Consider the following 126488-nt stretch of genomic DNA (forward strand, 5'->3'; position numbering starts at 1 on the left):
TGTGAGGGATTCATCACCAAGGATGGCACAATAGATTCAGTAAAAATGCTAAATATATGAAAAAAATATTTCGTAACTTTTGTAAGCCAATAGCATGCAAAGCGTTCTCTGGCATGAAAAATTTATTAGAAATGAGGCGAGAACATTTTAGTAAGACCATTCCCTCACTGTTTTTTTTTTTAAAGAGTAGTTGTAATAGTGTCCCTATATATGTATACAATTTAATATAATAATGTTTGTAAATCCTTTAAATTTTTCTCTCGCTACAAGCAGCATGAGTAAGTGATACCACCGCTCTTTGTTAGTTAGATATAAACGAGTAGCAGTTCTTCTCATCATCTCTCTAAATAAAACGCAATCGTACAAAAATCGTCCTTTTAACTTATTTTCGAATGGTAACAGGTAAATGTAAAGAAATGACTATACTATTATTCCAAACTATTTCATTGAACATCTTTACAGCTCTATTTATTCAATGCACCGCTATTATTGGAACAGCAAAATATGATTCGATTCGGCCAGAGGAAAGAAGATATAAAAAATTCAGATATAGACATCTGAAGGAAAGTTTAACACAGCGCGGAAATAAGTTTAACCATCGTCAGATGGGTCATCGCTATGACTTGCCTATAGAAACGAATGACCGGATCTTAGCTTTCTCAAAAACGACTTTTATATTATCTTAAAATGAAACTATTTTTTTAAAGGAGCTTTCAATAATATCCATTACATTTCTATGCAATGTTTTTTTAATAACATTTTAAAATGCAATGCTCCATTTATAACTATGATAAATTGGCGATTTTAAATGAATGCAGGTTTATGCAGCTTGAAAAAAAAAATCTTTGCCAGTGATATCTTAAAAAAAGTATTTCATTTAGTTTTTCGTATTACTAATATTTTCTAGTTCTATTTTTTACATTCCGAAAGACTAGTGGTTTAAGACTTCATTCATGTTTTCCATTTTAACCCTATTTATGGTGCAGCAGGACCCTATATGGCTTTTGCGCCAATAAACACTACCAAACCAACCAACCTTAAAAAAAGTAGGAAATCCAGTTTTCGGTTTGATCGCCCACAAGTAAAGTATTTGAATAAAATACCAAACGGTTATAAAAACAAATACATGGCGGTCAAGAGCATCTGTAATGGAATGATGTTTCACTGTTGTGACGAAATTCAAATTCATCCATCATAACAGTCAGTCGCGTCATTTTGCCAGTGTTTAAAAAAAAAAATGCTTTCTATGGACATTAAACTCCAAAATAGGATTTTCACTTACACTTTTATTTTGAGGTATAAACACTTTTCTAATATTCACTCGCTATAATTGATTTGGACTTACTCAATGACATTCACGTTTTTCAATCTTATCAAATAATGATACATTAAAAAAATAATTTCATATTCATGGTTTGACAACTTATAAAGTCAATAATCTGAGCGAACCAATTGGTGGCCAGAGGATGCTAGTGAAAGAAATAAAAATAGTTTGAAAAGATGAACCGCCCGTTTACTTTTTCCATTTGGGAAATTTATTCAGATAAGTTTTCAAAACTAAAACGACATTTCTTGGATTGGATTTTCATAGCACACAAGCCAGGTCTGATCGTTTTGTGACTATAACTAGCCACTTATTTACTTTTGCTTCATTTTTAATTTAGTCAATCACCATAGTCAAAATAACCACATTAATAAAAAGTGACGAAAAAAACGGAGGCAAATGACTACTAAGTCCTAAACAGTAAAGTTAAATCAAACATGATGATCAAAACCAATTTCGGCAATAAAATAAAACATTCCCATATTCAGAGTATCTCCCAATAAATCTGTTTGGCTACGACGAGCACTGTTAAAATACTTCATTTCTACAGAGTGCTTTCGAGTGTAAAGTTAATCCTTTGCACTCGAGAGGTGACTCCATTCATGCGGTGCACCATTTTGATGTTTTATTTTTCTATTTTGATTGTTAAAAATACCTACAAAAACTTTAACTTTTCGAGAAAATTCAACTTGAAACAATTATATATGTATTTATTTTTCGGAACAATAAACAAGCCCTTGTATGAGGTGAATAATTTTGCATCGAAAGACTTTTCCGAGAGCAAAGGGTTAAAATGGATGCAGTCATCAAAAATGAATCTAATAGACTAAACTGTATTGCATGAATGCACATTTGAAGACGCACTTAATTAATTTCTTGAAAATGGATGATTTTAAACACTTACATATCAATTTTAACAACAATCAAATCCTTGATGTTTCTTTAAGACTCCGAAAATCATCAAAATATTTAAGAACAATTGTTTTTTCAATACGGTGAAAGGCAGACAGAAAATATTCAGCAAATATACATAATAACGACGGTTGGTCAAGTCAAGAAGGAGCAGTGTTCCCAAGCATTTATTGAAACAAAAGATTTTAAATCGAATTCTTGCGAACAATATCAAACAGCGGAATTTTCTGTGGCATTCAATGAGCATGATTTAATGTGTGCTTCGTTCCCATATTGCACAGGTACCGAGATTTATTTTACTCTCGGGGTTGAGGAGGGACAGCGGTTTTCATTACCTCTCTATTTATAAATCCATATAGCGATAATACGTAATTCGCTGAAAATGTTCTACCCGTGCGAATATTTAAAATAAATATTTTCATAGTTCATATGGATTTGGACTAACTCTACTAAACCAAATTCAAAATATAGTTAAAAAATATGACAGGTTGTTTGAAAAATGACCGCAAAAATAAAATACTTTAAAGCACCTTCGCCCCCCCCCCCCACCACCAATAATAATAAAAACAAATAAGCAACTCTGTATATACGCAAACGTAAAACAGTATATTTTCTAAGCCCAGGATATTTCCGGTTTTATAATAATGCATAATTTTTATTGCAAATTAAAAGATTCATTTTAAATATGTATTCTATAAATTTTAATATTTATTTTTGCATTAACACAGCATCTTGTATTGTAAAACAAATAATGGTTTTTTGCTTTTGACATAAACATAGAAATAATCATGAAATTGAAAAAATGATCAATACCACAAAATTAAATCAACTTCACAAGATTACCAAAAAAGATCAATGAAAACATTTTTACATTAACAAACAACATTTTTAAAAATTAACAAACTACCAGTTTATTTCAATGAGTATCTCATTTCCGGAAATAACAAAACTGATGTAGAAGCATAGCGCGTCCCAACAGTTTGGATTTGATTTTTTACTCACTATATTTGGTAGTTTTATTTGCATTTTTATAAAGCCTAGAACTAAGCATTTCGAGATTGGTACCATTAAAAGACTATCAAATTGCCGATTGGACAATGTCAGACAACGAAATTGACGATAGAACAATATGTCCTAAATGAGTTTTTTAAGTCATTTTTTTTAACAGAAAAGCATAATGGCGTTCTGAAATGCCAAGACTACAAAAAAAAAAAAAAAAAACTTACTGCTTTCTATTGTTAAAGTTTTTTTTTTTTTTTAAGTTTAGCATTACGAAATTTTAATAAAGGCTAGCTTTTTAACTTATATATAAATATATATATCCAGCCAGAAAATGCATCGCATTGCTTTAACATTTAACACTCATCAAATGAAGAATTTAATTCAATGAACTGCTCTAAAAACTTTAAAGCAAAAAAAGGTTTTCTTCCCCCCCCCACGACGTTAACAGCGGTAAATTATTGTGACTCAACCATTCGAAGGAATAATGATACTCTAATGAATTTTATTATAATAAAAATCATTATTACAAATCATGTCCAAAACTAATTTTTCAGAAATTACTAAAATTAAACGGAAAAAATGCATCCATTCAAACAAAATTGGTATTCATTGGAGAGCTATTTTTAAGTTTTAAAACAATGTAAAAATAATGTTTGAGCGATGATGCTCAGACAATTTTAACTATTGCTATTCCAGCAATAGTTAAAATTCTATTATTTTTTTTAAATTAACTTATAACTAAAATTTTGAAGCATCCGTGCTTAGCGCGCCTCTAATACCCAAGAAGTAGATTTCAAAATGTCATGCTCAAAACTTCAATGGTTTATGCTGCGCATTGCTCTGTACAATTAGTACAAACTTTAATCTGTAAAAAGAGATTTCACTAAAGAAAACTTTTATATAAAGTTATAAAAAGAAAAAAATCATAATAAAAAGATAGAATCTAAACACTAAAGAATAAAAGTTGCGAAAAACTTTAGTTTTTTAAAAATTGTAAGTACCAGAAACAGCGGTTTGTTTTCGTTTTTTCCTCAGCAAAAACTAAAATTGGCGAGATTTGTCTAACAAATTAATATCTTTTAAATGGATGGTACACAGTGTTCTTTCACAGTATACTGTGAAAGAAATCATGACGATTGAAAACTCGGGGTTTAAAGTCTAGATTTTACGCGATCGACTAACATATACAATTCAGTATAGTAATTAAAATTCTTTTAATAAACCGTTTAAGGGATTGTTCAAAACGTCATATTAATCAGAATCGTACTACAAGTGTTTCTGCAGCAGTTTCTACCATGCTCGATATATCGCTTTGGCGCAATTATTCTGCTGCATCGGACTAATCTGCACACTCGTCTTTAACAGGACAGCATACATTTATCAATCATAACTTTAATAAATTCTTAACATCTCAAACACTGAAAAATTTTCGAGTCGCAACAAATATGGCACAGTAGGTATTTTGACTGCCATTCCGGATGACTATTCCAGTAATCCAATAAATGGCAATGCACAGTGTCGAAGAAAGAAGGAGCGAGGAAAAAAAGGCCATTAAACGAATTAGAATCCCTGGATTCCTTGACCGAATTCTCTTTTCTTTCTTAATATATCTGGTAAACAAGCCTTTATGGCTATGCTTATGAATTATCGTATTCAACAAATGGAAAACAAAAAAATTATCGTTGCACTTCTCGAGAAAATTAAGCACTTTTTAAGGACCTTTCCTCAAAATCGAGCACTTTTAAGGTGCTTAAAAATGGCTTTCACATTTAAGCATTTTTCATGGCGCTGTGTTAGATGAAGTCATTGCACTGAACCGATTTCACGGACATGGAAATGATTGAGTCTCAGTATTCTAAGAAAAAGATATCTAAGAATAATCCTTCGCAATTATCCAATTCCACTTCATTTTTTAGCTCATGCGTATAGTAGGGACACTGCTGCAACGCAACGCTACATCACTTCAACCACCACGACGGCCAACTTTCTAGAGTGCACTGCAATACACGCCACAAGGCTCTCGTTTTCCCACCTTCACTTGTCGATGTTAGTATCGATTATAAATGGTATGGAATAATCAAAACTGGACAATTCGAATATCCATTCCACGCCAAATCTGACCGCTTTCCGTACCGTTGGTCAGCAGTGACAAGCAGCGTTGGTGAATGATCAGCCAGAAAGTGAAGAAAGAGATAGCAATTTGCAGGAGTTTCTTACTAATGAATGCCCAAACTCAAAGTAAAGGGGAACGGGGGATGGAATTTTTTAAGTTCTTTTTGTACACATTTGAAATAATGATTAAAAGGTAAATGATTAAAATACGAGACCATAGAAATCAGTCCTAGTTAAAGGGGAAGTGATAGAGAAAATCAGAAATATCTTAAGAATGAAATGCGAGTTACACAATCAAGATTTCTCTACTTATTATCTATCTTCCTTTTCAACGTGTACCAAGAGGTTTCGAGAGCTGCGGAGACCTATTTTTGACATGAGATTTCACAGAATAAATTGCCTCAACCGAACTACAGGGGGGGTGGGGGTGCAATTAGTGAATGGTTTTTAACTTTAATAGCAAATGATAATCGAATTAATAAGAAAAAATTTACAAAACCACAGATAAAATTTCAAAGGTCGAAACGCTAATGAGTACACATGAAAAAGATTGAGATCTATGTAATATTCATTTACAAGATTCTTATTAGAACAAGATCTGCAAAAATGTTTTTCTCGATCTCTGTTTTCTTGCAAGTGATGAACACTATCTTCATTTAAATAGCTTGAATTCCTATGGTTCCAATATAATCCATTTTAGCATAAATTTTTGAAAATACGGATAAAGCAAATAAAAGTGATTAATTACAGAGTCAACTGCAGGCGTTGAGATGATTTTATGGCACAATGACTTAGGTGATGATAGCACTGCAATATGGAATATTACTTTTCAGTGACAAATTCATCGTTAAAATGAATTTAAAAATAAGTACCTCATAAATGAAATACGAGGAATAACTACTTCTCAAAGTGATAAAAGTAGATGGCTAAAAGCAAGACTACATGTGACTGCAAATCAAGGAAAGGGGGAAAGAAAAAAAAGTTTACAAAAAGACAGTCACTAAACAATACTCTGAAATTAAAATAGGAATATTATCTTTGTAATTAAAATACTAAAGATTGAAGAAGGAACAAGAGCATCCACGTATGTCTCATCTGACTTTTCACCATTGCCAGTCAAATGGGTAAAACAAACAAAAATGAATCTTTAAAAATGATAAAGTAATAATGGGATTAAAGGTGAATCTACAACTAATATATCAATAAGAATTCCGACTAAAAATTTCTCATTCTTTTCATTAGTGTATTAGAAACTCGCAATTGAAATTTTTTTAATAGAGGGCATTGCCTATAAGAAAATTCAAGAAAAGATCTAATGTATTGTTTAGATAAATCAGATCAATATTCAACCTTAAAGCCTTACTAAAACTCTTTTGGAATGGACCTCACAATTTCGAACTAAATGACAAGAAAAGCACATGAACTGATAACCTCTCTAAATATTGATAACCTCTCCACACCTTAAATCAGCAAACTACATCAGGCCAACCAACACAACATGTGTTGAAATGCATTTTAACTCATAATTCTCAAATGCATAAGCCAAGACTTTATCACAAGTCTAATAAAATATGTTGAGTTAACAGGCTAAGAATAAAAGTACTGAAAATGTGTTCAACCCAAATATTATGAATGTCATTTTGAAATAAATATAAAGCTCACAATCTAATCCTTTTTAATATGTTATTTCATTTCACACAAGGTATTAAATAATAAAAGTTCTAATGAGAGCAATTTTATTGATTTTATGATACACTCCATACAAATTTCTTTCTTTACAGTTCAATACATGAAAACTGGTGGATGGAAAGACACAGAAGTTCCATTTACACTTACGAAAAATTGCATATGTAACTAGTATCAATATATTACACTTCTCAAAACACTTGAGAAAACTTTCATTTTAAGCTGCAATCTAAAGAAAATTAAATCGTATAAGAAGCAAATACAAATACCCTTTTTTGTTGCTGACTACAGAAAAACTTATCTAAATCACAGACTTGGATACTGAGTCAGTTGGTGGATAGTTTATTATTAGAGACTGAATTGTTTTGTTGTATAAAAAATTATCAAAATCAGCTTTTACATTCACTGCTTCAGATTGACTAGGCCACCAAATTTTGCCAATCATTTAGATAAATGAAAAATTCTTTTAAAAAATTAAACACCCTTGCTTATTTCATGACTTGTGCATCTTTCATTTGACCAAATTTTGCATTAATTTAAATAAGGGGGGGATGGCAATATAAAAACTATGCTGATACAAAAACTTTATGAATTGCATGCACGCACACACAAAAAAATTAAAACACGTCACTACATCAGCATGAGCAAAGACTACAAATGAAAATTGATTACGCAACTTTATTTGCTTTATAAATATGATGCACATTCTTTCAAGTATTACTAAAAAAAAATAAAGGCAGCACTGCTGTCTTTATAAAGAAAATTCGAAATAATGTTTCAGAATATGCAATATAAAGTTTAGCGTATACAGGAACTGATGAGGGGGCCTAGTAGTGACATGCATGGAATTATCAGAAATATTTCAGTTAAGAATACATGGTTTGCACACTTCCAAAGGAAAAAATTCAATGGTATGAGATGCTGGCATCTACAAAATAGTGTTTAATTAATAGGAAAATTGATTTAATTTTTTTTAGAAATTAATAAATGTTAACATATATCCTTCAATAACAGTAGGAATGTTAAACTAGCATATTGCACATAATTGCCTGGAAAATAATACTTTATTAAGTCTGGTCATTTTTCATTAAGAATTTCATGCCCAATGAATTTTTAAGAAGCATACAAATCAGAGCAGATTTAATAAATGAGACAAGAAAAAAAGTCTTAACCTTTTATAAATTAAATATGAAAGATTGATAATATAGAAGGGGAAAATCTAAATCACATTCAATTTCCACACAGAAATACCATTAGCAGTAATAAAAATTAAATATAAGTGAATTATGTGTCCATCAAAGTCTCATTTCTCTTCAAGAAAAAAGAACCTAACACAAACTAAAGAGTAATTCATTCACCAGCCTAATCTGACGGCCGCTTCTCAGAGAACTTCTTGGTGAATTCCTCTGCATTCTTGAAAAATTTCTTCCGGTCTCTGCTGTACTCTTCTGCCAAATCGGTTCTGAGGGGATGTTCTGGTTCCGGTTCATTGACCAGGGCTACCAGTGCCTGAATAACTTGATCTGTTTTAGTTGCTGGCTTCCAGTTCTCAACACTAATGATAGGCAAACAAACTTGGCCTTTTTCATCAATATTGGGGTGGTAGATTTTAGTGCGGAATAAAATCTTAGGAGGCTTGAAAGGATATTCAGCAGGGAAGTTTATCTCTATTCTAAAGGCACCCTTGTTGTACGGAGCACTGTCAGGCACAATTAAACCCTGCCAGCTCAAGATGTTGGAATCGTCAACACGGATATCACGAAAGCATTTCATATTGGCCTTGCGGATATCCTGCAGTTCTTTTTGCAGACGCCTAGTGGCTGCCATAGTTTATGTTGCACTTTAAAAAAGATGTAGGTCTGCTAGGCAAACTGAAAAATAGAAGTTTGGAATTAGACACAAATGCGCAAAATATGAATTAAGATAGAGAAAAGTTAAAAACACATTTGCATCGTTCCCAAATCTTACTAGTGCAAACAATAATTCCATGAAATAGAGAACTAGTTTTAATAATTTGGAAATGACTGAAATTTGTTTTAATAAAACTTTTGATTAAATTAATACTTTACTCAATTATGAAATAAAAGGAAAATAATTAAAATGTAAATAACTATTAAAATTAAAATATTCTATGTATTAATCATAGGTTTGTTTTGTTGAATTAAAGTCTTGAACTGAAACACAAAAAGTAATTGTAGATAAATTTTGTACTTTTGATAATTAAATGGTGCCATTCATACTCAAAGACCATCAGACTAGAAAGTTGTCAGACCATCAAAAGTTGATTTGGTACAAAACAGATATAACCAAATTTATAACATTTTCATATATTCATCTGTCAATCATCTGTAGCAATAAGGAGATGATGGATAATAAATTATGTACAGTAATGAAAATTAGAAGGAATTATCATTTTGAAATTTCAGCCTCGCTACTGAAAATTGTATTTGATTGGTCCTTAATGATCAAATATTTCTATTTTTGAAAAGTTAAACCTTGAAAAAGGAATATTAACTACATAAAAGCAGCTGCCTTATTCTAAACATAAACACATATACATTTCATAACTTAAAAAAAGATGGTTTAATATACACCTATTTTTTCATTACTTTCAAATTTTATAAAAATTAGAAATTACTTTCAAAAAAGCCAACTAAATTTATTTTATCAAAATCAGAGAAAGGAAAAATTAATATTCATTTTCTGAATATACACTATTTTTGCGGCAAAAATTTGGCCATGATATTCACTGGACAAATGCCAACTGCTTCTGATATCAAAATTCATACCACAGCTCTTAATATAAAGTGAAACAATTCAAACAAATACAAGAATTTTACATTGGATATAATTCCTAATTCAATTCTTTTTCAACAATATAAATAACAAAAGAAATGGCTACCTTGCTTCTTCCTCTATTTAAATGACACTTCAGTCAATGGCATATAACACACAATTAGTTACAGATATTTCCTTTAAGCCGAGGTGGGGGGGCTGGACTAAATAAACAGTTCCATTAACAGAAAATTACACAAGTGCTTTCGTTCTTGTAGTTGAACATTCTTAGCTCTTTTACAAAAAATAAATAGAAAAATAACTAAATCTCAGTGAAAGAAATAAAATACATTGAAATGAAAGATCATTAAATTAACAATTCTTAGAATTACAATACGATTTAGAGTTCAAAATTATTATATTATATATATGCATAAATAAATTGTATACATTTTATCGAACTATTATTATAGATTTGTAAGTTCATAAGGATAATTTAGGAAAACATATGTTTGTATCAAAACGTTACAATTTTTAATCATCATTAGAGAAGTGGGACAAGCAAGATATGTACTTGATTTTGCCATAATCACATAGATCGTATAATTATTAATAATTAAGGTAAACTTTGTATTTTTTCTCTTTTATTGGATTAAATGGCCAATTATTTTTCTTAAAAATATTCAGCTCGAAAAATAATTTTTCATACTGAATTTAAAGGGATTTATAAAATGTAAAAAGAAATTAATTTAATCAGACTCTTCTGACTCTTTCTGAAGAAAATAAGAAAAAGCTTTGAAATAAAAATGGAATGCAAATTACCGTAATGGCAGCAAAGAAAGATATATTGACAGAATCAGATCTCGAGATAAATAATGCAATATAAATAATTAAAATACTTATAAAATTTTTTAGTAATTATTCAGGGTATCTTGAGTTTCAACGGAATGAAAAATTAACTGAATCATCACAATTTTTTTTTTCTTCAGTCCTTTAAGCTTTTAAGTGAAAGAAATAACGAAGTTTATATGCGCTAACTAAGAGCTCAAAGATATTTTTGTACATGATTTGTACATCATGGTCCTTTCTTAAAAATTCTACAAATGTGCAAGTTACATTTTTAAATGGAATTTTTGAGGGGGAGGCAATTAACATTACACTACAATGCATTAATTTAAATAAGAAAAAGAAACTAAAAATACACCACTTACTTAAAACATAAATTATACCATTAAGATTAAAAAAGTCAAAATATTATAATGAGCATCTATTTTCATACCTCACTTCTTTATTATGTATCAGACCAGCTTTAATTAGATTAACATTAACACTAGATCAGAACATTTTTTTTGAAATAATATCAGTTAAATAGACATTTTATAACGGAAAATTAGTGACATATTGCCCACTTAGGAACTATTGTTGAAATATCATCCAAATTTCTTTTCAGCTAAAAATTTTTTTAGTGTTTTCTCTTTTTAATCCTGTGAAGTCTTATTTGTTTCCCACGTCTAAAATTTGAAATTAAAAAATTTAGACTTCTTTTTTATAAACTGTTTTTATGGCCAAATCAGATATTTTACTATAAAAACAAGGAATGCATTGAGAAATAAACCAAGAGAAATTCTTCTTTTAAAAGCAAATTGCATGCACTTTATACAATTAAGGCTTAAAAATTCACAATATAAAAAAAAAATTTATTTCCAAATTATTTTCATAAATGTTAAGCTAATAATTTAATTTTAAATGTATACTGAGGAAGATTTTAATAAAAAGCATTTACATATCAGAATACTGCAAAGACTACTTCTATAATAACATAAATCTCATCATGAAGGGGGAAAAAAAAGTCAAATAAATTGTTTTTAGCCTAGAAAATTCTACATGAATTCTTAAATATGTATTATTTAAATATTCTGTATATTTTTTTAAAAATGTATAGGATCAGACCATAACCACCAACTATGCATATGAAATCATTTTTCATCTTTTATACAAGAAAGATTTCAATATGCTAATATACTATACTTTGTACTATATCAAACAACAAACTGTTTGAGTAATTAATTAAGAAATATAAAGCAATTATTCCAGCTACTTATCTAGGGCTGACAATATTTTACAATGAAAGACAATAATAGACAATATAAAGAGTTTTAATTCATATTTATATTTAAATAAGTTTTTTATATATTTTTATTAAAACACAAACCATAGCCAGTTATTGGATATTTCAATTCACCTGACCCAAAAGAATGATATTATGTAATGTAGGATTTCAATTTAAAGTCCAGTTATCATTAACAGCTACCTCATAAAATTTCAGTTTACTCAAGGTAAATATATAAAAATTAAGCATGATAGGCATATGGAGCATTGGACTTAAATCCAAATATATAATATATCACAAAGTAAGTTTCATTACATTTTCTTTATAAAAATTCTTTACAGAATATTTATAAGCTAGCATAATACTTACAAATTGTATTATGCAACATATATAATCGAACATACATGATGGAGGGGGGGAAAAAAACCATGACCTGCTAGCTACCAAATTGTCATAAATATGCTTGTTTCACAGAGTTCAAATGCTCTCTCAGAAAGAACTTCCTAAAATTTTTAAGTTAACAGATTCAGAGTATATTATTGCACTAAAACCTTTTTTTTTTTTTTTTTTTTTTTCACTACCTTAATGAAACTTTAAATGATACCAGTCTTATTTCTATACAATACTTTCTCTGATTTTTAAAATAAAATACTTTTCATTGTTTCAGTTATTGAATTTATGCTCAAAGCATTATGATGATATTATATAGATTTCTTGAATGCATGATATTGCAAACTAAATAATTAAAAGTGAATTTTAAATAAATTACAATTAGACAATTCAAATATAAAACATTAACTTATGCAAAGCATATTAAAATAAAATAAGTAAACTGATGAGAGATTATCAATATTTTTGAGTTCCATGACTTAATTCGATACATTTAACAAATAATCTTTTCTATATAAAATTAAATGTTGCAATTATAATTTCCATCTCATTACTACTTATAGAAATAATCATTTTTATATCCTATTAAATTTCAAATAATAAAATGAGAAAAATTTTATTAAATGGAAATCAAGACATACAATATATTAGCATCTATTAGTTAAAAAAAGATCCTTAAAAAAGATGGCATAAAAACAGTTTCTGCACAGCAGAGAATAAATCAGGCAAAATATTAGCAGAATAAACAATTAAAATTACTGTTTCATTATGCTTAAACAAATATATAGACATATTAAAAATTTAATTACCAGTAAACAGAGAAAGAAATTGATTTTTTTCTAGATAACTTTATTTAATCATTTATAATTTTTAAAATGCTTAAAGTATTTTAATTTATTATGAAATATAAGCCATATAAATACGTTTTGAATAAAAATACATTAAGTGAAAACAATGAAGTAATAAATTTGAGAAGCGAAATACTTAATATTACCGATTCATGCAACTGTTAAGTGTTCTTTAATTATTTTTTTTTATTTATAGAAAGAGAATTTCTCCGTTGTTTATTAACATTTTTAAACTCCCTTGAATACATCAACTGCAAGAAGTTTTGTTACATACACACTGCATACTATAATAATCTTAAAAATTGGAATGCAAGATTAAATATCAATAAAACATTTAGTTTAATTTATATAATTTTATTTCCAAACCATAATGCACCAATTTTGATATAATTTTAAATTTTCTGTCAGCCAAGACATGCAATTACGATCAGAACGATACAAGTATGTTACACATAAATAATTCAATATGAAACTTAAAAACATAGATAAATACATAATCTGTATAAATCAAACAATAATAATGATGAATAATATCAGAAAATACAAAAACACAGACCATAATAATGCATTACCTTTGACACAGCAAAACATGGGTAGAAGATAACTGGTATCGACCAATCATACACTGAGAAGAGAGAGCACGCACATATAGGTAAACGAATTTGTTCAGCCAAAGAATCAAAAGTAGAAGAATTAAAAGTGGTTTATAATAACCGAAATTAAAAGATATAAGACCTGTGCTATGAATCGCTCCACTAAAAATAGAACTTCAAGAACACAGGCAGATATTGGGCGGCGAAGCTGGTGAAGACGAGCCAAAAGCAAAATGTTGTTACGTCACAAGCCGATCAATATTGAAGCATGTTTCGATATCCAACCATAGGCAACCGAGTCGACCTTCATATACGTTCCTTCGACATTGAATAAATCGAAGCCATTCGATTTATAAAACAGAGCAGCAATATTAAATAAAGAAAATTAAGCGTCGGTAGAATTTTGAGTTTAGGTAGAAGCCAAAGAATTGGGAGTGTATCAAAACAGACGAGTGGGTTGCTATAATGCCGGTTGGCTACAGATTATTAGTAGCGGTTTACCAAAGGAGAGCGCATTCGCTGCAATATGGCGACATCATTCAAGTTAAACGACAACACTTCACTGATTAAGTATGAATTTCCAACTGAGATGGCTTATAAAGAAAATAATATTATACATTTATTTTGTTTAATTATATATTTAATAGAAATTTCAATGGAAAATATTCATTGCCAGTTTCAGATAAAAGAAAAAAAGTAATATTATATATAACTTAAGGATCACAAGTTAGGAGAAATACTCTTTTAAAAAATGTAGTGAGAAATTTCTGAGATGAAACCTTGGTGTAAAGAAAGAATTTCTATGTAGATTGTCAACGCACCTGACAAATTATGAAGCAAATGATATCTTTGATGGGAAGCGGTAGTGGGGTGACTCACCAAATAAAAGAAAAAACTATTTGCATTTTAAAATTATTTTAGAACAGGTTAAAAACAAAGTATACATTTCATGCATCGAATTAAATTTTAATGTCCTTCAAAAGAAATATTAGTGGACTTCAACAAAGTGTTTATTCATGATGATTCTGCACAAAAAGACATGCGGATACGATTTATCACAACTTTCTGCGTCATATTAATTAATACACGATCAAATTGTAGTACTAAAATCAATTTGATCTCAAAATAAAATTTCCGTTATTGCTTATAATTTTGAAATTAAAACATTTATACATGGATTTTTTTCACTGGAGGTTAATTATAATATTTAGAAAATATTTAAATTTTTAATTGAAAAAGAAATCGATTGAGTATACTTTTCATTGTATTGATTTGAAGAATTAAATTTTCAATGAGACAAAAATGCAAAAACTTTAAACCATATGGGCACATTTCAATAGAATAAAAATTAAAATCGAAAATTATTATTATTTTCATGAAGTATATTTAAATTTCTATTTTTTATTTTTACATGTTATTTAGATATAGTGGTAGCATCACGATAAGTTAGTGAATAGAATATTTAATTTTTCTATAAACAAATATCGCATCAATTATAAAAAAAATTTTTGTACCCCTTTCATATGACTTTCAGACCAAACATGGCACTAATATTTTTATTCTTCTTTTTCACGGCTTCTGCCATTTTAATCGCCCCCCCCGCCCACACACACACACACACATACATACATTGCTTTTCTTCCATGAGAATTCATACTCACACTAAGAGAGCTAAATATTTTGTTCTCCCCCAAAATTATCTTCATTATGCCCCTTCTCCACTCCATTTAAATAAAATTTCTATCTGTTCGAGTTCGCAACCCAAAAATGGGATTTTTACACATTTCATAATATAATCAACACGATATATTTATTCGCGATACACGGCGAAAAATTCAAGCATGCACGAATCGGTGACGTCATACACGGCGTGGGTTGAGAGTGGGAACAGTCAAGCTACCCACTTGGCCTCATCCACACACACACACACACATTACCCGGTAGATGATCCCAGCTTTGGCGTCGTATCGCTGATTTTTAAATAGAGTGAAAATAGAATATAACAGATGACATTTTTCTTTTAATTCTATTTTCTGTACTCAATTCCATATTTATAATAAAAATAGGATTGAGTAATAAAACAAATTTAGTAAGATGAGGGTGAAAATATTGATGAGCTCCAGATAAATTTAAAAAATCTGAAAGTAATAAATAGCACTACATAAATGAGATGAATATAAATTCACCCACAAAAAGAAAATTCGCATCGATAATAAATAGATCTTATCAAACTTCTTTCATAACACATTCTTAAATAACGTTATCTTCCACAACAGAAAATAAGCTGGAAACCAGATAACACGAGTCTCCACAATCATTCGTACACTACTAAAGCATCAATGGAAAAGTTCTGTTTCTAGTGATTCGATAGATTCTTCAAATCTATATCTGCGTCATAACACATGCAACTGAATCAGGTAGGTGTAAAAAATTTGATAATAATTACCAGCCGAATTATTATCAAAAATTGCGAACCTTAAAAACCACTTCCCGAAGAATCCAGTAAATTGCAGTAAAAATAAATAAATCGTATTTAAGCAGGGGATGAAAATTTTAAAAGTAGAGGATTAAAATTATCGAATATACTATTAAAAATTTGGAATATACTGTTAATTTTTTAATATACTGTTCAATTTAAATTTTGGTAAGATGAATGAAGATAGATATATAATTTGATAAGATAGATGATCATTTACTCTTTTTTCATTTCCTACTTCACAATAATGTGCACAATGTTTTTTTAAATTAAAGAAAAAACTGTCTTATAGAAATGTCATTTGGTTTTAGCTCACAATATACGACACACAATTAAACATTTCTATTTGTAATAACCTTGTTTGGAGATTCAGCATGTTCTTTTTAAATAATTATAAAAATTATGAAATAATGATAAAATCGTTCTAGTTACTGTATTAGAACGGAATATTCAAAATGTTTTTTTTTTTTTTGGCACTACATAATAATAACATTATATAAGTTTTTATAAAAATCAAAATTTAAACAGACGTAATTATGCATTCAAAAAGTTCACAATCATATAAAAAAATTAAAGTTATTCAAATATATGAAATATATATAAAAATCTGTCTATAAATATAAAAATCTGTCTAAAAAAACCAATCTGGTTTATATGGATTCATATAATATAACAACAAAGATCACTGTACGTTTGATTAAAATATGAATACAAGAAATGGCTACAGTTATTTTTCAGCTAATGAGAGTTCATATTTTCATTCTGAGCAGCAGCATTATCACTCCATTTGCAATTATGAATCTATTTATAAAAATTACTTTAGAAATACGGGCTGAATATTAACATTTTATTATAAATTCCACTAGGTATTTGGTTTCGCGTCGATAGTAATTAAACGGCAATTATTCATCGATCAAAATAAAAATCACACAAAACATTTATCTGTAATTTTTGTACATGTAAATTATATTTCTGTACTATTCACTCGATTTTAAACAAACAAAATCGAAAAGTAAAAGGCAGAAAAAGGAATTCAACATTCACTTTTCAGAAAAATCTTTTTAAGATAAATGCTGGCACTATTTTTAGAGCATTTATTTCTTTGTTATAATTTTCTTCAATTAATATGAAAGGGCTTATCATTCTGAGGTATTTATTCATTCCTTTATATCTATATATTTATCCCCTTTTGAAAAATAGATGTATCAGAAGTTAACATTTCTGCATCCCAAGCGTAAATAGCATTTCATAAGCATTCATTCGAATGCTTGGAACATGGCAAGGAAATACTCCCAGTTCATTTTATCATTTAAGACAAGGGCGTTCATTTATCTATTTACTTTCCCATCCGAAATAAAGTTTTCATTTTAAATAGCAAATCTGGGGGGGGGGAGGGGGGGAATCAAAATTCGTTAATTATCGGATTCATTTTGAGGAAACTCTTTGCGCCGAATTCATTTTTTCTTTTTTAAAATATTTGCTAACCATTATCTAAAAATTTAAAAAGAAAGTTCTATAAAACTTTTGGCTTTTTTTTTTTTTTGAAGTTATGAAGAAAGTTTAAGATTACACTGCTGTTTCTCAGTTGCTCATCTTGGTGAACAAAAAATTAGGTATTAAATGTGAAATGTTAGTTTGGACCGAGTCCCCAGTTAAAAATGTCGCCAAGCTTGGCACTGTTGCGGAAAGAAAAAAAAAAAAAAAAAAAATCAATTCATTGCTAATCTAGCAATTCTGGCAAATATAACCACGTTGCAGTACTCGGGTTCAGTAGTAACAGAAAATATTTTATAAAAACCACACGCGTCCTCCTACACACACACACACACACAAAAAAAAAAAAAAAAAAAAAGAGTGGCGGAAAAAAATTAAATACAAATTCATGACACCTAGCTGCTCAGTGGCAGAGTAACTTGAGCGAGTCGCAGTGACGGACGAAATTTCGTTTTTTTATTCAGTGGATACCTATAATGCGTGACGAACCGGCAATGTGCATTTGGTGTTGGAATAGTGCTGACGAAACAACGGATCGGTATTCCACCTGTACGAAAGAGCAGGCAAGTGATTTTATTGCTCGTACGTTCTCGTCATAACAAATTTCATTCAAGATTACATTCCCGTTAACCCTAAGAATTGCAGCGCATCATTGTAATTAACCCACACGTATGTATACGATTTTTAAACATTGGATTCCCCATCCCATCTTTCTATTTTTTATTCCGCTCATAACTTCGGATAGATTTAAAAATTTATTTATCTCACATTTAAAGAAGCAACAACATGCGTTTTTTACAAAAATCTATCGCCATGAAGAAAAAAGTTGTACTACACACCATATATTTATAAAACCAAAACTTTGATCGGATATACATTTCAAGTAATAATCATTTTTGTCTCATCGTGCATTATTAAAGCATAAATACAACTAATTAGAAATAATACCTCATATGAGTAGAAATTTTTCCCTCTCTTATGATTAAGTTCTCGAAATTAAAAATTGTTATTCATTCTTACATCACATGAAAATTTAAAAATTCTGCCGATAAATATTCAAAGAAAGTGAAAAAAATTCCATTTTTTTCACTGCTTGCACTTAAAAGATGCATCCATTTTTCAATGATGTACAATATACTTTTGTTTCTCAGCAGTTAAGATTTTTATCAAACTATATTTCAATGAGATAATAAAACTTCCGCAGGCATCTTGTGAATATATCTCGGATTCAACTTTCCGGATACACATTAAAACAGAAATACATGCAACAAAAAGACAAAATTAAATTCTAAAAAAAAGTTTCTGTAAACGAGTAATCCTTTTTAACTTTTGATTTAAGCACTCGTATGTTATACAAAATTAAAAACAACTATGCTGAATTTTAATGGAGAAGGAATATTACCTGTGGTGCGCGTACTACAGATATTTTCTATATATTTATAGCAAACGCAGTGTTGGTGTTTAAAAAGTAGGCGTTAACCCTGAAAATTGCTTTGACTGTCAAGAGAACAAGCATCTTTTTTGCATAAATTATTTCAACATTATTAGCATTCTACAACTTCACTTCTATACAAAACACTATTGAAAGGTGATTTTAAATCATGAAAAAAATGCAGCAGTTAATTACAGTAAGTAAATTCTTATTCTTGACTGAAAGCAAAAACGTTCACAAATTAAATATTTAATTTGAAATTGTTTTCAATTACAACTTGTTCATATTTATTTTATAAAAGAAAATGGTTTTATAGACCTTTTTCTAAGATTTATATTGAAACTTATCAATTTAAAAATCATATTTACAGTTCAAATATTTTAATTAGAAACAAATATAATAACTCAATATATATATATTTGGTCCACACCAAAGACCACTGCTCAAAAGTTATTTTGTTAAAAAAAATAGAAAATTAATTCAATATAAAAAATGGCATATTGTAATTCAGGAAATTAGATATTGCTGTAAAATTAGAAAAGAAATATACATGTCTAAAATAATTTCACACATACACCTGCCTTTTTATTGACAAAAAATGCAAAATATATGTACTTTTATATTATACAGCTTTTGAATTCTTATATTGAATCTCTTAATGAAGTTAAGGATCCTCAGCCCTAATTTATAAATTACTACTTGAAAGTTTTCATATAAACAACATTCAATCTTATGTTTTTAGAGCATATGTGAAATGATTGCTTGGAGTTCTTACACTAAATGCTGGCAACATATATTTTGGCTATGGAAGAAATATGAAATAAATTCATAAGTTGATATTACAACTTTAAAAGACTTAATTTTAACAAGAATAACACTTTTAAAAAATACAATCTAGATAAATATTACCAAACAAATAAATGTTTGAGGAGCAAGATGCAAGGAAAACACCATGGAATGCCAATATGCATTAAAATAATTTTTTAAAGAAATATTTTTGATTGCATTTACATTTTTGTGCAAATATTTTTGGTTATGTTTGCATTTCTAAGAAAATATTTTTGGTTTAGTTCTGATTTTGTAATCCATCCTTTTAAAAGCCTTGATTATTCAATGTTTCTTCAAAATTTAGCCTATTGTTTGAAACCTTATATGTTAATTTTTAATCTTGATACGACAATAATAGTTAGTGGGATGAGGAATGACTAATTGTAAATACTACAAAGTAAATAGATACACAAACATATATGAATAATTGTTTGAAGTAAGAGAAATAATAGCTTAGAAATGAAATTAATGCAACTGAAAACCTATTTCCTGAATTTTAAGATGGCATAAAAATTAATTCTATGGAATGATAAATTCAGAAAGCTATGGCAGAAAAATATAAAATTCCTTTCATTCACATTTCAATCCTTTTGGGAGGCACAGTAATCCTCCCCCCCCCCACTCTTCTTTAAAACACAGTGGTATTAAAGTGCCCTACTTTTTTGATGGGTAAGCATGCATGTAGGGATATATTTTGAACCATTATTTGTAATTACTATTAATGAAATCATATAGCTCAGTGGTCTATTTTATGGCAAAAAAATTTAATAAATAATAATTCAATTACATTTTTATATTATGTTACTCCTTTATTAATAAAAATAAATCAAATTCATTCAATTTTTTTTAAAAATAAAATTTTAATGCACCATGGATTTTTATTTCTAAAAATCTGTAGCTCAAGGATTAATATAATGGTAACTACCTTTCTACGTGATAAAAAACATGTGTCCAGAATTTTTTTTTAATCAAGAAGTGGGAAATTGCATAGTTTAAATGAATGAACAGGCATTCAATATATATATATATATATATATATATATATATATATATATATATATATATAGAGAGAGAGAGAGAGAGAGAGAGAGAGAGAGAGAGAGAAAACTTTTGTGAATGAGAGTTATTTCAAAATAAAATGAGGGGAAGGGGAAGCAACAGAAAGAAAGAAATAATATGTCTTGTATTTTATTCAACATTATTTCTTTCTAGCATTTTTTCTCATCGACAATAAAATTATATATTAATAAATTTTCATTTCACTGAAAATGTTAGTAAACATGGTTCAATGTTCTAAAACAGTTTTTTTTTTTTTTTTTTGTTGTTGTTATTGTTGTCTTAGACAGTAGCAACAGGCCAAATAAGTCATCTCTAAATTATAATTATTTGTTTTGATTATTTTACAATATGAAAAATCTCCTTATTCTGAAAAGAAGTAAATTTTTCCCATTGATATAAAGATATCAAAAGTCTTGAATAGTTTTCACAAATATAAACTAAAACACCTGATTTTCAATTAATAAATACATTAATAATACCATTTTCCTTTCCTTCAGTTAGTATAAACAATTTAAAAAATATTTATAAATATAGATAAAAGCTTCTTTTACTTACACAATTTCTTCAGATTTTTAACATTTATAAACAAAAATATTGTAGAAAAAAAATCTGTTTGATAAAGTTTATAAATAAATAAAAAATTTGACATTAATTAATGATATATACAAGGAAATCCATTTAAAATTAGGTTTAAGAAAGTTTTAAAATATTTTAAAGTCAAGCTGGCTCTCTTAACTAGTTCTATTTTTAAAAGTCAGAAGTTCAATACAGGATAGCAATCTATTAGCATAAACAATATCTTACACAATGCCAAATATATCTCTAATTCCAGAATTATTATATATGAGGAATAGCTTCTAAATATTCTACAAAATAATGATCATTTTTCACTGCACCTAAAAGCCATATACTCTTAAAATATTGAGAATAATAATATTAAATTTTCATAAACATAATTTGAAAATTATTACCTCTTTTTCAGAGATTTTTTTTTCTTTCTGTTACAATTTAATCTTATTTATATAAAATAATCTGATTGCATAAAAATAATATCTAATATTTAAAAATTGTAAGATATTAACTGCTACTAATATCTCTCATCCCCCCCTTTTTTTTTCTTTATCTTTTTCTAAAGATCATGTATAATACAACTAAATTAAGAATTGTACAAGGCTTTTTTATGTTACTAATGAGTTTGTTTTCTCAGTGAAAAAAACTCATTAAATCTGTCAAATTTGTTTAACTTCTAAATAAATTGGAAAGCTTAAATAAGTATTTAAACCTTGATGTATTTTATCTTCAAAAAGAAATGTACAAGCCTTTAACCTTTTATGGGTCCAATTTAAAGAATTCTGGCATGAATCGAACCATGTGTTTCTAAAATTTGTTGTCTAACTGAAAGGTTAAAAAATCTGCAAGTCAAACAATTTGTTTTCATTATTATTATTTTACTGATATGTTTCCTGAAATAGATTAAATAAAATTCAAAGTTTTTTTCTCTAGTCTTAGAAATCACCATAAATTTTATTCAATCGGGAAAAACAGGTCAGTTAAAAAATACTCCACGGTCAAAAGTTCTAAATAAAATTTTGAGTTCACATTAATTTATTTCATTTTTATAATATAGCACTTTGTTTTCAAGATGAAATACATAAAATATCCAAAAAAAGGAAAAACTGTTTTTATAGAAATTTAAAATAAACTTGAATTACATTTAAACTAGTATAGAAACAATAGTTTGTGTATTTGTAGAAGCTACACCCACCAACATTTCCAGCTTTTATTCTACACTGTTTTTTATTCGAAAGTAATGAAATATAAAATTTATCTACTTCATGAAAGAGTAACAGTGAATGTTTATTTTAGCAACACATTATTCAAATTGCTTATATATATATATTATATATATATGCATGTCTATGGTTTATATATAAACCAAAGGCATATCTATTGAAGCATACCTTTATTTTTACAGATTTCACTTTTCATAAATAAAATCAATCCTAAAGGAGCAAAAGCAGAATTCAAATATCAATCATTCACACAAAGTATTTATTGAAGAAGTACACATAATCTTACTATCTTATAATCTATATGTAATTAAAATTTGCTAGTTTTTCTCAATCAATATTCATAATCAATTCATTTCTCATTAATTTCTTACACCAGTAAGTATTTTTCGATAAACATATATGAATTTTATCTCCCCTAATAAGAATTTTAACAAAAGTTATACTGAAAATTGCATGGACATTCTTGACAAGATAATTTTTTATAAATTATAGTAATTATATCAGGATATAAAATTTTGGTTTTCTTTTGAAAAAGCAAAGCATTTAAATTTTCTACAGTTTAATTTTATCTGTAGAACCATACAACCTTTTACGATACAGGTTGAAAAATATCTGAAATGAAAGCTAACTTCTAAATTAGGAATGCAATATCTGTTTATTACTTAAAGCTAACTAAAAACAGCTTCTTTTCATGCATTAAAAACACATTTCAAAAGTGAACACGATTAAAAGGAGCAACATTTGCAATGCTGACATTCTTAATAATATCATAATCCAACAAATTAGAATATCAACACACTTCATTAAAAAAATCGGTTGATATATTTAATTTTAAATATTTTATTGTGTTTGGAATGTCACTGAAAATGCAAAACAATACAACAGAAATTTCAATTTAAAATCTTACTATGAGTTGATCGAATTATTTTCCGTGATCGAAGAGCATCTCTGGAAAATCCATCAGTGAGAATACATATGAAGCAGTAATCCACAGCAAAAGAAAGTTCTTTTTAAGAAACATAGCAAACGCACATAAACGTTATACAATTTTTTTTTACGAAATGAAGAATGGTAAATATGAAGCAGACTTTAAAAAAGTTCTAAAAAGAAAGCATTGAAAATGTATTCAACGCATTTGGAGTAGGCAAATTAAGATTCGAATGAATTCATAACCGCATCGCAAGCTACCGCATAGCCGACTTACCTACAAAGAGAGAACGGAGCGATCGCTGACGTCATACTACATCCGGGAATGCGTATCCACCCCACAAGAGAAATTATTAGCCGCGTTTTATGCACTTAAAAAATGATTCATTTTATAAGAAGTCTATGCAATTACAATGGAATAAAAGAGAGAAATGATACAAAAATTTTATATTACATCCAGCTTTTTTCCAAATTAAATAACATGGGGAATATATTTCAAAATTTTCTAAGATGTTTGGAAATTTTATAATGTTTCCAACTCGGAACATTGTTTAAACGCTTCTAGAAAGATTATTCCATTTTATATTTTAAATTTAATATATATATTATATATATATATATATATATATATATATATATATATATATATATATATATATATATATATATATATATATTCATTCTTGGAAATTTAATCTTTAAAAATTCAATTTTTGTTGACAAATATATCATGAAAACCGAATGAAAATCATGACAAAACAGCCTCTTTATTCATAACTTTTCTTTGTAAATCTGATTTATTTTTCACTTTTTGTAGTAAGGATGCCACGCATTGCAGCGGAAGTATTATAATCTGCCAGTTAATATCACGCAAAATGATTTTAATACATTATGAGCCGTCGTTATTGCGTGTAAATTTACATATAGAGACGTGCGAAACAGAGCCGGACTAAAGCAGAGACATACGGGGCAGTTGCCCAGGGCCCCCACATCAGAGCCCTCCCCCAATCGAATAGAAAGTTTATGTTACGTTTCCTTCTTTAATGAACTTTTTTTTAAACAAAATATCAGTACAGTGTAAAGTCCGTCAGTTTTATGCTAACTTCTTCACTAATCTATCGTATAAACACACACACACACACAAAAAAAATCTATATTTTATAGATTTTTTACGAAAATCTATATTTCATATATATAGAGGGGAGAGGCCACAGAAGTTTTTGAACCAATTAGCCTAAGTCGGGTCCTGCGGCGAAATACAGATTTATTAAATACAATAAAAATGAAAGAATGTTTGAAGGAGACTTTTATAGTCATTTTCTTCAATACCAGTAATTATAAAAAAGAAATATTCAGTTCTGCAAGAAGCGGAATTCACCTTCTTCAAACTAAAGCCTGTAGCAGAAGAAAGCAAAAAAGGAAATTTTCAAATTATTTTATGTACATAAGATTAATGAGTACCCAGATCCGAAAAGCCATAAAGAGTAATGGATGAATTTATGTATCACAGAAAGGGACATGAATGCAAACATTGCGTTAGCTTAAAATAATTGACTACTCACACACACACACACACACACACACACACACATATATATAAGGTACTGATTGAAACATGTGTACTATGTCGGTATAAGTATGATTATAAACATTAAGAAACAAGAGTACTTTATTTTAAACATAAAAGTTTTCATTCATTATCTTATTTCTTGTCAATCTTGATTAGAAATATTACAGGCGCAAATTTTTAAGAAATTTCTTTATTAAAAAATTTTTTAAATGATTCCTGTTTTAATAAAACAATCTTGCACCGTCTGTGAATATACAGCTAACAATGAGAGAGAAGTAAAAGCCCATTTTCTGCGCAGTCTCTGAAGCCCCGCCCTCGCCGAATAAGTGCCCTTCCCGCGATGCACCGCTCATTAACTTATTCTCTTTTGCTTCTCAGGATCCCATTGCTCTCGGGCCTCCGAACAAGATGGCCACAGAAGAAGAGCTGACGGGTCCCAGTTATGCTGGCCTATCCATGGAGACGGACCGCGGAATACCGGGTCACATCGGCAAGGAGAAACAATTGCACAGTGCCACCGGCTACAATATAGTCATTGACAGCGAAGGAAACGTCTACGGCACACGGGAGCCTTACAACCAAGAAGGTAAAAATAATGGCATTTCTCCTTGTTTTTGAATGAGTAACCGGCGACGGCGTGGTCCATCTTCATTGATCGGTCGGTATTTCAAGGAGAGTTTAAAAGACATGCTGCACTTCCCATCCTTTTCAGTTTCGCTAAAAACTTTAGTCTGACTTAATGTTCTATCAGATGACAAATTTTGCATAGCATCAGTATGACAATATCATACTGCAGTTTAGTTATAAATAAATCACGATTTTTAAAACAAAATTTTATTAAAATTTTAAAAAATTGATATATTTAAAATTGTATTGAAATAGCAGAGCACAATAGTAGATTTAATTATGTATGCACAAGACAGATAAATTGTGAAAAGATAAACTATAACTTCAAATGATTAAAATATTTTTAAATGGTTTAAATCAATGATAATAAATTTTAAAAAATGAGAACTGAATTTGAACCCACAATCTCTTTTTTATCTGATTACAATAACACAAACAAGGCAGCAAGAGATTCTTAGATCAACTTTCCTTTTGCAGCAATACCAAGATTTCCTTAGGACAGTAATTGCAATTTTGAACTGCCGTCAAAGAATCAGAATACCTCAGCCGACATCCACTGTATAGATTTCTATATCACATAATGATGAGACTTTTGACAAATATAATTTGTGTCAAGTTAGTATACATGTTGAAAAAAAAATCAATGGAATTGGATTTGAACCCACAATCCTCCAATCCCAAAACACCATCAGATTACTATAACCAACTACTTAATTCTTATCACTCAATTTCTACAGTAACCTTTGCAGACAATCAATTGTTTTAGCCTCATACTTCATTAAACTTTTCTACTTAAAAAAAAAAAAAAGAGAAAAAAATTGATAACTGAAGCTTAATTATCAAACCATACATCAACTATAAATTATACACACAAATTTTTTTTAAAGATTTCATATAATATAATGTGATGCTAAATTAAAACACTTTAATTGAAAAATGAATAATGATAAAACTGCTGCCAAATGTCTTAGAAAATAAAAAAATCTGGAACCAATTTGAAACTTCTAAAAATTTCACTCTTTTTGTTACTTGGTTAAAATAACTATTCTTTTGACATTTCCAAAACATTAAACTATTTAATAATATGTTGGTCAAAAGAAAAAAAAAATGATAATTAGAGATTTGTCAATCATCTACTGATAACACAAATACATCACTATATTCTAAATTCTAATCTATCTAATTCAAGCATTCCTCGTCTATCTAATTTCTGACTTCAATATCAAAAGTTTGGCAATATTTTGTCTGAAAATGCTACAGAAAAGAAAAAATAGTTTCATCCTCAATATTATAATCTGAAAAGATTCAAGATTCATGTCATCAATAATCTAATACAGACATTAAAAAAAGGCATTTCACCATAACCCCACTACATGACTATATAAAAAGGCAGACCCATTTCACGTAAAGATTATTCAAACATGTCAAACTCTGGGCAGCTAATAGTTCCACCTCTCTTCACATGTATAGCAAATTTATTAATATGTAAAAAAAAATAATACATACTGGAATTCCTTAAGCTTACCTTACCTAATGAAATACAAATTTACCGATTATGAAACATAATATTCATCAAAGACAAATTAAAATCAGACTGAATTGTTAAAAACAACTCACTAAATCTAAATATTAAAACTAAATTTAAAGCTACACAGATTTTAAATCTCAGATTAATTTTTTTGAATAAAAAGTGAATTACGACTTGAAAGCAATCACTATGAACATTATTTATATTTAATTTTAAAATATTGTAACTGAAAAAAAACCACCATTAATTTTACTTTTTTACTTTTTTTTTTCATTATAAGCACATGTTTCGATGGAAATCAGATTTATACAGGAACGTAAACTAATTAGACTGGATTTTTGCTTTTGTTAGTCTCTGCGCACGACCTGTATAAACAGAGTAAAACATATAGCTACGGGGAAAGAAAAAAAATATATAAAATACAATGAATAAAAAAAATTAAAAAAATTAAAACAATAAAAAAATATAAAATACAAACCGTTTGATTTTCAAGAAGCTTCAACATTTGGAATAAATAACAAAATAAATAGGAGGGAACTAATTTGTTTTAATGGAGGGGGAAAAAATAAAGCATAATTTATTATGAAACCCAATATTATTTTTCAAATTCTACATCAGTAATATGATAAATTAATGAATTTATAAAAGCTATATTTTGTTAAAAATATAATATTCTAATAGCTACAAAATTTTTTATATAATTTAAAATCTGGTAAATGAGACAGAAGTTCTAAGTGGATTATAATTTGCCCATACACACATTCACTCATATGAAATCATTCAATGAAATTCTTGAAATTAACATTCACTCTTCTGCTTAACAGAAACAAAGAATTTTGTTAAATTATAGAATTTTCCAGTACAAAAAAAGTCATACAGTGAAAGCTTTTGAAAAAAAAATGTTTAAAAGATTTGACCATCTCCATCAATAAGATTAATAAGTAATTTTTGAAAATACATTCAGTGAAATTTAAAATCTTTCATTTATAAAATTTCTATTATTTAAAATGCAATAATTACAAAATTTTCCTTGCAGCTATTCTACAATTTCACTCGAGAGCACCAGGAGAAGTTCAAATCAAAGGGAAAAAAACTGACATGTACCTAGCAATGAATGATAAAGGAAAAGTTTATGCAGAGGTAAGATTTTATCTGCATTTTTTGTCTTTAATAATAATAATATTAAAAAAAACTGCCATTTTTATATCAAATAAAGTAATGAATTTGAAATTTTCTCACAAAAAGTGGTTTCAAAGGTTCCTTCAAAATTATCAGACATATTTGGAAATATGCAGGGATATGTGTAAGCTATTTAATGCAATATTGTGACTTTTTAAAACAATAATCAGTATAATTAATTCATTAATATCTTTAAATATGCATTGTTTAAAAATATATTGTAGAAACATTTTTTTTTATTTTCACATTATTCTTGTACGAATCAATTTTCCTGAAAAATCCTTTTAAATATTAATAACACATAAGTAACATTCACCAATAAAATTAAACTTAAACAAAATTATTAATTTTTGCATTTCAAATAAATTCAGTGAAATTACTGAAAGCAAGATTGGTTTTCCTATATAGAAAAAAATCTTTCATCAAAAGAAAAGAGGGGAGGAAGTTGATAGATGTGTGGCAGTTAAAAAAACCATAATTCTATAAGTGAATTAATCATGTATACAATTATCATAAAAACAACTGAACAAAATTTTGAAAATTGCAAGATTTTATTCATCAACCTCTTGTTTTTTTTAAACCGTCAACTGAAATTTTTTAAACCGTCAACTGAAATTTTTGAAATTCTTTTGTATCATGATATTTTTTTTTGTATCATTAATGTAAAGTAAGATATTGAAGATATAGATGGAATAATTAAAACCAGCTATAAATAATTGTTTCCTTAATAAGAAAACTTTTTTCTATTCTCTAAGTTTTATTAAAATTCTTTTCCCTTTTAGAATTTTTTTTTCATACCTAGAATATGAAAGATAAAAACATCCAAATATCTTAAATATTTAATATAGGAATTACTTAGGATGAGCTTGGTTAACATAATAAATTATTGAATTTACATGTCTATATTATATAACAATTGATGCTTGTCAAGATGTCCACTTAAAATCTGTCCCATGAGTTTTAAAAAGATACTGAATATTACCAAGTAAGAAATGGGCCAAGAAGTCAAGAATTTCTTCAAGATTTGCTAATATAAAAAACTTCAAAAGCGATTTATTTAAATTTAAAGCTTTATAATAATAATAGTACTTATCACTTCTATACTACATTATATTAATAGCAAAAAAGTCAAAATTTTATTAGATAATACAATACAGTGAAAAATGTAGTCAGTATTTATTTTATTGGGTACCTCAAATCTTCAGAATTAGTTTCTAAAGTTTGTTAGATTATTCTACCAATAGAGATGTGTTTAATTTTCCATTATGAAAAATTAAACAATTTTCTTTCTCAAAAATTATTTTGATGTAATGCATGCCTTATATATTTTCCAGCAATATAATTTTAGTCTTATACACACAACTACATATGTTATATCAAAATGAGTCTATTTGATCTACTATTTATTAACTTACAATGTCTTTCAAGAATAGTTAAGAATGACTACTTTAAACATTTTTAATACAATAGTCGTGAGATTTTTGAATGCAGAATTTTTTTCATGGAAAAGTAGATATCAAAAGAACAAGATATACAGACTCAACTATTATCAGTAATAATGCAAGTTGACAGTAAAATAAATGATAAAAGGTGTATCACAGGCCAAATTAAATACTTTTGAAAATTAATCTTAACTCATTCGTATAATACTAAGTTTTAAGCATCAATATTTAATGTTTTCTTCATGGAGGCATTTTGTTTAAAAAGAAATTTCAAGTTTTAAGCAATTCTTGTTTTTACCTTGGAAACATAGAAAGGCATGCCACATTAGTCATTGGCATATTGTAATAAATTTTTATATCTGTCAATCTAAGTTTTCATTGATTTTAAGCTTATTGAAATAATAACTATGAATACAATAGTTACGAGAGTTATGAATATTTATAAAAACGGAAATAAAACTAGTTACATTAAAAAAATATTTCAGCAGTAATATAAAAAAAAATATTCAAACTAATAGAATAAAAGTTATTTAAAAATTCTGCTCCTAAAAAAAATCAAGTTCAATTAGCATAATTTAATATGAGCCTTAACTTTCCTATTTTGATTTCACATAATATTACCAATGGCTTATGAATTACAATTCTTTTAAAAATAATCAAATTATGAAGTTCCCTTTGAGCAATTTTTGCTGAACTGGAGTTCCAGAGTTGATTATTTATCTCGAATAAAGATTGTTTGTGCTTTCAGGTCAATATTTCAGTAAAATTCTTTTATCCCTCACGATAAGCTTTTTTTCTTCCTTCTGTCGACTGTTATGCTTTGCAGCTGCCACATTACAATATATGCTGTCATAACAGCTGTTATAAGTACTCCTCAAAAGCCCCAAATAATAAGCTGTTTCCATTATTAAGCAACCAGGGAATCGCATTCCAATAATCATGATTTTTTCATACTTTGACGTGTCAGTCTTTTTTCAGAGAGTACGGTAGACACATGCAAAACCATGATTGATGTTGAGCGACTGATAGCTTATCTTTCATAACCACTGGTTGGCAGACTTGATTGCAAAGTGGCATGCACATTCTGCTTCTCTGATATAAGCCATGTCTTTTTTCATGGGTGTTCATAATTATTTTGCCACCCATCTGTAAAACAACGCTATATAAATACATTAGAGTTAAAAACAGTATAAAAGATTTTTTTTATCAATTCCAGAACATTTTTAATTAAACATTACTGAAATCATCTTCACATGAGACAATATATACAATTGTTAACATTTACTTTTTTAATTCCATTTTCCATATATCAACCAAAAATGATAATTTTTTTAAACCAGCCTTTATCAACAAAAGAAAAGAAGAAAATAGTCAACTATATAAAAAGTAGTCAGTTATAGCTAAAATTTGACTAGAACACAGTCATATTTCATATATGTTCTAGTTCTATTTAATAACATGTCGTTCTTAACTTAAAGTTCATGAACAACTTGCGGTTAATACAAAAGTTCACCAACACACACAATTAATACACAACCACCCCTTTCAGTTTCCCATATTAATACTTTTTTCTCATTTCAAAACTTTGGAGAATGAGAAAAATATATATATTAATACCCAAATTAGTAAGGTAGTTAAAAAAAACAGCTCTAACCAATTAGGGATATTCATCAAGAGGACTAATCTGCAGATGATATAGAATTTAAACACTGAAACTAAACAGCCTAAATGATATAATTGTGCTTGCTTGAAAGTTTTAACAATTCATTAATTTCTCGAAATTTTAAAATGAATTCTACAAAACAAAAAAATAATTATTGCTCTCTTTGATTCTAAGAAATATATATACTTCAACATTATCAGACACATTCTTTCATTTTTCAACCAATTACACTACAATATAAAAAAGCACAGAAGATACGTAATTTCAATGTTATTAATAGCCTTACACTTCATATATGTAGGTATTTATAAGCATTAAAAGCTATAGTACTTTTGAGCTATAAATGACTGAAAAGCAATTTAATATCTGATCATGATTAAAGAAAAGGTAGATTTATATTCAAAAGAAACAATAACAATTATTTAATATTGCAGTATTAATTAGAACTATTATTTGGTACTTGAAGTAGACAGTAAAATCCTCTCAATGCTTACAGAAGATAGGAAATACTTAAGAAATGCAAAACTTTAAAAAAAAAATAAGCAATAATATTGAATATTATTTAACATTTAAACAGAAGGAACATATAATTATCAATACTTGCAAAGAATTATAATAATTTTTTGTTATTTGTAATAAACTTAAGTAATAAGCGAGTTGTATAAAATCAAACACATCAAAAATTATAAATAAAATTGAATTACATATTTGATGAAGTTCTCTTTACAAATTAAGTAGTTACGAATAAGAATTAAAATATGCATTTATATATACTCTATCAACCAATAAGTAATTGGACACCTGTGATAAAAAATGTAAACACAATTCATTCATAATCAATAATTGATAGAGTCTCCACCTTAAGTAATTACTGTCTTAACCCTCTGAGTCATACTTTCTACAAGTGTTTGACTGATGGACCACGGCATTTTCTTTCACTTGGCTTGAAGAAGACATGCAAGCACTTTCACCAATTTTGGTTGGTTGCTGCACCCCCTAAATTGGCGATTCCAATTTAATTCATCCTAGAGTTTTGCTATAGAATCCAAGTCTGAAATCTGGGAAGGCCAGTACAGTTTGGTTTATGCCATTGTCATCATACCATTCCATAGTGGACCTCATAACATGAAAGTAACATTGCTATCCTTGAAATAATAAAGACCTAACCCACAAAATTGACACAGCGACAGAAGCACACTGTTGTTTAGAATAGTGAAGTAGGAGTCAGCTTTGAACTTACCATGACTTGGGAGCAAAGGTCTCAATTCTTACTAGGAGAAATATCCCTAGACCTTTGCCAAACTTAACTGTAGGCACAATGCATTTCTGACTAAAGGTGTTCTCCATGCATATACAAAACCCGGACTCTGTTATCCAACTGGTAGAGATTGAACCTTGATTCATCACTCCAGAGAACCCGTTTCAACTCGTATACGGATCCAATTTCGATGTGCTTTGTACCACTTCAACAGAGCAGTGCGGGTGGATTTTATAATCAAAGGCTTATGGGCAGTAATACAACCATGGAAACCACGGAATGTGCTTCCTAAGAGATGGTATTTATTGAAATACCAGTCCTGGATGTTTGTTAGAACTCCTGGAGTATGTCGGTCTTTGGTTTGGTGCGGTTTTAGTGAATTTCCCTGGACAGCACTCGCCAATCTCTATCTCCTAGTTTCATGGGTTTTCCGCATCAAAGCACATTCCGACAATCATCACTTACTTTCTATTTCTTAATCACAAAAACCAATATAGATTTTGAAGTATATAACTCACTAAATATGTCCTTAAGAATCAACCATTTCTATGATATCCGACAATTATTCCTTTCTCAAGTCGGACAGCTTTCAATTCCAGACATCTTTTCTGCGACTAATGCCTATTCTGTTTTCAGCATGATATTCAAGTACAGAAGGCATGGCATAATTCTGGATCGCAGATATCCTCATTTGCATGGGGGCCCAAATACTTATTAGTAGACAGTGTATACATAACATATTTTAGCAGGTGTGTGACTAAATATAAGAAACTTTTGAAATTTTAGAACTTTATTTCATTACGGGATGCATAATTTTCATACAAAAAATAAGGCATCTGTCAATAGTCAGTCTACATCGTGACACAAGAGAAAAGGAGACAAATTTTCTCTTCAGTGGTTTTTACTATGAAATTTTGATAGGGATTTCTTTGACATATGTAGTCTTAGGAAAGGAAAATTTAAGTATCTTTAAAAAAATAAATTAAGCTTTAGGGATTTCTATCCTTCTCTTTGAGAGTGAGAACTTGCTGAATTTAGCAGTTTTATAGAGCATGTGTGTAATTAATTAAATAAAGAGAAATTGGATCAGGAAATAAGAGACCATTTTAGAATGAAGTTAATAGGAGCCAAATTATGATAAAAATTAGGAAATTAAGATTTAAATTAGATTAAGAGATATCATTACACATATATATAATATACAAGCCATCTTTGGCAACAATTTGGTTCAGCAAGAAAAAAAGTTGCTACAAATTTCAATTAAATATTTCATGTAACTTGGTTTTAATGGTATCCTAGGCAAAATCGTTTTAAACTTCAAATTTTGATAGATATATGCATCATTTTTTTTTTTTTAGAAACTTTACCCCATTTTGTTTATTTAGCTATGCATTTCCTTAATTGTCTATTTGTATCCTTTTACATAAATTTATATTGCAAGAAAAGTAGCGCAGTTAAAAAGTGGGTGCACTTGAATTTTTTTTTTTTTTTTTTTTTTTTTACTATTGTTTAATTCAGAAGTTAAATTTTAATGGTAAATATGATAAATTTCAAATCCATACCTTAATAGATACTCTCTAAAATAAATAGTTTGTAAAAAAGTAAAATAAAGCATACTGAATAGATATTACTGAGAAAATAAACTATAACTTCATATTTTAATCATCAACAATGGGGAAACAGCCAAATTAAGCATTCACAACAGTAAATAACAGCCATCTGAGTGCCACATGATAAATAAAACACTAATATATATATATATATGGCAAAGAAATCATGGTTATTTACTGTTGAATGACAATAGTCAAATATAAACAAATTGTCATATGTATTTCAGATTGCTACATTTATAGAATGTTTTTACAGCTGTACTGAATTCCACACATTATTTAGTTATTTACTGGAAATACAAAATATCATTCAATTATTCTGAAGGATGCTCATTATGTCACTAATAAGTATATTTAATCAGAGAGAAAAAAAAGTATAAAAGTATTCAAGAAATAGCTTTCAAACAGAAAACTTAATCAAGTGTTGTAAATGGATAATTGAGATGACTTGTCTATGGAAATAAATGTCCATATTTTCCAAAATAATTATCTTATAAAAACTATCCGTAAATTATCTTAAAACTGAAAAAATTATTTTTTTGGGGGGAAAACTATTTACGGTTTAATTTTAATAATAATTTTATTTCAATTGACACACAATTGATTTGATACTATGCTTTAAATGCCATGATGAAATGAAAATTCATCCATCAAAACATTCAAATATGTACTATTTCCAACTATTAACTCTGCAACAGGATTTTACTTCTGCTTTTATTTTGTAATATACACATTTTTTAATTTCCGTAAAGGGATTCAATTGAATTCATCTTTTTCAGTCATATCAATTAACAAAGGGAATATTTTAAGAAAATATATATGCATTCTAACATAATTATTTAACAGCTAAAAAAGTCGATAATCAGGATGAACAAAATTATCACCAAAGTTGTTAGTTGAAATTTATTGTTGTAATTTATACTTAAAATATTTTCATAAATTAAAATCATAAGAAAAAAATTATATGGTAAAACATTCAAAAAATAATTTTAGAGATTTGAATATCATTTTCATATTAAATATTTTTTATAAGTTTTTTTTTTTTTTTTTTTTTTTATTATTATTATTATTAAAGTTCTACTTTAAAAGCCCTGAAAACAGTTTTAGTAGTTCCGAAATGCATGATTGTGTTTTTTCATTGTTGATAATTAAGGCATGGAGATTCTACTTACTTTTTTATGTTAAGCAGATTTCGATACAAAACTTGCTTTTAGTAAAATAAATTTAGTACTTACAATTACGGTTTAATTTTAGAAGTAAACAATGATAACGAATTTTTAAAGTGCACATTTTTAAACACTGCTTCTTTTGTTTGTGTGTGTGATATATTGATAGACCAAAAGGTATATAAATAGACAAAAAGACCATGCTATTTATAAAGTGTGCATAGACCAAAAGGGTGGGTGGAAGGGGAATACTTAGAACAATGAGCAGAACAATATATAGCTTTCAATGTAAGTTATATGCCCATCAAAGTTTGAATTTTAAAAAGATTATGTAAATGAAGTTATCCAGACAAGCTATTCACAAAAAATATTCAATTGATACTTTTAACAACTAATAATTTTTATGAAAGAGGCCGTTAGCAAAGGTATATAGCAATACATATAATGTTTTTTTATATAAATAACAGCCAGCAATACTCATTAGATATACTGCAGGGAGGGAGGGATTATAATTATAATTAAAATTTTTAATAAATATCAAAAATTGTATAAAATAATATATATTGAAATTTGACAATTTCGAAAATTCTCATAGCAACAAATGCCATTTTGATAAATTTTTCTCGGAATACTATACATGCTATTTAGCTTTTAGTTCTTTCGCACCCAAAACAAATAACTTTTCTAATGAATAAAGTGTTCAAGATGCATGTATCTAAATATTATCATGATATACTATCATGAATCAAATATTATGTTCCACATCACCGATTAAATAAATAGGCTGAATTCAACAAAACTTAAAACATTTAAATTCAAGAAAAAGAATATTGTTAACTTTTAAAGCAAAAGATTAATTAAATACTCTTTTTACTGGAAATCAATCGAAATATTACCTTTTTTTGTAGATACTTAATCCATTACTCAAAAGAATTACTTTAATGCCATTGTAAAATTTTACCACTTTTTTTTTTGTCAAAATTTACCAACCATTCTTCAAAAATGCAAGATGTCATCCATGCGTTTTTATTCGTATACAATGACACACCAAGACAATTTAAATCTTTTCCATTAAAACACCAGGGTCTTTGACATTTCCAAAGGACCAGAAACGCCTCTTTCTCTCTAGCTACATTCACACAAAAACAAATGGTAAGCCGCTTCTTCAGAATTTTTCCACCTTTAGCTTCTTTGGATTATTGAATCCTACTTTTATTGTGAAAAGCACGGGGAAAAAAAAAAAGCCTTTTCCATGTTGAATATTTATTTGTAATCATATCCAATCAAAAGCAATAGCAGATGGTCCTGACAATCTTCTCATGAATCGAGGTCTACATCAGCCGCTTTGTCACACAGTGATCACTAAGCAATGTTATTTTGTGTATGAAATCTGTCCAGCCATTCATTTCTGGTAGAGAAATTTCCAATCTCGGAGCATTTGGAAATTCTTTTCTCTAGTGTTGAATCATAGACACCGACAGGAATTTTCTTCGCAAGAACAACTTTAAACCATTCCAAAACAGCTTCAATTATGTTTACATAATTTTTGTGTCTCAACCATTTGACACCTTAAAATTTGAAGTCTTCTTTCAAAATCTAATCTTTTTATTGGCATTCTTTGGCAGTTAAATAATTTAGTTAACTTTCTAGTCGATTTGCTGTTCTCGTATTGATGCAGAACTAGAATGCGTTTGCTCAAGATTTAGAAAAACAAGCTTCGATATCGTAGCAACTCGGATCTATCACCTATTAGCGAGAGAAGCGCGAATGATGTTTTTGTTCCAAATTTATTAGAATTCACTAATAACCAATAGGAAGAAGAAGTACAAACAGCTTTTTTAAACTAAAGCTTGAACCTTTTGATTTCTAGTTAGAAACAGGAAGTGATTGCATTGTCCTGAAAAAAGAGGTTTCACTGTATCTCAAAATATAAAAATCATTCTTATATTTCAGCATTTGTAATAAAATTTGAAGCACCAATATGAAAAAAAAAAAAAAAAAAAAAAAAAAGGTGGGGTTGGAATTAGCTACAGCCAAAATTCAAAACTTGTCTGGTTGAATCTATATTTTTTTCTAATTAATCAGTTAACTGCAGAATTTATTCTTAAAAATCCTTCAAAAAATTGTGTATTCAAAATTACGCAACAATGTATATGTACATTAAATGCAATACAAATGGCTGCATATTAATTTTTCAAAAAAAAAATCACACTCAAGAAAATCAGATTTTTTTTATTAGATAAAAAATATCAACATTGTTCAAAAAGATATTGTTACTGAAAATTTAAAAATTGTCAAAGAAACAAATATAAATATTGATGTTGTACAGTTAGGCAAAAGTTTACCAGAAAGACATGCATGTTTTGTTTTGCTTAGTGTTGACAGTAATTCAAAGAGTTTTTCTTTTAAATCTTATATCACATTTCCACAAAACTGAAATTAACAAAGACTTCCATAGTTCTATCATTTCATTTACCTTGCTACCATCATTATTGGAAAACATTAAAATATAGAGGAAAATAAAGCACAGGAAAATACAGTACACAAATAAAGTATGGAGGATACTTGAAGCATTTGAAAAAATCAAATCATTTAGTGAAGTGCAATATATTATATGGGGAATTTCTAAATCAATGAATTTAATCTATTTTTTTTTTTTTAATTTATAGCAGGTTTACTAGTATTGCAAAGAATACATACTACTAAATGACATTGGTATTACATTTTACATTTATTGAAATTGTAAGTTTTTATATCAATGCTGGCAATTTATTTTACACAATCTGAATTATTTGTAGACTTAACGAAGCTAATTTGTCAATCATATTTGTTTTTTAAGACAAATTAATAGGTGCTTGCAATATTGTTTTACTAACAATAATTGTTGCTTTTAATATATGCATATTTGATCAAGCTCAATTCAATAAAATTCTTTAGAATAATGTAGTTCCTATTTCATTTTCAAAAATGTTTAATGCAATTTCTTATAAAGAAAATATATAATTATTTTCAAAACTTAAATAATACTATAAATTGATTTTAAAAATTATGCTACCATAATCAATTTATTCTCAAAACAGCAACATGATAAATTCATGCGAATTCAATATCACTATATACAGATATTTATGCAAAATTATTTAGAAAAAGTTATAAAATAAAAAAATGAACACAAGTTTTTTTTCCTTAAAATTTTATAATATGTTAATAATTCTATGAATAATTTTTAATCAAATGGAAATCCTTATTTTGCTACATAAAGTGCCACTAATGATCAATCGGTTAAACTGGAATAATGAAATTCTATAGTATATATATTTATAATTTTTTTGATTAAATAACACATTATCATTAATTACAGCTTAACTTGATACAATAGTTTTACATAGTATAATCAATATAATGCCTCTCGCTTAAAAAAAAATTAAGTTAGAAATTAACACGAAGTTTCAATTTAACGAGACAGCAAATATTTTAATGATAACCATACTAACCAAATTAATATTAAAGTACGATGACAATTATTGTCGAGTAGAAAGAAAAGTATCAAAGCAATCGAGAAACTGATCATTTTCCTCTTTATTGCCAATCAGAAAATCTGAAAGCATCTGCATTATCACATCACGCAACCGATATGAACTCGTTTACCAAGACCTTTTTGATATCCAAGCATATTTTGGCAGTTATGCAAGTGTCTGGGATTTTTCTAAAGTTGGCCAAAGTTACTAAATTGAAATTAATGTCACTTTTTTCTCATAAAACCATTTAAGATATTCCAGCCCATGTTTTGTTTAGGCATATTAAGCTACATCATTGAATCTTTTGATCCAATATCCAACTTAAATGGGTTTTCTTAAACATGAAATTTTTCACAACTGGAGCCTCAGAAACATTACTTGGATTTCAGGGTACCAAATAATGCAGTTGACTTCAAATTCCAACAGATATTTCACTAAACTAGTGTTAAATAAAAGAAATTACAAATAAGTGACATTTTTAATTAATTAACATTCCAAAAGTCATTCTATTTCGTCAAATTCAGGTTTTATTTAAAACTTGCAAGTTGCGAAGACTTATTAACTTTAGGTCAAACCCAATCTAATATTCCTGAGAAAATACATTCTTGCGGCCTTATTTCCCCTGCTTTCTACTTTTCTCTTCGGATTGTTTGGTTAAGCAATAAATTCATAACAGAAAGATGAACTACCTCATCATCATAAAATACATTATTCATTACTTAATAATTGCATATATTACTTAAATTATTTATGATTCAAGTGGTAAATGAGATTATTAATTTTTAAATTTCATTTATCAAACAGATTTAAATTAATTTTAGAAAAATGGAGGAGGTACAGTGCCTGGTTAGGACATAATAGAATTATTAGATTAAAGCTCCAATAAAGTATTGATTATATTCAAATATTAGCGAAATTAATAAAATTAGACATAATTAGAAGCACTAAGGATTTAAAAAAATCCTAAATATAATCCATTACATTGTTTACCGAAAATCCAAATGAAATCACACGTGAACTAATAAAAGCGAAAGTTAGAGTGAGTGAGCAGAATTAGCACTTTGCACGAATATCAATTAAAAACTATCTTTTTAAAAATGGCAAGAAATCGCATCACATTACTTGACATATTTATTTTCAATTAAAAATGTCGATTATACTTATTTAAGACAAGACCAGTACAAATGATTACTAACGAGTAATATCGCACTCAAGACACACAGTCATAGAATAAACTGAAGAGAGGGGGAAAATATTAAAAGAATGAAATTTTAGCAGCTACTTAATAGCTTGAAAATATTTTTCTTATACAAAAGCATCTTTACAGAAAATGAAACAAAACTCAATCCGTTACTGTGACAAAGGTAAGCATTCATGATTCTTCATTAATAAACCATCAAAATTTTAATAATTAATATTTTGTATATGTAAATAATAAAATCATAGAAAAACTATCAAATTCAACTACTTACTAAAAGGAAACGAAGAAACTTTTAAACCTTCCAAATCTCGAATTTCGCTTTCTTTTCCGATAGTATGCTAATTCTTCACACCTCAAGCAGTTACAGTGAAAATAGCGAATGCATTATTTTTTTTTAATGAATCATTATTTTCTGAAATAATATTTTAATTTAAGTTAAACTTTATGTCTCAAAAATAATTTTAATTTGAATATTTTCATTATGATGGTTAAGTTTGATCTAAATAAATAATTTAAAACAGCTTCAGAAATATAGCTATAACAAACTATGATAAAAATGCTTGGTTTTATTACTTTCTACATTTATTTCTGTTTTTAATGTGTTATATTATTCCTATGTAGAAAATAGAAGTGGTTATAAAAGTTAAAAATTAATTCTATTTTTCAAAAGAATGAGTGTTGAAAAAATTTTCGTCGTAACTGTCACCGCTTAAAAAAATTTAACTGCAGCGTCCATCATTCTGTAATTTTCACGGTTTTGTGTTGTATCAAAACAAACATCGATTATTTTTTTAGCCTAGTTTATTTTTTTTTAATTTAATATTTTGTGTTTGAACTTCTGTGAATACCTAGCGGTGTTTGTGATAAACGTTCAGCAATATTTAAGATCAATGGCTCCGGGAATTGCGGATAAGAAGAACAACACTCTCCCGTTATGGGGTAATGAAAAGACCATGAACTTGAATAACTTGATTTTGACGAACATCTTGTCATCACACTATTTCAAAGTTAATTTATATCAGTTAAAAACTTATCATGAAGTTATTGATGAAATTTATTATAAAGTGAATCACTTGGAACCATGGGAAAAAGGCAGTCGTAAAACTGCTGGGCAAACAGGTATGTGTGGAGGCGTACGTGGTGTTGGAGCGGGTGGTATTGTATCCACTGCATTTTGTATTCTGTATAAGCTTTTTACATTAAAATTGACTCGGAAACAGGTTGTTGGATTGATAAATCATAACGATTCTCCATATATTCGAGCATTAGGATTCATGTATATCAGATATACACAACCGCCTGCTGATTTGTGGGATTGGTATGAGCCTTACTTAGAAGATGAAGAGGATGTTGATGTCAAAGCTGGAGGTGGACAAATTATGACAATTGGAGAAATGTTGAGGCATTTTCTATCAAAATTAGAATGGTTTTCTACTCTCTTCCCACGTATTCCTGTTCCAATTCAGAAGGATCTTGAAACAAAGCTATCAGATTGGAGAGCACGAACTAAAACAACAAATTCAGCAGCATCTCATGAGCCGGATCATAATGATGCTGACAAAGCTGCAGAAAATCATTGGGACAAAGATGTGCATCCAAGAAAGACTTCTCATTCAGACTCTAAACCCAGAGATTCTGGAAGGAGTTTAAAAGAATCACGGTATCGAGATGATGTTGCGGATGAAATAACTAGAGAGAAGGATCGACAAAGGAAAGAGAGACATGAAAAATCCTCAAAGCATCACCACCACCATCATTCTAGCAAACGGCACAAGCACTCAAGCCATAGAAGTCGTAGTAGAAGCCCAGGAGGTTTTGATCACAAGCATTCTCGTCATAGATCACGTAGTAGAAGTCCTACAGACAGTCATAGGCATCGTTCACATAGAACACATAGTAGAACACCATCTGATATGGATTATAAACATTCTAGCCATAGAGCTCGCGTTTCTTTGGAAAGGGATTCAAGGCATTCTAACTATAAGACACGTAGTCCTGTCGAATCTGATTCTCGTTATTCTGGCAACAGAAGTCCAACTGATCATAGACATAGAAATCATCATCGATATTAATTTTACATTATTCTGCATCATATACAGATTAATTTTCATTAGAGGATGTGCCTGTTTTATGCATTGCAAGAAGAAAGCAATACTAAATTTTACTTGTTAACAACTCATTTTCCATTTAACTTACTAAATTTACACAATGATATGTTGAAATAAAGATGCATATATTGATTCTTATGAAATCCATTGTTATCATATATATATATATATATATTATAAAATATTTATGTGATATGATTATACTTTTGTTGTATAACATTATAGTTTGAAAGCTGTTTTATAGTATTAAACCATTTCTGCACAGCTTTTATTTCTGTTTCTAATGGAAAGATGCTGTGCTCGCCTTCATTCTTGAAAAGTATATCTACCAGTGTGGTTTTAAAAAATATTTCATTTTGTTATGCAATAATCAAAATTGCATATGTGCCTGTAGACATTTTGATAAGTGTCTTGTTTGCAACTACACTAATACAATGAAAACTTATTGCTCAGTTGCTTAAATAAAAATGTTGCATTTTCCAAGGATATTTATTTTTTTAGTCTGACATTCTGCATAATACTCATCTAGCTACTTCATGCAAACAATTTGAGCAATTAAATCTTCAAAAAATTAATTTTTTTCAAGGAAGGTTTGCATTTTATCTATTTTTGTTTATACCTAATGACATGTTAGGAACTAGTATGAAGAAAAATGAATCACTGTCCTCTCGTAATATGCAAAATATTGGGATACTGGCTGTCTTGTGCCAAAGATTGATTGTATGATTACAATACTTTTATTTTGTTAATACTTTATTTTCTAGATTGTCATATTTTAATTACTTGAATAAGTTATTTATACATTCAATCCATATTTTGAAAAATATTTTAAATAATTTTATCTTTATTTAAACAAAGAGAACATGTCTAACTAGACATTTTCATGTTAGAATTGTTTGCTTATAAGCTAGTATGTTTTAAAGTATTGCAAAATGATATCTTGTTCCTTAAAAAAAGTTTGAGAATTTTTATACATATGAAAAATTATACTGGATATGTATAACGAAAAATAAATTCTGTTTAATTATATGCATAATTTCTTGGTGAAAACTTAAAAATTCTCCATGGTGTTTGTGATTAATAAAGTTATTTATCGTTCAAAATATTATATGGTAAACCGTTTAACAACACTTTTATTTAATAAATAAATATCTAAAATACTTTTGAAACTGGAAGTTCTTTAAATAACATATTTAAAGAACTGCTTTATCTTAATTAATAAAAATATAAATATCTTTGTGAGATTGAATCATATGATATATATAAAGTCCTGTGTTATTCCCTTTGGATTTGGGAAAATTGTTGCTGAAAACTATGATAATTGTTATTTTAAAAAAAAAGTTTCATGTCATTGAGTTCCTAATTAGGTTTACAAGAATTTAATTCATGCTTTCTTAATGATGTGACATGTTTCAAGTCTAAAATCAAGTTACATCTCAGTCAATTGCTTATGAATCATGAAGTAAATCCTTATATATTGATATGAAATTTTCTTATAGCTCTGAAAAACATTGCAAAACATTTAAATATTATTAAAAGGTTATGATGTAATTTTTGAAATATTACTTGCTCTTTAATGTAAGAATTACAAAAGAATCTTATAATACCATAAAAGTGATACATCATGCTAGTATTAGTTTGATAAAAACTGCTTTTAAATGTTTGGAAAGTTGCTTAATTGTTATTTTTTTTAATCTAGATTTTAGTATATATTCATAAAAGCTTTGTATTGTGAAAATGCATTGCAAAGTATTGATTTAATATGGGTTTTATTATACTAAATTTTAAAAAAGAATATATATATTTTTATCAGTTATGATGTGTTTCTACTGTCCTTTGATAAACTTTCAAATTCATTTCTTTTTTGTTTGAATGTCTTTGCTAATTTGCACACTTTGATTTTGTTATTGCAAGACTATCAAATGGTAATTTGATCAAATTAACAATATCAAATTAACAAAAGAGTTGTTATTACTCAATATATAGTTTAGAAAAAAGAACGAAAAAAAACCTTTAAATTAGTTTCTTTACTAAAGAGAAAAGAAACTTTACTGAGTAGGGGAAAAAAGCATTGGAAAATTGATTCCATGATATTAAACTATTTGAATGGGCAGTTTTTCTGTGAAATAATTTTGAAGTTAAACAGTGAGAGTTGGAAATATACACTAAAAATGTTTTGTACTGTACCAGAATAATTGAGATTATATAATAAATTATGAAATTTGTTTTTCCGAATTTTATTCCAAAACAAATATATCACTCAATATTTAGTGAAATAGGAGACTGGATGCAAAACATTCCTTGTATACTGACAGATTTCAGAATAATTTTTGTTATTTCACTAAAAATAGAAGAAATAATTATCTACTGCTCTTTTATAGTTTTTTGAATAGTTGAACACAAAATACCTTTTTTAAATTAGTTTCTTTTTGCTATCAATTCTGCATCTCCAATATCTGTTTATGTACTTTAAAATTTTACTTGATGCTTAAAAAATGGTCAGAAAAACAGTATCTTGATTCAAAAGGTTGATCTTACTATAATTTTATTTGCTAGCAAATAAATATACTGTTCATTTTAATATCATCAAAGGACCACTTTTCAAAAATTCTATCTTACTAAGGGATGAGACACAGAAGAATGTGTGTATTGCCAGAATTTATTTTATTGTTAATGTAAACATCATTTCCTTTCATCTTTATTCTCACCTCTATTTCGTCAAATTAAATCTATCCTAACACATGCACCAAATGTCTGCAGTGTTTAAAATTTTTTGCAAACAATAGAAATAGAGCTTTTTTTTAATTTATTTTTTTTATTTAGCTAAATTAGGCATTTTTTTTTTTTTAATGTTGTGAAATGTAAATAGGTTTTGAAGGAAGGCCGACTGTTCTTATCTAATAAAATTGTTTAAAAATAGTGGTATATCATGTTAATATTATGAATTATTTGAAATTATGTTAGCTTTTTATAATATAGACTCAACTACTACTACTAATATTTGTGAATTTTGTTCTTTAAACTGTTAATTAAATATATTTAATTTGTTATGGTGTTTAGGTACTCTTGATAAGCAGTGTATAATTGTAGCAGTAGTTTAAAATTTCTAGCAGGTGGTTCATTGTTATTCTAGAATCCCTCCCAGTAAATAGAATAATCACTAAATTTTATTAGTATTGTTTTGATCAAGTGTAATTTTTGAAATTTTTTTTATTGAATCACATTGAGACTCTTAACTATATAAAATCTATCAAACTTTTTATAATAATCTTATTCATAGAAAACAACTTATCTGTATCAAAAAAAAATCAGAACTTATGTATCTGTATTGCAGTTTTAAGAGTATTGGTTTCAAATAATTGAACAAACTACTTCACCGACTCTTATTGGAGCAGAAATTTTTGGAAGAAGCAATATGCATTTAGCAGTGATTCATATGTTATTCTTAGCTTTGTTTCTATTAATCCCTTTCCTATCTTGGAATAAGATTTTTTCCTTTAAATTCAATTTAGCCTTACAATTCTTATAGTGTAATGGAAAAGTTCAATTTAATAGAAGTTGTTGAAAAAGAGATAATGCACACACACACACACACACAAAAAAAAAAGAATTGACAAGCAAAGATCGGCAATTTTAGAAAATTAATTATGCATAATTTTTTTTTTTTTTTTTTTTTTTTTTGCTCATTGTAAGAAAATGATAAAAATTTTGCTATAAGTGTTTCCGTATATTGAAATTTCTATAAGTCAACTTTTTCACTGTTTTGCTTCAGAACATTAATTCTTTATGTATTTTTTGTATATGAATTGTATTTCTGTTTTTCTTTCCTTAATTTCTCTGATTTTTAAATTTTTAGAATACATTTAAAACCTTTGTTTTTTTGTTATATAAAAGTTAAAATACTATTTTAAACAGAAAGGAAATATTACCATTTTCTCGATACAACTTTTTGTAATATAATGAATAAACTAAAACAAATTAATGTGTAATATATATTAAATAAGTAAAATTGCCATTTTATTATGAAATATTATTCTGTTGGCTTTAATTTAGTTATACTTATGCCCCATTTCGAAGCAAACACTAAGATTATAAAGTGAACTTTGTAATTTTAAACAATGGTGAGAGGAATATGGTAATATCTCATCCGGTATCCCCTTAACTAAACTTCCACTGCAATAGGAAGACTTTCGGCTCTGACGAATTTAATTTGCAGTAGAACATCTTATATAAATGTTCTGCAGTGGTATCTGCAAAACCTCTGATACTGAAGCTGAGCTCTTGCCATCAATTTGAAATAAATAGTCTAGTTTTAAACAAATATATATTTGGCAATATCAACCACTGCCAAAGGATCATTGAAGTGATGCAGTTTGGAGTGAAAAGAGATTTGACAGAAATTGCTTAAAGTATTTTGTTCTGAATATATGAAATTAATTGTTCGCAATTTATATTTTTTGTAATCATTTACATTATCTATTAAAGGCTCGAAGTATTTTCAATATTACGTGTTCAATTATCAATTGTAATAATTTTTTGATGTTTAATACGTTTTTTTATAAATGTTTTCCTTTTCATTAAAAAAATAAAAATGCACGAAATTTAAAAGTTAAAAACGCAAAAAAAATTATATTCTGTTTTCGTAAAATCATGGATGAATTGGGCTATAAATCATTATCGATGTTAAAATAATAGGGGAAACACGTTTTAACTGATAGCGTCAGGGAAAACCCAAATTAACTAGGGAAAAAGCGTTCTTACTTCATCGACTCGCTGTGACGAGGCTTCCCATGAACAATCTTCAATTCTGACCAATACGTCTGTAACTGCTCTATAACTGAATATACAAACTCTCTCCCATTATCAGATTGCAGTTTACAAAGAGCCCCCCAAATCAAAAAGATATCAAGTATTGGCAACGCAACCTCTTTTGCTCTAAAGTAGTTTTAGTAACACAAATTTTGTAAAATGATCCTGGTAAACCCCAATAAACCTAAATTCATTATCTGCCTGAGATTGCATGTCAATCAAATCCATTTGGCAGCGACTATTCATTTCTGAGTGAATGATAGGTTTAGAAAACAAGCCTTTCCTTTTTTATATATAAATATTTTTTTTTTCTGTTGACATGTTTCGCACATTGATAAAAAAAAATTGTATCATCTCTGTGGTTATGTTAGCATATTTTCTTGAAGTTTCAATTTTTAGTCTGTCTCTATCAACATGTCCTATGGCCACATGTGCATTTTCGATGACATCAACATTTTCTTCAACTGTTAAATAATATTTTATGAGCTCATTTGAAGAAATCAACTTTTTTACTCCACTGATTTCAAGAATGTCAAACCTTTTTAATCTGCGGTACTGAACAGAAATCTTGTTAAAGGCAGATTTTACTTCTTCAGCCTCAGATAAAAGGGTGTTGCATTCATCACGTGCGATGACATTCAAATTATTCTGTTTTTTCTATAACAATTGTAATTATTCAAGAAATTTATTTTCCCACTTTTTAGAGCAAAAAGTATTAATATTTTCTTCTCCTATTGTAAATGAATCAACCAGCAAAACTTGACTAAGAAGAATAGAACTAAACAAGAATAAAATTTCTCTGACAAGAAATATAGATTCGTACGGTTTTAACTGGACAAAACCGGAAATAACTAGAGAAAACCCGTTCTCACTTGCGCTGTTCAGTTAGAACGCGTTTTCCTATTTAATTCGGGTTTCCCTGTGCTGCAAGTTAGAACGCGTTTTTCCTAGTTAATTCGGGTTTTCACTGTAACATTTGTATCAAAGTAGAAATTGTATTTAAGTAGAAAATTTCAACTTAATTGTATTTACGTAGAAAATTTAAACTTATCAGACTTTTTTATGATACTAATTCAACTGATGTACAATATGAACACTTCTTGTTTTATTCGTATTTACAGCAATCCAATGGCATTAGTGCAGTTATACTCAGCGATGTTTATTTTAACTTTCATAAATGTTGAAATGACCCTAATGAGGAATATATGATTATCAAACACCATTATATTTGAAAGGAAAAGGTCTAGGGGAGGGGGAAAGAAGGAACTGTTCAGGGATCTGGTGTACAAAAAAAGAGAGAATGTATTTCGGGTCTGAATAATAAAAACCACGAAGGAACTTCTGTTACCGTCGTGACAATGATGGTGGTGGAGGAATTTAATCACAAAAGGTGCTTGTTATGTGGTCCGAATTGCTGAAACAAAAAGAATAGAAGGATTTAGCTATTTGCCGAGATATAAGACGCATGGGCGAATGAAAAACCCTTTTAATAAGTTTAAACTGTTACGTAACTTAGACTTGAACTTATGGCGTATGTACTTAACCAAATCAACGTCAAGCGTATCAGTTGGTATTCAATCCTTTATTTACAGATTTATTTTGCCATCAATTTTTCAACTTTATTTTTGCAACAGTAGTTAAGTTTCCTAACAGAATAACTCCAGGGAATAAAAAAAAATTAATTAATCGAAATAATTAATTACATTAATAATGAAATATTTTTAATTTCTGCTTTTAGCTTATATTAACTACTTCCTATCTGGGTTACTTTTTCCGTGTTCTTTTAAATACCATCAGAAAAAAATGGTCAATTACGGAGATATAAGCCAAATTTAAATGGTATTTTTAAGTACCGTCTGTAAATAAAGAGTTAAATATTGTAAGTACTCCATTTCAAGTCTTCAATCCAAACTCTCCTTTAATGGATCTTAAATCAATTGACTCTAGAATTCGATTATGTTCTTGAGATGGATTTAGGCATCTCTTGTGGAAGAAAAAATTGTATTTTTTTGTATAAGCATGTATTGAGATGATTGTAAAACAAATTAACTAATAAGGCCTTTTATCCTACATAAGATACATACATTTAATGTTTCTTTTGAGTCAGACATATATTGAAGTATGCTATTTCAATATCTTCATGATTGCTTTTTTAGTAGGCTATTTTTTTCAACAAAAAATGTTTTATGAATGTTTTTATTTTACTAAATTTGGAATGGTAATTGTAAAAAACATAAATAAAATGTGTTATCTATATCTAATGAGTATCTATAAATTTCTCGTACAATTTAAAAAATTTTCGTTTTTATAGGCATAATCGAAAAAAAATTTATAAAATGATTAGAAAATTCGCTGCAATTAGTATTATTTTTTGTTGTTATTGTTTTTCAATTTAGAAAATCCATTTTTAAATATTTAATTTAAAAATTGCATACTTTTTAGATTTATTACTTGTCCATATCTTCATTAGAAGAGGATTTCATTTCTGTCGGAAGACCGTTTACAAGAATTCCATATCCAAATAAATAAAAAGAATTCAGGGAAATCAAGATTTATACTTTTTCTTCAAGCCATTAATCTATCGTAATTCTGAGGATGGGGGAAAAAAATTAAATGTGTAATTTTTTTATTTATTTGTTTTCACGATCCTATTAGCACAAAATGCCCAACAACATTGCTACGATATTAGCCGATATGTAGAATACAGAGCAATATAGGGGGATCTATAGTACAGTATCTTGTGCTAATAGGGGAATTTCTCACACTTTTATTCACCTGATTACAACTTTATTAAACCACATGGGAACTTTATTAATACCCTGTATGGTATTTGCTTAGTTTCTGATTTATAAACACTCATCTGTTATATTTTCCTTTTCTTAGAGTGATCCTGAATCAGAAAATACTTGGTTCAAAGAGGAATACGAGGATGGATGGAATTATTACACTTGGCTTGGCAACCAAAAGGATTGGTACTTAGGGATCAAAAAGTCAGGGAAAATGAAGCGTGGCCACAGGACAAGGCGAGACCAAAACGCTGTGAAGTTTGTGCCAAGGTCTGCAGAGCCTTCTTATAACTAAGAGATTGCAAGAACTCTCTCATTGGTGTTTACTTTTAAAATTTTCATGTTTGTTAGATTGATGCATCAGTGGAGATCAAGCAATAAGTGGAGTTTCTTGTCCTCTGTTTAAGATTCTTTGGAATTGCAGACTCTCTGTCACTGGAATTTAGATTCACATTACTATGATATTTATAGAAAAAAGAAAGTCAAATTTGCTTGATATGCCAAATCCCAACTAATCACCCCATTGCCAATACAACTACATTTGCCACCATCTTATATCTGGGCGTTGTATTGGCAAAAAGGCTACATGGAATGCAATGGTGAAGTCGTTGATTCTAGATTTCAGATGAAGTTTACATTAAGACAATTGTTAGGCACAATAGAATGCTACATGAACCCATAAGGATTACTTGATGTTTTGGACAATCAGAATATCGATTATAACTCGAGCCATTCTTGATATCAGACTTTCGTTTAGTCACTTGATTGCGATTGGAATTAATTGCTTCCTTTTGCGCCCAATAAATGTCCTAATGCAAATGCAACTTTAACCTAGAAAAAAGCTTGGTCAGTATTTTGTTAGGAAATATTATTAATAACAAAAATAACTTATAGAAAATTATGTCGAAAAAATAATTAGTTTCTTTTGATTTCTTAGATTTTTTTTATTTCAATTTCTTTCTGAATTTCAAAAAAAAAGAAAAAGTTTATTGCAGTATAGATATGAGTTTCCTTGTTAGAAATTACGTTTTTGAACCAAAGCTCATTCGTCAGTTTTGGCTCGAATTGAATCCCATTTCGTTCACTTTGTACATGAGGCTTTTGGAGATGAGTATTTTAGTAAATTGCATGTTTTCATTATCATTAGTCACCATTTGAATATTTATAACTTCATTTTTGGCATTTAATGTTCATATTTTCTATTTCTGTATTAAAAAGAATTATTCAAAATCTGGAAAACTTTCACCATTAATTTTGATTAATGCTTTTAAGGAATTAATCTTTTATCAGAACGAGGTTTTAATGAACAATTTACAATTAAAAAAACATTTCTTCTAACTTCTGAAGGATGATATGCAATTCTCTAAAATTTCTTACTTGCATATACTCTTTTTCAATTTAGTACTTTAATCATGCTTATTTGGATTAATTGTCGGGACCATTAAAGTTAAGTTATAAATAAAGGAATAGTTTTAATTTATAAATGTTTAAATGCTTATAATCATGGCTATAAACTAAAAAAAATCCAACGTTATGTTTTGGACTTTCATTTTTTAGAACTAATTGTTTAATGTATTGAAGTTATGTATATATTGTTAAAAATGTGAAATATATTTTTAGTTATCTTTTTTAACTATTGACCAATAACATGACCAAATGTATTTGCAATTGCCTCAAGAATAATTATGAGCAATATATATATTTCTGATAGAAATGATGAACTTGTTGATTATCATTTGAATGTTTTTGCATTACTTCATCCATTTTTGTGAATTAAGAAAAAGAAGAGATCGTCTTATGTTGCTCCTAAAAAAACACAGATATCCCGGCTCTGGTCTTATTGCACTCATAAAATGCCCATTTTTTCACCGTGTAGTTGTCTCTGCATCTCGTACGCTTTTCTGGATCATTAATTTTTTTTTTCAATAAATATATAATGTTTCTGCTTAGACAAAAAAAAAATTCTAAATCAGGTAATCATTAAATATTCACATTTAAATTCAATTAGGATTGGATGCTACAATCTTCTTGTAAACCCATTGCCAACTGAAACTTCGTAGGAATTAAACCCATTGCCTTAGAAAACAACTTACATTTTCAAAAATTAAAATTGTTTTCTAGCTAATTCTTTAAATTGTGAGTCACTCACAGGTAAACCGGCTTATTTCAAAATATTAGATTTACGACCCAAATCCGAAGTTGGATTTATAATTTTTTTACGCTCTTTTCATTTAAACGAATTATAATAATAGCACATAAAACAAAAAATGTGCATATATATCTGTATAAATTTTATTCATTACGTGAAAAAAATGCTTAATATGTAGAGGAGTCAGATGCTAATTGTAATGCGGAGCAGTTTTTTTGAATTTTTGATTAACACTTCCGCTAAATATGATTTTCATGACGGACTCTATCACGTCAGCATAGTAAGTGCCCAGTCAAAATGAATAGTGAGAAATTATGAACGAGTGCTTCATTTTACCTAGTAAATGGGAGAAAAAATGTTTCGCGAATATTGATGTTAGTTTATATTTTTATAAATGCTTTTACTTATTAACTTTGTCTATGAATTAAGTTTTAAAAGCCAGCATTATTTTTTTTCATTAATTACAATACTTTTTTATAAACTAACAAATATGTCCCACACTTTGCGAGAGGGGGCAAGTCGGAACGTATTCCAACTTAGATTTATTTCGATTTGTGTTTGATTTACGTAGTTAAGACTTTCTGCTTGAAAAAACTAGCATGCATCTTCAAATATCAGTTATATTCCTAAGAATTCACCTCTGGAAGAGTCTAACGAAGCTCACTTGATAAAATAAATAAATGAAATTCCAAGCTCACCCAACTGATTGGGAAGCAATTGAAAAACAATATGAGTACATAAATGATAAGCATGAAAACAAGATAAAAAGAAAAAATTAAAGTGGGGAAAATTCCAATAGAGGAAGAAACAAAAGAAAAAAAAAATGTGAAGAGGATTTAACTAACAGACAGATTTTGAAAGAGAATAATGGTTTTGCTATAACTTGTGGAGGCGCATGCAATAACTGTGACGGCATATTATATTATTGTGTATTACATCCCACTATGAAGCAAAGTTAATTTCAGGGCTGATGACGTAATTTTGAGCAGGTGTCAGATGACGAGGATAGTACCTGAGTGGACATTCCTTAAGCTCTAGGGAAAAGATATTTAGCTCCATCTACGGCTGTTCTTCGGTAAAATCGGGTTTCGAACCAGGAATACTTTAACTCCAAAGCTTAAAAAAAAAAAAAAAAAAAAAAAATAGAAAAGACTAAATTTTGATGGGAAAAAATGGTTTTAATGCTTAATTTGAAAAATGTGTGCGATAGAGAGTAGTATGTCATTTGCTTCCATTTACCGCAATTCTAATTCAGTTTGATATGCTGGTTATTTAAATAATTTTGTCTTAATTTCACTGCAAATCACTCGATATCACTTATAACTAATACGCCAACTAATAATAATTCTCAAATCCCTTCTATATTTTAATTAATAAAATAATGGTAATGAGAAAATAATTTTAATTATTTTTGTTTTTATTGTTACAGCTTGTCCCATATCTGGGGCAAGTTGTAACAGCCAACAGATTTTGACGAAACATTTCTGTTGCTAAATTTACAAAATTGTTAATATTTTTCCACGCATTTTATGAATGAATAAAGCTATAAAATAATTATAATAAAAGAATCGCAAATGCATTAAAAATATAAACATTTTCTAAAAATTTTTACAACTAGTCCCGGAATCCCTACGATAATGAATATATTACAGGCAAAAATGCAACCTGAAAATTATGTTTTATTTCAAAATTGTGAAATTTCTTTTTTATGGCCGCAGAATTTATTATAAATGATTAAATTAATGATAATATAATATTTTTTTATTTTATTATTAAAGGAAATTTATTTTTTTGCCGCGTGTGCAAATCGATCGAGGAGAAAGTTTATTGAAAATAAAAACTGAGTTTTATAGCTTTAAATATTTGTGCTTGTAGCTAAAGAAAATATTAAATTAATAATGTGGCACAATGCCACGTTTAATTCTAAAAATGAAAAAAAAAATATTTGATGAAATTTATTTCTTTTAGATTAGTTCTTTTAAACAAATATGTTAAAAATCAGTTAGGCTAATCAGTTGAAGCCTACAATTCAATTTCACGAGAATAATTATATGCAAAACTTATAAAATAAAGAACAATTCTACATAAATATAGTTTTATATTTTTTAAATTTACTAAATTTTTGTTAAAAGTGACACATTTCTTAAAGTTACTCTTCACAGACTGAAAAAAAAAGCATTAGGCTTAATTTGAATAATATATCTGCAAGCGAGCGACGGCTCATTTGTTGAGTAAAAAAAAATTCTCAAGGACTTATTTATCGCTATTGACTTCAGTCGCCCAAAATTCACGTGTCTTTATCAGAGCTGTACTGAAAGAAAATAATAGTGAAAAGCAATTATATGGACAATACTATTTCGTAGCCATGGTTGGATTAATGAACACTGAGGGGGAGAAGTCTCCAAAAAGTACTATCCTTATTATCAAAATTAATTCATCTGAATAAATGCGCGTAATTGTAAAAAAAAAAAAAAAAAAAAAAAAAAATCAAATAGCACGAAGCGAGAAATTGTTTTTTCCGCTGGAATCGTTCTTCCTTTGATTTTCTTATATACTTCCACCAGATGCCATGTTTTGTGATTATTAAGGAAACTGAGGTTGGGAACAATGTTTCATTCTGTTGACAGACCAGCCCAAAATTTTTTGCGTTTTTTGCCAAATTTCATTCATTATTTTTTTCGTTTTTTTAATTATTGTTTTCGCATGCGCAGTAATGAACAACATACTCTTAAACAATTTAGTTAATAATTTGATATATCTATAGTGTTGATGATAAGATTACATACCAAATTTCATTCATCCAACTTTTTACATTTGTAAAATATAATTTTTTCGGACAGACAGATATAATTTCAAAAATGTGTTGTTTGGATTCAGGAACTTCTAACATTCTGAGGTTAAACAAAATCCCGCTGCCGAATTTTAAAGTAATTCCTCTTTATTAAAAAAAAAAGTGTGAATTCGAGAAAGGGGAAGAAAAGTAAAGACTGGAGTGCCAATTTTTGTGATTATGTGTGTATTGTTATTCTACACTTTCAATAAAAATATAGAAATCTTCCTCCCATTTAATTTCTGTATTCCACACTGAAATGATTTCCACTACTGATTTAGACTATTCGATACTGCGTTTCATTTCCCTCGCGCTGATGTTGCGGGGAATGAAAATAATTTATTAATCCTAATTAATAATTACTCGTCATTTTTAAAAAAAATTATATGACATGTAACAGAAAATCAAGAAATCTCAATGGTTAAAAAAAAATTGAGCAGTATTTTCTTTTTTGGTTTATCACGCCATTTATTGTTATTTCTTTTATATAAGTGACCTTATTATATTAACAATAGAACAGAAAACCTAGAATCCAAATTTTTTTATTTTTTAAAAAAATGAAAGAACTACAAAGTTTAAATATTGCTGGGAGGTGAATTCTTGAAGGAACTTAAAAGTAGAATTTTCAGTTCTTAGAAATGTTTGTAAGTGATTTTTTGTTTGTTTGTTTTTGTCTGTTTGTATTAATACTTAAACATTTTCTGCATTTTCTTCTAAAAGTGCGGAATCTTGTCAGATGTTGACATATTTTTAGAAGTTTTTCCCTGTTATTTCCAATACTTTTCATCTCTTTCTCATAACTATATTTTAAAATAGTTTATTATAAATTTCTGCATGGATCTTTTTGCACATGCCCATTTGATTTTAAAGTCATATCAGTTTTTGAAAGGGCTTGCCTATATCTTGGGTAAGCAGACATTCATGTTTTTGATTATAACACTCATAGAAGGATTAATGTCGATGTTTAAAATTCTATGAATGAAGATTTTTCTTGGTTACTTTTTTGTAAAATATTAATTTAAAATCATTTTTAAAATATGTTCGCACCTGTTGAAAAATGAGATGTGTATCAAAAAATACTCCAAAAAGGGAGAGGAGTTTCTTTTTTTAATTTTACTTAAAATTATTGAAATCTAGGCCAAGTGTTAACATATCCGCTTTTTAAGTACTGAACAAGCACTATTTGTTGCCTAGGCAGCTCCATTCCCAGCTAACCCAATGATTTTGCTCTAAAAATGCGTTTTAAAATATGCATCTGCGATATGGAAAGAAGATGATTTTAAAAAAATGAAGTCGAAAAAGACTATTTAGGAGGGGGAGAAAAAAGAGAATGAAGAAATAATTGAGAAAATGCCAGTCCTGTGTGCATAGGTGTAAATCTATCAGGGATCTGTTCTATAACCCCGTCAGATTTATTCCCTTGGATTTTCCTATTTCCTTGGCTTGAATTGGAATTTTAGGGAGCGATAATCCATTTTCATAGTCAATTTTTAGTTATAATGATGATAACAAAGGATTTTTTTTCTCTCTGATTATATATATATATATATATATATATATATATATATATATATATATATATATATATATATTTTACAAATGCCCAGAAGGTTGGCTACGACGCCATTAGATCCCTAGCCTTCCAATATTTTTGAACTTTTACTCTCTCTGATTATACAAGATCATTGAAATTTCAGTAACAAAAAAAAAATGAATTTGCAGTGATTACATGTATTTTAGCAACTCTTCAGCACCAACACGCTATGAATAGATGAGTTGTTCTTATATTATATGTGCGAATATTTTTTTGCACTATTTCATTACCTTGTAAAGCTACAGAAAGCACTGTTTTGTGTGTATTTGATTTCAAGAAACTACAATGGTCTGGTTAATCGAGCTCAGTATTTAACATCAAATCTCAGCTCTTGTGATTATTTCCAAAATAAAAAATTACAAATATTCTAATTTGATCCCTTTTAATCAGATAGTTTTACTAAATTTTCATGTAAATATATAATTTAATATAATATAATTTAAATATATAATATAATTTTAATAATATAATATAATTAATAATTTAATATAAATTATAATTTAATATATATTTATATAAAATAATTTCATGTAAATATTAATTGTATATATAATTGTTGCAACATAAATTATTTTATTATTTCTATGCACAAGTTCCGTTAAACGCTTCTTATTGGCGTGTGGTGTTCACATTACTCTTTCGTAAAAATCATTTCTAAATTAAATATCTGTTATGAACAATCCAAATGCAGAGATGTCATTCTTAGCATTTGCAATAATAAGAATCTATTATGATCTGTTATCAATGTAGCCGAAAAGCTTTTATTTAAGCAATTATCAGCACATTTTATTTAAGGAATATCGTGATTATGTTGTTCAAATTATATCCTCATCAGTGTTGCAATAGCCTTCGCATATGAGTTTCGTTTCTAGCCTTCAGTAGTGTTTGACATATAATAAATAGCTTATTTGGAGTTGTAAGGTCTTCGGGTCTGTAAGAGGCCTGCCAACCTTCAGCCAGTGCATCATTCGTACCTGGGCGATTAATCAAATCTATTTTCCTTTTCTGCAGTTAAAAACAGTGGCATTGGAAAGAGAAAAATTATTTTGAAAACTATAGATAGGTTCGTTTAGAAGCAACTTAGGTAGGTTAGTTGCTTAGAAGCAACTCTGGCAAACGACGTCCACGAAACTTGGAATTGTGGAAAGAAATTAAACAAGTTTCTTTCAAAATACCGAAGTCTTTTTTTTTCTTTCTGAATTTATTATTTATTAATAAGTATTCTGCTCGAATTTGTGAATCAGTTTGAAATCAATTTAGATCGCTCAAAATTTTTTAACTGAGCATTATAATACAAAATGTAACTTATCGCGTGTTAAGTTAATGTGTCGTGCTACTTTAAATTGTTTCTGACCATAGAAGAATAAAAAGCTCGTTTTTAAGAAATGATTTTTTTCCCATGTTATTGCAATGTTAAAAGTTTGGCAGATTTATTGTCATTCTTTATTACTGACTTCAAATATTGGTAAACAATTTTTGCCATAAATATCTCTTAATACCCATAAATAGTGGATTGTCTTTTTCTCGAATTCATAATGGTCTGATGAACAGTAGGGTTGAGGAGCACCCGAAGTCATCCTTACCCCTGATCTGATTGGGGACATGCCTCACAGCGATAAGTCTTGCTCGAATTGCGAGAATGACTGCTGAAGTGACCCTACACTCCACAACACCATATTCGACGGCTGATCTTTAATGGAATCCAATTTCAAACTCTCTCTCTTCTGATGCCGAAGCAGAGTGTCGATACAATTATCCTATTGTTTTCTTGGCAAGGTGTTTATTTCAATACAAATTTATTGCAAATTAATAGAGTCAAGGACAACAAAAAGTGAATAAATCTACGTGTTTTTAATTATAATCACATCTATATGAATTATATTTATTTCTTATACAGTGCTTTGCTATGTGATTAACATCATCTTGCAATTTTTCTTTTATTTACTTTTCTGGAACAAGCAAAGAACTTTTGTTCTTCTATGATACGTTTATGAGAGCTTAATGTCTGTTTCGAAAGTAAATTATCCACTCATTTAATCAAGATGAAATCCGAGACTTTTTAATAATTTTTCAGGATGCCGGTACAAAATTAAGTTCGAGATGTACAGCTGCCATATAACTGAAATCAAAATCGTTCGTCTTTGAGTTTTGGTTGTAGATTATTCAGTTGTTAGAATGTATAGTAAAACTCCCGTTATCCAACGTGCAACCATATGAATCATGTTGTCCGAATTGATTTGGGGAGAAAAGAGGAAAATTGAGAAATATCGAAATTGGAATCATTTGCGGTTTTTTTCTGTCATGCAAATCTCAGGATATGGACAATTTTTCCGCACTTTATGTTTGTTAAACTAGTGAATGAAGATTCATTTTTTTCTGATCTCCCATCTTTATTTATTTATTCACATTTTTGTACTTTATCTCAACATCCGAAATAGTTTATTTGAACTGCTGTTCATCTTTTCGAAATTTATGCATAGAACAAATTAGCGAATTCTTTGATTGATACGTTATACTAATGATAATTTAAAAAAGTAAACTCTGCGAACCTGCAGCTGTAAGAAATTTGCTGCACAACGAACTTATTAAAACGAGCTTAATTCAAAAATCCATTTCCAGAAAATTTATCAATAAAATCTTTACAGGGGAATAGTTGTGTGCTGGGATACATTTTATAAAGCGTTTATATATATGAATCAAATATGTTGCTTATCTTTGTTACGAACAAAAAAAAAAACATGCTTTGCTGGTTACAAAAACTATTTTGTATGCTGAAACAGACTGAGCAGAAATATTTTTATGCCAATTTAAATGCGGTGATATTGCAATGCAATGAATACTTTTATATTACAATGTCAAATGCAGATAAAGCCCTGGATATTCAAGAAAAATCATTCCTAAAAATAAAGAAAATATTCTCAAGCTAAGAAACATGCATCCCTCTCTTCTCTCCCCTACTGGCTCATAAATATTTGCTGATTCCAGTCATTACGACTCTTTTTTCCCCCCATCTCCTCCCTTCCTGCATGGACTTCAATCTTCTGCTGGTCAGATGAAGTTTCTTTTCCTTCTAGGAAAAGCAAACCGTAGTTCTTTCGTATTAGTAATAAAAGTTATTTCTGTCTTGTATGTTTAGGGCATTTTGGATTTTATGTACATCTTGGTGTCTTTGTTGTTATGTGCCAAATGTTTTCATGTGCTGAAGTAAATAAAAGATAATAAGTTTTATTACAATGCAATTTGTTGCCTTTTCATTCTCACTCTAATTCTCTATTAGACGCGTGCAATCTGTATTCGTAAATTATTATTTTTAACGCATTAAAGTTTGGATTGTTCTTATGGAATACCCATTTATTTTCTTATTAAATTAAAATTTAAAAAAAAAAATCTTCCGAGGTATACATTTCCGACCTCACGTTCACACATATCCATCTTTAACATTATAAAGATTACTACTTATTATCATATTCATAAAAGAAACCGGCTGGACACAAGACAGATTTTGTATAAACCAGATAGAAAAATGCGACTGACGAAAGATTAGCTGCGCATCTAATTATCGTATTCTTAAATCTGCAAATTAAAATCTAGTTATTCACAGACCTCATGATTCGATGAAAAATAAATTTAATAAAAACAGGTTTCTTTAAGTATACTTTTATTCGTGTGGTAAAAAGTAGAGTTTTTTTTTAATTTTTTTTTTTTAATTTTCAATCTTTAATACGTCATTACAAATGCCAGCTCTCTCCGGCGATCATCAGTTCAGCTATCATATCATTAACACTAATTCAGTCATTCCAATCAAGGTTACTTCTTTTAACCACAACAGAAGAGAGTGTTATTTTAAACTAGCCAATCTTAATGCTCGTTAAAATTTTAATAATTAAATATTTTATGTAACAGTTATTTTAATAGCTTCTTCATCAAATTAGTTTAAAAATTCAAATTTTGATAATCATATAATTCATTCATAATATTATAAAGGCTTTCAGTCATAATGTAATATGTATATCTCTAATTTTCTGTTAGCTCCCGTAGAATTTATACTTTAAATTAAAGTGGAAAGGATTAATTTGCAATTAATATAAGAAAATGTTTTACTGAAACGAAGCATTTTTTTTAATATGAGTACTGAAAACAGAGTCGCAGAGTATTTAAACCTTATATATCTTAGAATATCATTCTTAATTTATGTAATATCTCAAGAAGTTTTCTACAAAATTTTCTGAGATTCATCTTGAATAGATCAATTAATTGACAATGTTTGGTTTTAAATGCATGGAACTCTAAGAAAATAAACAGAATCGTTTGAAATAATCGGTCAGAAACATGTTAAGCCTTCAAAACCGTTGAAAATAGAGTAGATAGTCCGTATCCATTGAAAATAGAGTTATCAACAATCAGAACACAATGAGCATGCGTGAATTTTCAACGCCAGTTATGGTAACGCAAATGCGTGAATTTTTTAAGCCAGTTGGAGTAACGCTACGCAGATTAGAAATTTTTAGTTTCCTTTATTCTGTTTTATTTTAATTCAAAAGTACCTTAGAATGAATCTGAAAGATCGACTAATTAACAATGTTTAATTTTAAATGCATCAAACACTAAGAAAATAAACGGAATCGTTTGAAATAATCGGCCGAAAATATGTTAAGCCTATCCTCATTAGCGAGGGGGGGAAAACTGAAGCCTTACTCATTTGCCGGTGGGGAAATAAAAAGATTTTTTGGTGGAAAAGTTATTTTTTAATTAATAATTAAAATTCTAATCAAAAATTCAAAAAAGGGACCCCAGGTGCACATTCCCAACCTCCAAGGTATGCATGTGCCACATTTGGTAACTGTAGGTCGAACGATCTGGCCTATAGAGCGCCAACACACAGACACACACATTAAACTTTATATAAGTATAGATTACACTTGTACAATAAACATAGAACTTTTTAACTGGTCAGTTACACTTGGAAGAGGTGAAGTAAATTGATGAATGAAATATCGAAATCTGTCCATGTTTTGAAGATGATGCATCTGTCAAAGTTCTATTTTGCGATGCATTTCGAGATGCAGATTAGTGTTAGGCAGGCTCCCATTGATGACTTTTCATATAAAATAAAAACTGATAAAAAATGAAGGTTTTTTTTTTTTCTTCTTCTTCTTCTTCTTTCTTTCTTCATATTTACTATAGGGTAACATCACTGATAAGGAATGGTATTTTGTTAACAGACAAACAGCTTTAAAAGTTACTTAAACAGAATTTTACAGTTATCTTAAAACTTTAAACGAGCAGTTCTTGTATATATATATATATATAAATTCATTTCGTGTATCTTGGAAATGGCTTTAACGATTTGTATCAAATTTTATATTTCGAAAAGGTTTTGCTTTTTAAGTTTATCTATATAGGTGTCTTTCCGGAAAATACGCGACTTTACACACACGCACACACACACAAAGCATTTTTTTTTATAACTAAATATTAGAGTCTTTTTTCTATCTGCTCTCATGCTGACAATATAATATAGCAACATTTCGGACCCAATTTCAAAATAGTAAAACTGAGTGTAATTTCAAAAATATAAATAATGATAGATAAACTGTAAAATGAATACTGTAATTTAGAAAATTGTTTCGAATAACATGTTAAACTAAGTGCATTCATAATTTTTTTCATTTTTATGATCGGTTCATACGTAAGTAAGATCGGAAAATATTCATATGTAATTAGTATGCGATTCGTACCTAAATATTTGAACTCTCCAAGGATGACTCTACTGATTCAGTAAAAATACTAAATTCACTCCAAAAATTATTTCGTATTATTGTCAGCCAATGCCATGTAAGGCGTTCTCTAACATGACAAGTTTATTAGAGAGTATGTGCGAAAGTTTTTGGAAGACAACTCACGCTAGTTACTTTTGTTTTGGTTACGTAGCTTTTTTTAGTAGAGTTTGAGTTAAGCTTGTTGCGTAATAACTTTTAACACCTGTTTTAAAAAGCTGTCTCTTAAAGTTGTTGCAATTTTTAAAATTATGTGATCTAATTTTTTTTCATATTACAATAATTTAACAATTTTAAGGCACTTCATTTCCATGCCATAAATCTTCTTTTACTGTCTTTTAGTTTGAATTTATTGAATAGAATTTTATTTAAAAATACATCAATACATTTAGAATGTTTTCATAATATATGTTTATTTATATGCACACTGGCACTCCCAACGCTTACATTGCATCTTACTTCTGAAAATTATTTACTTGCGGGTCATCGAATTTTTGTAATTGCTGCCATTTCGTTAAAGCGAATTACGAGAGAACCATCGTGCAATGTTAGTAGGCTTAGAAATTTTTTTAGGGAGACACAATCATTGGGCAACTATAATTGACGACATCTTTGTGACCATTCTGCACAGGAACAGGAGAGATAAGGATGCTTCCATTATTTATTCCGTGAAACTTGATCGCTGTTTACGTTGCATTTATTATATGCGCAGGTTTTTCTTCAAAAACGTGCTAATTGCTCAAAATAAATTCGAATTGTCGTGAATTCATTAGATGAAAATCACATGATACTAAATTCATGGAGTTAGTGTGCATTTATAGTATTTTAAAACAAATTATGAGCCCTTTTTTCAAATAAAGCATTTAAAAATTTAACAAAAAAAAAAATTAAGGTTTATCTTTATTTCACTGTAAAAAAAATAGAGGAAACACAACAATGCTCCCATAACTTATATCCTTAATATAGCAATTGAGATACATTAATGTCATGGCCAATTTTTTAACTTCCGCTGAATTTCAAAATATAAAAAAAATTCAAAAATCCTTCGTATTTTTAAGTTTGGGTTATAATTTTTTAGATATAAAACATTTTTGAAATTAATTTAAAACATAAGTCGAAAGTAGTTTGTGTGTATGTATCGGAAGTGATTAAAATAAACTATCTTTGATTTCGTTTAATTGCTAGTAAAATTCATAAAATCATATGCTAAATTTATTAAAATGTTCTGTGACATCTTCTGTCTTCGATTTTCAACGCAAAAAAAAAAAAAAAAAAAAAAAAAAAAAGAATCTTCCCTATGATGATAACTCTAACTTAAATACACAATCATATTTCTTACATGCAATTTTAGGCTCAGATTCAACTGTGGGAATATTACTCTTTTTGCCCAGTTGAATCTGAGTGTAAAATATCTTCAATAATTACTATGGATGTGATATGAGAGAACACTTTATTTGCGATTATTTACATAGCAAAGTTTCGAAAGCATATTTACATCGAGAAAGCGAAATCTGAATTAATTACACTTTGGAGCGGAGTTGAGTTGCAACTAGTATGACGCTTACATAATCTCCCACCTTGCAATTTTATGGAGTACCTGAAATTGCAACAAAAGTTATAAATCGAGTCTGTTGGGAATTTTAATACGCCGGCCAGCTTTAGTGACAACATCAGGAGTTACTTTGGTTATATAATCATCTTCTTCACTGGAATCTTGATCTGAAACAGCTGGAGTTGCAGGAAGTTGAGTGTTTGTGTCTTTATCCTTTTGCCGAGCAATGAATGGTAATTTTTCAGAACTTCTGATTTCCAAGGAATAAAGTCTCTGGAATGGTCTTAATTTTTCCCCTTGAGCTGTTCTTACTCTGGCGACTCTTGAATGTCCATCTGCTCCAGTGAGGACTTCAGTTACAATTCCTAAGGGCCAGTGAAGGCGTTTTCCATCAGTTTCAAGGAGAATTATGTCTCCAACATTCAAAGATTCATCTCGGGTGTGACGACCTTTATGCACTAACATTGCTAAGTATTCGTTGCGAAATCTCGTTCTTAAATCATGCCGTAGTTTTTGAATAAAACATAATCTTCTATTTAGGCTTTTACTATCGATTTCGTCTAAATCAGTTGTATCACTACTAGGAATGCCTTGCAAGAAACAAGCAGGTGTCAATGGCCTTAGACCTTCTGAATTATCTTCAATATACGTGAGAGGCCTGGAATTTATTGTAGCTTCACAGTCACATATAAGAGTTTCCAATTCTTCATAATCAATACTCTTTCGGCCCAAAATTCTCCTTAGCATTTCTTTTAGCATGCGAATCATCCGCTCCCACCATCCACCCCACCATGCAGCAGTTGGAGGGTTGAAATTCCATTTAATTTTCTTGATAGTGGAAAACGACATGATCTTCTCCCAATCTAGATTTTTCAAGGCATTACTTGTACCAACGAAGTTGGTGCCGTTATCAGTGTAGATTATATTAACTCGACCTCTCCTAGCAAAAAATCTTCTTAAAGCCATTATAAAGGCTTCCGTGGACAAGGAATTGACTAACTCAAGATGAACAGCCCTATAAATAGCACAGGTAAAAAGGACAATCCATGTCTTTTCTCCAGAACGCAAAAACAATGGGCCTGCCAAATCAATCCCTGTGACTTCAAATGCTGCAGCAACTTTTATTCTATTTTTAGGAAGAGGTGCTAAAGGTGGCTCCGTAGGTTTGGCTTTAAATCTTTTGCAAGTAATACAATGAGAGCTTACTTGTTTTGCTATTTTATTGACAGAAATAATCCAGTAATTTTCCCTCAAATTGGAAATAAGAGTTCGAAGTCCGGCATGCTGCAACTCACAATGTTTCTGGTGTATCAATCGACGAATTATTTCATGGTTACCTGGCAACAATATAGGGCACTTAAAATTCTCTTCTTCATCTCCCAGTATGAGCTTAGTTCTAACTTTAAGAATGTCGGAATCGTCTTTGAAAGTTTGCATATTTTTCAATGCTTTCATCTTGCTTCCTGCAAAACTTTCCTTTTGAATTAGCTTTAGCAAACAGTTTTCAGCTGATTGGACTTCTTCATAGGTTAGTTCGGTTTCCTTACATTTTTCTTTAAGACGACAGTTTTTTAATAAAACGTAGTATCCAAGTCAGCATTCTTAAAATCTTTGTATATTTCGAGAAATAAAGCAGATGGTCAGTAAAGTTAACTGATTCATGCTCCACATTACTGACTATTGTTTTCCTTTTCTCTGATTCAACTAAATTTTCATCAATAATTTGTTTTTCATTCAAAGGCCAGTATTCTTGTGACTTTGATAACCATTCTGGACCTTCCCACCACTTGCTCTTCAATAAAATCTTTGCATCACAACCTCTTGAAGGAAGATCTGCTGGATTCATATGACCTGGCACGAAATGCCAGTTATCAGAATTGGTATATTTTCTTATTTCAGTTATCCTATTTCTTACAAATGTATTTCAAGAACTATCCCGTTTAATCCAAGTTAAGACAACAGTCGAGTCAGTCCAAAAGTATACTTCATTAAAATTTACCTCAAGTCCATCTGTCACTTGGCAATATAATCGGGATAATATAAGAGCTCCCAACAGTTCTAATCGAGGAATTGTAATTTCCTTTGTTGGTGACACTCTTGACTTACTTGCCACTAATTGAACTGAAACTTTCCCGTTATATTCAGCACGTAAAAAAATACATGCAGCATAAGAGGCTTCACTGGCGTCACTGAAACAGTGAAGACTTATCTGACAATCTTTAAAGGGATTTGAAATGAGTCTTCTTGGAATTTTGCAATCTTTTAGCAGATTTACATGTTTGTACCAGTCTAAAAATTCATTACATATATCTGGTGGAAGCACATCATCCCAATTAATTTTTCTTTTCCATGTTTTTTGTAGAATGATCTTTGGAATTAGAGCAGTTGGACTTGTAAATCCTATTGGGTCGTAAATTCTTTGAGCAATAGATAATAATGTTCGTTTGGTTATATTTTCTTCTGAAATTTTTATAGCACTGTTACAAGAAAGTTCATCATTTTCAGTATCCCAGGAAAGTCCTAGTATTGGAATATATCTCTTTTGTGTTTCTTCTACAATTTCTTCAGAAGTAACCCAACCTCGTAAATCAAATTTGGCTGCAGACATTAGTTCTTTAGCTTCAGAAATAAATTTGGCTGCCTCTTCTCTAGTTTCTAAACTAGTTATGCAGTTATCTACATAAAAGGATTTTTGAAGTTGACGAGCTGTTTCCTTCCTTCCATCTGAGACATTCTCTAGATGATGAGCTATCGTTGCCTCAAGTAAAAATGGACTAGGAGAAGCACCAAATACCACTCGACAATGTCTCAGGGTGATCAATTCCTCTCTTTTTGAAAAATCTTTCCACCATAAAAACTTAAAGTAATTTCTATCCTTTGGGTTCAAACTGATTTGTAAGAAGGCCTTTTTAATATCTGATGTTATTCCAATAGCATTTTTGCGAAATTGCATTATCAATTTTGGTACTAATTCTAATAAATTTGGACCCTTTTCTAAGCAATTATTCAAGCAATTTCCTTTAGAGTCTTTTGCTGAGGCATCGAAAACAGGGCGAATCTTTGTAGTTGTATCTCCAGTCTTTATTACAGGATGATGAGGTAAATAATGTCCTTTATTCTTATCTTCATTTACAATTTCGATAATTCCCTCTCGAATCCATTCATTAAACACATCATCATATTCGCTTAAATGTCCTGATCGAATAAGATTTTTTGTAGTTGACATCAAACGCTTAGTGGCTAATTCTTTGTTGCTTTCTAACTCTGGATATCCACTTTTCCATGGCAAACATACTTCATATCTCTTGTCTTCATTTCTCTTAATAGTTTTACGGAAAAATTCAACTGTTTCTTCATCGGCTACCTGCCTTGATTTAATTTCTACAGGATCTCGTATACCGATGGCATCTAGACTCCATAATTCCGTCAAATCTAAATTGGCAACATAAATAATATTCTCCAAAGATTTCGACTGTTTCGTTTGTTTACCTTGAAGTGTCCACCCGAGTTTTGTTTTTATGGCTACTAAATTTTTATCAATGTGTTCAATGGATCCCGTCAGCAATACACCAAGGTAATCTGCTCCTATTAATAAATCTATTTCAGGAGTGTCTTCCCCTGTATCACTTAATTCTATATTTTTTCTCTTCAAAATGGGAAAAATGTCAGGATTACTTACACGAGGAATAGCACCACATATTTTCTTTTCATCTAAAACGGAAATGTTGTGCCTGAAATTTGAACACAAGCTTTGCAATGTAATGTTATACACATTATGGGACTTTTGTTTAGTTTCACTGCCCCCCAAAAGTCCATGACTTAACATTTCTTGATCTATTGGTTCCAATCCTAGTTTATCCACAATATCTTTTTTTATGAAAGATCTCTGAGCACCGGTATCGAATAATCCTCGGATAATTAAAGATCTGTCTTTATTGATGATTTTCACCAATACCGTTAACAATAATGTAGATGAATTTCTTGGTGACAAGAGAATCTTGGCATCTAATTCAAGTGATGGATTCTGTTTTGTTTGATTTATATTTGGACACATAATACTATGATGTTTTTTCTTGCATATAATGCACTTCAAATAGGCCCTACAAATCTTCGAATTATGACCTGGTTTCAAACAAATAAAGCACGCACCTTTCTTCTTTAATATTTCTTTTTTCTCTTCCAGTGACATATCAGGAGCTTTAAAGCATTCTGTTGTATTATGAAATGACTTATTACAAAATATGCATTGCTTGTCATTTTTTTCAGCTCTTTTCTTTTCACTAGATACAATACAAGCTGCCGTAGGAATTTTATCTTTCGGTTTAATTCTTTGAAACTCTTGATCCTTCGCAAAACCGGATCGAGCAAGTTGTAATCTCTCATCACTCTCGACTTCCGATCGAAGAAATTCTAACAAGTTTCCCAAAATATTCGGCTTGACTTTATTTTCAACTCTGCTACGTGTTCGTTCCCACTCTTTTATAAGATCTTCTGGAAGAGCTGACTCTACTAATGGATACAGCATTGCTTCGTACTTTTCGGATGTCACTCCTAATGTCTCTAATGCTCTTAACTGGGTTTCTAATTTATCATAAAGAGCACGTAAAGTGAAATTTTCTCCATTCTTTGCTTGCGTTAAAACAAGATTCAAAAGTTCACGAACATAAATTTGGATCAACAACTCATCTTTAGCAAAACGCGATTTCAATTGTTCAATAGCTTTAGTATAATTCGCGCCCGACGGCGGAAAACTTTCTACTAAATCTCTTGCCGATGAACCAATTTCCGTCGCTTGCAAAAGATATTGAAATTTATCATCCGAATCAATAGTATCATCATCGTGAATTTTTTTGAATTGTCCCCAGAATCCGAGCCAGTTCTTTATATCGCCGTCAAAACGTTTTAATTCCAACTTGGGAAGGCGAAAAGTTCGTTTTGTTTCATTTAATACACAGGAAGTATCACTATTTTCTTTCTAGTTTCTTTATTGTTGAATATGAAATCTCTGCTACTTAGAAGTTGATATTGTTTCAAACCTGTAATTTTACTTCCCAGCGAGAATAGTGTCATCATAAGAGAGACCGTTTTACGATCATCCGTATTGGAGGCTGCTGGATGTCGAGGCAGTGATCCTAGAGCTTGGCGATTTGGCGACGAATTTGGCGACAAAATGGATAATGCTCGAAATTTCGAGAATTTTGTCGATTCGTCCATTAGGAACCGATATATGCCTGCTTGGTCTATAAGATTCTAGCACCGCCTCCCGGAACTATAAAAGACTGGCACTCTCAAGCTGTGGTGTCGAGTAGTCGGAATCGCCGACAAGTAGCGAGCCTTCCAAAGAATAGTGAAGTAACGGCGAATTACCAACGTTGTGTGGAACGAGTACTGAACTGCTGTGTGCCGAATTCGGTTGTCTACTGTAGAGGCAGCATCATATATTGCGTGTAGTAGCAAGTTGTGAGAAGTAGTGAGTAGGCAGCTAAAGGGAGAGAAGACAACGAGAAATTCAGCCGTTGGAGAGACCGTAGAGCGAAACTCCCAGGATCACCTCTCCTGCTGAATTCTGTCTGGCCGCTTCGTGTGCTGTGGACGGTTATTACTTGTGAGCTACTGTCTGCTGTAGTGTGCTGTCCTGTATTCATCTCTGCTGTAAATATTTGCCGTTTGTGTATTCGTCGTCTTTGTGTATTCGTCTCTTTGTGTAAATAAACGTCGTTGCTTTTCAACTGAGGCCTGCTGTTTGTGTTCTCTTCACCATACACCCACTATCAAAAGAACCCGGTGGTGAGGAAAATCCGTAACAATATGTTCCGCTTTTTCTTACATCTAAAACAATTAGACTTACGTGGAGCTGAAGGCACAGCAGTTAATTTCTTTATAAATATTTTTTTGTAGCACTGCTAATTTTTGAGACGATGAGGATCCACTGCCATTAGCATATGTAATGATTTAACATATATGATGATCGTTGATTCTGACATTCTTCAATTTGTTTACTATTACAGTATCTACGATCATATCTTATGACACTAGACCAGAGAGCAATATCGTTATTTATAGAAGAGTTTGGTTTTATATTTGACTTCATTTATCTCCAGAAACAGCAAAGTCAGTTTTTGATACAGTTGAATTATTTTCAATTTTTTCGTTATTTACATCTTTCTGAGTTTTGCAGCATCTGTACTGGTTAATAGAATCTAATCACTTGATAATTTTCATCAGTATGAGATTTTTGATTTCACAACGGAAAATTATTAGCAAAAAATGTTAGGAAATTTTTTTCCTAACAAAATATTACGTTAAATTTTCAGTTCCTGACTAATATCGTTTTTCTGTCTATCCTCGAATAAGAAAAATACTATTAAAACTGGAGCAACAAATAATTTTATATATATATATATATAGAGAGAGAGAGAGAGAGAGAGAGAGACAATCGTGGAAAGAATAACCGAAAGGTTTAGAGTTGCATAGCGAATTCAACGGCAAATGGTTGTATCAGTCCATTCGAACGCAAGCGTTGAGTGGAGATCAAGCGATTGCTGAACTGAGCTGTGTGCCGAGTCCTGGAATTTATTGTAGAAGCAGCATCGAGTCGTGTGAGAAGTAGCAAGTCGTGTAGTAGTGAGTTGACAGTTGGATACAGCTAAAGTGAGGAGACAATGGAAAATTGCAGGCGTTTGGAGAGACCGTAGAGCGTAGCTACGAAGATTCCCTCCTCCTCCTGCTGAATTCTGCCTGGCAGCTGTGTGTGCTGTGGTTGTTATTACTACTGATTACTAAGTACTACTGTAAGCTACTGTTTTTGTAGTGTATTGCTGCGTGGCTTGTGCACGTCTCGGCTGTGCATTTTTTGTCTGTGTATTCTTGTCTTCGTGTTAATAAAAGTCATCGTTTGTTACTGAGGCTTGTTGATAGTGTTTCTTCATCGACTAACAAATCGAAAGAACCCAGAATTCATAACAATATATATATAATAATTGCACCATCATTTTTTGAAGACAAACAGTCTTTCCAAAAAAGTTTAAAATGTTTTTTTCATACGTTTAAAATCTTATGCTCTATAATAATCTGATTTTTAAAAGGTCAAAAATCAGAATAAAAATTTAGCTATTCCACGTCATGTCGTTCATGAAATGCATATTTTTCCGTATAAATCCTCAAATCAGATTTTTTTTTATTATTTAAAAGAACGAAAGTAGTGAAGAAAAACTTTTCTGTCAACTTTCTACTTTTTCTAAATCAATGTTATTTTGAGAAAATAAGGAACGAAACTTTGTATCTCCATGAAAGTCAAATGGTGGAATTTAATTTACAGTATCTTAAAGTTAAAAATTCTTTTAATTTCGAATTAGACCTTTTCCAGCTACAATTTGCTCCAAAGTTGGATGTATTCATATTGCGTTTATTATTCTTGCGAATGTGCATTCCATTTTCAGTGAACTGCTGTTTTAAAATACGCTTTTGATAATTTTCATGAATCGTTCATTACATTTATGTATTGAACACGTGATCATTCTACAACCAAATCATTTTCTAAACAGCTGAGTATATTTTAATTAAGGCAGTTGTTTTCTTTCCCAGAGTTAGTTCATCGTATAATTTTTCTAAATTCCCCATAAATACAAATTTTGAGAATATTTTATCGTATGCAGATTTTTTTGCATATTTTTGATTACATACTTATTGATAATCACGCAAAATGTATTAATATAAAAATATCAATCTAATTTAAACCCTTTATTTATTTCAAATACTTTCTTTTCTTTTTGTTGTTCTAATGGTTTTCAATTTCGAAAAATCTGAAAAGACCGAAAAAAATTTCTTTATTTAATTAATTGCCTGACATTTAGGACTCACAATTTCTTTATAAATCAGTGACCTTTGAAATCTTCTAAAATGCGCTTTATATTAATCGTCATTATTTACCTATACTTAAGATTGAAATTTCATTTTTAATTGATACCGAAATGTTTTAATTCTTCTTTAGTAATTAGCCGAGCTTAGGCTTTGACTTTTCCAAATATTAATTACCCATCTCTAAGCATTAATCTCAACCGGGCTTTCTCCTAGGGCCCGTGAGAGATATTTGATTTGATATATAATGCGATTAGTAGAGGCCTGTTCTCGAGCCAGAATTACACGTCTCTACAAGTGGAGGGCTCAGTCCAGGATGCAATGACTGCGGAAATAGAAAAATAATCTTCGATCCGGTAAGAATCCGGAAATTACACCATTAGTTTTCGTCAAAAAATCTTCGGTTTGGCAGTGGCCGACAAATTTTTCAAGAAAATCTTCGGTTTGGCAGTGGCCGGCAAATTGTGAAGTTCCTGCAGAAAACGGGTATAATTGAAGAACAGGTAGGAGAATTTTCTACATCCTTTTAAATAAAGAATCTTGCATGCATTCATTTTAAGATTTACATACTTCGGAATGACTTTTAAAAGAGAAAGAAACTGTTTGAATGTGTGTATTTTAGGAATTTTTGTTTTGAAGAAATCTTAGCATCGTTATTATATTAGCATTTGTTATTAGAAAAATATAGGCATATTCAAAATGTTTAAAAGAACAAAAAAGAAAGATTTAATTATTGTCGCTGAAGCAATAGGTGAAATTGTTCCGGAAAAAACAAATATTGTGCAGCTTAAACAAACTATAGAAAATAGCCAAGCGGCTAAAGATGGTTTGGAATTTGTTAAAGACATTATCATTTCAACTGTAGAGGAACGCAAAAAAATAGAGGCGAAAGAGCGCTTGAAGAGGCAGAACAAGCGCGTGAAAAGCAAAGACAGTTTGAATTAAAAAAATTTGAATTAACTTTGGCTCATGAAGAAAGTATGAGAAACAATCAAGCAACCGGAGTAATTAGTGCTAACGGACCTCCTCCAGAAAATCATGCTGAGTCCATCGAGCAAATAATTAAAAGCATCCGCGCACTGACAATGCCAATACCCGCTTAATGACAATGCCAATCAAAAAATTTCAATTTGTTTTTCAATATTTTGAAACGTGCTTTCTAAACAAAACAGGTTGAAACTGAATACAAAGCCGAAGTCCTTCTAAATTTGCTAGGCGAGAAATGCCGACATATTTTGTTATACGAGGACGAAAACGAAATAAAAGATTATGACAAAACTTTCATATAGATTTGGTTCCAGGCAGCTGCAAGTAAACGGCTTTTATTAGCCATTAAGGATTATTTCAGTTTAAAAATTGTTGTTTCGGACTTACGAATGCACCTGGTATGTTTCAATGTTACATTCAAATAATTTTTCAAGAATTAATACATGGCGGAACTTTAATTGTTTACTTGGATGATATTATCATCCCCTCCCAAACTATTTCTGAAGTTATTCAAAAGTTGGAACGCGTCGTATACACAGCCTCTGAATTTGGTCTATAGTTAAATCTAAAAAAAATGTCAATTTCTGAAAGAAAAAATTAACTTTCTTGGCGAAGTCATCGAAAATGGACAAATTAGACCATCAACTGAAAAAACTTCGGTAGTATTAAATTTCCCTCAACCCCGTAATGTAAAAAAAATCCAAAGTTTCTTGGGTTTAACGGGATATTTTCTGAAGTACATTAAATATTATGTTTTAATAACTAGACCTCTGAGCAATTTACTTAGAAAGGACGTAACATTTGAATTCGGTCCACCTCAAATAAAAGCTTTTGAGACTCTTAAAAGAGCTTCATCGCAAGATCCTGATTTACATTTGTACAAACCAGGTTCCAAACTGGAACTTCATACTGATGCTTCCAAATTAGGTTACGGTGGGATCCTTCTTCAAGTTGACGACAATGACAATTTACATTCCATAGGTTATATGAGTAAAATAACAACACCTCAGGAAGAAAATTTAGCGAGCTATGAACTTAAAGTTTTAGCTGTTATTAAAGCATTAACAAAATTCCGTACTTATAATTTAGGAACTAAAATTAAAATTGTCACTGACGGCTCTGCGTTCAAACAGACTATTACTAAAAACGAATTAATCCCTAAAATAGCGCGATGGGTTTTATTCCTCGAAGATTTTGATTATGAGATAGTTCATCGCTCAGGCAATCAAATGCGTCACGTTGATTCTCTTAGTAGATACCCAACAGTCATGACTGCACTTTGTGATGATTTAACAGCACGAGTGCAAGTGTCACATATGTCAGATGAATACATAAAAAAATTGAAAGAACTACGTAAAGATAACAACCAAGTTGATTTCGTCTCACAAAATAATATTTTTTTATAAATGTCAGGACAACTGTCGCTTGCTTGTAATACCTGAACTAATGAAACATGAAATAATTAAGAACGCTCATTCAAAAAAGCACTTCTCCATGAAAAAACTAAGAATATTATCGAACATGACTATTTTTTCCCGAATATGCAAAAAAAATATAGAATTGGTAAAACAGTACTGTGTTGAATGCATCCTAGTCAACCGAAAGCGTGGTAAGCTTGAAAGGTTCTTATATTCGATTCTGAAGGAAAACTTTCCTCTAAGTACTTACCATGTTGACTTTATTGGATCCTTAGTGCCAACCAACAAAAATTACAATCATGTACTGAGCGTAATAGATGCATTCTCAAAGTTTGTTTGGTTATATCATGTTAAAGGTGACACTGTAAATGACACTGCAATTGCAGGAACCAGTGTTCGGTAATCCCATGCGTATCATCACGGATAAAGGTTCCGCTTTTACTTCCAAGGAATTCCCAGACTATTGCGCGAATCAAAATATAAATCACATTCAAATTACCACAGGAAAACCTCGAGGAAATAGACAAGTGGAAAATGTTCATGGAACTCTTATTCCCTTGCTTGCTAAACTTTCCATCAATGATTCCACGAAGTGGTACACTCATTTTCAAGCAGCGCAAAGTATATTTAACTCTACTGTTACCGCTTCGTTAGCGCTTTTTGTTAAAGAATCTTGCAACCATGCGCTGATTTGGCTTCAGCGATAAAATTTATTGTAACCCTGCTGACATGGGATCAGTTTTCAAAACAGTTTCGTACTGAGTCGTTGCGGGGTCGGTGAACCTCGATGAAATAAAAAGTTGGCTTTCGAATTGTCGTTTGATTTTAAATAAGAATACAGTCCACTTATTAAAAAATTGAAATCTGTGGATCATGCAATGTGTGCACTGAGGCGATTTTTGTTTTAAAAGTGCTTGTGTATCTTGGAATCTTTCGGACATTGAACGAGCACCATCGGTGCATATTCCGACGCAATTTTCCATTCTATGTTTGCTTCGTTCATAAAATCATTTAAAATAGCAAATAATGCGAGTGCTGATGTTTTGAGTTCTAGTGGTTTGCAGAAAAGTAAATTTGTGGTAGTACTGACATATTACCACAAATTCGAACATGGCAATTAAATGAGCATCTTTATTACTATCTGTTGCTTCGTCAAGCTGTATTGAAAACAATTTTTCACACAAATTGTTATGATTGTTATTGCTTGTTATATGATTTTAATTTTAATTTGAAGAATTCTCTGGGTTTGTTGACGTACTCACTATGAAGCGTTTCTGAATGTCGTTTAAGTTTATTAGGTTTCATGCTGTCTGCGGCCAATAATTTTGAGCAAATGACACACAGGGGCCTTTTTTTCTTCATTTACTTCAGTACTGGTAAACCCAAAATTTAAGTATTCTTGAGAATATTTCATTGATTTTATTTTCAGAACCACGCTCGTGTGTGTACTTGTTGATGCTTGACTGTCTTCTAATGTTCGCTTACTTCCGCTAAAAAATTTATTCACGAATCTGCATAATATATTCTGCCTGCTTAATATGGTGAATTGCAATTAACACGAAAACATATATAACATACACATTTATGATATATTCGATGGCGATAGAAGGATCGACTTGAATGAGACTGGCGTATCGAATATTTTCCTTCTTCTTATGAGAAAACATTTACTCCGCGCATGTTCGAGACGGCCTCGGTCGTTTGGATTCCCTTGCACAAACATTCCTTTTTTTTTTTTTTTTCACTTTCGTTTTGTCATGCTTCTGTTTTATTTCTTTTATTATTCTAAAAAATGTATTCCCCGTTTCTAAATTTAGCTCACCCCACCTAGGTTAACTTTCATTGATGAATTTTTCTACTTTCATATTATTTTAACGTTATCTCCCTATTTGGCTTTCAGTTCAAATATAATATTTAAATTTTCTGCGCTTTCATTCTCTTTATCTATTCACTGTCCGCTTGTCCAAAATGCAAGATGTGATTTCTCGCCAACGTTGGCTCGCTTTTACTCTTGTTTTGGCAGTTAACTAAAAATAATTTAAAAACAGAATCCAAAATACTCAATATACATTATTGTTGTACACATTTTATTGTAAGGGGGGCGATGAAAGTTATGATTGAAAACTGGGCCACGAATACTGAAAGGTTGAGAAACGCTGAATTAAGGCGAAGAAAAACCCAATTTTATTGAATGGGATATTGAATTTAGTTCACCGTTTTGAGGAAACGGGAAGATTAGAGGATCGTCCACTAAGTGGCAGACCATCCGTCAGCGCTGACCGCGTACCTGTTGTCCAAAGGGTCATGAGAAATGTGGCAGCTGAGACTTCAACGTTGAGTTCCAGCGCACGTGAAACAGGTAAAATAACAGGAATTCCGGAAAGGTCGATCCGACTCATTCTGCACGAAATTTTGGAGCTGCATCCGTACAAGATAGAGGCATTTCACCAGTTGTTGCCAGAAGATTGCGAGAAAAGACAAGCGTTTGCCACATGGGTGCTCGCACAAATGAAACGTGACCCACAATTTTACTGAACATCATGTGGACAGATGAAGCTCACTTTTCATTGCATAGTGACGTAAATACGCAAAACAGTCGTATCTGGGCAGCATCAGACCCTCGTGCGTACACGACCAAACCACTACATTCTCCACTTGTGACTGTTTGGTGCGATTTCACTGCATCCTTCATTCTACGCCCTTTCTTTTCTAAAGAGCGTTGTCCTGTATCCGGTTGGAAAACTTGTTCCATCACTGCAGAACTCTATCTTAGGCTTTTGCGAGACTACGCCTGCTTTGCAGCAAAGACGTGCGTTATCTTCCGTCACTTTCATGCAGGATGGTGCCACGCCCCACGTTGCTAGTTCCGTTAAGACGTTCCTCCTAGACACATTCACTGAGGACAGAGTGATAAGCAGAGGATGTAAGAATGAGTGGCCCTCACGATCGCCAGATCTTTCTCCAGCGGACTTTTGGTTGTGGGGATAACTGAAGTCTTGTGTCTACCGGGGCTCTCCTGCCACTTTGATGGAACTGAAAGATGCCATTCAATTGGCCGTTAGTGGTATCGATGGCGATATGTTACACGAAGCTGTAATAGGCATAGTTACGCGCCTCACTTGCTTAATACCTTGTGGTGGCGGTCATGTTGAGCATCTTTTGCTTTAAAATAAAATGTACTATAATGTTACTGTGCTCTGTGTTCCTGATTTGCATAAACCGTCTCGGTATGACAGTGTAAGCGCCATCTATCGGTCATTTTAAATACATTTTTTAATAAAATGACAAAATAAATAAAAAAGTAAAAAATAATAAATAAATAAAATAAATAACAAAATAAATGGAAATAATGAAATCCAAAGGCTCTATGCACATATTCCCGCAAACGGCAATTTTTTTCAAGCATTACTTTTTTTTTATTATGATTTTTTTAAGTTTGCATGAATTTATGCCGCACCCGGTAGATTTTCGGTTACATGTCAACTAACTCAATAGATGGCGCTGAGACCCTCCAACTGTTTATTGCTTTGAATGACGAGGCGTTTTTATGCATTAAGGACGCGGGAAACGTGACAAAAGGCTTTTCTGTAGAATTTTTACCTGCTACTGGTATGTTATTTCCTTTTTGTTTCTATAATTGGTTGTGAGTGTTCTTTTATAGTTTATATTATGTTATTATAATTTTCGCTTAAATTGCAGATTGTAATTTGTTGTTTTATTTCTGTAAAAAATGGTTTATCTCTAAGGCCTCAATTTCAGGTGATTTTTTGGTCACGAGGGGTCAATATTGTTGGACAAAGTCAACCCCCTTACAGAAAAAAATCCGTTGTTTGAATCCCTGCCTGAGGGTGAACCTTGAGAAAGTCTTCAGGACGGATTCTTAATTTCTTCCTTTTTGATTCTACATTTTTTCTTTTTGCTAATATTGTTCGGAAACCAAACTAAACATAGAATCTTTCAGATATTAAAATAGGTTTGCATCTACCAGATGCGGGGTACTTAAGTCAAAATAAGTTCAAAGGTTTTTCAGACACATAACGTTTATTGACAAATGGACGACACAAACACAGATACACTTATAAAAATCACACGGCTACGCCGAGGTCACAATTCGTACTGAATATATCACGCAGCTCGCAGGCTGACGTCACAACATCGCCGCCTGGTGGCGGTTACATTTCGCTTCGCTTTACAACATCCTCCCCCCCCCTTGAGACTCAGAAAGAGTCTCAAGTACATAACAAACATTATTCAAGAGATCGAGTTTTTTAGGTGCTTTCACACATTTGCCAGAGGAGGTGTATTTTCTCATAATTACATCATCAGCAGGTGCTGATTTGTTTTGATTATGACACACATCATGAGAATTGGATTCCTCTACAGTAGGTTCCTTATGAATAGACTGATTAGAATAAATTTCTAAAGGATAAATTCGCTGTATAGGGCGTAAAACTGTCCCATGTTGCGTTTTAAGTTTAACTGTCCGAATTTCCCCATCACGCCCTGGAATCAATTCAATAATTTTCGCCACAACCCAAAACAAACGCTTTTTGTTATCATCACCTACTAAAACTATTTCTCCAACCTGAGGACTACGCGAATGCTTTTCATTATGTTTTTGCACAAGTTGGCCAAGGTATTCCTTTCTAAAGCGCTGACGTAGGTCTTTCAACAAGTTGTTGCGATATTGTTTTCTTTTGTTGAGACATTTCGAACTTAACTCTTCAATATCTTCAGTGTTTGAGCTTTTGTTTTCGATAAAGAACATACTAGGAGTAAGAGGAATCAATTCTTCTGCATTTTCTGAAACATAAGTTAACGGTCTACAATTGATGATGGATTCACAGTCACAAATTATGGTATATTCATCATATGCTAAATTAGATTTTCCTAAGGTGCGTTTTAACAGATCTTTTAGAGTGTGAACCAACCTTTCCCACCAGCCTTCCCACCAAGCTGCGGTAGGAGGAATAAATTTCCAAAATATTTCAGGAAATCTTGTTTCTTTCAGAATTTTACTCCAATTCAATTTTGAAAGATCACTGGAAGCGCCCCGAAAGTTGGTTCCATTATCGCAATAAATTGTTCGTGGCCGACCACGTCAAGCGATAAACCGTTTAAGGGACAAAAGGAAAGTCAGAAGATAGAGAATTTACAAGTTCAAGGTGAATGGCGCGATAGACCGCACAAGTAAAAAGAACTATCCACACCTTTTCTTTATCTTTCAAAAACAGTGGCCCTGCCAAATCTATCCCCACAATTTCGAAAGGCGCACAATCCGTTACTCTATCTGGTGGTAAAGGCGTGGGTTCGCTTGACATAGATTTTACTTTAAAACGTTTACAAATTACACAATCATTCAAGACATTTTTAATGGCTTTCCTAGATCTTATGATACAATATCTTTCTTTGAATAAACTTTGCATCATTTGAATTCCTGCATGACAATTTTTTATATGTACAAATGTAATTAAAAGTTTAGTAAATACACATTTTTCAGGTAATAATATTGGGTACAAAAAAGATCTCTCATCATTCAGGTTAATTATTTTTGTTTTTACTCTTAATATACCTTCATTGTCAAGGAAAGTTTCAATAAAATTGGAAGATTTTGCATTAGAAAGATAACAATTCTGCACTAAAAGAATTAACTTCTTCTCAGAATATTCAATTTCAGATTGTGAAAGTTCAGAGACTTTACATTTTTCATTAACCTTACAGTTATTCACAAATCTCAATATCCGTGCAAATACTCTAAATCATTTTATTGTAATCCGATATTCTTTCTGCATACCAAGGGTGTGTGTCTTCGGTTAGATTCATGTTTACAGATTTAGACTTTTTCCTTTCAATGTCCACTTCATTAGGCTGACCAACGATGCTGCTGAAAGGCCAAAACTCATGGTTATCTTTTAACCATGATGGACCTTCCCACCATCTCGATTTTAGCATTTGTTGTGGGGAACATCCACGCGATAAAATGTCGGCAGTATTCATATCTCCTGGCACATGACGCCACGAATACCCCTCAGTTAGTTCTCTGATCTCTTTAATGCGATTGGCAACAAAAACAGACCAGTCGCCACATTCTTTGATCCACCACAAAGCAACAGTGGAATCTGACCAGAGTGTGACTTTAATGCCTGGTGCATCGATAGCTTTAATAACAGAGTTAATAAGCCTGGCTCCGATACAGCAAGCCATCAATTCCAATCTTGGAATGCTCAAAGATTTTAAAGGAGCCACTCTGTTTTTAACGCGAATGAGCCTAATCTTAATGTCACCTTCTTCCTCTGATCTAACAAAGACACACGCTGCATATGCCCCCTTGCATGCATCTACAAATACATGTAATTCTGATGTTTCGTTAAAGTTCATAAAACGAGGCAAGGATACCTCTTTCAATAAATACATTTCGTTTAACCATTTAGAAAACAGTTCAGTAACATTAAAAGGTAATTCATCGTCCCAAGAAAAACGAGATTTCCACAGATCTTGTAATATAAGTTTAGGGAGCAATGTAGAAGGCGTCAACATACCAAGAGGATCATAAAACTTTTGTACAGTAGACAAAATAAATCTCTTCGTCATTCTAGTTTCACAAGATAAAATTCCAAAATCAATTTTACATTTCAAAGTATCCTCATCTAAATTACAAATTATTCCTAAAACTGAAGTATTTCCAGAATATTTACTGATATGTTTGCATTCCACATTGCTCTCCCAACCTCTCAAGTTAAAACAACCTTTAGACATAATGATTTTTGCCTTTTCAATAAAATTCTCAGCCTCTGAAATACTTCAAACTCCAGTTAAACAATTGTCAACATAAAAAGAACATTTGAGTTTCTGCACAATATCATAAAATTCAGTACAATTTTCAAGAAGATGCATAATTGTAGCATTCAATAAAAATGGGCTCGAAGAAACAAAAAATACAATTCTACAATGTCTGTAAATCAATTCTTCATTACAAGGATAAAAGAATCTAAGAAAATTTCTATCTTTAGGTGCAACAGATAACATTAAGAATGCCTTCTCAATATCTGCACTAATACCAATTGGATACATTCTAAATCGATCGAGAATATCTGGTATTAATTCTATTAGATTAATTCCCTTAAACAAACATTCGTTCAAAGAAGGTTTCCCTCGCTCAAAAGCAGAAGCGTCAAAAACCGGGCGAATTTTTGTAGTTTGGCTTTCCAATTTAATCACTGGCCGGTGTGATAAATAATGGCATTCTTTATTTAATTCTAAATCCGGCACACGTTCAATAATATTCAAGTTTTTCCAATCCTCAAACACTTTCTTGTAATCCGAAAAGAATTCCCCACTTCCAAATTTGCTCATCATTTTTTCATGTCTTTTCCATACTAATTCTTTATTACTAGGTAAATTCTTAGAATCATGTTTCGAAGGAAGTTCAACTTCATATCTTCCATCAGGAAGAATTTTCATTTTGTCATTAAAATCATTTAAATCAATATCGCCTTTTCCCCCTTCAGATTCGGTGGGGCTAGAAATACCCAAAACTTCAAGTTGCCAAAGTTTATTTACTGGAAAGGTCATGGAATGCATTGATAATGTCGTTAAAATATTATCATTTTTATAAGAACCTTTTCCAAAAACAGTCCAACCTAGTTTCGTTTCAACTGCAGTTAAACCAGATTCTAATTCAATTGCATTTCCTGTCAATAATTTTCCTAAAACATCTGCGCCGATCAAAATATTAATTTCTGTTTCATTTCGGAAAGAATCCGAGAAATCTATTTTCTTTCTTTTCAATTCATTCAAAATATCTTTATCCTCAATCCTAGGAATAAAGCCGCAAATTCTTCTTTCAGAAAGAACTTCAAAGCTGCAAGAAAATGTTTTGTCTAAATTACTGCCCTCGATCGGGAATACATCATGATTCATCGGTTTAGTTTCTTTCCCGCCGAATAAAGCATGAAGAACAGTTTCAGTTCTAAGTGGAGAAACATTGAGTTGATTTACGATGTTTTCATTTATGTAGCTAGATTGCGAACCAGAATCGAAAAGAGAGCGAATTAATTTCTGCTGACCTTGATGTTTAATGAAAATACAGAGCGTTTGCAAAAAGATAGTTTCGCTTTTCCTGATGTTAGAGAGGGAATTCTCAGATTTTGGAGCAACACATTTAGATTCATTATTTCTATCGCACATTAAATCAAAATGATGGCTATTACAATGTGAACAATTCAATTGATTTTTAATATTACAAAATTTACTTATATGCCCAGATTTTTTTAAACAAGAAAAACATACACCTTCTTTCTTTAATATTAATTTCTTATTATCTAAAGACATTTTCTTAGCTGAAAAACATTTCTCACTAAGGTGCGATTTGTCACAAAAAATACAGTTTTGAACCTTCTTACCTTGCGTTTGAAGACTTACCAACGCTGAAGCGGTTGTTGATTCAATCGGTTGTAACTGTTCATTATGGATTCTATAATTATCCCTTCTACGACAGCCTGGATGGGGTCCGAATCCAGCTCTAGCAAGGTTGATCATTTCTTCACCTTTTACTTCCTGGCGTATGAAATTCATTAAGAACTCTAAAGTTCGTGGATTTTTAGTCTCTGACAGGCTACGTTGATTCTGGCTCCTTTCCCAGGCCAATAAGATTTCTTCAGGCAAACAGGACTCCACAAGTGGACACAGAAATTCGCTATATTTTTCCTGGGTACGTCCTAGGCTTTCTAGGGCGCGTATTTTCCCTTCCAGTTCGTCATATAACGCTGGAAGGTCAGTCTTGGAACGTCCGGAGGCCGCATTCTTCATCACCATGGACAGCAAGTCTCTCACGTATATTTGAACCAGTAAGTCTTCCCGTCCGAATCTTTCTTTTAGCTGAGCGATGGCTTTTGGATAGTTTTCAGCTGTAGCCGGGAAACTTTCCACAACGCGAGCTGCCTTCGTTTTTGGCACAACAGCTTGCAGTAAATACTGAAATTTGTCTTCATTCGGAATGCTTGCGTCTTCATCAATTTTCTTAAATTGACTCCAGAAGGTTAGGTATTCTTTGGCGTCTCCACTAAACTTCTTTAGCTCAAGTTTCTGGAGTTTGAATTTGCGTCTTTCATAGGATTCGTTAGTGCTAACTTCCATCAAGCTCATTTGTTCGACTAGAGAACAAAGCTCAGAATACGTATCCCGATATTCCTCAGCCGACAAAAAGTCTTCTTCGTAAGCCGTTTCGGCATCATCCAATTCCAAGATTCGGTTCGTAAGTTCGGTTTGGCATGTTTCCAAACGATGAAATTTGTCGCTAATTTGTGACTTCAAAATCGCAAGCTTTTTCAGTTCAGGTACTTCCTTCATAAGCTCTTCTTCAAGCTTTTTCGCGCATACCGTAAACGAAGTACGATACGATTTTCTCTGTGTTTTCAACTGTGTCAATTCCATTGTCATGAAAATCAGAAAAATTCAAATCAAAAGTACCCAGTCCTGTCACGGACACCACTGTGTTCGGAAACCAAACTAAACAGAATCTTTCAGATATTAAAATAGGTTTGCATCTACCAGATGCGGGGTACTTAAGTCAAAATAAGTTCAAAGGTTTTTCAGACACATAACGTTTATTGACAAATGGACGACACAAACATAGATACACTTATAAAAATCACACGGCTACGCCGAGATCACAATTCGTACTGAATATATCACGCAGCTCGCAGGCTGTCGTCACAACATCGCCGCCTGTTGGCGGTTACATTTCGCTTCGCTTTACAACAAATATTGACTTGATATTTTTACTGATTTGGTTAAGTTCATCTGTGTTTTAGTAGTCGCAGCATTAGCGCTCTCTAAATACAAGTGCATCATTTTTAGTTTTATTCAGAAATTAATATTTAATTTTTTTTAGTTTGTTTAAATTAAATAAATTTTAATTGGAATTGAAATTTTATAATGCATATATTCTTGATTTGTGTGTGTGTGTGTGTGTATTGGCATAAGAATGGAAGTAAACTCAATTATTGTTGGCTTAATTCATCTATCAAGTACTTTATTTTAGTAGTGTAGAAGACACTTTTTTATATCGATCAATAAAATCACATATATAGTAAATATTTTGCATGAAAAATATTTACACGATTCCACATTTACTAACCTACTTTCAAAATATAGTAGATGCCACTTAATGTGATAGTGGTTAATATTATCAAAATCCTGTACTCCAGAATAGATGTATTCAAATCTACATGAAAATATTCTAGTCTAGCTGGCCCCACAGAGAAAAAAAAATAAAATAAAATTTTAGGACCAGGAAATATTCCACAGGATAGCCATTTTCCCTTTTCATTAATGGAGATCATAAAGGGAATGGAGTAATTCTTTGAATTAGTTTAAAAAGTGAATTGGTCGGTTATTGCGAACAACGGAATCACTGTAATCATTCGAAACAGCATATCACTGTGATTGGTATTATTCAAAGGAAAGTGCTTGAAGGTATGCAGTTACAATTATAAGTGATGTCAGAAAATTGAGTTCTGTTTATGGTTGCCTACTGTGTAACTTTTTACAAGTATTCATTTTGCTGGAGAATAATGTCGTGTTTAATACTGAAACATATTAAACACGACATGAAACAATAAAATTTTGAAAATTTAAATATGCATTAAGAAAGGTAATATATTAATAAGATTACAATATATTAATAAAACAGTTACAATATATTAATAAAAAATGTAACTTAAAGGATATATGTAATTTAAAGAGGCAACATTAATTCATACCCATCCATGCAAGTACAGTGACCATTTAATTTCAAATCTGGTCATTATGATATATTTCTTTTTAATATTCCACCCATCTTGCTTTACAAATTAAAATGCAGATGTTTGTACCATTTTTTCTGTTAGCTGAAATTAGTTCAACTTTTCTTTTGAGAATATAATTATGGAAGTGCCTTATAATTTTTCGTTTTCTCTTGATTTTTCCCGAAAGAAATATCAGGCCATATTTTTTCATTGTTCGTAAACACATATCGAAGAATCGAATATCATCAAACGGATCAGGGAATTTCTGGTTTTGTAAATGAGCTTTCCACCGTATCTCCTTTGGGTAACCACATCCACTTCCATCCTTCTTTTCATGTGGAGTATTCGCTAGACATGAAGAGAAAAAAAAAAACATCAAATAATTACCAATAATTAAAAATATAAAAATAATCAATTAATTCTAAGATTCCATTCAAATGAAATAATAAAAAAAGAAATCAAAAGATGAGAAAATAAAGGGAAGTAATTCGATTTCAAATGGAGAAATTATACGTGTGGTGAAAAAAAAAAGGGGGGGGATAAATTCTGACTTAAAGGATGGTATTTTTTTTTTTTTTTTTGAATAAGCTTTTTTACTGTCGAATAGGGATTTAAAGTAGAGATGCATAATCCACGATTTTTTGAATAACAAATAATATTGCTATTGTTATTTTTAAATATGCGTTCCAAATATCTGTTATTTCAATCATATTATTAATTAAAAATTATTACTTAATATTAAACATAAAGTTTATTAATTGTAATTAATACTTAATTTACTAATTTAATTAACGTCTGATTGAATTAATTTAGCTGTTTCAGCTTACTTCTTAATTTTTTTTTTCTCAAAACTATTTATTTAATTTATTTATTAGAGTAAACCATTTTCTGGAAAAGATGAGTTAAAAATATATGTCATTTCTTTAAAATGTTTACTTTAGTCCTATATTCTAACAATAGATGGCACCAGCAGTAAACAGAGTACATGTAATCAAAGTCAATCATGTCACGAGCAATTAAAAATGATCTGTATGGAATAGCGCATCATCAAATATGAATATCAGTCACTCCCGTAAAGTGGATCGGTGACTTCGCACTTTCCAGTGAAGCCTCGCACTTCCCGGTGAAATCACCGCTCCGATAAATTTCAGTGATATGCAAGTCAATGATACGATACGATAATTCCAATAACCGGTCTGTTCACTTTTCAATCCAATCACAGATTTCTTTCGAGAGCTTCCGTTGGACAGATAGTATCGATTCTTACTTTCCAGTAAAGTCACCGCTCCGGCAAATTTGAGTGATATCGTATCGATTGTTACTTTCTATCGTGATCCAAAACCTGTAATCGAAATATCATCAGTAAGATCGTATCAAGGATTTGAATCACATCTCTCTTTGAAAAGTATTGATCACTTGTATTTGTGATTTTTTGATATTGGTTACGTAATAACCGCTCTGAAAATATTCGTCATCCCTAATTTAAAGGCGCCAAAAAGAGCGATCACAAATAATTATAACAACCTTTCAACAAAAGGTTCTTATTTTAAATAAAAATTGGCAGCTTTAATGATAAAAATATTAATTTTAACATTTCAAAAGTAACCTTAAGTCATTACATTTAAAAAAAAAAACTTCATTTTGAATTTTCGTTAATATCTTCAAACAAAGAATTCAAATTTTTCTCTTTGACATGGCATAATACCGGAATCGGTTCTAGGTCCGGAAATACGCCATCACCCAACTTGTCCAACAACCTTAGAGAACTAAAAAACAAACTTTGAAGAAAGTATAATAATATAAGGAACTGCATTTTTTTATTTCAATTTAAGAAAAATGTTTGCGCATAATCGCATTTTTAAAAAAAGTATCATTGAAAAAAAAATGGTAATTTGGAATAGATTTTCGAAATAACAATAACTAAAAATATTTGTCATAAGTTGTGCATTACGCATAACACTTCGCTGTAACCGACATATTGAATTAAAAAATTCTGAAATTCGATCATAACAAACATAGAAGCAAGTGCTTCATTGCCTTCTTCCTTAAGTGATTAATATTTGATGTCTAATTTATAGATCATATCTTTGACAGAAAACGTAACACACTTACTTTTCTTTGTAATTTATATTTTATATCTTCAAAATTTTTTGAAGCTGAAATTTTTCAATGGCAGACGAATCCGAATCCAAAACTGAGGGTGTGTCTCAAAAATCAGAGCAGGTAAATTCTCTGTTTGCCGCTTTTAAACTGAAATTTGTAAAAATGATTTACTTACAAAATTTTGATTATATGCACATATTCAGTTATGTTTCTTGTCTTAAAAGAACTGTGAAAACTCAAAACACTTTGATGTTTACATTGCACAGTAACAAATGAAGAAAATCGCAATTTTGCGGTTAATGTTGAATCATATTTTCTCAATCTGCACATTATTGTTTAGAAATAATTATATTAATAATTTAAACAGAGCAATCACACTTGTTCAAGATGAAAAAAAAAAAATTGCTTCCTGGGTATATTTTATTTTAATAGTTGATTATAAAGTGCCTATTCATTATTTTAAATTCCATTTAAAGTTTGAGACATTCAAAAAATTTGAATATTTGCAAAATTAATTATTTTTTTAATTGAGTAGCGTAAAATATTTCGTGTTTAATAGAAAAAAGACGGAGGAAAGTTGCAAATATGTATATTGTGTACAAATTTCACTTATACGTTTTCTTTATTACAACTGCTGTTGTTTCAAACCATAAATGTTGGTACAATTTTTTAAGTATTATTTTTAGGAATTGGTAAAAATCTGCAGACGTCGCTTGGAAAATTGGAGAGAAATATTAATACATTGCAGTGCTTTATTGACATGGCATAAACCCTATTATCCTGGAATCATTGCAGGAATTGTATCTGCCATATTTTTGTAAGTTATTTATTATTTCTTTTCCTATATGTACACTAATAAAAGTACATTTTATATGTAAATTGTACATTTTATATGCAAATATTTTATCAGAATAAAAGCAATAAAATGCTGAATAAAAATTTATAATAAAATTAGTTTCTTATTAAAATTTTTATTTTTAAGTAAGGTAAAAAACAATTAAATCAATTACTTTTTATTTAATTATTTGACATTCAATTTTATGATAGAAAGTGAAAAATACATTATTTTTTAATATTTTTTGAAGTGCAATATAGAAAACATTAAAATTTTATGGCTAGCAAGAATTTTAATTACTTTTTTTTACAGTTCAATATAATTGTTTAAAATTTAATTTTGGAATCTAGTTAATGAATAATTAAATAAAAAGACAATGTTCGTTGATTTTGAAATTGATTCAAATACTTATTCTCTTGTAAATAAAGATCTGGTGAAGAATTGGCCTTTTATTTTTGCTTTTTTTTGTTGTACTATTTGCCAGATTTAAAAGCATGGCAATTGTGATATCCAAGCAATTTTAGAGTTCTAAGAAACAAGATGAAAGATCGTGTCATGTTGGTAATTTGAAAGCAGTGGGCAATTCTTCACATACCACATAAATAATTCTCTATATAGCCTTTCTCTATAATATTCAATGAAATTGTTTTGATTTAAATGTCTAAACTATTTTATTAGTTTTTAATTAAAATACTTTCAGTGTATTTGAAATTTGACAATAGATTTAATAGCAGTTTATTATTTTAATCTATGGGAATACAGGGTCATATTTTCATAGGAGATTTAACAAGTATACTTTTTAGTGTTCATTAAAAGAAAAATATGATGGTTATGGTTTTGTTTATGGTTATAAAGGAGATGAATATGTTTAGGAATTGAATAGCTATAATATATATATAAAATAGAATAATAAAAGTTTTATAGCTAATTAATATAATAATAATAATCAGAATTAATACATTGATTTTAGTTATAAATTTTAGAAAATCCTATTTTCAGTCTGGCAAAGATATGCTTATGGTAAAGATGAAGATTTTTTCCCTTCTTCTTATAGCTATCAGATCTTGCTGAAAAATTCAGTTTTGTACATGCAGAATATTTTGCTTTTTGTGGATTTTGTCCATTCAAAATATTTTGCTTATAGATCTAGAAAAGTTGCAATTCTTAAGTTGATAATAATTATTAAAAAGAAATGCATCAAAATGTCCTTTTTTTTTTTTTTACATTTATTGTACCATTAGCCATCTTTTGCTGCCAGTTGATTTGCCAAGAGTAATGCTCTCTAAAATTTTCAGTGACATGTCTATGTACCTTGATTTCTTCTTCTTTAGCAAGATATTTTGTTCAATGTTCTATATCTCTCTCAAATTTACTCTCAACTGCCATAAGATTTAAATTTGAATTTAAAATGGAAGACATAAAACCAATAAAAATGAAAATTCTTTTGCTGAACCACACACATACACATTTAATATGACTACAGAAAAGTGAATCTTTCAGCATTGTAATCTTATGTGTACCACAGTTTTTTTTTTTTTTGTTAATAATTTGTGCAATATTTTAAAAAAAATATTTTATAAAAACTGCTCTAATTCATCATAAAATTCAGTTTTACCTTGAAAAAGATTTAAATGTGGTAAATAAGGTTTTATTTAATTTTAATCAATAAATCTACTTGTGAAAACAATTATGCAGCATAAATTTTATACTCTCCTTCAATCTTATAAAAAATTGTCTTGATACTCTAATGTTTCAATCTTCTGCGATCGAACCTGTCTAAGTTAGTAAGTTTTGAATATCTTTATTTTAGGACAATCAATGATTTCATTGTTTTAAACAATCAGTCATGGGGAAAGTTCAAGTGCTGAATAGTGTATTTACTTCAAGACAATCAATGGAGAAGTCTAAATTAGCAAATTTTTATAAAAGAGAGACATTCAATTTTTCATAACTCTATCACTTTTAAGTGCAAAAGAGTAGGATTTTTTTTATATAAAATATTAATGGCTCAAGAATTTTTTTATTAAATATAATTTGTAGAATAGAAGAGCCATATAAAAATTTAAAATTCTTGCTTTGTCAAAACATTTCTTGATTCAAACTGCATAATATATAATTATTTATTTCATTTAGATAATTTTTTTATTAGATATATATGTCACTTAATAAAGTTTAAGAAATTAGCTTTTAGGCCTGGTTTTTAAAATGGATATCCTGTATATATTAAACAATGCATGTCTTAAGTGAAACTGAATTATTGAATTAATAATATAGCTATTTTCAAAAGTCATAGAAAACTTTTTCTTGCATTCATTTTTTTAGAAAATATCGTATTTCATATTTATTCCATTTCATACAAAAATCATACACTCCTACATCAGTTTTCTGTGTTGTGTTAACATAATCCTTCCATTTGAGTTTTTATCAAAATGATGGCAACACGTTTATAAAAGCTAATTATTCCTATGCAGTCATAACATGCGTATTAAATTTTATTTTCATTTGGAAAAAAGTAAATTGTGGCAGATTATAATTAAAAAATTTTTTTAAAAAATCATTAAAAATAGGAACTTAATGTGTATGTTAAAACATGGATATCATTGAAATTATTATTTTTTATAGTTTAAGATGATGTAAAAATTAATTTTGTTCTGTAATATTTTCAGAAGTTAATGCTAAAAAAAGATATCCAAAATTTTGCTTAATTTTTAATTAACTAAAATTCTTTAGAATAGTTGCTCTGAGGTGTCCATTTTCATCTTCCAAAGTATGTACTCAAGTTGTTTCGTAACTCTAGGTCAAATGGCCTGGTCTATAAAGCACCATCACACACACAAACACACATATTCATCCATGCTTATTATAAGTAAGGAGTGAGCTTCATTATTTTGGAATAACTTTTTAATGATCAGATTTAATATAAGTTTTAATATCATGTATGAAATTTTTAAATCATACAATGAAACTATTATAATTGGATAACTGCAAATCAGTTGTTTTAAGAACTTGTACCTTAAATACTAGTTATGTAAATGAACTTCCCTTTAATAATTGGTTTCTTTAATTTTGAAATTTATTTTTATTTATTTTTAATAACACCTAATATAGTTACCTAGTTATGAATCTAGCCTAAATGAATGTTCTATGCATTTCCCTGTTTTTGTTTATTTCATATCTACTTACAGAGGCTTTGTTTGTCATTGATCAAAATTATCCAACCATTTTTTTTTATATTCTTCTGTATAAATTGATCATTTTTACCAGTTTTGGTGCAGAATATGAAAAAGATGGTCATTCATTGTTTGAAAACTTTCAATCTAATGAAAATTGTTCTGGAAGATTTAAAGACTATAAAAAAGTATTTGATTTTTCAAATAAGTTTTATATTCCAATATCAGGAAAGTTAATTTTGGATTCTTTAGGAACAAAATGCTGAAAAAAGGTACATTTCGAGAAAAACAACGAACAGATTTGCAACATGAATACAGCTTGATATCTGCATTTTTAAAGTTTTGTATAGTTTCCTTTTCAATTATATACTTATCAGAGGAATGAGTATTTAGATCCGAGGAGAATAGTCAAAGTCCTGCTATAATGGTATGAAAGCCATTCTATCTGTTCTTTTGAAGCATCTATAAAGAAGAATACAATTCTATTGTAATAGAACTCTACAACTTTTTGAATTATATAATTTGCATTCATACCATTTGTGGAGTTTTAAAGTATCCAGTAATCAATATATAAATTTTGATAAAAATATGAATTTTTATTAAATTTTGTAAGAAGTAATTAAGGTTCTAATGATCTTTTGATCAGTCATACAATCCTTTGACCAGTCCATATTGAAAAGGAATTTTTCTTAATTAAAATATTGAGGTTTCTTAAATTAAAGTATATATATATATATAATATAATGGATTCGAATCCTGTCGGCTAAATAATATTTAACATTATTTTTGGTTGGAGCAGAGGGCAGGTCTAAGACATAGACAAGACATTGTATTTTTAATTTCGTTTTATTCTATCTCCCTGGGAGACAAACATGATTATTTACAAGAAGGCAAAAACGGGGTGAACAAATAATCACTAGTCTTATATAACATTGGATTTCTGACCACGTGCCAAGAGAATACATATGTTGACCTTGAGAAAAGTAACAGAAGTATCACTTTCATTTGTTACGTAGTACTGATGGCGCATAAATTATTTTCTTTCTAAGATTAATTGTCTTTGTACTATATTTTTTAAAAATAATTTTTACCAGATTCTAATGTATTTTACTTTATTTACAATTTTTTTATCTCTTTATTTTATGTAGTTTTTTTTTTTTGTGTGTGTGTGTGTTTTACACATAGACATTAAGCAAAATTTATCTTTTGGTAGATAATGTTTTACTAATATGTTTACTTTTGTAGAATGCTGCTTTCAAAAAGAAGAAATGAGATTAAAATTAGAGCTAAATAATTATGGTTTTAAATATCCAACTAATATATTGAATTCTTTAGAGTAAATTGAAAATTTATTAATTAAATATAAAATATGTGAGAAAAATTATTGAAAATTGATATTTTTAATAAAATGTATATTATTTATGATTAAAAAAATTCCCTAGTTAAATAGAGTTATGTTTTACAAAATGCTATGTAATTTTAGCTTAACAGTTGCCTAAGTAAATATTAAAGTCTTTAAATAAAAATCTTTCAAATATTTTGCCTCAGAATTCAAGTGTCCATATAAAGTAAAATAAAATTTTGAATCCCAAATTTCGGAAATTGTATAATCAATTGAAGTTAGAATGCTTTTTTTTTTATTAAGGTATCTTCATTCCCAATTTTTTTTTTCTTGTTTGTTCTTTTTTTGTTAGTATGCAATTGAAAGTTATTTGCCTGTTGTATAGAAATGTTTTCTATTTCTCTGAACATTTTTTTTTCATGTGATTTTCTGGTAACATATCTTCATGCTTTTCATTTTTTTTTTTTTTTTTGATGACTTTAATTTGTAAAATCTTCTTGGACCTTATATTATATTTAATTTACAGATTAATATGAAATGTTATTTAATTTATTATTCATTTAAAGTATTTGTCATTTCCATTTTCAGAATGCTTTGGTATTTTGATCCATCTGTTTTAACAACTATATCAATTTTTGGTATCATCGCATGCATATTGGATTATGTTGTTCCTATGCTTAGTGCTAGTGTCTTTGATTCAAGCAAATGGTATGTTCTAATCTATAGTAGTTTTATTCTTAGGTATAATTATGAGAATCTGAAAAGTTTGGCATTTCAAAGTTGTTTATAATCTTCGATAAGTGCAGTAAAAATAAAATAAAGCAGATGCGTAACAGTTCATAAAAATGTATTTGTAGGTAATTATATCTATGAATGCAATTTTACTTACAGATATTGTACATATCAAAATTTAAACAAAATTCATTAACCCAAGACAAGTCAAACTTTATTTTATTTAGTTGTAAAAACCTATGATTAAAAAAAACAACATTTTACTATATTTACTTACTGAATTGTAAAGTAAAAATAGCTATTGTATTTATGTCCATATATAAATATATGATATTTTTTTAGACCTTCAATTATGTAAGAGATCATTTAAATTTTGTTGAATCAATAAATTCATTGCGACTATGAAGAGCATTATTGTAAATTATATTAAATATTCTTCAGAATTAGTTTGAATAATCATATTTTGTAATTATATTAAAATAAATATTATGGTATGAAAGCAGTTTCACAACAATTAAATTTGTATTATTAAAAAGATAATTTTGTACACTTTTAAGATTTATAAAAATCTTTTTATTTTTATTTATTTATTTATTTTGTAATTGTTGCTTGCATAAGATTAAAGATGAAAGAAGATATTATTTCTGCATGTTAAAAATGCAACTAAAATTTCAAAATGGGTTAACAAAAATAAAAAGAAAAACATGAAAAATGTCTCCAAGAAATATTATAACCTAGCTTAGTATACATATACTAAATTATATTGCTTTATGTCTATCAATCTTCCGTTGGAATTCCAAGAAACAGTTGAAGATTCAGTTGATGAAATAGCAAAAGATTCGTATCCGATTTTATTATTATTAGAGATAACTGATATCGAATTTGATTTCAGTTCGATATCAGTTATCTCTAATAATAATAGTCAATAAATCTGCATTATTAACATTTTTACATCATAAGCATTAAGGTATGTGCATAGAATTATATTATACCTACCTTTTTAGGGAGGAAACAGAATCCGTTGTCAAAATAACAAAACAAATAACTGTCTTGAAAAATATTAATTTATGTAAACTGTTACATCAGATTATTTTTACTTATTTGTTAAAATTGTTATTTGTTATATTGTAAGTGATGTAAAAGCAAGATGTTTTACAGAATTTAATATTTGACTTATCTAAGCTGCATACCATCATTTTTGAGGTAAAAGTCACTTAGTCTAATGAAAAGTAGTAAAAATTATTTAATGGATTTTTTAACTTCTATGGTAGGCTTACTGATGAGTTTCAGAGTTTACTTATAATATTAAATAATCAATTGTAAGTTTTGTTATAATATATTAGAGATAAAATATAAAGCTTTGAGTGATTTTTACCTTAATGCTAATAATATCAGATTTGATTAAAATATTAAGAAAAATATAACTTGTATCTGAAAATCCATATAATTAGAATAACTGTAAAAATAGGAATGATTTTTATAAATCAAATATTAATTTTGTGTTAAATATGATATCATGAAAAGATTTGATTCTAATGGGTATTTACACTTCTTAAATCTGCATTTTCTTGAAGTTTAAAAAGATATTTGATAATAATGCAAACTCAGCCATAAGTTATAGATTTTCTAGATAAATAAACATATACATTGTATGGCTTTGTCCTAATTCGTATTCACATAAATATTTTTTGTGTCTTCCTACATGAGTTATCCAACAAATACTGTAAAAAATTAATTCGTTTCAAAGATTTTATGCCTTTTAAAATTATTTTATGATGTTAAATTGTCAGTAAAGGTGTAGATTACAATAGTTTATCATGTACCATACAGACCATCTTTTTGATTAAAATTTTGATTTAATTTATTTAGATGTTGAACTTTTCTAAAATAATTATTTAAAATTTATTCTACTTATTGTTAAGTCCCTTCATAATTCATGATTTGCCTTCATGACTTGATGAGAAGCTGCTGCATAAGTTAGTAGATAAGTTGTATGGAAAGACGGATCGAAGAATTAAAAGTTGTCCTATCAGAGTGCACTTCATATAAAAGTTCTTTATTGACTAGCATATGATTGATGAATTTTTGTAGAAATTTGCACTTCATTTCCTGCAATAGCTTCAAACTTATAGTTTAATTTTATCCGAATAAAGAATAAATCAGGTCTGTTTTAAATTTAATATATTACTGTAATATGCCGTAAGCATTGTTTGATTACTAACATTAGAAAGATTAAAACAAACTGAATTCAAAATTTAGCATTAGCAGAGCTGCTGCCAAATGCAAATTCAAACAAGTAAAATTAAATCATTATTTACTTTTTGCATAATTTTTTTATGGATGAATTTCTAACAAATAAAAAGTTTCTTATATATCATTATGGTTTTTGGCAGCATTAATTTCTAATTATATTGGTTTTAATAAGTTATTTTAAGTATGAAATGTCTTAAGATTTCAGCAATAGCATGAAATTGGAAAGATTTGGAACTATAATATACGGCAGTTTAACTTCTTAGTTCGGGTGCACCAGCTTAATCTTGTTGTAGTTCTCTATTACAGTTTCTATTTTTTGTATGTTTGAAGTTTTAAAGTATTTTTAGCTTTATTTAAATTTGTGGGTTTCATCCCTTATTGAGTTTCCAAATTTATTAAAAGATCAGATTTATGGTTCAGACTAGAAGATTAAATCTCCCATTATTGTCAGCCTAGCAGCTGCATTATTCTACCAATATGTGGAATTGATTGTGTTATTACAATAAGATTAAAATGTGAAAAAAAAACCTTGTCATACATCAATTAAAAATTATTGAATTTTATGAAAAAGTTGCTATTAAGATAAAAGAATCAAGTGTTTCAAGAGTTCCTATCATGAAAGAATAATTACTGTGACAAAAAAAGGGGGAGGGGAGAGAGAGAGAGAGAAGCTATTCAAACTGTTTAAACCTTACTCCAATTGTAAGAATTCTTTTAATTTTCAAAATAAATTCCAAAACTTCAGAGAAGAGGGGTGAAAAAGAGAGAAATGAGAAAGAAAACTTTTTAATGTTATAGCATGCAACTGCATAAACTTAATATTTCACTAATGGGAGAAATCATGGAAAATGCCTCTACTTAAGTAGCAGGTTGCATCCAATTGTAAAGTCTGAGGAAGTTATGAAGAAATAAAGTGCAAAACTTCTGCAATGATATGCTAATAGTTAGTTAACAACTTTTGCTACATAATGTATTTAATTGTACAACTTTCTTAAATGTTGATACCTTTTTTATTAATCTTAGTTTATAGTAAAGTTATTAAGTTATTGTCACTTGAATTATGAGATGCATCTTTTAAGGCAGCGGCTTTTACCATGGCCATAGGTTTGCAGCCTCAGTTTTTGTATTATAACAGCAGCAGTTATTCAGATCACTATAGATGTTTAAAAAAGGTAGCAGTAATTCAGGCCTGATTATCCTACTGTGAATATAGTTTGGAATACAGTTATGAATTGTTAAAAAAAGATACTTGTTATGTTTGAGTTTCATCAAAATAATTCATATTATAGAAATGAGGATAGGGGAAATAGCATATATTTGAATTCAAAAATGAAGAATGCCAATCATTTGAAATTTAAACAGGAAATATTAATTTTGCTTTCCTGTAAGATTTGCTATTCATGTATTTATAACAGCACTTTTAATTGTATAATATTTATAAATATTACTAATCATTTAGTGTAAAATATAAGGGTATGGATTTATTTCTTCATTTACAAATTATTTAAATAATAAAGTTTTTAGAATTTCCAAGAGTGCATGGGAATGTTTTGATTTTACAGGACAGGAACTCAAGAAAAAAAATATGAAGATATTTGCCATGGATTTGTGGATACATACATGAAGATCAAACATATGTGGGAATCTGTTCGACAGATAAAGGAGACCAAACCTTATCTTGTGAGAAACAATTTGTTGTTGTGACTGAGGCAAGATTTTAGGCTTTGTTTTGTGTTTCATTATCTCTGCTTCTGTTTAGTGATTAATTATTCATTTGTTAATTGAAAAGTCATGGTACTTTAATTTATCCCAACTGGAAGTACTGTAATTATAAATAATTCAAAACAAGAGGAGATAAAAAAAAAAAGATTATTTGGGAATAAAACTTTATAATAAAGCTTTAATAGCCATCAATTTATATTGGAATTGTTTCTATAGAATGCTTTTTTTAAATATGCTACTGCTCTAAATGTGTAATATAGTAATTTCCAAAAATGCCTATTTTAATATTTAATTCAGAATGTTGTTTATGTAGCCTTTCTTGTCCCTATTTCTAAAAATCTGTATTTAAAACAAATATATGAGCACTTAAAAGAAGTTTGTATTTCCTCTCCCTCTGTTCTGTCTTTTTATGATTTAACTGGCCCTTTTTCTAAATTTGGTCAGTCATGTAACGCAAATGCAATTAGTGATAACCTGTGCTAAATGATTGTGGGTGAGCATAATTTAAAGATCAATAGTGAATAATGATAATTCTATATAGCTTGAATTAAATCTTTTTTAAAGCCTGATAATTTGTAGCTATCATTAGATTTTAATTTGATGAAAGTAATTTTTAATATAAACATTTTAATCAAGATATTACTAATTTAAAATAATAATTAATTTTGAATATAAATTTATTATTTTTATTTTAGCATTGTGTCCTTAGTTATATGTCCTATACTCTTTGTAAGAACTTAGACAATTGCACTGGAAAATTTAAAAAAAAAAAAAAAATTATTGAAAGTTAAAATTAATAAATATGTAGGATAAAGTTATTACTTATTGGTATCAAGAAAGATTGAAATCTGTTTGTTTTTTTAAAACAATAATGCCAACAACTTTCTTTAATGTTCATATGACTATTAAATCATACAAAGATGGACTGGTATATTGAATTACATTTAATAGATTTGAAACAAAATTTATTAAAGCTCTACATTTTTCTATTAATTTCATTTTTTTGCTGGTTTGGTTAATGTATTATGTTTATAACTGACAAAATTTCTTTTTTTTTGGGGGGGGGGGAGTGTTAAATAGCAAGAATTTTTTTTAAGATGAAAAATTCTTTATTATTGTCCATTTCAATATTTCTTTGCAAAGTACTGTACTGTAGTGCTTTTCAATATAAATGCACTTAGGAATTGTCTTCCAGAAATTGCATTAATTCAAACTTACTACATATTAACCTGAATGAAAAAAACATCATGGCAAAGAGTTACTATATTTGATAATCTTTAAAAAGTCGTGTTCCTTAAATTTGTCTTTTCCCCCCCCCCCCTCTTCTATTTAAACTGTCTTCTTTGTGACCTTAAATCCGATCATGCAGAATAATGTAGAAGTAGCTGAAATTATTTCCTTGCAGATATTTCAATGTTTCTAGTAAAAAGTACTGAAAGTAATATTTATGTAAGCAAAACATAAAGTTCAAATGTACTTACAAATTTTTTTTTAATACTTTTATTTATTAATTAATTATTTTTCTTTAAAATTTATTTTTAAAATTTTTTATTCTTCAGGTTTTAAATACTATAATTTTATGATGATTTTTTTCTTTTCTTTTTTATAACTCTTATAGAATCCACCCCCAATGAAATCTTTCTTTACATATAAAGGTTTGACTTGATAAAGAGAGCAATGAACAACATAAACCATTGAACTTAGGAACATGAAGTTTAGAAAGTTATTCTTGAATATTAGAGGTCCACTAAGAACGGTTATTTCAAACTTTTAGAGGTTTAATAAAAAGAATCTAATTTGTAATAAAAAGAATATAATTTGTAATAATATAATGAACATAAAATCAAAGCATCATTGTAGAAAAATTATTTTTCGATCATTTTTAAAAGTGAAAAAAAAAAAAATGTTTTTCTATTATACCAATTTTGTTTGATTGAATGCATTTTTTTCCCCACTTCAGTTTTAGTAATTTTCGAAAACTTAATTTTGACATAATTTATGTGGGTGTGATGGGTTTTAATGCATCATTTCACTTGGATTAGCTTAATCTTTTTATTCTTGATTAACAAAGGATGATTATGATGATTTTTACAAATAAGAATTCAATGATGAAGAAGGAATTTATATTACATCAAGGTTCAGACAGTTGATGTTGTTCAAATGATCTTTTCTACCTACGTGTGGTACATTGGGCATTTGCAGAGAAATTCTATGAAGAATTCCAGTTTTGACCTTTTTTCAGAATATCATGTCTTCTCAATTTCCGGTCACGCCCTTCTCGGCGTACGTCCGTCTCTCCTCCCGTCTAGTGAACTCTGAACTCTGCTCTCCGATTGCTGGCTATCACCGGTAGAATGCAGAGCCCCCTCTCATAGAGTTAATTTACCACATTTATAACAATATTTATTATATTGAAACAATATCATTGCTTCTTTGATTCAATGAGTCACATTATTTTACCGCTACCAAAATGTTGATTTAAAAAAATTTCTTTCTTTAAATTTAATTATAATTTTCATGCAGTTCATTGATTAATTTTATTTAATATCATATTTAAAACTTTTATTTTTCAAGGTCCAGATTCTATCATTCTTTAACAATTATTGCTTTATTTTTATAATTCTTATAGAAATTTTGTTACTCTTTGCATATAAATGTTTATTCTGATTGACAGAGCAATGTGCACCATAAATCATTGAATTTAGGAGCATGAAATTTGTAAAATTGTTGGGGTATTAGAACCCGAAAAAATGTGGATGTTTCAAAATTTTAATTCGAAGTTTGTTTAAATAAGAAAATAAAAATAGAATTTTTGCATGTTTTCACCATAACAACAAAGCATATTATCGTACAAAAATGATTTTAATGCCGTTTTAAAGACTTATAAAATAACTTTCCAATGATAAAAATTTTATACTGTATGAATGCATTTTTCTTTTGTGTTAGAAATTTCTGAAAAATTAATTTTAGACTCAATGATTTGGAACGATGATTTTTATTATGATGAAATTTAAAACAATATCATTGGTTCTTTGAATCATTATGTCCTATTATTTTACCGCTGTTAAAGTCGTGATAAGGGGGGAGGGACCCTTTCTTTGCTTTTATTTAAACTTAAATAATTTTAAGGCAGTTCATTTAATAAGATTTATTTGATGAGTTTTGTTAAATTTTGAAGCAGTGCAATATATTATTTCATGCTGGCTTCAAAAAATGCTTCAACTGGCTTTTTATCATTTTGTTTATAAGTATAGAACTGGCTCTCTTTTAACTTCGAATTTGTTTCTGTTGTTTATAGAATCCAGAAGTTGTTAAAGCATTTTAATTTCTTCACAGAATATATAATCATATTTTTCTGCAGTTTTTAAAATGTAAGAACAGTAATGGAGCTAATGTAAGAACTTTTTTTATACATATTAGTTAAAAAGCAAGTTTTTATTAAATTTTTGGAATTCAAAAACATTTGAAAAAAGGTCTTTACTAAACTGCTGAAGTAAGAAGTGATGAGACATTTTTTTTTTTACAGTCTGACCATTTCTGAATGCTGCTATTCTTTTCTTTTAAATGGTTCTTTTAAATAAAATTCATTTAGAGCATGGATTGTATTACCATCAATTTCATTGCAGTTTTGCCAGTTTTATGATGGTAGATGCTTAGTTTTTATCTTAATAAGATCCCAAATGAAATTTTTAAATATAGCAAGTTAGCACAAAAGGAAATTTATACTTTCCATCCCAGCTATGTCTAACCTTATTTGTTATTAGATATATAATGCTATGCTTCTATATCAATGTTGACATTTTCAGAAATGATGTATCAATGTAAATAAACTGGTAGTATTATAGATAGTTTCAATTGTATCTTTTTTTGTTTTTATCAAAAACCAAAAAGACATAATTTGTTTTACAACAGAAGCTGTGCAAATATTGCACAAATACAGAATAAATATTAAAATTTAAAAAATACTCACGTAAAATTAATCTTTTTTTTTTTTAATTTCAATAAAATCCATGCATTATTATAAAGCAGAAAACATCATATAGAAAATATGCAGGTTTTCATATACTTACTAGTACTTAATTTTTGCAGCAGTTTCTCACTATGCACTCTGTTTAAGGAATGAAAAGTTTCTTAATTAAATTTATTAAAATTTAAAAATAACTAGAATTGCAATATTAAAATGCTAAGCAAGCCTCTTAGAATATCTATAAATTTTATTTATTATAGAATAGAATAACTTATTTTATTCCTTTGAAGATACTGGTAATATCATCCAATTATAAATTTTAAGAGTGGAAGTCGGGATAAATTTTGAAAACTAGTTATTACTTTTACATGATGAGTTATTCCATATTGGGTTTAAGGAATGAAATGTGTTAGTATTATCGAAATAAGTAGCAAAAACAGACATATATTTTTTTCATAGGTATAATTTTTAAAATAAAAAGTTATTTATCCAATTAGTTTAATAGTTAGGAATGTTTTTTCTGTTATAAGTAATGATTGGTATTTTGCTTTATTTCTTTTCAGTATTTTATTGGTGTGTTGGGAGCTCTGCTTTTCACTGCATGGATTGGCAACTTGATTAATAATCTTTTCCTGACATATTTAATTGGTAAGTGGAGGTATTGATTTTAAAATCTGCATTTAATAAAGTAATAATTCAGGCAATGAAAATAATATAATATTGAGCAAAGTTTTTAAAATTGTGTTCATTTTAATCATTCTTTAGTTGTTTTTTTTTTCCATAAAAATAAGCAAAATATAAAACTTTTTTTATTTTAAAAATGATTGTTCTAATTAATATATTTAAACAGAGTAAAAAAAAAAAATGTTAATGTATCTCTCTATCTTAATTTATAATCACACTCAAATTGAGACACAAATTTAAAGCTTTTTGATCAAATTTTGTTGCCTCCTTGACATGTTCTTTAATAAACATAAATCATTCATTTGAAATAATAATGTATTGCCTTAATTATAGCATTTTTAATTGGGTGAAGAATGAATTTCTCCAACCTTCCTTTTTATACAGAAAATATTTTGTTTCTTAATTCAATGCTCATTAACATTGTGCAGCTGTTAAAGTAGTAAATTTGAGGATGTACTATTTTTTATTTCATAAGTTTTGAAATTGTTTTATTATGCAATTATTAATTTTATCATTTTTAGTGGTTCACTTATTGTAAAATTTAAAATGCCTCTTTTATAAGTAAGAGGAGGGATGGAAATCACTTATTGTTTTTATTATATTGCTCAGATTTGTAATAAATTTTTATCGAAAGCTATTCAGTATGTATAATAAAAGTAGAAAATTATATTAATCTTTGATTTGTGGTGGATGAAATCTCAAACTATTGAGAAATTTAACGGACAACTTAGGAGAAAAAATTTTCGTTTTCCTCACTTTCCAAGAAATCACACAATAAAATATATAATTTCTTATAACCCCCTGAAAGAATATTTATTCTTATATTACTTCCATTAATTGTAAATCGGGATAGGACAGTATATTAGAATGAGGATTTAGTGTTAAAGTTGTGTGCGACTTAGTGTTAGAGTTATGTGTGAAGAAATTAGTTCCATCCTAGTAATTTAATGGTATTCTACATTTGTAATGGAAAAAGATTAATATATTTTTTAAAATTTTAAAACACTAAATTTTTTTTCTTTTTTTAGTGCTTTTCTTAGCCCTACTGCCTGGCATCAAATCTCACAATGTGATCCGGGAAAACATATCAGTTGTCATGGGTGTGATTAAAGGTGTCACTGGGCAATCGAAGAAGAAAAAATGAGCCTGCCAATAAAAGGTCTATTGGACCCAACATTCTGCACATTGAGATATTTAATTTAAATTATCTTGCTCAGCCTTCTTCAATGAACAACTCATAGTAGATATGAAATGTAGTGATATTTTCATCTTTATGTAATCATAGACTAAGCACTGCTCATATGATCATTTTGCCAAGCATTTACCTTACTTGCCAAACATTTGCAGATGCTTCGTGCAGATCCTGTCGGGTTTTGATGCTTTTGAGCCTATGATGTGAGAATTGAAGGCTATTTGTCAGTTCTTGTGAGAAATATATACCATAATAAAGCTTAGCCTTGTAGTGATAAATAAATATGGTGTTTCTGCATAAATTTCATTGGATCATTGTTTGACAACATGTAAATTGCTGGCATTATCCAAACTGCTACTTGGATAGTTTATTTTCTGTTCTTTTATTTCTATGAATATTATAATGGTTTATGAAAAATACATTTAAATTATAAACATGTTGGAAGAATAGATAATTTAAAGAATTAATTTTACTCAAATTGTTAAATTTACTGTTTTTGATCCATATATTCATTAAATAAAACTGATTGAATAATGTAGCTTGATAATCAATTACATGAGAGCTTCTGTGGCAAAATTCGAGTGGGCTTGAGGAAACTGCCACGAAGCAGGTTTTCAAATTCTTTTATGCTTATAAAGAGAAAAGTCAATTTGATTTAGACTATGTTTCTTTTAAATTTGCTGAATTTTTTTAAATCAAAGATTATATTCTCATTTTCCTTAATTAAATTGCTAGTTTTGGGTGAAACTTATTTTTTTAGAGAAAAATTCATTTGTGTAGAAAAAAAAAAATTCAAGAATCCATGATTTATGGTACTGGTAGAATAGCAATTACATTTTTAAAAAATATTTTGGGTTTCCACATGAACCGTAGCAGTGAAAAAATTGTACATTTAATTTTCTCAGTGATTGTTTGTTAGATCCACCAGAATAGTAATTTTAACAATTTAGAATAGAGGTTGTAACTAGATGTCAGTACATTTAAAGTAATTGCCAATTCAAATAGTTAGTTTTGAATATATTTTATATATGAGCATGATTGTATTTTTATTTTTAATTTTTTATTCAATTGGCTGATGCAGATTAATTAATTTTGCTTATTATTAAAAGGCTTTTTTTTGTATAAATATTGTACAAATTGTTTTTAGTGAATAGGTCTTCTTTTGTTAGATTTTATTTTCAATCTGTGATTATATTTAAAAATATTTATGAAATGTTGTTTTTCATATGGTTTAATTTTATGTTTAATGTATGTTTAGAAGATTTCAATAAAGCTTTTGAAATGGAAATTTTACTTCATTGCTTGAAATTCATATTTTGCAGATATTTATCTTTGGATTTAATAAATTTGACATTAAATTCTACATTCCATTTTTTAAAACTTTTAAATTCAATGGTTACATTTCCTGGGCACTTATTGATAAAACACATGAAATTGGTAGAAATGCATTTGCAAATAGAATACATTTTCAAAACAATTAATTACATTTTAGCGAATATTTATTCAGCTTTTTTATACTGATAGAAATTTACTGTAAACTAGTGATGTTACATTTGAAGGGATTAATTATAATCTTTACAGCTTCCATCTAATCCAGTTATTGTACTCCCTATACTTTCCACTTAGTTTCTAGAAAATGAAACAATTACAATTACTTTCAGTTTAAAATGATCAGACTATTCTAATCCATTCAAACTTTAAAATAAATATTAGTATTTTTAATTTTTTTAATGAACAAATGAAGGTCAAGGATCAAAGTTTTTCTGTGAATCATTATAATTCTCCAAAAGCAATAATTCCTTTCTCTTACTTTATTTCACATGTTTTAAGAATATATAAAATGAAATATATAGAAAAAAATCTTGTGAAAAATATTATTCTTTCTCTTATATGAATGTTTAATTTCTTAATTTTTATATTATGTCTGTCTTTTAAAAAAGAAATTTGATGAAAAGGGAGTCTTTTTTCAAAGTCATTGGAATTCTGCATTCCGTATCACAATGTGAAATTATTGGCAATTGTAAACAAAAGACAGGTGTACTTTTTATTACATTTACCATCTTGTAATTCTTCTCATCTAATAGTTTTCCAGATTGGATTGCTAACTCTTTACTTTGTTGTTAAAAGGTGCTTTAAGTGATCTCGTTGAATATTTCATAACCACTTTCTTATATCTATTTAAAGCTCTTGGCATTCAAAAATTAAGGGCAATGTTTAGAAGGGATTGCATAATGTGTGGATAATAAATTTAGTAAAAGAGATTGAATTAACAATTGTGAAATCAATGACTTTGGATATATTTCAGTAATAATGATTAACAATCTGACTTCTAAAACTAGCATTTCAATATTAATTTATTATGCATTAAATTTTACAATGGTGAATTTCAATACTTTTAAAAACTGTCATAAAAAATATTTATATCAACTATTTTTATTTTCAATTAATTCTCATATAACTTTCTGTAATGTCCTATTTATTTGATTAGTCCCCATAGCCACAGAGTTTTGAGGTTACTGATATTTGTAATTAAATAATGGAATTGTTAAATAATTAAATATTTGTAATTATGTATGGATTTTGCACATTATTTACATTGAAACTAGCTTTTTACATTAGATTTAGAAGTATCAAATTTGACACAAATGTACTTTGAAATATAGGAATATACATTTCAGAACAATTTAATTAACATTTTAATTAATTAAAAAGTACGAAAAATTTTTGAATATTTTTTGTAATAATTGATAAAGATATAATTGCACAAGAATAGATTTTTTTTTCATTCCACCTTATTTGAAATTAAAATAGAAACATTTATTAATTATATTTTTAATTATTTATTTTGTATTGAATGAAAAGCCATTTAAAAAATTTGTTTAAATTTATTTTAAGATTAATTATTGATTATTTGATTATATATGCCAGGTTAAACACCCCCTACACATTATGGGCTAGTTACAAAATGAAAACATATTCATTGTATAGTATTTTAGAGTATACATTACAGGAAAAGCTAATCATATCTCATTATAGGTCTGAGAATTTCTGGCAAGAATAAACATTATTCATTTTAGCTCCTTGTGTATTCAGTTATTATGCTGTTAAGATACGATTGTTGAGTTATTGTTCCTCCACATACACATGTATAGAGAAAGTGACTAAAACAGCATACTAAATTTGAAAAGCTTAGCCTACAAAAATATGGCTTATTGCAAGACATGAATCACATTTGAATAATTCACACTTCCATAAACTATATTCTTTGTTAAAGGCTTAACATAATACTGTTTTCGTTTGTGTCCTTGTTGAGGAATACACGGATTAATATTTAACTAATTTTATACTTACTCTCAAAATAAATTTGCTGAAATGCATTGCTTTTTAATTATTTTTTTCTACATATGTTTACATAGCATGATAATACGAGTTAAAAAAATCACAATTAAACATTTGCAGCTAATAGGTATATATGTTTCTTCTTTCCTTTTTAGTCATTTTCAGGATTTAATTAGAATTTAATAATACTTTAAATGGCAAGTGGTGTTTTCAAAATAAAAAGATGTTAACATTTTGCTGAGAATTTTCCAGTTCCATTTGAGTTCCAAATAGAAGGAACAAATATGCTCAAAACATTTTTCCCATAAAATATATTAACAAATATTTTATCAAAACTTTAGAAGTATACCATTTATAATGTCAGTATGGTTCTCTTTCAAATGAAAGACCAGCAACCATTAAATAATTTTAAAAAGAAACATGTTTTTGATTAAAAACATACATATACTTGCCAGAAAAATCTGTGTACAAATACTTAAAAAATATTCAAGAATAAAAGCATATAACTATAACATTGCTTTCATTTTTATTTATTATAGTACTTGTACGATTCATATATTTTAATAACCCTATTTGTGAAATATAACACACATTGAGTTCTATAAAAAAGAATTAAATGTAAAAATTAAATTATGGCTACCAATAAAAATTTCCATACAAATATGATAAAAGGATATTCACAAGTTAAATTTTGGTTTTCTTACAAATACTTATTTAGTGCAGATAAGTAAAGTTAAAATATTGCATTTTTGACGAAGGAAGGGAGTTAAATTTAAATGAATTAGTTAAGTTAAAATTAAAATGGATTTGACAAAAAAAAAAAAAAAGAGAGAGAGATTACTCCTGGAAGATTATGTTAAACCCTTATCGTGGCAAGATTGCTTTTTTGAAGAAAAGCAAATATATATATATATAGGTAGGTTCTTTACATTATAAAAAACAAGGCAAGTATAAATAAATGTCTAGAAATGTCATGTGTTTAATAAAACTAAGTTAAAAATTATTTTATAGTGGTAGTATATTTTTATAAAGTTGTATGCATGGTATACTATACAAAATGAACATAAGGGTTAAAACTGAAGAATGAAGTAAAACTCTTTCGGAAATCAGCAAGATTGTTGAAAAAAACTCATTCATCCATTTAAAGAGTTATCACTAACTACAATTCATTGAAATCTGTTATCACAAAGCCAAATAATGAATGTTTGTCTGAGGTAACTGTTTATAAAAATAAATACATTTTTAAGTCTGTATGTTTAAATCCTAGGATTGCTGCATATCAAATTGCAAATAGGATTAGAGAGAAATTGACAAATTTTCATAAAGACATTATATTTGAAAGAAATTTAGAAATTTGTTATAACATTTAAATAGAACATGTTTTTTTCACATACAGAAAGGTTTTCTATATAATTTCCTTATTGCATGCAAAAATTTTAATTAAAAAAAAATCTCCAAACTTATAAAAAAGAATGCTAGTCAAAATAATACACCTTAAACAGTCCAGAGTTATTAAAGTATACAGAAAATTTGTGATAGGATATTAAAGTATAGGAGAAGGGGAATTCAGCAAAACTCAAGACAAATTACTAAATTCTGAAGATAATTGTTTCACTACTTAGATATATTTAATTTTTAAACTAAACTGCAATATTGTAATGGTTTGTATATTTTATGTCTTAAAAGTATGCATGCATATATTTATTTACTAATAACAGAGAAATATAGTTTCTGAAATTTAAACATTTCCCACTCACATAATTTTCAGAAAAAAACTTTAACATTGTAATTTTTTTAAATCTATTTCTTTTTTTCTATTTATCAGAGGGTGCATATTTTATTATGGAAAAAAATCGGAATTGCTTTTTTTTTTTTTTTTTTTTGTTTAGAATGTAAATTATCAAAATCTTACTTATTTTATTACAGAAAAATGAACTTTACCCAACCATATTTTCCAATAATTAAAAAGAACAAAAATCAAAACGTTTTTCATTACAAAATGTATAATTTATTACATTGTTTTTGAATTCTTTAAGATTGGCGATATGCCAACAAATAGCAATTGTGCTGAATTACTATTTTAAAAAAATAATAAAAACGAATAGTACCATTTAGTTTAAATATGTTACAATTTTTATTTAATAAAATAAATATAATATTAAATGCTTACTGATCATTAAATCAATAAATGAATTAATTTTATTTTTCACAATTTCATAAATAAATAAAATGTCTGACATTCGACCTTTAATGGAAAAAAAAATGAATTTAATGTAAGAGAAGTGTATGGCTATTGCGGAATGTCCGTCATCATATTCTGAAATAAAACATAAATAATGAATTCAATTAGTAATACGCAGAACACTCTCAGGTGAGGAGAAACAGGGAAGTCGGAAAGAAAAAAAAAAAAAAAAGTAGTCCAGACGTAAAACGTAAACATTAGCTAGACGCATGCGCTACCAGGATATTTTCTGTTTATAAAATAAAACAAACGGATAAAAATAACAATACTAGACTGAATAATAAGTTTGAATAATTGATGGCAGTTTCGGTGCGCCTTTTTTTATTTTTATAAATTTATTCATAAATTTAATTTTAGTATAGTTTGTCACAAAAAAATTTAATCCTTTAACGATCATAATACACAAGCAGTTCAAACACGGACGTGACGTCAATGTATGTGATCACCAACCAGCCATAGTGAAAACATCAGCACGTTTACGGATATATACTTTGTTGTATATTCCGTGTAACAACTTGTGTAAGTTGTTAAATTTTTAAATATGGAATCACTCAGGGAACAAGTAATGATTAATCAATTTGTGTTAGCTGCTGGCTGTGCAAGAGATCAAGCAAAACAGCTCTTACAAGCCGCTCATTGGCAATTTGAGGTATGTTTTAAAACAACAACAAAGCTTATCTTGTTATGTTGATGTCTGACCAGGATATTTGGTATTCATTTGATACCGGTACTTTTCTCCTTTTATGAATGTCGATTAAAAACTTTTAGTTGTAGTAGCGCATATTTTTATAAAATCATGAATTTAAAACTTATTATTACTTTTTAATTTTTCAGACGGCGCTTAGCATTTTTTTTCAAGAAGCAACAGTGCCCAATTGCCATCATGCTCAGAATAATCGGTTCAATTCAGTGAACGTAAGTCTTTTATGAATTAAATATTTAAAAAAATTTTATGATTCAATTTGGAATTTCTTTCTTATACTGTCTTGTAGTTTACAAAATTTGTATTATAAATCGAAATAACTTCCGCATTTAGTTAGGTTTTGTTATGTCATAAAACTGTTTTTATGTTATGAGCATCAAATTTCTTGATATATAAATGTGCTATAACGACTGATACGAAATGTCTTATCCACGGATAATTATTATTATTTATATATTTGGTAGGTTACTACAAGTTTTGTTTCTAATACTCTACAGCCTCATCATTTAAATCGACATTTTGATTAATATTTAAAAAATTTTCATCAGTGATATCCTACTAATCAGTTTCTTGGTAAAACAAATATGTAAATAAGATTTTATTGCTATTAACATATATATATATATATATATATTCCTCTTGATCACACAGTACCATTACTTTTTCCTTTTTGTCCTATTTTTTGTGTGAAAATGTGTTTTTAGCTTCTTTTTAATCTATTTTTAGTGTATCAGAAATTAATCATTTTATTTTGGTGTTCTAAATAAAACTTCATTATTATAGTAAGAACTATTTATAATCTAATTAAAATCATGATTAATATAATTCTTATATAAAGTAAAAAATAGCACCATCTTCTGATATTATGGTGTGGCCAAAGATGATAATATAATATTTTGCTAGAATTTTTTTCTCTTTTTGCATTTAATGTACCATTTTCAATTTCGATGTATCATTTTTGAGATTACTTAATATTAATTGAACTTTATTAACATAATGATTTATGAACATTATTGTTATATCAATTTGTCTGTCTCTAGTAAATGCTTTTTTTTTTTTTTTTTTTTTTTTTTTTCTTTAGCGCCAAATTTTTTTTTATGTACTATTATAGAGACTTATTTCAACATTATTGTATTTCAACTATTAGTATATAATATATAGCTCTTTATAAAGTACATATTGAATAAGTTATTTTATCTGTTAATAAAATCCTTGTTTATAATATTGTAATTGGTTCTTGTAAAGAGAAACAAGTGTAAGTTATATGACATTTAGAAATAGGTTGACTGTTATGTTTTAATATTAAAAATTTAATATAAGTAAGAAGATTATTTAAAACTACTCAAATTTCAGTTATTATTCTTTGAAATATTTAAAATTTCACTGAAATATTTCATTTTTTCCAAGTTTTAAATGAAATGATACTCGTGTTTTTACATTATTGCTGTTTCAACAATGTTTGTTTAAATAGCAGGTCAAGCCAGCAAATTCATATGAAGATAATAGTTTCAAAATATCAAAAAATAGTATGAATTATTGATAAGAATTATGTAATTCAAAATATGTCTGTTGTTTTTCTAAAATAATTTTTTCTTAAATTTTCTATTTTTCTTCTTTGCATTGAATAAAATATTTCTGAAGTCAAACTATGATCATTTTAGAGAAAAGAAAACAATATATGGGGTATTTGTACAGCCTATAGAGATTTTTTTTTTTTTTTTTTTTTAAGTTGCACAAAAATTGTTACGATGAAGAAGGAACCCTCTTTGCACTTCATGGGAGGGGGGGATCTAGATGAAAGTGCATCATTGATTTGAAATTGGCAAACTGATATGTTCCAAACACATGTAATATTGAGATCTTATTAAGACTATATGATTTCATATTTCTATTCTAAAATTCTCTATTAAATTCACATATGTATTGAGAAGAAAATATTTGAAGTTGTATGATTTGTTTTGGCTGGGTTCAAATTAATTTCTTGAATGTAAAATTGAAAAGATTACTTTAAACGCTTTATGTTTAGCAAAAGATTTTTTTCATATATATATTAGTCAAAATAAGCCAAAACTGAATGCAGTCAAAATGAAATTTGAATTACATTTTTCATGGCAGCTTGTTCCTGTTGTATTGGGACAAAATGGTTGAAACAGAGAAAGGCCATCACTTCATTTTCAGAATTTAAATTGAGGAAAAAGGTCAACAAAAATTTAATCTTGGAATAGAAAGTTTAATTCCTATCAGTCATTGCCAGTGACTTAGTGCAATTAACTTGGAAAAAATTACTTATAGGGACATGAAAAATAATTTAGAAAGTAAGTATTCAGAATGAAATAGCTTAGTCTCAGTTATTGTATAATGTATGATGATGAATATAATTTGGGGATCCTTTTCGAATTTGGGGATTTAATCCTTTCTATCACTGTAATTCCTTGTCACTCCTTCGTTGCCTTAAGCATAAAATTACTTTTGATCCTTTAAACAGCCTAATTTGGTTTTTCTGTATGACAGGCTGTTTTCTGAAACAGCTAATATAGTACATTTTCTTTAAAAAATTTTTTTCTAGTATTTACATATCTGTAAGTATGGATTTGAAATTTCAAAAGCTCTTTCCTTTAATTGTAAAAATTAATTTAAATAGTTAAATATTAAGAATTTTTTTCTTTTATTTTTTTTACCTAAAGCCTTTTTTTTAACCTTACTGAAATTTTTATTTTATATGTATGCACTTTATGCTTTAATTTTTATTTAATGTTAGTTAGGTCTAATTAGTTATTAATGATTTTTGTGGCTCCAAAAATACTGGTTACATCTACATTTGCTAAATTTTAGGCTACTTGTAAATAAAAATAATTCGGAAAATCATCTTAATTTGAAACATTTCTAAAAAAAATTTATAAATAAATGTATTGAATTAATTTTCTTTTTTATTCCTTACTTATCTGTATAAATCAGGTTATGAAAAGTTTTATGTCCAAATGAGATATTTTTACCAATAAAATGAAATTGGCGTGAAGTCCTAGTTGGGATCCTGGTTTACTATGTTAACTAAGGAATGGGTTTTACTAAAATGCATTAGAAGCTTTCTTGTACTTTTGTAATTATATATATAATATATGTAATATATAACATAACCTAGCAAATGTTCTTAATTTTGCAATTAATTTCATGTATAAACATAAGAATTAAAAAGATATTACTTGTATTAAATTAAAGTTTTTGCTGTTTCACGAAGTTTTGTGTCCTTTGCTTACTGATAGGTCTTATTTTCCAAATAAGTATGATATACCATATCTATTATATTGAAATTTCTGAAAGATAGTAAATTTTTGCAAGTGTTTTTCACATACATTGAAAAAAAACTGATATAAAGTTTTATTATTATTCAAAGTACACAAATAAAAAAATCTGTCTTCAAAGAATCAAAAGGGACCTGTTAAATGATCATATTGTACTGTATTGTATGATTAGAAAAATATTTGAGAATATATTTTTATTACAGATATTTTTAGCTATATTTTGCATTTAAAAAGTTGTTGTACAATATACTGAATCTTCTTATCTTTTTATCTTAAACGTTAAAAATTTAATAAATTTGCAAAAGTTTTTTTTTTATTGCTTGATTAAAAAATATTTTCACTTTAATTTTTAGTGTAAGGGTAAAAATAATGTTTTCTTTTTAAATGTGGAAAATTGAGGGGAGAAAAATTATTCCAAAGAATAGAAAATTGAATAATGGGGAAATAAGTTGCAAGTGTAAGGTTTTTAGGAGAAAACTACAGTTTGTATATGATATTTTAGTGATATCTTTAGAATAAGACATAATAAATGTATCTTTTTGAGAATAAGACAATTTTTTAATGGCTGTATTTGTTTAGTTTAAATAATTTTACTTCTTTTGCTATTCAAAACTTTTTCAATTCATTCATCTTCCATTAGGTTAGTTCTTTTATTGGTGAAATTTAAATAAATATTTTGTAATAAATTTCTTTGATAAATTTTCAATTTTATGGCTAAGGAATTTGACCTAGAACTGATTACTCTCCATTATCTGATTTAAAAGTTCTTATCTTTACTTTATCAATTTTAAATTAGATATTTATAATATCCTTTGTAATATTCTTGTTTTACAGGTTTAAAGCATTTTGTGCTTTTAGTCTTTAATATTTAACTGATTTTAAAGGAGAAAATTTATTATTTTTAATGTTGACCTTTTGTAGAATTTTTTGTTAATTTAGCTGTAGAATGTTCTTTGCTCAAAACAATTTTATATTTCTTTTGTGGGGGGGGGGCACTTCTGTAGTTCCAATCTAATTTCTCAAAATATATGTTCTTATTGAAGAGAAATATTATGCACTTAATATGAAAAAAAAAAAGAAGCTATAATTAATTAAACTGAACTGTTAAACTCTGTATAGATAACTGTTTTCAAAAATATTCTTAAAATCTTGAAGCAATGTACAAATACCTTACTATTTCAAACAAAAATTTACAGATTCTTTTAAAAAAAATTTTTTTAGAAATATGTGCTTTAAAAAAAAAGTGTTACTCATACTGATAATCAGTGTTTATTACTTTATTTAATATTATTTTTTTGTTCATAATTGGCTAGATGATAGTCCTAATTTTTAGAGAAAGATGCAAGATGATAACCTAGATCTAGATGCAAGTCCCTAATTTTTAACAGATATGAATTTGCTCAGAAAACAATTTTAAAAATGTTTCTTTACATTCAATGATCAACTATATATTAGTGCAGTGCACTTAAAACAATAGCAGGCCTTATGTAATATCTGAAGGGGAAAAAAAAAACATTATTAATATACATTTTTTTTAATTCAACTTTATTGATATTTGAATAAGAAAAATTGCATTCTCATTAGCAAATAGTAAGTAAATCAAAGATTTTTTTAAAAATATCATTATTAAGCCTAGGAAGGGACCATCAATGTTATGACTTTTTTATGAAAGAGAACATGAATTCAGTTTGAATCCTACTGTAGGATTAACTTCTTTTAAAAAAAATGTTTTCGTATTTCATGACATTTGATTAGGTTTTTGAATGATTATATCCCTTTTTGAAGAAATATTTTAAAATCATTTACAAATTATCAAATTTATTTTGTAAATCGCAGATTTGTTGTTTCATTGTTAAAATAAAAACACCTGGTTACTTCTATGAAACTCTTGATGGACATAATAAAGCAACTTCAGTGTTTATGGTTAATTAATATTTTTAAAAAAAAAACTAGTTGGGAGATGAACATTAGAAGAAGCAGCATGTATGAAAGAATCGGGATGTTTTCTATTCATGAAAATGGAGGATATTTTTCAATGACAAATGATTAAAAAGAATGAGTTTTTCCTTTTTTATTGCATATATTATACTTGTATATTTTCCTTTGTTGTTATATATTATTTATATGATCTAATGGCATCTTATTGCTTCACAGATGATCACTCCAGCAAATACACCAGCCACACCTCCCAACTTCCCTGACACACTCATGGCTTTCTCAAAAATGTCTGCCAGTGATAAAATGTCTGGGAGCTCCTCTGGGCCCTTTTCCTACTCTACATCCCCTCCTCTTAACAACAACAGCAATCTTCAACATCAGAGCGCCACCATGGCATCATCGGGCCATCCTCGTACACAACGATAAGTACAACAACTACTCAGAATCACTTGGTCATAAGATCAATTCCTTCCTTGTGGAACTCTTCCCTTCATGTGCTGTCAAGTTTAGCCCTTCAAAGATAAAGGAACTATGTAATGTGATATGTGCCTGTTGGCCAACCAAATGGCAGAGAGCATACTTGCAATATTCTCTGATGTTAGACCATATGTGATGAAGGATTTAAAAGAATGTGTCAGATGCATTGGACATACATTCTGAATATGCATATGTGTGATTTTGGACTGAGTGGTCTTAATTCTGTGTATAAGCATGCTGTGTGGGTTTATTTTATCCATATATCAATTATGCCCCTATTCAGTGTTTGTGATACTTTTCAAAACTTTACCTCAATCCATTCACAGTTTGAATTTCAGGGGCCTAGTCAGCAAAAGCATTGTTGAGTCACATCCAAGACTGATAGTGTTTGACTTACCTTCATATATGTATTCAACGTAGATTTGTTGGGTTCTTCGTATTGTCACCTAAGGAGCACAAAAAGAAAATGATGCACCTACAAATCAATCAAGTATTTTCTTTTTTTGCAAGCTTTAAGTAGACATGGGGGAATCAACATTTTTTTTTAAAGCTTAATAATGCAATTGAAATAATAAGATTCTGTAGATCATGTAAAAAAGGAGAAAGAAATGGATATGAGTTTTGCAAAAAAAGAAAGATGAACCTTGTTACAAAAAATATTGTATATTTTATTTTTTAGCTTTTATTCCTTTGTAGTGCTCCTTTTTATAACTAAATATTCAACAGATCTTTCTTTTTCCAGAATTACTGGAAATCTATAAGTACAAGAATGCTGTGTACTTGAAGAACTTTTTTCAAATTTGTGTTAAAATAAATAACACATTTTGATTATGATTTTGTTTCTTTTGTGAAATTAGTCATGGTCTTTTTGTATCATACTTACTCAGAATTATTTATATAACCAGCAGAAGTGTCTCCTCAAAACTCTTGCATATTCTGCAATAAAATTTTTATTACCGTTATTAACTGTACTGAGGTGTACAGTTAATAACTCTCTCCTCTGCAGAAAAGTGTGGACCTTAGGTAAGGCCACAATGGCATTGAAAAGCAATAGTTCAAAAATATTGATCTTTTGTGCAAATTTAACATATTTACTGAATCTATATGATCCTTGGTAAATTTTTTGACGATTTAAGATCAGATATGGCTTATCCAACTGATTGAAACTAAAATTTGACACTAAATTAAACTGTAGTCATTAAATCACTTATAAAATTTCATATATTTAACTCATTTTCAGTTATTGTGCTCGTGAAAGTATCAACAGAGAAACAATCATTTAACTGATTTGGCCTAAAATTTGATACAAATCTATATTTGGATGTTAAATCTGTGTATTGAATTTTATCCATCTAGCTCTTTTCATTTTATAGTTATGTTAACTTAAGCTTGGACAGTCAGACATTTCTGAATTGATTTTGCTCAAAATTTTATTGAAATGTACAAATTTTGTGTAAGGACTATGTACTGCATTTCATCTAACTAGAGTTCTTTGTCCTAGATAGACATAATCCCAAAAAATGCGTTTTTCAAACTCGGGAAGGTCTAAAGCAGGGAGTTTGTCAAGATCTAATTTTTTTGCATGTTTACTATACCTTCTCTATCTTTTGTATATGAGATTAAAAAGCCAATTGACTACCTATATTCTCTTTATCCTCAGAGGCGGGAGGTCCAAAATGCTCTTAATCAGAACATTTTAAAGTAAAAGCCCTGATATTAAACCATACTGATGAGTTTTGAGATTAGGGAAATAGAGATTAAGTACTACTGTAAATTTCTTAAACATTTAAAGAAAAATTATTCAAGTCATGCTGATTAAAAACATGTTAAAATTTATCTGGCAATTGCATTAAAATGTTTATTTGCCATTAACTTTTTAATTTCTCTTTTATGGATTAAAAATTTCCTTTAAGCACTTAATTATATTTATTTAATTGAAGTATCAGACTTACTTTTTTCACAATAAAGGAGGAGGACGTCAGTTGATACTTGCTAATAATTCCATCTTCTAATTTATCATTTAGGTTTGCCTAATCAATTCAGATATGATTAGTTTAAGAATTTAGATAAAATATTTTAATTAAATAAAATAGAACAAGATGATTTTACGCCATTCATGCCATCTTTGAGCTTTCTATTTTTCAATTGAATAGGATAGTAATCGAAATGATTGTATCCTTAAATCTATTGTATAAAGAGATAATTGTAAAAATTTATTTCTGTACAACAGAGTTGTGGAGGTGAGTGAGAATGTTCATTGAATCAATGTGGTGTGTATTTAAAAAAATTAGAAGGAAAAAAAGATGACAAAAATAAATATCTGGTTAAAATATCCATAAACTTTACTTTATATGCATTAATTTTCTATTCAAATATTTTTGACAATAGTTTATCTCTTGCAGTCTTTGGTCATTTGCAGTGACTTTGATTGAATGAAAAATTACGGTTGAATTATGTTGGGTTAATGATAGTTAACTTGTTTCCATCTTGTAATTTGTTTCTGTTAATTTGCATCATTCACTAACCCTATTCTCAAACACATTCTACCCGGATATGGAAGAAGGTAACTCTCTCTCTCTCTCTCTGATATATAAAATATATTCTTACTAATTATTTCAATAATAATTGTAATAATAATCTTACTAATTACTTCAATAATAATTGTCTAGTAATTATAGTAATTACTTAATAGATTTTTTTTGTATGATTTTGCGGTTCTCTTGCAGTTTGATGACAACTTCATTATAAGCTTCTATTTCTCTTTTCAATCCTCTTAACATTTGGGCATTCTCTCTTCTGCTTCCTTGCTCCGCTGCTGTAATGCATTTACAAGATAGCAATGATCTGGTGGGAAAGTCGGCTTTGGAACTAGAGGATTCGATTCCACTGAATAACTGCCGTGTAAGTAGGTCTAATGTACGTTAAATATGCTGGGCGAAATGTTTCCCCTCTGGTATGGTGCGGAAACTTGGAGAGAAGGGTACTAGCTCAGATATCGTCCTAGTCAACATACTGCAGATCAAAATTACAAAATCTGTCCCCAAACAGCCCCTGTGTTGCTCTTAAGGGGACGTTAATACAACTAAACTGAACCAAGCATGATCTTATTTTTTCAGCTGAAATTGTCGTTATGTAAATCTCTGTCTTCCTTTATTATGCCCCCCCCCCTTGTTTCTTGTATTTTCTCTCCATTATTTTAATTATCTATATCATTATGTAAAATCTCGAGTCTATTTTAATATTCGACATTCATTAAGTAATAGTATATCTTTTATTTTGTTTTGCCCCTCTCTTTTTTCCTAAACTGTTGTAATGCCCGAAGGTTAAGAACCACCGAGTTCGCTCACTCCGGCCCCTCGCACATCGACAAAAGAAAAAAGGAAATTTAATATTTTTTTATTATCATTATAAAAATTTATTTTATAATGATATAATGACAACAATGTTTTAATAAAAATTGTTGTCATGGAGAGGACTTCTAATATTGCGATTATTTTAGGCTTAGGTTTTTTTTAGGTCCTTTCTTTTGTACTTGTTCTCAGCTATTTTCTGATAATCCTTAATTCCAATGTCTAATACGTTCAGTTTGTGGCCTGCGAAATGCCTACTTGAGATACCGTAGTCATCACCAGTTTGGCACAACTTTGGCGAAGGGATCTTTACTTTCAGAATTCAAAAAAGCCAAAATGGTAAGCATATTTTTCATGATAGAATAATACTAATTAGTAGAAAAGAATTTTTAAAAATGTAAAATTTCTTTAATAATATTGGAAATTAATTAATCTTCGACCTTTGAATTGGCGACCTGGCGTGCTTTAACATCTTAAATGGTATGTTAAATTAGGTTTCAGCCTGGTGCCCTTTGCGGCCCACTATTCTTTAAATTTTAAACTCAAACAAAATAAAAAGTTCTAAGTAATCTGTTGAGGCAAAAAATTTCGTGAAGATTGTACTGAATGCTTTGATTCTGTGGGTGTTCCATCAGCTGGAACGTTGGGCCACTAGATCTGGGAAAAGTGCAACTAAGCGAGCATTATAATGAAGCCAAAAATGAGTTAAATCTCTTGTATTTGATTTTTTTTTTAAAGCAACACTACTTTATACCTCTGTTGCAAATTCAGCATGGCCTAAAGTCCACCATAAGGAGGCATGTTTAGGTTCGTTATTCGAGAGCAATGCTTGAAGTATTTATGGCTCTTTGGAAAGATTTAGTGATTTAGTTTATTTTTCCGCGCCATTTTTAATACAAGTAGATTACATTGAAAAATTAACTACAGTTATATTTAAAATAAACTATAATATATATATATATATTTACGTAAAAGTATCTATACAACTATATCAAATGAACATTAACGAAACTCAAAATTCTAAATAAAGACGACCAAAGAAAGCTATGGATAAAAATTCCATAAAATTTTAAAGACTCAGAGTAACGGCCGGTCATTTCCAAGAATTCTAACCCTCCCAAACGATATTCCTTAAAATGAATTTATTTTCTTAAAAAAAAAATTTTTTTTAAGCGAGAGAACAGGAAACGACGACATAGGTGTTCTATTTCTGTCATAGCGTCTTGCCGCGTACTGACCTACCGTCATGAGAAAAACCCTAGTAATCCTAAAAGTCGGTGACAATCGGCATGTAAACGAGATATTCTACTACATTTTGGGGATGAAGGAAAAGGCTGTGTTTCATTTGATGCAAATGGAACTGGTTAGAAGTCTCGCTTTGCTTTGTACTTGTACTTCGACAAAGTTTGTATGTTTGACGCTTTTTTTTCTTTTGTGATTTTCTGATAAATTCTGTCTCTCGTTTTCTTTCATCAATCTTTGATGTAAGCTGTGAAGGCGAACCACTTGTTTTGATTATATTGTTAATTTGTTTTATAAAATGACTATATTTAAAAGTGAGAGGACTTTGCATTCTCAAGCGCGTGCTATAGTTCAGAATTATTTCGGAGTTTTTTGAAGAGGAGAAATGTACAAACTCTCTAAAAATGCCACTTTCAAATGTAATTTAGAGAACTCCCCAAGAGACAGAGATTTCGGCTTCGACAGTAAAAAAGATAAAACGGGAAATGAAATAAGTGTCTTATCGTCTCCTGGAAAACGCAGAAAAACACCATAATTTCGAAACAGCAATTTTGATGATTTTCACAAATGTGAGATAAGACAAATTATTCAAGACTTGCATAAAAGGGAAAATGTGTTCCTTCTATTGCAAAATTGTTCCCAGTGTTAAAGGTTAAAATATATATATATATATATATATATATATATATATATATTGAATGAAAACGTATGTCGCTGAGGCGAATTCTACATTCAATGAATTTTCAATGGAAAAAAAGTATCAACTCTCAGAAGATTTTGATTGAAAGGCAGGATATTGTATTTTGGAAGTGTTTATATTTGAGAGCAATGGAAAAATTCAAAGAGGAGCAACGTTGTTTTAATTTACATCAACGAAAATTGGATAGACGGAAATTTAACTTACGGTAAATGTTGGTAAGATGATTTCTCTGAAAGTATTCATAGAAATACCAAATCTAAAAATCGTCTAATTGTTGTACATGCAGGATCAGATGATAGAGCTGAGCTTGTTTACAAAGCTTCATCGAGTAGTAGAGATTACCATACGATCTATTTGAAAAGTGTAGATAAATTCTTGCCTAATTGGCAGCCTCAAAGTGTTATTTGGATGAACAATGCTCCCTACCACTCTGTACGAGCGGATAGCATTCCAACAAGATATTCAACCAAAAGAGCGATGCTTGAATAGTTGAAAACAAAGAAAATCCTCCATAAGTCAGTTTAAAGCAGTTATTTGAAATCATTTCAAAACATACACCCAAATCCCCAACATTTTAATAGAAGCAGGGCACGAAATTGTGTGTTTGCCTCCCTATCATTGCGATTTGAATCCCATTGAGTACATATGGTCATCTGTGAAATGTTGTATTAGAGGAAAAAACATAACTGGTGACTTAAGTTTGAAAAATTTGCAACTATTACTTAAAAGTGCTTTTTCGCAAGTAAAACCGAATGAATGGAAAAAAACAGTGTGAACACATTAAACATATAGAAAGTAATTATTGGAAAACAGATTGTCTAATGAAAGAAATTGTGGACAAATTAATCATTAATGTATCGCATAGTGATTCAGATTCTTGCTCAGGCAAAGACATTTCAAGTGTTTCGGACCAATGTCCGAAATTATATATATATATATATATAGTTATAATATATATAAATAATACTTACTCATACCCTCCATCAACTACGGAAATTAAGTGAAAACTATGGAGTTACGGATATGTAGTGAAAAACTACGGAAAATTTCAAAAACCATAGAAAATACCCTCCTCCCGATTCCTCGCTCACAGCAATGCTTTATTTAGATTAAACAGTAACAGATTTATTATTAATTAAAAGTAATACTTTCTAATTTTTTTCCTGATCATAAGTTTATTATTGGAAACTATGTTCTTCGTCTCATTCAAAACTTCTGATGTTAAACGAAACGAAATAGGCGTAAGCTTTCCTCTCTTAAAATCACATGAATCTTCAAGAAAATATCAAACTATTTTGTTTATATCCAATGATTTTTATTTAATTGATGGCAACTTCAGATCTTTTAAAAACTTCAATACAAAAGCAATAGAAGTGTCCGTGAAAGCTTTCTTCTGCTTAATTATTTTCAAGCTGAATTAACAAGAAGGTTTTAAGTTTATCTGCAATTTAATAAGAAAATCATATTTAACTGTCACATAAAAACATCTGTATTCGCACGGGCGAAAGGAATTTATCGCCTAATGAAGCCCGTTTAGTTAGCCAAATGTTGTCTGTTTAATATCCACTTCCCTCATTTCTTCGACTCGTCTACTTACGGCAATCTTTTCAGGGTTTTCTCTTTCTATATATATATATATATATATATATATATATATTGTTACAAAATTTTCTTCTACAAATACCGTCAATCAATCGTAATAACGCAGCTCATTTAATTGCTAGTTCAGCAGTTTGCTTGCTGTCTATATATGTCTCATCCTCTTAATTCTTTTTACTTGTCGGCGACTCCGACTCCTCTCACACACGACTTCTGACGATACACACCACTTCCCTGCAGCGCAAAGATGACAACGATTGATGGAGTACCCGCCCGAGATGGGCTACCTCCAAACCTTACAAATGAGTAAACTTGGCTTTACATAAACTTTCCTTAGCTGTGAACGTCAGCTGGTATGGGCGGAAGAAGGAGAAATGAGCAAAGTCCTCTGAAGAAAGATTCGCATGGCAGGTGAGGGAGAGAGGGTGTGATGTCTTGGCCAATAGGAAAGCAGCTGTGAGGGGAGTAGGAGAGGGTGATGCAGGAAGGTTTTCTGAGTTGGGTGAGGGATAAGCTATTGTTCATAGGTGACCAATCAGGATGTCGGATTATTGTAGTGGGATGACTTTACTTTTGGTGAAACTTAGTCGATCAGAGCGTTGAGGATTATCATCTTTTTCTCTTCTCTGTTATCCGTTTTCTTTGCTAGCTTGTCTTCTTCTATTAATTTAGAGAATTCTTTAAGTACTTCTCTTAGTTCTTTTAGTGTTTCCATGGTTTCTAGTAGGGAGGTGAATTCTTCATTAGTAGTCAAAGTAGGTTCCGTGTGCTGTTTTCGAGGTGGAGGGACGGGTTGAGGGTCTTGATTTCTTTGATGTTTTCTTGTTATCTCTGCGTAGGAGGGTCTCTTTCCTGCAGCTTCAGAGTGCCTATCTTTTATAGTTCCGCCAGGCGGAGCTAGAATCTCCCAGACCAATCAGGACGTCTCTGGGTGTATTTCGGTTTCTACTGGATGGATCGTGAAAATTCTTGAACTTTCCAGTATGATCCATTTTGTCGCCAAACTCGTCAAATGGTCGCCAAGCTCAACACGCACAGGACAGATCTTACAAAGGTTTTAACGGTTTTTCTCAGGATGACACTATTCGTGCCGGGTAGCAAAAATTACGGGTTTGTAACAATATATAAGCATAATTTTTTGATCAGAAGGCAGTTTTGAAGAGACTTTCGATTTCTTGACGTTGTTTTTATTTTATTTTAGAGAAGCACACATTATGTACAACAGGAGCGTAGAATACACACATAACATAGAATAACTGAAAGCGAAAAGAGAGAATGAAGGGCAATTGAACATTTTATCCCTGATCTTATATAATATGCGATTTCCGTCATGTGTCAACCTTTGAGAAGATCAACGGAGGGATCATTTTCACTCGACACGTGGAACTGACTGATGGTGCATCATTTTTACAAAGCTTCAAAAGTGGAATGGTATCAGGAAACAAGAGAACACTTTAGAATGACTCCGACATGGGCCGAATTAGGCAAAAATTTAAGAAATGAATTTGGATTAAATTACATATTATATATATATATATATATATATATATATATATATATAATTTAATCCAAATTAATTTTCTAAATTTTTTTACCTAATTTAGCCCATGCCGGGGTCATTCTAAAAAGTTCTCTTATTTCCTGATACCATTCCACGTATGAAGCTGTGTAAAAATTACTGCGCAATCAATTCTACGTATCAAGTGAAAATGATCCGTCCGTTGCCCTTGTCCAAGATCAACACATGTATTGAATTGGCGTGTGGACGGAAATCCCATGTCATATAAGACTAGTGATCATTTGTTTCGCGCCGCGCTGCGCCTTCTTGTTAATAAAGCATGCATGTCTTCCGGGAGAGAACAATTTGAAATTAAAAGTACAAAGTCTCTTCTATGTCTTCAAACCTGCATTCTGCTTCAACCAAAATATGCTTGCACACGCGCACGCACACGCACACACACACACACACACACACACATGTATATATATGAGAGAGTATAAATAGTTTTAGAAACAGCCAACAAAATAAGATTGAAATATTTTTTCAACTATTATTTTTTTTTACTAGATAAAAAATGAACTCCCGTGAAGGAAAAATAAAATAAAGGCTTTTACATAGCGCGCATGTTATAGCTGAAAATTATGGATTCGTTTGATTTAAACTGTCATCTATGATTAAAGAAGAAAGTTAAAATGAATCCTAAACCTATTTTTTCATTTATAATTGTTTTTAAATATTTTAGAAAGGGCGAAATTAGATGTTCCATGTAGTGAAATCCAGTCCCGCAAATGATTAAATGGTTGATATTGTTCCCGACAATTCCTTTCAAAAACCGAAAGTCCATAAAATCAACGGGTGAAGTGTAATCAGTGTACTATAAACTGAAATCAACGATCGGAACAACAAAGAACGAGGTTAATTCAACACAACAAAAGCACAACCGAAATGTAAATAGGGACAACACTTTCAATAAACAGCAGCAGACAAGAAGAAAATCGGTTGTAAATAATCATAATAGCGCAAAGCAGAGAAAACTTCATAGAAAGAAAGATTTCACACGATTATTCACGTCTTTCAAAAATCTACCAGTTTCTCCATTGTTTGCTCGCTTTTGTTGAACTTGACTGTTCTCTCATACTGTGAGTATACAACTGACTACACAGGACATGACTTGGTGTTGCCTCAATATTTGACTATTCGACACACGACTCATTATTCGCTTAAACTATATTCAATCGACTGATGCCAATACCTCCTAAAAGAAAGAGGGGGGGGCGCCTTCAATAAAATACCAAATTCCCATTTTAAAGGGAAAAAAATGACTTGATTAGAAGAGGGGGAAAAATTGAGCAACATACCCTTGAATGTTTTATAGTTTCGAAGTTTTCGCGCTTTATAGTTGAATTCCACTTTTGTATGACGCGAAGATATCTTGGGAGGAATATTGCCGTTATCTTATGAGATATGCCATACTATTCATCCTCTTCACAGAGCAGACACATTCAAAGTGTATCAGCTTTCGTCCAATGTTTAATTGCTGTCACATTCTGTGAGTCTGAAGTGTTGATCCAGATCTCGACTTTTTACAGCTTCCAAAGAAGACATGGAAATTTCTGAAAGGATCTTCATAGTTCGCATCCTAATGGCCCTTTCACCAAAATTCCTGTTCACTCTGGAATCCCATTTTGCCATCAAATGGTCGCTAAGTTTATAGCCGATGACGGGCATAACTGATTCGGTATCCATTCAGCTGTCCGTAAAACTGCCTTCCTTACGATGGAAATGTATGCGTTGGGAAGCAACATTACAAATTCGTTACAATACTTACAAAAAGAAAACAAACAAAAATAATAATAAAAAAAAACAACGAGCAAGCAGGAAACGTTGACATGAAATTGATTTGAACGAATTTAATTTGAATGGATTTTTAAAAAAATACTTCAAAGCTATACTCTGTTTCACCCTAACTTGGCAGTAGTGTATATTCTAGGCATGCCGAATCACAGTCGCTGTGAGGGGAACTGGGTTACTTTAAACTATAAAGTTACTAGAAATGCAGACCGCTGGCGGAACTTTATCTCGCAAATTTTTCGCCAAATAGTAAATATTTATTAACTTTATTATATTATCATTTTAAATCAGAGAATTAATTTTTTCATTATTTTGTTCAATATTATTGATACATTATTTTAATAAATCATTAAAGTTATTTCATTTCGTTTCATCGTTTCTCAAAAGAAAATCCTAAATCTTTCAATATTCTGTAAAGCGTAGTTCGGTTAATGTTTTTCGAAAAGATATCTGTATCATCGTTCACATCTTTTAAAACTTTATCTAATGTTGGGATCTCATTTTTACGAAAAAATGCATGGATTTTTCGTCAGATACAGGATAATGTAAAATCATTATATTTTACAAGACCTGAATGTTTACCTACTGAGCCTGGTCTCTTCTTTCCAGGAGTACTTAAAGGACTGGATGCCTTTATTTCTGTTTTCATGTTGCACTATTTGTTGATTTCACTCGCCTTGAAGGTGTGCACAGCGTATTCGGTGATAACACTTTTTCTTTTTCAGACATTTTAGAAGTGAATAGAAATGACGAATCGAATAACTATTCAAAAATCAAAACTAATAACTACTAATGTGATTAATAGTATCAAAAATATCAGCTGGTAAAAAAGCGAGAATAAAAAAGTACGAAAGATGATAATGGTTGGGAACTAAATGAAGCTGAGTTGGCGGAGACGTAAAAGAAAAGCGCGCCAAATATTTGACCTTGAAGACCGGTTCTAGCCAAAGTGGAATTCATTATGTCAATCGTTTCGTTTTATTCGTTCGCTTTATTTACAAAATATTTAACAGATAAACACTTCCAACTTGAGAATAATTTTAAAACATACTGATAAAAAAAGGATTTCT

General features: G+C 29.3%; 8 protein-coding genes across 13 annotated transcripts; 4 read left to right on the top strand and 4 right to left on the bottom strand.

Annotated features, from left to right (window-relative positions):
* Positions 1–7069: 7069 nt before the first annotated feature.
* LOC129980184 (ubiquitin-conjugating enzyme E2 L3-like) lies at positions 7070–40896 on the bottom strand. 3 transcript variants are annotated; one of them, XM_056090781.1, is made up of 2 exons: positions 40795–40896; positions 7070–8907 (listed from the first exon to the last, which is right to left on the bottom strand). In XM_056090781.1, exon 2 carries the CDS (start codon positions 8861–8863, stop codon positions 8399–8401), a length of 465 nt encoding a protein of 154 aa, XP_055946756.1. In that variant the 5' UTR covers positions 8864–8907; positions 40795–40896; the 3' UTR covers positions 7070–8398. The 3 variants fall into 3 exon arrangements, with proteins under 3 accessions (XP_055946756.1, XP_055946757.1, XP_055946754.1); XM_056090782.1 differs by lacking the exon at positions 40795–40896 and adding an exon at positions 23742–24021; XM_056090779.1 differs by lacking the exon at positions 40795–40896 and adding an exon at positions 13732–14223.
* Positions 16010–51810, top strand: LOC129980138 (fibroblast growth factor 1-like). Of its 4 annotated transcripts, none has more exons than XM_056090777.1 (4): positions 16010–16169; positions 25710–25917; positions 28523–28626; positions 50324–51810. In XM_056090777.1, exons 1-4 carry the CDS (start codon positions 16155–16157, stop codon positions 50519–50521), a joined length of 525 nt encoding a protein of 174 aa, XP_055946752.1. In that variant the 5' UTR covers positions 16010–16154; the 3' UTR covers positions 50522–51810. The 4 variants fall into 4 exon arrangements, with proteins under 4 accessions (XP_055946752.1, XP_055946750.1, XP_055946753.1 ...); XM_056090775.1 differs by lacking the exon at positions 16010–16169 and adding an exon at positions 17993–18285 and having other exon boundaries at positions 50324–51807; XM_056090778.1 differs by lacking the exon at positions 16010–16169 and adding an exon at positions 18272–18391 and having other exon boundaries at positions 50324–51809.
* LOC129980122 (pre-mRNA-splicing factor 38B-like) lies at positions 41244–43666 on the top strand. Its single transcript, XM_056090774.1, has one exon. It carries the CDS (start codon positions 41414–41416, stop codon positions 42593–42595), a length of 1182 nt encoding a protein of 393 aa, XP_055946749.1. The 5' UTR covers positions 41244–41413; the 3' UTR covers positions 42596–43666.
* A 12381-nt stretch (positions 51811–64191) lies between the features above and the next one.
* On the bottom strand, positions 64192–65583 carry LOC129975526 (uncharacterized). The gene has a single exon (XM_056088589.1). The coding sequence runs from the start codon at positions 65581–65583 to the stop codon at positions 64192–64194; it is 1392 nt and encodes a 463-aa protein (XP_055944564.1).
* A 469-nt stretch (positions 65584–66052) lies between these two features.
* Positions 66053–68653, bottom strand: LOC129975535 (uncharacterized). Its single transcript, XM_056088599.1, has 2 exons — positions 68379–68653; positions 66053–67859 (listed from the first exon to the last, which is right to left on the bottom strand). The coding sequence occupies exons 1-2, from the start codon at positions 68651–68653 to the stop codon at positions 66053–66055; spliced, it is 2082 nt and encodes a 693-aa protein (XP_055944574.1).
* An 11491-nt stretch (positions 68654–80144) lies between these two features.
* Positions 80145–81146, bottom strand: LOC129975545 (uncharacterized). The gene has a single exon (XM_056088607.1). It carries the CDS (start codon positions 81144–81146, stop codon positions 80145–80147), a length of 1002 nt encoding a protein of 333 aa, XP_055944582.1.
* Positions 81147–87146: 6000 nt separating this feature from the next.
* LOC129968288 (ADP-ribosylation factor-like protein 6-interacting protein 1) lies at positions 87147–104470 on the top strand. Its single transcript, XM_056082146.1, has 6 exons — positions 87147–87400; positions 87967–88097; positions 93216–93335; positions 97175–97292; positions 101865–101949; positions 103014–104470. Exons 1-6 carry the CDS (start codon positions 87347–87349, stop codon positions 103127–103129), a joined length of 624 nt encoding a protein of 207 aa, XP_055938121.1. The 5' UTR covers positions 87147–87346; the 3' UTR covers positions 103130–104470.
* A 4582-nt stretch (positions 104471–109052) lies between these two features.
* On the top strand, positions 109053–116009 carry LOC129981484 (UBA-like domain-containing protein 2). The gene is made up of 3 exons (XM_056092337.1): positions 109053–109407; positions 109593–109673; positions 114915–116009. Exons 1-3 carry the CDS (start codon positions 109300–109302, stop codon positions 115122–115124), a joined length of 399 nt encoding a protein of 132 aa, XP_055948312.1. The 5' UTR covers positions 109053–109299; the 3' UTR covers positions 115125–116009.
* Positions 116010–126488: the final 10479 nt, after the last annotated feature.

Source organism: Argiope bruennichi, chromosome 1, assembly GCF_947563725.1.
Source record: "Argiope bruennichi chromosome 1, qqArgBrue1.1, whole genome shotgun sequence".
Classification (NCBI taxonomy): domain Eukaryota; kingdom Metazoa; phylum Arthropoda; class Arachnida; order Araneae; family Araneidae; genus Argiope; species Argiope bruennichi.

Bases quoted from the DNA above. Each gene is read 5' to 3' on its own strand.
- LOC129975535 (XM_056088599.1), bottom strand. From the start codon at position 68,653: ATGCTGTATCCATTAGTAGAGTCAGCTCTTCCAGAAGATCTTATAAAA. The intron at 67,860-68,378 runs GCAATGCATATT...TTCAAATTTCAG, and splicing joins AGAGCTGAAAAAAATGACAA to GCACAACATTTCCGTTTTAG.
- LOC129975526 (XM_056088589.1), bottom strand. From the start codon at position 65,583: ATGAAAGCATTGAAAAATATGCAAACTTTCAAAGACGATTCCGACATT.
- LOC129981484 (XM_056092337.1), top strand. From the start codon at position 109,300: ATGGAATCACTCAGGGAACAAGTAATGATTAATCAATTTGTGTTAGCT. The intron at 109,408-109,592 runs GTATGTTTTAAA...TTAATTTTTCAG, and splicing joins CCGCTCATTGGCAATTTGAG to ACGGCGCTTAGCATTTTTTT. The intron at 109,674-114,914 runs GTAAGTCTTTTA...ATTGCTTCACAG, and splicing joins ATCGGTTCAATTCAGTGAAC to ATGATCACTCCAGCAAATAC.
- LOC129975545 (XM_056088607.1), bottom strand. From the start codon at position 81,146: ATGTCTAAAGGTTGTTTTAACTTGAGAGGTTGGGAGAGCAATGTGGAA.
- LOC129968288 (XM_056082146.1), top strand. From the start codon at position 87,347: ATGGCAGACGAATCCGAATCCAAAACTGAGGGTGTGTCTCAAAAATCA. The intron at 88,098-93,215 runs GTAAGTTATTTA...TTCCATTTTCAG, and splicing joins ATTGTATCTGCCATATTTTT to AATGCTTTGGTATTTTGATC. The intron at 97,293-101,864 runs GTGAGAAACAAT...ATTTCTTTTCAG, and splicing joins AGGAGACCAAACCTTATCTT to TATTTTATTGGTGTGTTGGG.
- LOC129980184 (XM_056090781.1), bottom strand. From the start codon at position 8,863: ATGGCAGCCACTAGGCGTCTGCAAAAAGAACTGCAGGATATCCGCAAG.
- LOC129980138 (XM_056090775.1), top strand. From the start codon at position 18,199: ATGCGTGACGAACCGGCAATGTGCATTTGGTGTTGGAATAGTGCTGAC. The intron at 18,286-25,709 runs GCAAGTGATTTT...TTTGCTTCTCAG, and splicing joins CCACCTGTACGAAAGAGCAG to GATCCCATTGCTCTCGGGCC. The intron at 25,918-28,522 runs GTAAAAATAATG...TTTTCCTTGCAG, and splicing joins GGAGCCTTACAACCAAGAAG to CTATTCTACAATTTCACTCG.
- LOC129980122 (XM_056090774.1), top strand. From the start codon at position 41,414: ATGGCTCCGGGAATTGCGGATAAGAAGAACAACACTCTCCCGTTATGG.